Source organism: Nannobrachium achirus, assembly GCF_963921795.1.
Source record: "Nannobrachium achirus genome assembly, chromosome: 4".
Classification (NCBI taxonomy): domain Eukaryota; kingdom Metazoa; phylum Chordata; class Actinopteri; order Myctophiformes; family Myctophidae; genus Nannobrachium; species Nannobrachium achirus.
Genome location: NC_137813.1, coordinates 75,272,482 through 75,416,660, shown reverse-complemented (window position 1 = coordinate 75,416,660; position 144,179 = coordinate 75,272,482). Strand labels below are relative to the sequence as shown.

The 144,179-nt window shown below is 41.5% G+C and overlaps 5 protein-coding genes across 5 annotated transcripts; 2 read left to right on the top strand and 3 right to left on the bottom strand.

Moving 5' to 3' along the window:
- Positions 1 to 2,962: 2,962 nt before the first annotated feature.
- gspt1l (G1 to S phase transition 1, like) lies at positions 2,963 to 33,954 on the bottom strand. The gene is made up of 14 exons (XM_080723798.1): positions 33,306 to 33,954; positions 30,621 to 30,665; positions 20,585 to 20,848; positions 18,972 to 19,005; positions 18,184 to 18,261; positions 16,206 to 16,386; positions 15,031 to 15,185; positions 14,001 to 14,141; positions 12,999 to 13,092; positions 12,424 to 12,504; positions 10,826 to 10,999; positions 9,274 to 9,363; positions 5,047 to 5,215; positions 2,963 to 3,992 (listed from the first exon to the last, which is right to left on the bottom strand). The coding sequence occupies exons 1-14, from the start codon at positions 33,580 to 33,582 to the stop codon at positions 3,940 to 3,942; spliced, it is 1,836 nt and encodes a 611-aa protein (XP_080579924.1). The 5' UTR covers positions 33,583 to 33,954; the 3' UTR covers positions 2,963 to 3,939.
- Positions 33,955 to 45,951: 11,997 nt separating this feature from the next.
- On the bottom strand, positions 45,952 to 124,283 carry pdxdc1 (pyridoxal-dependent decarboxylase domain containing 1). Its single transcript, XM_080723950.1, has 24 exons — positions 124,157 to 124,283; positions 110,091 to 110,167; positions 107,593 to 107,655; positions 106,330 to 106,416; positions 103,842 to 103,988; positions 100,423 to 100,612; positions 98,726 to 98,794; positions 94,605 to 94,683; positions 83,709 to 83,793; positions 83,072 to 83,120; positions 82,029 to 82,130; positions 80,451 to 80,576; positions 78,508 to 78,558; positions 74,610 to 74,670; positions 73,550 to 73,620; positions 72,433 to 72,538; positions 66,306 to 66,480; positions 64,235 to 64,353; positions 52,505 to 52,626; positions 52,131 to 52,223; positions 50,361 to 50,457; positions 48,431 to 48,529; positions 47,309 to 47,433; positions 45,952 to 46,454 (listed from the first exon to the last, which is right to left on the bottom strand). The coding sequence occupies exons 2-24, from the start codon at positions 110,165 to 110,167 to the stop codon at positions 46,323 to 46,325; spliced, it is 2,325 nt and encodes a 774-aa protein (XP_080580076.1). The 5' UTR covers positions 124,157 to 124,283; the 3' UTR covers positions 45,952 to 46,322.
- LOC308283511 (signal recognition particle subunit SRP72-like) lies at positions 59,226 to 61,214 on the bottom strand (the record flags this gene model as incomplete). The annotated part of the gene is made up of 1 exon (XM_080723951.1): positions 59,226 to 61,214. The coding sequence occupies one exon, from the start codon at positions 61,212 to 61,214 to the stop codon at positions 59,226 to 59,228; it is 1,989 nt and encodes a 662-aa protein (XP_080580077.1).
- LOC308284248 (uncharacterized protein) lies at positions 88,873 to 91,129 on the top strand (the record flags this gene model as incomplete). Its single annotated transcript, XM_080724817.1, has 5 exons — positions 88,873 to 88,971; positions 89,068 to 89,135; positions 89,502 to 89,641; positions 90,017 to 90,119; positions 90,430 to 91,129. 5 exons carry the CDS (start codon positions 88,873 to 88,875, stop codon positions 90,485 to 90,487), a joined length of 468 nt encoding a protein of 155 aa, XP_080580943.1. The 3' UTR covers positions 90,488 to 91,129.
- Positions 124,284 to 128,967: 4,684 nt separating the features above from the next.
- On the top strand, positions 128,968 to 129,600 carry LOC308283353 (ATP synthase subunit O, mitochondrial-like; the record flags this gene model as incomplete). The annotated part of the gene is made up of 1 exon (XM_080723774.1): positions 128,968 to 129,600. One exon carries the CDS (start codon positions 128,968 to 128,970, stop codon positions 129,598 to 129,600), a length of 633 nt encoding a protein of 210 aa, XP_080579900.1.
- Positions 129,601 to 144,179: the final 14,579 nt, after the last annotated feature.

Sequence of the window (144,179 nt, the reverse complement as noted above, 5' to 3'; positions counted from 1 at the left end):
TGTTTAGTTTACCAACACCTTTAAACAGTTTGGGGTACTGCCTCTCTATTTCAGATTTAACATCTGTCACTGCTGCTATGTTTGTACCCACCCTCAGTACACCTAGCTCAATAGCAGTTTTCCTCCCAAGCAGTGGCTCCCCACGTCCCTGTATTACAGTGAATTCTGCTTCAGTGTTGTGTTTTCCTACTTTAACTTCACACTTGAACACACCCATTACTGGAAGGGGCACCTTGGAGGAGTATGGATACAGGGGTTTGCTAACTGCCTTAGTGGACACACATTTTATCTTTTTACTTTTAAGCATTTCCCATGTATTTTCATCCACAATGTTGCTTGAAGCACCAGAATCGATTAACATTAGCAAATCTACTCCCCCAACATCAAATGTGACCCTCTCTGTGTTAGAATCATCATCAATTGTAAATGCATAGTCTCTGTCCCCAGTGTCCTGGTCCTCAGTTTCCACACATTTCACATTCTGTCTGTCTTTACCTTGTTTTGATTTGCACATTTTCGCAAAATGATCCTTTCCATTGCACTTTCTGCATGTCTGCCCCTTTGCTGGGCATGCAGAGTCCTTGGCCAAGTGATCTCCGTGACCACATCTGTAGCAGGCTTTGTTAGATTTATCCTTTCCTTCTCCACGATCTCGAGGCGTTGATTTCCACTTACTGGGTTCTCGCCTCCCTCTTGGAAAAGACGCGGTTCACCGCCGCTCCTCCTTCCGCGCCGCCGCTGTCTCCGTCGCTCACCCTCATCGCTGCCATCTGGGTCTCCACTCTCTCACACTGCGCTGCTATCTCCAAGGCGCGCGGCAGCGTCAGCTGTGATTCCTCCAGCAGCTTCCTCCGTACATACTCCGACGTGCATCTGTTCAACACTGCATCTCTCATCTGATTGCTAATGTCCGCATCAAATGCACAGTCTTTAGCAGCCTGACGAAGCCTCGTCACAAACTGCTGCACAGTTTCCCCAGGTTTCTGTGCTACTTGGTAGAAAGCTTGGCGCGCGAACGCGGTGTTTACCTGCGGCACAAAGTAGTCATTCAGCGCCTTGACTGCTTTGGCGTAGTCCGCCGGTCCTCCCGTGTCGGTCAGTGTAGCGAAGACATCCTGCACGTCCGTGTCGGCGTGGTGCAGGAGCAGAGCCCTCCTTCTCTGTTTTCCCGGAGCCTCCGCGTCGTCGGCCAAAATCAAACCCTTGCCGTCCGTGTAGAGCTCAAACGCCGTCAGCCACCTGGTCCACCTCGGTCCCATTTCTTCTCAACAACGTGGTCAAACTCTTCAGATTTAACTTTAAACTATCCTCGTCGCCATTGTTGGATAGTGATTACTTGTCTCAAGAATCAACTCCGTATTTAAACAATAGTCATCATTTATTTGATTCACTGGTCTGCACACATGTTGGCTGTGTGGCAATGTACACAAGAATGAACTGGCGCGCACTGGCACCTGGATATGACGTCAGTCCCAAGTAAGGCAAGCACATCAGTACATAACAATTATTACAACAGTGGGCCTTAGAGGGTTAAACCGCTGTATGGTCTTGGCCACCGTGCTGCAGTTCAATTTCAGCGTGTTGGCAATGTTCTTGTATCCTAGGCCATCTTTATGTAGAGAAACAATTCTTTTCAGATCCTCAGACATTTCTTTTCCATGAGGTGCAGGGACGTGCTGGCCATTGGGAAAAGCGGGACAATTCCCGAACGGCCGGTTCATTCCCGGCCGGTCCAGGCCGGCCATTAGGAAAAAATGTAAAATAAAATGTCAGCCTTCGTTCCATATTGGGGGCTGTGCGGACAACAAAGTAAATCGTCACTGTCGGGCAGAAACCTCATATCTCCAAGTTTCAAATGTGTACATTTTTTCGCAAAGCAAAGCCCTGCTTCATCATACAAGGCCGTCGCACAAAAGTAGTGACAACAGCAGATCTACAAGCACACAACGCCTCGCACCGCGAGGCATTGTGTGCTTGTAGAGCGGCTGTTTTCACTAGTTTAATACATTTTTTGAATGATAAATACAAAACAAACGGTTTTGGACACCCGACAATGACGAAATATAACTAATGTACATTGGCTTGTCACTTGACATGATCTGAAATGGCAAATCTTTGAGTAGCAGCAGCACTATGGAGAGAGATCTCTCTATAGCGCGCAATGAGGGCCTCTCCAACTCTGTTTCCCGGGCTGAATCAGGGGCCCAGCACGTCCCTGATGAGGTGCCATGTTGAACTTCCAGACCAATGTGAGAGCGATAATACCACATTTAACACACCTGCACACCATTCACACCTGAGACCTTGTAACACCAACAAGTCACATGACACTGGGGAGGGAAAATGGCTAACAGGGCCCAACTTGGACATTTTCAGTTTGGGGTGTACCCCAGTTATTTTGAGGTGACAATACAATTAGTTATCCAAGCTGTACACTGACTACTTTACATTGTATCAAAGTGTCATTTCTTCAATGTTGTCCCATGAAGAGATATAATTAAATATTAGCAGAAATGGAAGGGGTCACTTATGTGAGATACTGTAGTTTTATCTTGTCACATTGTAACCGATTAGACAACTTCCAAAAGCTGCTCTGTTGATTTCATTGGGTTTTGTAAAGTTATACATTAACTTATTTGTGGGTACTAAAATAGTTTTTTTCCCCCTGTGCAATCTAAGTCAATGAGGAGACTTATTGGTCTATCAACTTTGAATAAAGGAGCAGGTTTTGAAAATATCACACCAATATTTAACTACACAACTCAAACCTCTACAAAGTCAGTAGGTTGGTAACAAAGTAGAATTATGGTTTAAGCCCGGACTTAAAATTCAGCTTCCGATGGCTTCTTGTGGAAAGCATACGAATACCAATCTGCCAAAATGACATGACCAAAATAGAGATTCAAGTAGTTTTAAAATCCTCCTGGAGTTCAACAAATGAACACGCTTCACCGTTCCCCAATTCCATATTTTATTGTCATAGTAGTTTGCTTTAATAACATGTGAACACGCCCAGGCACACAGCCAGAACGCCATTAATGAGAAACCAAAAAAAATAAAAACAAAAATAAAATAAAAAAATAAAAGGGTGGTCAAAGCAATGGAAGTAAAACCAGGTTAACATTTTGGTTTCATCTGGTCAAACTGCTTCAAACGTACTTATTTTTGCAGTTTACTTATATTTAGCAAACTCTGCTGGTCCACATCTGTAGAGATATGAGAGATAACGAAAGTTACCAACATAAGTGCGGTTCTACACATTCCCAATGACCACTAGAGGCGGAGTCTTAGGCACTGAATAGAAAACAGACATTCAGTGACTTAAACCCTATATACTTGAGTCCCCCAGGGGTCAATAATAGGTCCCCTGATCATTTTTGTCTATACTAAATATCTTCGCCGAAAATAGCCGATCTACAAGCTGAGAACGCTTCCGAGCTTGTAGATCGGCTATTTTCGCCAAATGCTGCTGGCCCCAGAAAAGTGGATACATCATCGCCTCTAGCGGTCAGCAGGGATTATATAGAACATCTGCCATCTGTCATATTCATCGATGAAAGCATGAAAAGAAAAAAGGGAAAGGAAATCTTTTTTATAATCATGAGTAGACTGGAATAGGTACATGGGGGGAGAGGAAGGAGGGGGCTAACCCAAAAATGGCATAGCTGAGCTCTCAATATGAGAAAGCCGACTCGTGTGGACTTGATCTTGGTTTTTAATAATTTGCTTAAAAACAGGTTTTTCTTTTTCACAGAAGTGTTTTTTTAAGCCAGGCGGAGAGAGAGAGAGAGAGAGAGGGGTGGTGGGGGGCGGGGGGGGCGCGGCAAGGCGCTAGTTGCCGTGGTTTCCAACGAAGCAAGCCTCCGCCACCCTTCCTCATGTTGGTCATGTGACCGGGGCTCCCATCCATCAATCCATCATGTGACGCATTGGTCCTCTTCAGTCCCTCTCCGGAACCAACTTCAATACCTTACCGATGGCAATGGTTTTACCTGGAGACAACACAACCATTATATATTGGCACGGAACTAGAGACGATCCCATTTTTTAAAAAGTGCCCAAGCTATTCTAACCAATTTGAAATCTTAAAAATAGCCAATCTGCATGCGCTAATTTTGAAAATCATTTTGCCTACATGATATGCCCGACATGGTTGAAATCCTGACAAGTTGGATGCATACATTGTGATAACAATGCCTTCAGAAAAGTAAAATAAAGGCTGAAATATCAATATAACATAATTTAAGTCTTTGGTACTCGATAACTAAAATAAAGAACAGCTGGAAATACCACAGATTTTTACTGGATTTGGCTCCATTTGTATACTGGGGACACTGGGGATTTTACAATGTCTATTACAGAGATAAAATAATTATCAGGGAGGGCTCCGTGGTCTAATGAGATGGTTCTCAACCTGTAGGTTGGGACCCCCCACTCAACAGTAAAATAGGGGCTGTTAAGTATGACATCATTTTGTAGGCAGAGGAGAATTTCTGCCCCCAGTTTCTGTGAATCTTTTTACTATTTTTACTATTTACACATTTTTCTTCTCTTTGTTATTGAAAGGAAAGTGTTAGAGTTATACTTTAGTCGTTATTTTTGTCTCGGATCTGTTGAAATAGCGAGGGACAGAAAATTCTCTGGGGGCAGAGTTCTCCTCTGCCTACAAAATGATGTCACGGCTTAAAAGCCCCTATTTCTTAAGTGACAATTTAAGGACTTTTTAATACCTCTAAAATGACAAATTAAACACTGGCCAAATTGTCAAATATTAGGGGCCGAAATTGTGAAAATAGACATTCTACATGCTCACAACGCGAGTTTGTGAGCATGTAGATCTGCTATTTTCACAATACAACTGCAAAATGTAATGCCTCAACTCTTAGTGCTCGTCAGGGTGGATGGTCCCCAGTTAAAATATTATTTTTCAGTTACTTTGGGGGTTGCGGCCTGAAAAGGTTGAGAACCACAGGTCTAATGGAAAACAAACTGGGGGTCCTGGGGGTTCCCAAAATGTGGAGAAGCAGTGTGGTGCGGTGGCCGTACCTTCGTCCCGTAGGGTGAAGCGTCCCATCTGGGGGAATTCTTTGAAGGTTTCAAGGCAGATGGTTCCTGCGGTGCGAAGCCGAGCGATGCACACCTGGTCCTGTTTGACAAACCGCGGCCGCGTCTTGCTCTTCTCCCCCGACTTCTTGTCCACCATACAGATTAAGGCCTTTGGAAGAGTACAACAGAGCAGGGTTGTTTAATCAAATACCTGGAACGCGCCCGAGTCGCGTTAGATTTTAACCACTTTAACCATTATTTTATGCTTTAACTATTGAAAAATAGCAGATATACAATCTGCTATTTTTGAAAAATCGTGAAAATGTGTGCAAGTCTTTGAATATCTTTGACCCGACTTCTAAATCCTTCTTCTAAATCAGAATTCTCAAACTTTATCATGTCAAGGACCCCCAAAATTAGATTTATTTGGCCGCAGACACCCCCCCCCCCCCCCCCCCCCATCTCAAAATATGTTGTTCCAGGGACCCCCCAGAAGCAGAGATTTGAGTTACAAAAGTCTGCTTTGAAAAATATATATTGAAAAATGTGCACACAAAAATAGCAGATCTACAACTCGCAGCGTGAGCTTGTATATCTGCTATTTTTCAATAGTTAAAGCATTGATTAATTCTAGGCCTAAATGGGTTAACTAGAATACAAACAAAAACAAGGCTTTACCATCTCCAGTCAACTAAGTGGTTAATCACATCTGGATGAGAAAAGATCCTGTGATTTGATTTAACAGTGTTTTGATGCCACATTGTGAAAGCATACAGTTTGATGTCCCTCTTATCACTTTAGGGCATAAACCTTGTACCTTCATATTTACTAAAAATGCTTGTTTTTGATAAATAAATGCCATGTTATTCTTCGTAAGACGGTATTGTGTTTAAGTAGAGAAAAGCATTACTAAATAATTACATTAGACCACAGGTCTTCAACAGGGGGTCCGGGACCTAGTCTAGGGGGTCCTCAGAGTTACTACAGGGGGTCCTCCAAATCTTTGATTATATTAACCACCTGAGCACTAGTTTCCATATTCTATTTTCGGCAAAGAGCTTTGGTGTAGAGGGGAAATAGAGCAGACTGAGTACAGAGTGAAATGTGAAATTTGGGAAACACTGAAATAAATACACTGATGATTGTGCTGTCAAACAATGAAACTATAATCTCTGAAAAGGTTGTGAGGGTCCCTGCTTCATCTCTCTTTCAACTAAGGGGTCCTTGGCCTGATTGGCCTGGTTGAAAGACCCCTGCATTAGACCCATTGGACTTCCATGTTTCTTCCTCCAAACCATCAGCCCCAAACACACCATCTTGAGAGATGAACAGTACTGTATCTATATTGCACTTTGAATGCAGCAGCACTTTTTTACATTGGTGTCTGCTCTTTACTTTTGAGGCTTTGCTTCTTTTTTTTTGTTAATGTGTAGCACCATGAGTTGTGGAGAACGGTATTTTGTTCCCTTGTGTGTATTGTGGATAGGGATGGGATGATATGGAAATGTAATATCACGATTATTGTGACAAAAGAAATCGCGATTTACAATACTATCGCGATAATCCAAATCCATTATCCTGGGGCGGAACATTTGCCAAAAAATAGCAGATCTACAAGCTCACACAACGCGTTGTGAGCTTGTAGATCGGCTATTTTTTGGCAAAGACATTTGATAGTGAAAAAAAGACTGTATCAAGTACAGTACATCTATTATAAGTACCTTTTACCAATTATAGAGGGTTTAAGAGGTATCGGATAAGCAGCTCGGCAAATAAAAGGTGAATTGATCCCAGTGCATGACGGATGATGATATCATGTTTTTTATCACGATATACGATAATATCGCGGATCGTCCCTTCCCTAATTGTGGAAGTGTCAAATAAAGCACATTCTGAACACAGCTTTTTCAAGAAAAAGTTAGCTTTTGGACATACAAGGTTCCCACCCACAGCAACAGTATGCTTCAACTATGTTCTAGTTATTCAGGCAACCCCCTGAACTTTAGAGACAACTAAGCTGTTAAAATTGGCCAAAAATTACAATTGAATATCCCCATTAAAACCCCCTGGGGATTCGGAGCATTTGGAGAATTCCGAGCTGTATGGTTTTGATCCAATCGCTGTTGTTTCCTGCTGATAAACACGCTTGTCTCTCTGTCAGCATCTCGCGGACAGATGCATGCATGGATGTTACACAGATATTTGTGTCGGGTAGAGCTTCAGAAATGTGTGACCGCATTGCCTATAGTTGCATGGGTGTTACACAGACATTGGCATCCAGGGCTTTGGCTTTTTGTGTGACGCGCAGGCTGATTTTCTTTGTTTATATTTTTATCGTCACCATTAACCGTTACTACTTGGTTTAACGGTAACGGTAACTGTTGGCGATCCCTATGCTGTGATGGAAGTTGGAACAACCACGACATGAAACGGGCAATTATAATCGAACCCATGGATTATGTTTTGGTTTGAATCAAATTAGGTAGTCTATGAGAGTAGTGTGACGGAGGGAGTTTTACCCTGGCCGTGGGTGCGTGGGGGGAAACCGTGAGACTTGGTGAGGGGTTTTACATAGTGTCTTCGGTGGCGAAGTCTCGTTGTAAACAGTCTGCCTTCCCTTCACTACCAAATGAATCGCCCGTTTCAGCTTGACTTAGGGGTGGGCGATACTGGAAAAAATCATTATCACGATACTCTTCATGCAGTATCACGATACACGATATTATCATGATACTGTTTTATGCTAGTTTTTAGGTTTATTATGATTATTAACAATTATACAAACACACACAGATATTCTATTGATAATCTATTCATTTTTATGCTGCAGATAGAAAGATAGATATAGCCTAATCTAGGATTTTCATAGCATATTTTGATCAAACAATTACATTTTTTTACCTCAAAATATTTACTAGTTGGTGTGATGGGTCGGGTCATTCAAATGGGTCCCAGAAATGTTTTACGGGTTCCCATAAAATGTTTTTGAGTGTTGTGAGCTTGTAGATCGGCTATTTTCAAAACAATTTGGCTAATGTTTGATGATTATTTTGATGCAGTAATGGGCTTTTTCTTCTTTCTTGAGGTAGGCTATTAAAAAGGTCTTCAAGAAGTCCTTATACAAGGTTCAGGACACCTCACCTCTATTTTATTTATCAGATATGAAAAGAAATCTTGTGATGCCTTACCAACAGAAACTGGGGGAAAACAAATTACCTTAAGACCACAGCAGTCAGGGAGTTTGTTATGATACAAGTTTAAGCTTTCTTTTTACAGAAGTATACTCTGTATTCTACAATGCAGATATCATCCTATTCGATATTTTAGCTTAACAAAAATATCATGGTTTTATAACTAAGCCAATTATGAAATAGACGCGAAATAGACGCGACGATTTCACCGTGATTCGCGACGACACACGCATGCATCAACAAACAAAGGCCTTTACAAAGAGCAGCAAATAGCTACTTGTTTGTAGTTAATAAAAAACAGAAGCATGGATTTACAAGGCGATATAATCACCTCTGTGGAGTGGAGACAACCCCCAGCACAGTGAGCACATCACGCAGCTGAGCAGCTCAGCTTTGCAGTGATTGAAATGACTGATAACATGACGGATAAAGTAGTTTGTTTGCGTCCTGTTAGTTCAATGCATCCATTATTAAAAATATGCTTCACTGGAAGCAGCCTAAGCAGGGCAAGCTGCATCACTGCTTTTAGTGCTTTACAAAATCTCGGGCCAGCTTGTTTTGTGTGTGTGTGTAGTGCATGCGTGCTACCCATGGGAGGAGGGGCCGCAAGGGGACAGATCCTCAAGCTATTGACATGTTGAGCCGCGACACGTTGTTAGCTTGTAGATCTGTTCTTTTTGGCGAATTACACCACCATACTATAGAAGTATAAATTAAGCAATCGAGCTGCGTGGAACGGGCACGTGGACTTGTAGATCAGCTTACTTTTGCAGCGGCGAGTGGAGACTTCTGCCTCGTGAGACCAGCCACCTTTTAACATTACATGCGCCCAGAATCTCGCAAGAAGTTGAATGAATTGTTTCATTCATATTTTTCATATTCATATTTTATTAATCAAATCTTATTTTTTTACTGTCGAATATTCTTTTAGTGTTAACATTCGAAGGAATATTTGATTATAGAATATTCTTTCACAGCCCTAATCTGTACATTGTGAAGCCATACACTGCTAAATGCTTCTTCCAACAGAACTTACCGTGATCTGCACTTCTTCAATGCAGGTGTGGATATGAAGCACTGCGTTGTACCCAGGACAGATGATGGACTTGTGTTCAATGATGACAATCTAAGAAACAAGAAAAAAATAAAATAAAGAAAATAAAACACAAATAAAACACCATTCAATGGAACAAGGAGTTCTCTTCACTTTGTGATGTCACTGATTATCAGCCAAAGTTACAGTACAATTTCACAATGTTGAAACCGGTAATCCACTGGTTCCCAAGGTGAGGCCTGTGAATCAAATTCATTCTGGTATGTGGATTTCACGTCTGCAATAAAATTACAATACCGGTGCTTCTCAAACTTGTTATGACCCATAACTCTGATAGTGTACAGATGGAACCAAATCGGAATCATTATAATCCTAAAGGTTCCCAACCCTTCTTGTGACATCATCCATGTGCACCGTTGTCTACTTTCTTTCCATCAAGACTACATTATATTTAGTGCAATTGCTGACGTGGTGGTAACCTGGTCCCAACCCGGGCAATGATAACCCAGTAGAATTGTAACGATGAACGGTTGTGATAAAATTGAACAGCTGAAATAGAATTCACTGTGAATGGGTAGGTTGACGTCCGTGTATGCCATTTCTGTGTTGAACAAGTAGGCCAAATTCCTTTAAATGGCCTCGTTTGTTTGCTGGAATTAACATGTTAATGTTTTATCTTTATTTCATTCATTCACTCATGAATTCATTTATATATTTGCCTTATAGTTATTTACCAGCATTACTATGTATTTATTATCATAGCAGTAACTAATTATTCCTTCAGCACTGTGGAAATCAATACCCCAAAATGGCCTCAAGTGGGCATACTGAACGGCTGGTTGATCAGATGCACCGATCCGATCCGATCGGTGAATTTACCTTTCAATCTAAACCACCGATTATCGCCGATCATGCTTTGATCGGCCCGATCCGATCCATTGCCGATTGATCGATAACATCTCTAAAAAGTATGACATGTTTCTGAACATACTGCTAGTTTGCTTAAAACAAATGCTTACAATAATCTCTGAGAGCTTGTAGATAGGCTGTTTTCGCTGCACAACCTGCTTCCATAGGAGACATGCTGGCTTCTATGGAACCCAAATGACTGAAGCCAATCGTGGCCACAGAGAGCATTTAATCTATGTGTGGGCATATAAATAATGTATACTGTAGGTACATGTAGGCCTGTCACAATTATTACATAATCGTTTAATAGCAATTATTTGAGGTAATCACAATTATTTTGCATAATCGTCATAATCGTTTCCATGTTGAGAAATGTTCTTTCAAAAAGTAGTGGGGAAAAAAGTAGTGGGAAAAAAAGTATTAAGTATACAAGTAAATAGTTGTCAAATATGTCAGTCATTTCTTCGTATATTTAGGTTATGTGTCATATCTGCCATGTGCAACTTCAAAGCCTAAAAGCCAAACAAATTAAATTGTCAACGACAAAAACAATTAAAACCGTAATCGCACTTAATCTACAATTAATGGTCAGGTAAAATGTCATAACGGTGCCAGCCCCAGGTACCTGGGCATCAAAGGTGCGTCCTGAGTGGCAGAGATTCTCAGCGTTGCACAGGATGAAGCCTGGTAGGATCTCCTCTTCCTCGATGCCCTTCAGTCGCAGCTTGAGGTTCTCTCCAGGAGCAGCGTCCTCCGTCTCCACATCATCTGACAGCAGACTGAGCACCTCCACCACATGCTGCGCCAGGAGAAAACATCAGCACACTATTAGGAGTTTGACACCATCCAGTAGAAGTTGAACTTTAGTGCTCTGCGTGCAGAATCCTCCTGCTTTGTAACACGTGAACCCTAGTCCCTCCAATATGAGCGGGGAAATGGGAACATGCTCCAGGGCCCTCGAACTGATGGGGGCCCTTGGCCTTAAGATCAGGGGTCTTCAATGTTTTCAGGCGAAGGACCCCTTAGTTGGGAGAGAGATGAAGCAGGGACCCCCACAACCTGTTCATAGATTCCATATAGTTCCATCGTTTGACAGCACAATCAATCATTAGTGTATTTTGGATTCAGGTCAATTTGTTTTCAGATATTTAACCACTTGAATACTTGAATACTTAATAAACTTGACCTTTCACCCTGTACTTAGTCTGCTCTTTTTCCCCTCTACTTCAAACCTATTTGCTGAAAATAGCCGATCTACAAGCTCACAACGCCTCTCAGCGCGAGGCGTTGTGAGCTTGTAGATTTGCTATTTTTGGCTAAAGTTCTCAGAATATGGACACTATCAAGTGGTTAATATAGAAAAAGGGAAAACAAGGTTCTATCACTAATTTTTGGAGGACCCCCTGTAGTAACTATGAGGACCCCCTAGGGGTCCCAGACCTCCTGTTGAAGACCCCTGCTTTAGTATATATTAATATAAGAAAAGGTTAAGTAAAAGTAATGCATAAGTAGCAAGTAGGTCGGAGAAGTTATCAGCCAGAGCGAGAGCCTATCCCTGTTTAATGCTATAGACCCCTGGGAGCTGGAATGCTGAGGTGGAACACAATAACTACCACCAACTCCCAGTATTTACTGCACGACTTGCCACACCCAAGCCGTGCTAACTCATACACTGAGTTGGCAGTTCCCGGGATCGAATCCACGACCTTGTGGTCGAAAGACGAGTGCTCTACCGACCAAGTTACCCGGCCACAAAAATGTCAAAGTTATTCATGACTATTGGAATATTATGTAATTTTGAAAATCTCATAAGATTACAAAATTGAATGTTTTGTCAATAAACAGATTAAAATCAAGGAACGGCTTATGACCCATGTAGCCTAACACTGACACCATTGTCAACACTGAGAAACACATGCTTCGCTGGTAGGCAAAACGTAAACGGATGAATCGATTCACTTGGACCAAAAGGACTGAACACTCCTCCATTTACACTACCCCAAAACAATGCTCGATTGTGGATAGTGTCAACATTTCCCAATGTAGGCCTAAATTCCATGACGAGTTTGTGTCCAGGGCCATGTGGTCCTTGACATTAATTTGTCCACGGTGTCCCCATTCTGGAGCCAGCATTTTTGTGCAGCCATCGACACAAGCGTATGATGGAATTCAAATACACGCAAAAGTCAAAAAGTCCATAATGTCCAATGAGAAAAGGCTTACCCTGTTCGGCATCATGATGAGCTGCTGTGCTTTGCATATGGAGCCCGACTCCAGTTTACCCAGTATTACAGTCCCCATATCCTACAGAGAAATGAACAGACAAACATAACCGTCAAACAAACATATTAAACATGTTGAGAAATAGCAGATCTACAAGCTTAATGCGTGTTGTGAGCTTTATAAGGTCTGCTATTCTTTTAATGGGGCTTACAAGTCATGCTGCGTAATATTAATTTTACAACTTCAAGTCCAAGATTCAGTTCAAAACAAAACCACAGAAGTATCAGACCAAAACAAATGCCACAGGGACTTCTGTTAAAGTTGACAGAAATAGTAATGCATGAAAATTTGAAAAATAATGTAATTTTGGCACGTGAGACTGGAGCGAACACTCAACATTTGAAAGATATACCAGAGGTTACAGTATATCAAAGATGCAGGTCACATTGTTCAACTGAGTCAATGGCTTCCATTACTCTAACACAGAAGCAGCTCCCAACAGACTCATTGATATAAAAACGTATTCCTCAGAACAGAGAGTGTTCATTTCAATCCATGCAGGGGGTGATTTTTACCTTGTATTTGTCTACGATGGGTAATCTAACAGGGCCGTCACTCGATCTGTTGAAATTTGGCAAGCTGTCCAGGTGTGAAATGAACGGTAACCCTCTGCAATTACAACACATGGGAGTCATGAGGAAAAAGAACACAACTTTGCCCAATATTTAAAGAGGGATTTCTTAGTTAAAACATTTAAAACTGAACATTTGTAACTCATATTTTGCTGCCAAATACATATCATTCCTTGACATGAAAACGTCTGAGCACCACTGACACAAACAGGTTTTTCAGAAACCTGGAGAGGAGACATTTATAGAATCGGGTAGATATATTCAAAGTCTTGCACAAATGTTCACGATTTTTCAAAAATATCAGATCTGCTAAATTATAGTTAAGGTAATGATGCGTTCCAGGTCTTTTAGGCCTGGGATTATTGAATGCATTAACTATTGAAAAATAGCAGATATACAAGCTCACAGCGCGGCACCGAGTGCCGCGCTGCGAGCTTGTAGATCTGCTATTTTTGAAAAAGTCGTGAAAATGTGTGTAAATCTTTGAATATATGTATTTTTAAAGCTAACGTTTGTAACTAAATTTTGCTTCTGGGGGGGGTCCCTGGAACGAAATATTTTGAGATGGGGGTCCGTGGCCAAATACATATCATTTTGGGGGTCCTTCACATGAAAACGATTGAGAACCACTGACATAGTAGTCTCTCAAGAACAGACTAACTGAGCTCCAGTTAAGTGAAAAGGACCTTTTCTTTGACGATGGCTGGCCAGATTGCCGACATAGAAACATAGAAGGATTCAAAAGACACTTATATTGGGTCAAAATTAAGGTTTTCACTATTTTTCAAAAATAGCAGGTATACAAGCTCGCAGCATGCACTGTGAGCTTGTATATCTATATCTATATTTTTCAATAGTTAAAGCATGAAATAATTATAGGCAATAATGTGTAGTACGTGGTCTAAATGGGTCAATGGGATAATGATGAAATGTCTTCAGACTTACGTGTACCACGTGCACATGTCTGCTGGTTCCTTGAGGTTGGATCCGGTCAGACCAGAGCAGGGCATGAAGTAAATGTCTTTCTTGGGGTTGAAGCCCACCTTTTTTAAAAATGGCACTAACTTCTCCTTGCACTCCTCGTATCTGTAAGGTTGGACAGAGTGACACCGGTCACTGGCCTGAGACACACTTGAACAAATGCAGGTTGATAGGAATGAACACACGACACCCTATTTGTAGGACTGTCAACATGTTACTTGATGATTAACGCAAATAATTGTCATTTAACAATTTCATTGTGGCGCTTTTAGGCCTAGTAAAAAATAGCACGGGCTGCATATAACAGGCATTGACACTAAGGCTTGCCCACCTGCCCCCGGCAGGTAAATAAAGGGCAGGTGAAGTTTGCTTTCAGGTTGCGCGACCGGACCAGGCAAGTGCTTATTTAGAGGGGACACAACCATCTATAAACACAACACAAGATATCTATCTAAACACCAGAGTACCAGAGTACTCTGTCTTCTGGTCTGTGGAATGTAAAATACAAGCACAGTTTACCTTTAATGTGCTGTTTTTACTGTTGCTACACTTAAAAATATAAAATAGTTGTGAAACCAAAGTCATATTTAATCATAGCTATAGGTATTTGGATAAACAATTAGGGATGACATTTTTTTAATCGCACAGCCAGAAAATGAGTAAATTGAAGTGTAATTAAGATTTTACCTATCATTTTATAAATGACAATTAACTTTTTTGTGGGCATGACCTTTAGGCAAGTAGAACATGACCTGTACTTGCCCGACGGGCAAGTGCCTCTAATACATTAGGGTCAACCCCTGAATATATGACAAAAATGTACATACACAAAGAAATTACGAACAATGACAGACACCAATAATCAAAATAATCATGGCCAAAATACGCCACATTTACTCTTACACAAAAATGTGTTACAACATAGTGTAAATAGCCGGACCCCATGTTGAGAACCAGTCATCTACGGTATGTCTTCCGTCATGAAATACGTCACCTCTCAAGGCTCCAGTTGACTGTGGGGTCGTCCATTTTGTTGACCAAGACTATGAGGTGCTTGACACCGGCCGTTTTGGCCAGCATGGCGTGCTCCCGCGTCTGACCGCCCTTCTCAAAGCCCGTCTCAAACTCCCCTTTCCTGGCTGAGATGACCTGGGGGGGAGGGTTAAGAAAATAGTTCATTCTTCACAATGTTTCTGCTGGAATGGTGGAATAAAGGACTGCTGTAAATGATGGCAGGGGGAAATATACGTTTATAATCAATGTTTGGTTATTCAAGAGTGCAATTAAAGGTTCTGCTAAACAATGTTTTGTTATACGTAAGTAAATAGCTCTATATTGCCCTAGTGCTGGGGTCTTCAACGTTTTCAGGCCAAGGACCCCTTATTTGAGAGAGAGATGAAGCAGGGACCCCCACAACCTTGTCATAGATTCCATATAATTTCATGTTTGACAACAACGATCATCAGTGTATTTTGGGTTCATGTTAATTTGTGTTTTCAGATATTTAACCACTTGAACTGTGTCTGTCAATACTTATCTACAAGTTCACAACGCCTCATGCTGCGAGGCGTTGTGAGCTTGTAGATCTGCTATTTTTGTCTCAAGTTCTCAGAATATAGACGCTAGGGTTCAAGTGGTTCATATATAAAACATATATATAGAAAAAGTTTCTATCACACAACGATTTGGAGGACCCCCTGTAGTAACTCTGAGGAGTTACTACAGATTATTGGTGTCGGTCAAGACCCCTGCCCTAGTGAATAGTAATCATTGAGCGTTAGAAATTGGAACTGGAACATTAGTTCCTCCTCCCTCACCCTTAATACAGTGTCACACAAAAGTAGTAAACTAAAGTAGCAAACTAGCAGACCTACAAGCTCACCATGTGTTGCATGATCGCAACTACATTATCTTTTTTTTTTTTTAAGTGATGGTGATTCAGTCTGTCTGTGGTTTATAAATATTGAACTAATGTAAAGTAACGAGAGCTTGTGCCTATTATAACTACATGGGTTCCATTAGAACACATGTTCTCTCTCTCTTAACTGTTTTCTTTATCTTTTTACATTTCCTGAAAAGTAGTTTTGGACATAAAGGTGTCCAACCAACAGCAACGATATAAATCTATGCAGAGGACTTCCTATATGAAGTTACACACGTAGAACTCACCAACACAGCCAGGTCAGCTTGCGATGCGCCTCCGATCATGTTGGGTACAAAACTTTTGTGGCCTGGAGCATCGAGGATGGTAAAGTGCTTTTTCTCTGTCTCAAAGTATGCCCGGCCAACCTCCACAGTCTTTCCTTTGTCTCGCTCCTCTTGGTTTGTGTCCAGAGCCCAGGATAGATACCTACACAACAGGGAGACAGTTAAGAGATGGCCGACAATGACTGATATTTGGCCAAGTTATACTTTCAAAAAATGTTTAAAACAAATGGAAATAAATAGCAGATCTTGTTTTGAATTCCTAAGTAATAATTAGTACAGGCCTAGACACAGTCGCTACATGTTCAAGTAGTGCTACAGTATTTGCTACAAAGTGCTGTACAAAGAAACAAGCTGAATTATCATTATCCTGTGGCTCCCTCTTGTGGGGAGTTTACGTATAGCACTTTAGCTCAAGTTCGAAGCTTCACCTATTTCCAAACATACTTATTTATAAAACAGAGTGTGCTGCTTCACATCTTTTTGGCAGGTGAGCCAAATCCAAACAAGGTGGCTTTATTGTTAAAAATATCCAAAACATATACAAAATTGTGGTTTGCGAGGTTAGTTTACCAAGGTGTGTGTTGAATGTAAAATAATGAACACGCCCAAACAGAGTTTGCAGACAGTTATTGTGCCGTTTTGTACACAATCAACGGTTAGGGCTGTCCCGATTATGACATATTTTACATGACGATTAATTGTCACTAAAATAATTGCGATTAACGATTTAATTGTGTTTTTGTCGTTCACAATTACATTTCCGTTTGGCTTTTAGGCTTTGAAGTTGCACATGGCAATCATGACATATACACTTAAATATACAAAGAGATTACGGACATATTTGACAATTTTATACTTAAAAAAGAACATAGTTCACATCGCAACGCGTCGCATCGCAACGCGTTGAGCTTGTAGATCTGCTATTTCCACTACTTTTTGAAAGTGTTTGAAACTATTAATATTTCTCAACATGGAAACGATTATGACGATTGTGCAAAATGTACCCATTCTTGCTTCTCTTCATTGGCTCCCTGTCCGTTTTAGAATTGATTTAAAAATGTTATCGTTTGTTTTTAAAGCCCAAAATGGGTTGGCCCCCTCGTATTTATGCGAGCTCATTCTTCCTTACGTCCCAGCCAGACCTTTGAGGTCGGCTGACCAGCGGCTCTTGATTGAGCCTGGTGCCTCTTGTAGGACCAGAGGTGACAGAGCTTTTGCTGTGGCTGGTCCCAAGTTACGGAATTCCCTGCCTTTTAATATTCGCTGTGCTCAGTAGAGATCGGTCAGTGTTTCATCATAGTCACTCGGAGCAGGGTTGGAATGTACTAATGCTTTTTTATGCAAACAGTAAAGCAATCAATCAATGTGTGCGCTGGCGTGCGCTATAAGGAACAAACTACTGGAGTTCTGTTTAACGTGTGTGCTGTGTTTAGGCTGACCTAGGATCAGGTCTGTTAGCCGTGAGGCAGCGAGATGAATGGCCTAGGATCAGTGGTCTAGGCCATTCTGGTCTAGGATCAGTTTAACAGCGGGGGGAAAAGATCTTGGTGCGTGCGTAATGCATCCGTGATGCGTAGCCTGCTGCCAGGATGATGAGAAAGCAGCCACGGCCGCGTACAAGTTAAACCATGTAAAAACAAACTGAAAATGACTTATTTCTCTTTATTTTTTATTGCCGTTTTCTTTTCTTGTTTTAAATGTATACTTGTTCAGCACTTTGGTTCAATCTGGGTTGATGTTAATGTGCTATATAAATAAAGTTTGATTTGAAAATAATTGCGATTACCTCAAATAATTGCGATTAGACGATTATGTAATAATTGTGACAGCCCTATATGTGTTCAATGTAAAATAATTAACACGCCCAAACAGAGTTTGCAGACAGTTATTGTGCCGTTTTGTACACAATCAACGGCAGTAGATTTGTCTGTGGACTCACCAGGTTTCCCTGTTCTTCTCCTTGGCCTCCCTCTCATACTTCTCCAGAGTCCTCTTCTCCACCATGCCTGTTAGATACCTGCAGGGATGAAAGAAGAAAACACAGCTCACGACTGAACCTGAACCTTGGTTATGCCAATACAAAATCTGTAATTTATGAAATGGCATGAAAGAACCCCTAACACTGTTGTTTTGTTTCCTAAACAGGAATAGGAGTGTCTAGGATAAACCATCAGAAAGTGAAAATCCTGATGTCTGGAGTAGCTTTGTTTTCTTTGACTAGAAAATGGTGTTTCCCTGATGTTTTGTTCAATGCACGTGTGTGTCAACTAGGGCATTCACCAAATATTCGAATATCAAAATCACTATTCGACGTTCACCGAATATATATATATTTTTTGTTTTCTCTTTAAAAAATATATAGTTTATAAAGCTTGGCTAGATAGGAAGTCATAAGAATGAGTTGTCAATGCCCCTGGTGGATGAATTTGTTAATGCTCTATACCAGGGGTTCTCAAACCTTTTTAGGCTGTGACAGTGTTCAGTGACAATATTCAGCCACAAGAAAAGAAAAAAGGCGTTCTAATTAAGACGAGCATAGTGGCGTTCACTATAAAGGCAAGAATGGGAGAAGTGCTTCTTTAACCACTTGCCATTTTATACTTTGTTGTACAAGTGTCCCGTGTCAAGTGATGCATTGTGAGCTTGTAGATCTGCTATTGTTGTTATAAAATGTGCTCTAGAAATGGAACTCCAATTAACAGGACATATGGACTTGAGTGTACTCACATGATCTGTCCTCCAATGGTGGACTTGCCAGCGTCTGGAGGTGAAGGCAAACACAAGAGGAATTCACTATTAGTGGCCAAAAAGGCAGTGTTTCTCAAGAGTCGGGTCCGGAGACCACCAGGGTGCCAAATATTCTCTTAACACAGTGGTCCTCAACCCTTTCAGGTAGCGAGTCTAGCGATCACCCAAAATAATCATATTTGAACTAGGGACCCCACACCCTGACACTTGGAATTGTAGGTGTTGCGGGATTACATTAGTTTGTCTTGGTTTCACAGATACATTTGAAAATAGCCGATCTGCAAGCTCACGCCTCTCAACGAGTGGCATTGAGCTTGCAGATCAGTTATTTTCAAAAATTATTCAAAATTATGACAATTTGGCTAAAGTTTGAGCAGTTTTTATAGTATAGTTTGATGATTACTATACCAAAATCATGCGGAGACCCCAACCCACGTTTGAGTTGCAGACCCGTTAAGGCGTTAAGGTTTATGGTTCTCAGACCATAAACATAGAACCAAATGGACCCTACTGGGTCCATTTTACAGAGGTTTCCCAAATCCTTACATTTGATGTAACATTACTTTTAATGTATACTTCCTCATGCAACAGTATTGCTAGCTTGACAAACCAACACATCTTCAAGGTATCCACACTTTGAACTGCGGCAATAGATAGCAGATAGCTTTAGCTGTAGATCTGTTCTTTTTGGGAGGCGATGCAGCAGTCAATCTATCGAGTTAAGTCGCAAGACGCTCATTTCCTTCACCAATCACCTAATCCTGATCTGCACTGGTTTGCTTTATTGACGAGGCATTTAAAATGCTGAGGTGAGTTACTGTGCGCGCAAACTGAATTGACCTGAATATGAAGCGATAAGCAATAGCCCCAGAGAGAGAAAGGACGCCCACTGACTAATGTACCGGTAGTAAGGTAGAATATGCACAGGAACATTTATTACCAATTCTTAACGGCAGTTAAGAGATAAAACATCTATAAACAATTTTCAAGCTCCGAAAACATCGTCTTCATCAAGCAAATATGATCTGATAAGATATTTGCCTGAAGAAGAGCTAAGAGGTCGAAACGTTGCGACATAAAATAAAGGGAGATTGAAATTAGTGTGCAGATATTTTATCTCTTCCTTGATTCTCGTTTTGATGCCCAGCACCTGGCCGAAATAAAGGCATAAGATGCGCACACAATCTTCTGACATAACAGCAGTAACATGAACGAGCGTGTCAGAACTCTTTCAATGGATGTACAGGGAATATGAAACGTAAGAAATATATACAGAAAATGGAGCATCTTAAAATAATGGGAGCGTGTTGATATTGCAACATAACATTTGTTCGACGTTCTATTTGTTTGACGCTGGTGAATGTTAACCACTGTCTAAACCTAACCCAAACCTCAGTAAAACTATGCCTAAAACTAACCCTAACTAAACGCAACCCTTAGTCGAACTAATGAAACGTAGAAATAGAGAATTCCCCAAAAATAATAATGATCAGCAGTACTCATATGTGGTGTTGCACCGCTGTTCCATGCAAACAGGTGAAACAAATCAAACCGGGTGGTCCTTGAAAATCAAGCCAAGGCAAGCCACTCACCTACGTGTCCTATGAACACCACGTTGACGTGCTCCTTCTTGGGAGCGTCTGGCGGGATGGCCGCCACCTTGGGGATGATTGGCACTTCCTCCTCGTCCTCCATAACCTCCAGGGACGTCACCGTGTCGTCCGTGGTCGCCGGCGCCACCGTGCCTGGCACCCCGTCGCCCGTCCCGCCTCCCGGCTCCGCCTCGTTTGGCTCTGGTCCTTTCTGGTCCCACGTCTCCTCTGTGCTCATTTCGGCGTCGCCGTTCTCCACCGGCGCTGGGAAAACAACATTTTAAAGGTATAGACCAGTGGTTCTTAACCTGTGGTTCGGGACCCCCAGGGGGGGCCCCAAATTATTTTGGGGGGTCCCCAAAGTGTTTTCTCACTCAACAGTAAACAAACCAACCATAATGTTTAGATGTGCAGATACCCTCCATACAAGTGACAATTTAAGGACTTTTTAATACCTCTAAAATGACAAATTAAACACTGTCCAAATTGGCAAATATTACAGGCAGAAATTGTGAAAATAGCCGATCTCGCATTGCGAGCATGTAGATCTGCTATTTTCACAATAGAACCGTGTTCTCTAACCAGCTCAGTGGCCTTGTGGTTAGAGTGTCCGCCCTGAGACTGGGAGGTTCAATTCCCCGGCCAGGTCATACCAAAGACTATAAAAATGGGACCCAAATGCCTCCCTGCTTGGCACTCAGCATCAAGGGTTGGATTGGGGGGTTGATCACCACTAAGGTCCAGGGACTACAGATGAAAATTAGCCTGTGGCTAACTCTGGCTCATTTACATTGAAGTGAAAACTGACATGTCCATTAATGAGTACTGTCCCTGTCAAATAAACAAACTTTCAACTTTATACAAAATGTAATTCCTCAACTCTTAGTGCTCGTCAGGGTGCGGGGTCCCCAGTTAAAATGTGATTCTTTTGGGGGTCAGGCCCTGAAAAGGTTGAAAACCACTGGTATAGACCATGGGTCCTCAAGAGTTACTACAGCCAAATCTGTGTGTGATTGGAACTACTTTTACGTCACACTACCACAAGTTGTGAGCTTGTAGATCGGCTATTTTCGGCAGACGTTTGGTGTAGCGGGAGAACAATAGACCAAGCACAGAGGCAAATGTGAGGTTTACCAAGCAGGTTCAAGTATTTGAATGTCTGGAAATACACAAACATTAATCCAACTTATTAACATAAATTATGTGTAAACAAACAAAAACAGGCCTCGACCCTAGGTCTATGACATGACGCAAAGGGCTGTCACTATCATGAAATGGTACTATTTTAGAACAGATACAACTTAGTTAAAATGTTTAAGTTTGTGTGGGGGGTTTATAACTATTGAACCAGTGTAATACGTTAACAAGATCAAAAATGATAAAACAAAATAATAACTATGTTGGATCACAAGTTCTTTCATCGATTTTCTGAAAAGTAACCATTTATTTTGGACAAAGATTTCCACTCAAACAAAAGCTGAGCTGCTGTAAAAGGCAGCAGCAATGCCAGTGGATGTGATGTGACCAACACTATTGATGAACTGAGCCATGCACACACAGACCAGACAAGGGGAGAGGGGGCCAACTGCCCGGTGACGCAGCGAAGGGAGAGGCGCGTCATCCAGAGAAAGGCAGCGCTATGACGCTACTCTTTGGGGAGCAGTACTATAACCCACATTTGATGTGTGACGTGTCTAGTACGGGTACAGACGTCAAAAAAGGTGACAAAGTAGGTGCAGTAGTATTTATGCATCCTAGGACATTAGTTTCACTCTGGGCCATTTATATTTTTGAGTAAAAAACAGCCAAGACTTGAGGTACATTGGTGAGCCTGTGTTTTACTTGGCTAAAAAAGGCCCCAGCAGTTGGATGGCCTTTTTTCCCCTTTTCTTCATTTAGTAGAATGTGTAACAAAGAAAACGACTTAACTGGTAAACATGATTACAGGATGACATCATGTTTCAGACTATAAATAGTAGAATCACAACTAGCGAGAGCAGTTGTGTGCAATATACCAGTCATGTATTAGGATCGAGTTAAGTGTTAAAGAAACCTTCCCGAATCACCAACCCAATACAGCGCAATAACTTGGGGCTTGAATAACCCTAGAATTAGAGCTTCAAAGAACTCCAATTCCCCCATCGACTCCACAAGTCTACACCTCGAAGGAGCGATAACAGACTTAAGTCCACTCAAGAAGAAAAACGAATACCAGAAGTGCTATTGTATTAGCACCAGAACGGGTCTACTCTTTATTATAGATACAAGAGCTCAAGTGGTTATAACTTGTAGCTGAGTAAGGTAGATAGCGTGTCTCGTCACAAGATATTTACCGCCCTGTAGGTGCTGTAGCCACTTTCTTTGCTACATTATGTTACACATTTAAGTTGCTGCCCTTCATGTTTTGTCTCCAATTGCCTTGTTGTACATGCTGTGTCAGGGACAACCATTTGCCAAGTTGCAGTATTATTTATTATTTGTGTTAATTATTTAATAACTATTGGATGTCATCAGTCTGCGTTGTTCATTCTGTGACGAGGGTGAAAGACGAGAACAAAAACATGCTCAGCAAATTATTGCCTTGCCTAAGGTATGACCCCCCACTGAGTTCTGTTGGTCTGAAGCGCGATGAGGCATGGATGGCTGAGACAAGTGTAGGGCTGTTCACATGACGATTAATTGTCATTCAAATAATTGTGATTAACAATTTAATTGTGTATTTGTCGTTGACAATTACATTTCTGTTTGGCCTTTAGGCTTTGAAGTTGCACATGGTAGATATGACACATAACCTAAGTATACAAAGAAATTATGACATATTTGACAACTTTATACTTAAAAAAGAACATTGATAGTGGAAATAGCCTATCTATAAGCTCACAATGGGACACGCTGTGAGCCTGAAGATCTGCTATTTACACTATTTTTCAACATGGAAACGATTACGATGACTATGAAAAATCGCGATTATGTCAAATAATTGCGATTAGACGATTATGTAATAATTGTGACAGCCCTAGACAAGTATAACTGAGGTTGTAAATGATTGTCATGTTCTTACCAACAGATCATCTGTTCGGCACCAGGGTCTTTTTGAGAGGTGCCAACCACTCAAACAACTGGCCGCGTGTGTATGTCTGTCCATATGTCTGTCTGTCTGTATCAGTGCGGCCTCGGCAGTTGCAAGGGAGCGTGTCGATATTACGACATAACATTTGTTCGACGCTGGTGAATGTTAAGCTGGTGAAATGCTAACCTGCCGACGCTGGTGAATGCTAACCTGGTGAATGTTAACCACTATGCCTAAACCTAACCCAAACCCTAACATCAGTAAAACTATGCCTCAACCTAACCCTAAAACCTAACCCTTGGGTGACCAACCTTCCCCAAAGAGACTACCGGGCAATCACAGGCAGCGCGTCTTTTCCGGGACCAGAGGCCACACCAGTGCCGTCATTTCCTATATCCGAACGCACCCTGGGTTAGGAAAAGACTCGCCTGCCTGATTGGCCTACCTAGATCAGGGGTTTACAAACTTTTTTTCTTTTGAAAACTCAGGGAACCCCCGTTAATAACTTTTCCTCCACGGCACCCCTGAATTACACTGTTATTTATTTTAGAATCTTTAGAATATCATATTATGCTACGTAAATATACAACGTTTTCTCCCTAAGATGTCATGGTGAAATATCCGTTTCCATCAGAACTGACTACGTTTAACCACTTGAACCCCAGGCATCCCCAGCATCTCTATTCTGGGGAGAAGGTTCACCAAAAATAGCCGATCTACAAGCTTACAAAAGCGTCATGAAGAGAGTTGGGGTAGATGGGAAAATAACTCATCACGGGAAACCCTGACCTAGATCATGCTGGGCCTACCAAACTTCAGTTTCTGTGACACACATGTTTATGTATGTCTATGTCACTTCTGCACTTATGATGCTCGCTCTATCCACAACCACTGCAGTAACATCAACAGGTAGCTGCTGACTTAACTTTCCAGCTGCCTAAAATGCCTCTCCCTCTCCCGCCTGGCTAGTGTGCTTTTTGTTACCTCTCCCTCTTTGGTCCAAGACTCCGCATTGAAGTGACAGTCAATAGATTAGATTGAGTATAGTCTCGCGTAGCCAGACAACTATTCCACAATCCCTGAATGCTATATAGAGTCTGGAACAGCAGCTCCCGAACGGCGAGTATCGAAAACGGGCATTAACGTTAACGTTCAAAAAAATATATTTTAAAATGTCATTTCTGCTGAGCAGCAAGCTAAACATGCTTATATGATTTTTATTTATATAATGATAAATATGTGTGATGTGAGACTGAAACGGAAGTGACGTGGGGGCTTCACTTCCGCTTCATCTCGCACTCGCAGTTTCTTCCCCGGTGCGCCAGACTGTATGCCGGGAGCATTTGACCAAATCGCGGAGGCAACAGTCTGGCCACGCGAGACTAGATTGAGTATAACATTAAATATGCTCTTTTTATTCTTAGTTGCCACAAGCTTGACACGTCGAGTCGTGAGCATGTAGATCGGCTATTTTCGGGGTGTGCACCACCCACACGTAACGTTTAAAACAACTCTTAGGGGGAAATCATGCCAAGACACGTCACTACAGACACCCTGGCAGAACAGCACATGGGGCAAAACAGCATGGTGCGGCTGTTGAGCAGACCCGTCTACGTAACCACTAACCAGATTATCAAATAATGAATCACCAGAAAAAAGATTATTCAAGAAGACATGGTTTTCAAGTCGGGAAGTGGGGTTCCAGAGGATCCTCAGCTAAATCAGGTGCTATAGCATTCATAAATCATCTAAACCTCTTCAGCCCTATATATGCATCGGCTATCTGAAAAGGCGCGATATACAAGCTCAAAATGTGTCACAATGCGACACATTTTCAGATGGGGGTCCGTGGCCAAATACATGTAAATTTTTCCTTGACATGGAAACATTTGAGCACTACTAGTCAACCACTTAATTCTCAATCTCAACACGTCAACATTTAGTTTTAAAATACAACAATGTATATCCTTTTTTGTCAGAGCTGGTTTGTCAGAGCAGTTGATCGAAGAACAAGAAAAACTAGGTGCTCATGAGGTAACAGCATGCAAAGTTAAAAACGTGTGGTGGGTGCTTCTAGGATCAGTGGGAGAAAACTTGAAAAAGAGAGGAGCAATCAGAGCACACAAAAAGTTAAAAGGAGGGGAACAGACATAAAAACTGTGTACTTTATTTCATTACCAAATAATAAAAGCTAACTTTTTATGTGCTCGGATTGCTTTTCTCTTTTTCAAAAAAGGAGATTGTTGATGTCGAGTGGCACACATTTTAAATCCAAAACAGATTCTACGATGGATCCAATGTAGTTACAGTATATGATTGTATAAAGTCCAAAGATCTTGTTAATACGTTTCATTGGTTCAACACAAAAACAAAACAAGATAAACACGAGAACTCAATAGGTAAAATAGCTTATCGACAAGCTCACAAAGCATTTGCAATACAATGCGTTGTGACCTTGTAGTTCTGCCATCTTCGCTACATGTTTGCGATGCTCCTGACGAAGGGCATCAATTTACTACAGTAAAACAAAAAACAAAAAAAAGCTGAAATATGGAGGTATGATGTTTCTGGCCCACAGTAATTATGCATTTATATGGACCTATATAGAGGAAGGAAGGGAGTCGGAGTAGATACAAGCAGCATTTCTCTAACAGTTGCTGTGACAGACATGGATCATGAGACTAGGGCTTTCACAATTATTACATAATCGTCTAATCGCAATTATTTGACATAATCCTTTCCATGTTGTTAAGTAAAATATAGTGGAAATAGCAGATCTACAAGCTCACAAAGCGTTGCATCGCGATATATTTAGGTTATGTGTCATATCTACCATGTGCAACTTCAAAGCTTCAAAGAAATGTGATTGTCAACGACAAAAACACAACTAAATCGTTAATTGCAATTATTCGAGGTTTTTTTGATTGATTACTTTATTAGACAAAAAATGGAGAACAGTACCATTTATAGTCAATACAATTGAAATGTAGTACAGTTAAACACGCTTCCTAAAAGGATCCCAAATAAGACTTTGTAAGGTATTTTTTGTGTGACAATTAATCGTTGTGTAAAATGTCATAATCGTGACAGCCCTAGCAATAAACAAATAAACAACGGAGACAGAGGAACACTGCCTTATCTAGTATCGTCACAGTGGTCACTTTTACTGGTGGAATATACCAGCATTGCAAACACACAGGTTTTACTTGGGCAAGCTGCCCATAGCCTATACAGTACATGTACATTAACAGCCGCCAAAGCATATTTTATCAGTCTGAGAAAACGCCATCCGCGATCGACTAAATGGTGTGCAATCTCTCCTTGCTGCTCTAGCCCTGCTGTCCCCTGTTTGTTCTGCTTTAGTGATAAGGGTCTACTTCATCACTGGTTCTGCTTTAGTAATAAGGGTCTACTTCACTGGTTCTCAAACCTTTTCATGTCAAGGACGCCCACATTTAGTTATTTGGCCCATACAAGAGTCATACCATTCAAAACCTTTCGCATTTCTTTTTTTTTTTTCAAGATTCTTTGAAAATAGATCTACAATCTCACGTGCCTCGATCTTGTAGATGTGGCCGCTTTCAAACAGTCTGTTGTATATGAGGTTAGGGTCTCTTTAGAGACACATTACACTACAGAAACTGGATTATTTACAAGCATGGACCTTTATGTTCAATTCTCATGTAGTAACAGTAACACCACCCAAAAGTGTATAAATCCCCCCCCCCCCCCCGGTGAAGCATAGGTGGGAATCCCCCAATTTATCATAAGTGTAAGATACACATGGGAGCCACGGTGTTCTAGTGTGGATCCTGAGATCCTCAATTCCTTTTTGGTCAGTTGTCATTGTCACATGTAGTAGTTTCTGTGACAGCAGCAGGTCATGGATGACCGTGTGTGTGTGCACGTGCACACAGCATGTACAACAAGGCCAGAATGTTGCACCAGTCACAGATAGGGATGGAGCTCAAAACCAGAGCTCATTACAAACACGATAACACGTTTATTGAGACCCTGTATCAATAAGCTTTGAGATGGTCAAACCCGTTATCGAGCATAAGGGGCCCATGATGTCAAGTTTAAACAATCAAGACAAGAGGCGATCGAGAAATAAAATCTAATCACCCACGCTGGCACAAACATGTCTGTCTAAAACTGTATCGATACCGCCAAACGGCGCTGCCCGGGGAGACAGAATAACACTTTTAAAGTGACGATAGTGCACACATTAACCATTTATAACATATTGCACATTAATGAATTGTTGTTTTAATGATAGGCAAATTACTTTTTGTCATTTTTATTTCATTTTAGATAGTGGTCAGCCACTAATTCAGGCCAAAAAATAAAACAGAATATTGGAAAATGCTCAATAGTGGACCGATAAAAGCCCGGATCAATAAGCGGGCTCGATGAGGTGCTCATTATCAATAAAAAATGAACGAGCTCCATCCCTAGTCACAGACTCGCTTCAACATTTGTATGAAAGGAGGATCAGCAGACATGGCGGAACAGAGGTGTGGGGTCTCCACAAGTTCCGAGCACCTTTCTGCCTCCAGCCGCTCCTCTTCCAACATACTGCATTTCCAATCACTCAAACCCATCGCTCACATGAATCCACCATTGTAATGTTACGCATCAAGATGCTCTCTTTCTCTCACATGCACACAGTCTGACGTTTCTGTGTCGTTTTGTGGAAAATATGTAGGCTATCGTAATGTATAAAATCTACCGACAGCTAGGGGTGTGAATCTTCTGGTAGCCCACAACTTAATTTAGATTCTTGTCGTCACGATTTGATTACAAATGCAATTGATTCCAAACGATTTTATCCATTTTACGTCACGATACTTGCCAATAAACATTTCTCTGAAAAGGTAATTCAACTTAATGTAATTCACAACCTTACTTTCTATAAACCCCCAGTGAGTTTACCTTTGCAAATGTGTTTCAAGACTTTCCTCACTTGAGGAACCAGTCAGACGGGGTTGAGGAGGAGGGGCAACAAGAGGGGTTCCAAGTGTTGCGGGTGGTTTGTGGGTCCTTGTGAGTGTGAATTACTGATCACATCACAGACCATCCCACACCAACAGCCCTCCCACACAGAGTAAACAAGTTCACGAGGAAGTAGCCTGTCGGGTCTAAGCTATCATTCCGGTGTTATGGGATGTGCTATATTGTCTCCTGAACGTCTGGGGAAAGCACTCGACTAACCTGGCTGCATTCAAGCTGAAAATCTAACCATAAAAAAAAAAAAAAAAAAAAGAGATTCCCTAGCTAACATCTTAGTTAAACCAACATTGTCTTGCATGTTAACATTGTTTTGTCATTGGGGAGAGCTCTAAAGATCACATGGTTATCTTCCACACAGTGCCATGCTGACATACAGAGGGAGGGAGGCCAGGGGAAGAAAAAATGAGTGACGGAGAGGGACAGATATACATAAGTGCGTCCAAACGATTCAATGAGGAAGGACATAGCTTGGCTGTATTTCTCCCTGCTCCATTTTAGCAACAACCGTGTGTGAAACAGCCCACTATGGCAGCTCAGAAAGCAAGTCAACATTAGCCGCAGCAAGAAATATCGTTATTAACGATTTTTTGTGGAAAATTTTGAACTTGTGAATCGTTTCAGAATCATAGAAAATTGTCTTTTTTGTTTTATGAATCAATGCCGGGGAGTATTGTTTGGTTCTGTGTTAAAAAATAAAAAAATAAACAAAATAAAAAAATGGGCAAAGCTGGCACACACTTATCAGCACTATTGCAGGATCTTTGTGTACAAATGGCAGCTGATTAATATGCAAGAATAATGAAAGACTGCAATGGCCATGATGGTGAAACACTGCATTACTGGTGCTTGTTACGGGCATGAATTAGGGAAGGAAATCGGAATCGGCCAATATAAAAAATCAGCAGGTATGATATCAAACCGGCCGAGTCGGTGGCCGGCAGGTCACTGACATAAATACCGGTTTTATACTAATTGTGTCTATGGCACTGCACAACATGATGCTCTGGTCCTGTGACTAAAGTAAACATTAGCAAGTAGCAGCCAGTCTACTTGGTGGCAGCCTACAGAATACAGATGGTGCTGATTACCTTTGCAATGTAAGGATATATTCCATAATCCTGTGTCAATGTCGTCTCCAAAAAGGAGGAAAAAAAAGCATGCGTCACCTGCTTTCCTCCTGCCTAGTCCAGACGGTCATATTAGACTGGATATTGTCTGTGAATTTGGATAACTGTGATTGATTTGGAATTAGTGTTCTTCTAGATTATTGGTACTCATATTGAAGTATGTATTGTAGGCCTACTTGGCCTGAAAAAAAAGGGAATTGGAGCAACCCTATTTTCTGGTACTTAGCTTAAGAAATCGGTATCGGAAAAATCTGTTTTGGCAGGTCAGACATTCATAAAACCGGTGGATCGGTATCGGCCAAGAATTTTGCAATCGGTCCATCTCTAGCATGAATGTTATGGCCATGAATGTTTCATCAATAATGACTAAAAAACTCAAACGCAAAACCTAGCATCATTGTTCTGGAGATCTATAAATGTCATAATAAGTGAACATTCATCCAAATGTGATGTTTGGCGAATAAGCAGATTTACCATCTCTGTTTGTAGATCTAATATTTTTACTATTTGACTCGCAATAAATTATATATGGTGTAAGTGGTGGTTTGAGAAGCACTTGTTTATATACTGTATGATTATTTTACCTTTGTGGCATTAGGCACAAAGGGCCTTGTCCATGACAGACAGTATTGTGCGTTGGGCTAAAGACAGGAAAACAATGCACAGTGGTGGTAGCCAATCACAACTGAGGGCATAGTAAAAGCCTGATACATTGTATATATATAATGGTATTGCACGCCAGAAAAGGTGGGTGTGCGACACCGTTGTACGACAGAATAAATGAAGCATAACAGCACAACAGAGCCTCACTGATGTCTATACATACCAGGTGTTTCTGAGAGTTCCATGGTGGCTACAGATTCAACAGCAACTGAAAAGGAGGAGAAATACTGGTTATTTTGTTTGTTTAACTCAAACAGGCCTTCGTTTTAGGAGAGCTTTTGGGAGCCTCCACTACTACTACTACTATAGATCTGACATGCGTCTGAGTGATGGATTCCAATAGTTTTCTGTACATAGGTAAAGGTTATTGGGATCTGTTCTTGTGCTTTGACCTCTAGAGTCAATCATTTGTCTGCTGCTGACTGTAGCATTACCTCGTAACTGTATTGTGGAGTCTAAGATAATCAGGACAGTAACAGATCTAGTATTAGTGAGTATTTGCAGAATGCGTTCTAATGCCTCCAACAACCTATGTAAAAGTGGCCATGGAAAAGAAAAAAAAGAAAAAAAAAAAAAAAAATATATATATATATATATATATATATATATATATATATATATATATATATATTTATTATACATTTTTGGTGGATTAGGTGTTGAGTAGGACATATTTTACCAGCAGAGTTCAAGTAGCCTAATAGAGTTTATTCTCCATTTCAACAGAGACTTTACTAGTCTCACAAACATACACGTACTTGGTACCCAGAAAGTAGCTCAACGTTCATTGACCACTTACAACCTCCATTCTTAGTGCAACAGACCTGTCTTGCTATTGTACTAGTTCAGTCTTTTTTCACTCCAGATCAGAAATTGCTGATATTCTGGCAAATGTTCCACACAGAAAGTGGATGCTGGGGTTCAAGTGGTCAACAACTGGGGATGGTATAAGCATTATTATAATTTATTGTAATATAAAAAATACACAAGAATCACAGAGATTTTAACTTATCGTGGAATTGTCTGTGATACAATGGACCAGAGTTGGGCCTGTCCTTTTTTCCGTTCCCCCATAATATGGATGCTGGGGTGCAATACAAGTGGTTAGTTAACAAAGGGGCATTTTAAGAGAACTAAGCATGCAATATTTGTATGGCAATATCATTAATCGCAATTATTTCGGCCACAATAATAGTGAAGTTCTCTGGATTTTCACCAGCACACAAGGGACAACAGGCTAAAAACTCTGAAAGTGCATGATTCAGCCAGCAAACAATCTGCTTTCAACAGCGTTATGAACATATAACGTGTTTATACAGCTCAATACAGTGGTTCTTAAAATGAGGTCTGTCAATCCACTGGGGTCCTAGTGGGGGGGCTCAGGAGGTCGCCAGCCAACTGAGTATGTTAACGAGGATCATTCAAATCACTTTAAATTGCCATTCAAACAATTCACTGACTGTCCCCAATATAAATCCATTTCCCCAGGTCTAATTATGACAAAATATATTAGACAGGTTCTCAATGTAAGAATGGGGACAACCAGGGGTCCAAAAATGGACCCTTACACAAGTCTGTAATGCTGTCAAATGGTCCATTTATTTGTACAATCAATAAACACCGAGGATTGTTCAGTGCAGATTGTCTCAAATTGTGGTTTGTAACCTAATGCATATCAAACTGAGGATCTTTAAAATGACAAACGTTGACTAGTCCCATATCACGGTCAGCGTTACACTGAAACGGGGATGCATCATGGCATAGACAGATACACGTGAGTAGTCGAGTATGACGCTCGCCGGGTGCATGAGCAAGTTCCAGGCCGGACGCGTCAGCCTAAAGTTGTTGGTAGACAAAACAAGCACGCTAAAAAGCTAGCAGACGCTTTCCTTACTATCATCATCATCAAGCGCTTTCCTGCAGGGTTTGGCGGTGGCGTTGATCGCCCACAACGAGCGCCTGTTTGTCGGCGAGCGACGCCATCGCGACAGCGAGGGACGCGTGTCTTTTTCTTCCCCCCCCCCCCCCCCCCCCCACACACATCTACTGGGAGGCACATAGCTAGCTTAGTATTAGCATGCTAACCACTAAGCTAAGGTGCTAGCAGTGGTGTGTAAAGTAACCAAGTACATTTACTCAGTCAATTACTGTACAATAAGTACACATTTTGAGTTACTTAGTTTTACCTTAGTGGAGTATTTCCAATTTACTTCTACTCCACTACATCTCAGAGGCAAACATTGTACTTTTACTCCAGTCTACAATTATTTGAAAGGTTTAGTTACAAGTTACTTTGTGGGTTTTTATTATTATTATCACAACACATAGGCCTATATTAACCACTTCAGCCTTGAGCCCTATGCATTTCGGCCATTTGAAAATAGCAGATCTATTGTTATAACTCGAGATGGGACATTCATTCTGCATAATGAGTATTTACAACTTGACTTTTGGTGATTCAAGTAAACTTTGACACCAATACTTTTGTACTTTTACAATATCACTTTTAGTATATTTTGGGTTATTTCTACATTGCAGCATTGATACTTTTACTCAAGTAAAAAGATAGTAAGAGTCCCCCACCACCACCCACCCAGGTTCAGAGGCGACAATTGGGTATGGCAATGGCAGCTGCCATACCTTGGCTACAGGGGGGGAAATAAAACGGAATTCTTAAAAACTGAATTCATCATGCCTGTTGCTAAGGTACGGCAACATGGCTGGTGTCCTGCACGCGCGGCCACCGGTAATGTTGCCATACCTTGGCTTTCGCTGAACTCACGCCACTGCCCAGGCTGTCAACGTGACCGCGACTCCTCGCCCCGAGAGAGAACCGGCTCAAACTCACCGCCGGGGGACTCGTCGTCTCCTCCCCGGTCGCCCGTTTCCGACGACACCGGCGCCGCCACTTTGTCGTTGCTGTGCGGCGGCGACGCCGGCAGCGTGCAGAAGGAGGCCGGCACGAACTCCACGGCGTTGACGTTGGGGACGAACGGCTTGGCGTTGACGTTGAGCGCCATGAAGGCGTTCTCCAGCAGCCGCTGTTCCCCGGCGGCAGCGGCGGCGGCCTCGGCCGCGTCGTCCTCCTGCTCCCACGAGTCAGGGGCAGTGTCTCTCGGGTCCATTATTTCGTCGTGAGCTTCTTTACTCGTTCAGAACTACAAAATAAAAAAAGCTACGCAGTTTCTTTAAACCCCCCAAGAAAAATAAGCAGTTGAAACGCCGCCCGGAACCCGCACGCGACGTTACAGGGTTTTTTTTTCTCTTCGCGTGAGGAGGAGGAGGAGGTCGTCGAACCTCTTTAAAAAAAAGCGGAATGGAACTTTCTCCTCCAACTCTTCGAACGTCTTTGAAGTGGAAATGTGTGTATAAAAAAAAGCAGCCGGTTCGGTTGGTTGTTCTGTGTTGACGGGTAAACGTTTGGACGTCGCTCCCAGAGACAGTCCTGCTCCGTCCGTCCTCCTGCCTACCTACCTACCGCGTGAGAGAGCTGACTCTCCGCTCCGCCGTGCGTCCTCGGTTCGGCGACGGCTGCCGAGGTGCACCCCGGGGAATGTAGTTCTATGGTAGCCCCGGTCGCGTTGCGAAACAGGTGGCAGAGACGTGCCATGGAACTACGTTTCCCGACGGCCGGTCGAAAAACGCCTGGAAGAAGTGCACCGTGGGACGTGTAGTCGTTATGAGGAAGGCCGCGCCGTTCAGGAGAACACACCCGAGAGGGGGGATAAAACTACAGTTCCCTACAAGATAGAGAGGCTACGTCAGCGGTTCCTGACCTTTTCAGGAACTGCTACTGTACATCCATGCCGCACATTCAACACATTTTGTTGTCATCATCATGTGTACATTCTCAAAAAAGTGAACATGTCCTTCCATGGAGTATAAGTTATGTTTTAAATCCATTGCTAATGCATGTGGCACGTAGCAAATATATTTGCATTATAATTTTTGTATGTGTTGTCAGTGTGTGTGTGTGTGTGTGTGTGTGTGTGTGTGTGTGTGTGTGTGTGAGTGAGTGAGTGAGAGAGAGAGAGAGAGAGAATTGACTGTTTATTTGGTCTAATATGACTTTTACATTAAAAAAATGATTTGCTATCATTGTTATCTCCCACAATTGCATTTTCATTGAATTTCTTCAAATTATGAATAACTGAGTCATGTTATTATCTGAAAATTCTCTATGGTAAAACTGGGGAATCACTTTATTAAACTGGGGAAGTTTAAAGGGATATTTCACTTTCAAAAAAACTTTTGGTAATTTTATCATCTAATCAGGCTTTTATGAATACCCTGAACAGTTTTTAATTAGCTTGATTGAATATTTAGATATTTGATGTAAATGTTACCAGGCCCAGGGCCTCTCCCCACACACACCCATTGTAACTTCAAACTTCATTTTAACCATGATAGATTCATTAAAAACACCCATTATTTTTTCTGGTGACTCATACTACCCTCCTAATATGTGAGCAGGCCGTGTTTTTTCGATAACTTTTTTCATTTATTTTCAATAATTATTTCGTTGTATTTCATTTTTTCCATTTTCCCAAATAATTATTACAAAATAATGAAAAAAAGCTATCGAAAAAACACGGCCTGCTCACGTATTAGGAGGGTAGTATGAGTCACCAGAAAAATAATGGGTGTTTTTAATGAATCTATCATGGTTAAAATGGAGTTTGAAGTTACCCTACCCCACTGCTCCCTGTTGAAAGTGGAATATCCCTTTAAGTGCATAACTGTATATTTAACAACATATATACTTAGCATATCAAATGAAACAATAATATAGTTTCCAATATATTATCAATCATATTATGTATTATATACATAATATTATTGATGTATAGGCTATAATAAATAATGATTATACTTGATTGTATTACTAATATATTATATTATATTATGTGTACACATTATATACAGCTGAAGGACTATATCTTGACTGCAGTTTGCGTACCAGGCAAACATTGACGTACACTAGTGGTTCTCAAAGTGAGGTCCAGGGACCCCCAGGATGTCCTCGAAAAGTTTCCAGGAGGTCCCCATCCTAAATAATTGATAATAAGGAACCAAATGGACCCTTATGGGTCTGTAACTTTATAAGAGTGACCAAATGGTCTTTGAAATAATAATTTAGAACAACCACCAGTATTGTAATTGTACAGCAAACGTTAAGTCCACATGCCAGCTCTGACAGCAGGGGGTGTCACAAGGGGTAGGAAAGTGGGACTGAGTTACCAGGGCCCAAGGTGGAGGGGCCCTAGTGACTTTAGCTATTGAAAAATAGCAGATATACAAGCTCACAGCGCGGCACCGAGTGCCGCGCTGCCAGGGCCGTTTTTAGCTATAGGCAGACTAGGCGGTCGCCTAGAGCGCCAGCCTAGAGGGGGCGCCAAGGGGGCGCCGAAATGGAGGGAGTGGACCCAAACCAGCCCAAAACCGACCCAAAACCGACTAAATTCACGGCAAAACCCGCAAAATGGCGCATTCGAGAGAGCTCGCCTAGAGCGCCGATTAGGCGCGCTACGGCCCTGCGCGCTGCGAGCTTGTAGATCTGCTATTTTTGAAAAGTCGTGAAAATGTGCGCAAATCTTTGAATATATGTATTTTTTAAGTGAACATTTGTAACTCAAATTTTGCTTCTGGGGGGGGGGTCCCTGGATCTAAATATTTTGAGATGGGGGGGGGGGGGAGGTCCTTCACATGAAAAAGTTTGAGCATCACTGAGCACACATTTTCACGATTTTTCAAAAATAGCAGATCTACAAGCTCGCAGCGCGGCACTCGGTGCCGCGCTGTGAGCTTGTATGTCTGCTGTTTTTCAATAGTTAACATTCATGGGGGGCCCACAGTGAGTCCTTGTACCCAGGGCCCAGAATTTGGTGTGACGCCCCTTTCTGACAGTGTGATAAAACCGGAAACTAAGCCCAATTTGGTTCCATTTATAGACACTCAGAGATATGGGGGTATGTGGCCAAATGCATACCAAAATGGGGTTCCTTGAAATTAAAAGCTTTGAGAACCTCGGGAAGAGGATGGATTCCATCAGCTACCTGCATGCTAAACAGAGCCTACACTCATCTACTTATCAGTGGCAACACCGTAAAGGTAGCTCTCCACCAAAGACCAGTACAGATTACTACAGACTGGCAGTCTTTACGGCAACAGACACTTTCCAAGACTTACCACCGCCGATGTCGGTGTGGTGGAGAGCTACATTAAAGGCCTGTCCATACTTCGACCGAAACCGAATATTTCGGTCAAAAGGTCCTTTAAGACCATAAAATGATGTCTCTGGGGACTTCTGAAAAGCATTAGACCGAACGAGAGTTTGGAAATTTGCACGTCGGAAAACACAACTCACCGAACATTTCGGTCGAAGTATGGAGAGGCTCATACTTCGACAGAACCGAACTTTTCGGTTGAAAAATAAACTTTTTTATTTTTTATCTTCTGAAAAAAAAGCGTCGGATGTTCATACTTCGCTCCTGTTCGGAGGGTTGGCACGTTGGAAGTTGGAAGCGGTGTCACGCATTGTGGAGGTTATGGAGGAGGAGGAAGACGAGGAGGAAATGTTAGCGGAGGCAGAGAGGAGGAGGAGGATTTTGCCCTGCTTTGTGCGGCTGAGGAGGAGGCGAGCACATCTAGCCGTCGGTGGTATGTCCGCCCGCTAATACGGGCATGGCCTGATCCAACCGACCAATCACGTTTGCCGTTTCACCAAACCTGATTTCGGCGAGTGACAACATCTCGTTGTGCAAATTTCAGAACTATTGTTCGGAGAAAAAGCATTCCAGAACTTTCGAGGAATTACATTTTATAGTTGAAAAGGACCTTTTGACCGAAAACGGCGGTTTCGGTCAAAGTATGGACAGGCCTTTAAAGCCCTTTGCACACAGGCGCGTTTATCCGCACGGATAAAACGGACAATTTCATTTTTTTTAAAGAAAACAATGATTCTCTACGACCTCATGCACACCGGATCCGAATTAGCCGTGCGACGAGTGGCTGCGGCCGTGCGTTTTTTTCTCGATCGAACCCAGTTCGATTTGTGTGTCTTGTCGCATGCGGTAAAAAATTCACTCCTTTTATGACTCCTTTTGGGATCCGCAGCGCCGATTCCGCACAGCATTGCACACCAAATCCAATGCGTTTTATTCATGCAGCAAACGAAAAAAACGCAACTGCCCTGTGTGCAAAGGGCTTTAGAGTCATGATCTTTGACTTCTCCAGCGCCTTCATTGCCTTCGAACCGCACTGGGCTGAGAAGCTCAGGGATGCAGGTGTATTACGGCCTGGTTACCTGGATCACGGACAACCTCACCTGCATTATCACCAATGATGTTGTGATTATCCACTATGCAAAATTAAGCCCTTTTCCACTACGAGGTGGAACCAGAACTTTCCAGAAACTGAACCTATTGTTTGTTTTTTGGTTCGGCCCTGTAGTGGAAAAGGAGCTCCGCAGAACTAGAACCAGAACTTTCCAGAACCAAGAACTTTCCAAGAACCAGTGAAGTTCCGGGACCAAGTTATGCTTACGTTTCCATAAACCAGACCCAACCAGGAAGGTCCCAAAAAAGAGCAGCAGCGCTGCTGACCCCGCCCATATGTTCCCAGAGCTCAAGTTTAATACTACATCAAGAAAGAGCAGGACCACACAAAGATTCCCAGAACCTCTTCTGAAACCGGGCCGTGTGCTATGGAAACAAAACCAGAACCAAAAAAAAAAATAATAGGTTCAGGTTCTGGAAAGGTTCCACCTTGCAGTGGAAAAGGGGCTCTGAAACAGGGCTTAAGAGACCCGAAGTCTTTGTGATAATACGTTCAGGATGTCACAACTACCACCAGCTGAATCAGATGAAGTCTCGGTCTACTGTGATGTCTGCACTGACACCAAACTCAAAGCTCTGAAGTCCGGCCTGGTGTGTTAGTCTGAGCGTTTCGGGCAAAAATCGTGCACTTTACGATAAAAGCGTGAAATTTGGCACACGGTTAGAACGTGCCATATGGAAGGAAACTTTTTGGCAGATTTGTCTTGGTTAACTTGTGGGAGCCAATCAAAGTTTGGGTCTTAAAGGAGCTATAGTCAACTTTTTTCTTGGAAAACGGATGCTAAAATAAAAATAATGATTCTAAAATATTTTATAAAAGAAGCTTCATGTGTTTCTATTCAAAAATGACCACAAAAAGTGTAAAATAATGATAAAATAATAATTTTGGCCATTGTCAGGCTGACACTTTGTTTACATTCTAGTCTATGTTAGACTAGGGGTCAAACTAGGGTTTTTTGGGGATTCTGAATCCAATGCAAGCATTTGTTTTGCACGAAAAACATTCCTTTCCAAAAAATGGCCCCCACAAAACTGTGAAAGACAAAACTGTGAAAAGTAATGACTCATCAACCACAGTGTTATGGGGGCCATTTTTAGCCAAAGGAATGTTTTTTGTGGATTCAAAATCCAGAAAAAACCCTAGTTTGACCCCTGACATGCTACTTAAAGCATATTTATTTATTTGTATTATTAAAGACAATGAGACCCCAACTTTGATTGTTGACACGTTTCCCAAGACAAATCTGCAATATCTCTAATAGCCAAATATTTTCCATATGGCATGTTCTAACGGTGTTCCAAATGTCATTATTTTATCGTAAAGTGCACGATTCCATCAAAATACTGCCCCGAAACGCACAGACTATGTCACATCTCCAACTGTGAGACTCACCTGGAGTCACAACATTAAAACAACACAAACTAAATGAGTGTTATTGTGTAAGAAACATGACAGACCTATGGAGCTGTTTCTGTTACACCACATTGCATCTCTGAAAGAGGAATATCGTCACTGTCGGGCAGAAGCCTCGTATCTCCAAGTTCCAAAGTAAAGCCCTGCTTCATCATCATACAAGGCCGTCGCACAAAAGTAGTGAAAACAGCAGATCTACAAGCACACAACGCCTCGCGGTGCGAGGCGTTGTGTGCTTGTAGATCGGCTGTTTTCACTAGTTTAAAATGATATTGCAAAACGAACAGTTTTGGACATACAAGGTTTCCACCCGACAACGACGATATGGAGAAAAGAAGGCTGAGCTGAGAAGGACAGAGGCTGAAGTTCAGCAGATGATCCAAGAGAGAAAACCCATGACTCAGGAGGTCAAAAACTCAGTAAAGCTCAGCAAGATAGACACATAGAGCCCCCTCCTGAACCTTAAACCCACTATTTGGGGATTTAGAATTGCGTGAGGGTTCCGCTTCATATGGGGAGAATGGCAGGACAACTGCATGATGCTGAGCTGAGGACCCAGCAATATGCAGCGGATGCTATCTCATCTTTTTCAAGGATGAAAAAAAAAAAACATCTCCCAGACAACACAAAAGAGATTATTAATACATGTCTTATAGGAAAACAAAACAAAGGAAGATTTTACTATGAGGTTCAGGTTAAAGATAAAAGACTGACTGGCATTTACGAGTAGCCAGAAAGTCCACTAACAGGAAGGGAGGCATACATAGTTATCAGAGCTTTGGGTTGAGGAATGGAAATTAATACGAGGCTGAAGCTGGCCCCTCCCAGAAAGTGGGAGTGTTTGTGAATTATGAGGACTTGAGGAGGTAAGGGTCTGGTCTCCTTTTATGATGTAGAGATCAGAGTTCATCTCTACTCTTTCTCTGGCTGCACCTTCTCTGAGAAGCTCTATCCATATAATAATCTTGCACATTTCCATGAATTGGTTTGGAGCAAAGAAAATAACTTAGTTTCACCAGAAGGTGGCAGTATAGGGTACATTATGCAAATAATTTCTGCAAACCTGAAACCAAACAGTACATTTTCTATTGTGCAGTGGTATTTCTAGAAGTCATCAATCTACACTCTATATTACGCCACACTGCGTTTTTATTTTGTTTCTGAACATTTCTAGGTCCAACCATTCTTTCAGGAAATATGGCTGCGCTGCACTACTAATGAAAATGCTCAACGCTTCTCTCGTTATTTCATCCACTGATAATTTATCTGGGTCAAGTAACAGTTTATTCAGTTTGTCAAGCTGAATAATGATGTTCTATGTACTCATCTAAAGTACCTTGATTCTCACTATTTCCAACATGTCCCACGGGACCCTCGTCCAGGTGATAAACCCTTCCCATAGTTTGACAAAGTAGGCTACACTGTTTCTCAATATGGGGTCTAAATTAACCCTTAATTTAGACCTCAGTGGGGAGCGGGACTGAGTTACTAGGGCCCAAGGTGGAGGGGCCTTAATTATTTTATACTTTAGCTATTGAAAATAGCAGATCTACAAGCTCACAGCGCGGCTGCGAGCTTGTAGATCTGCTATTTTAGAAAAATCTTGGACATTTGTGCAAACCTTTGAATATACTGTACTGTATGTATTTTTTAAGCGCACATTTGTAACTCAAATTTTGCTTCCCTGGAACAAAATATTTTGAGATGGGAGTCCGTGGTCAAATACATATCATTTTGGGGGTCCTTCACATGAAAAAGTTTGAGCAACACTGACATAGAAACATGTTTTATCAAAAAAACCTATAGGATTTGAAATATTACAAATACAAAGACTTTTTCATGATTTTTCAAAAATAGCAGATCTACAAGCTCGCATTATCTGCTATTTTTCAATAGTACCCAGGGCCCAGAATTTGGTCCGACACCCCTGACCCTTACTGTAACTCTGAAAACTATTAAAGGTAAGATTCCACTCTTTAACCACACAATCCTCAAAATTAAATGAGCAATGCCCGATCTACAAGATCACACACGTGACCTTGTAGAATGTGACATTGTAGATCGGGCACTTTGCAAATACATTTTCCAAAGGTTTTTGAAAATTAAATGCGATCATGAAACATCATTACAAATTTGAATCAACATGTAAATAATTGAAAACGATCAAGAGGGGATTCCACTCTTTATGCACAATGAATCGTCAAGACAAAGATTAGCAGGACAGTACAGAACCTTGCATCAAAACAAGCCAGATAGACACAGTCCTTCAATACAGTAGTAGTTCCCAATAGGGCTGTCACGATTATGACATTTTACACAACGATTAATTGTAACTAAAACCAGTAATCCCTAATCGGGAGATAAGCGACCGTCAGGTCGCAGCGTGATTTTAGGGCAAAATCTGTAGGAGCAGTGCCCAAAAATGTGTTTGAAAAAAAAAAAAAAACGGCCTGACGGTGGCGCTATATGTGACAGATTCATGTTGAAGACATGAGTGTAGACCAAGTGTGTACCGATGTGTGTGATTTTAGGGCAGAATTTGTAGGAGCAGTGTCCTAAAATGTATTTTACAAGAATCGGCCTCATGGTGGTGCTAGAAGAGGGCCATGTGAGAATTGAGAGGTGGAGGTAGTGGTTTGGCAGGCAAGGAGTGTGTGTGCAAATCTTGGCATGGATGGGGGCAACGGTGGCGGAGATATGAGAAGGGCAAAAGTGTGACGTGTGACTGACAGACAGACTGACAGCCGGTGGAGGTTTTGATAGTAACTGCTACCTGACGGTCGCAATAAATGCGATTAACAATTTAATTGTTTTCGTCGTTGACAATTACATTTCTGTTTTGCTTTTAGGCTTTGAAGTTGTACATGGCAGATATGACACATAACCTAAAAATGCAAAGGGGATGACTGGTATATTTGACAAGGTTACACTTTAAAATTAACATTCTTAGTGAAAATAGCCGATCTACAAGCTCACAACGCGTCACAGCGCGGCATGCTGTGAGCTTGTAGATCTGTTATTTCCACTATCTTTGAAAATGTTTTAAAATGATATGAACACTTTTCAACATGGACACGATTATGCCGATTATGACAAAATAATTGCGATTAGGTGATTATTATGTAATAATTGTGACAGGCCTAGTTCCCCTAAGGAAGCTCACAGGTTCTGTTGTGTGTCGACATTAGAATAGAATCATTTAAAAAAGATCTCAAACTTAAAACTTAAAGACAAGACAATATATGAAAAATTAAATAGAAGCAGTCAAGACAAATACAGTATATGTTTAGAGAACTAGTGCAATAAAGAAAGAGTAAAGATTTTCTTTATGGTTGGACGGCGATTACTTATTCATTGTACGGTGGGCAGCAGATGTCTATGTCATTACATAGATCAAATTACTTCCATAAACTTCAAATCTTCAACTTCCAGTGAAAACCTGAACCTTACAGGTTCAACTGAATATCTTTTGCGTCTGGTAGTGCAATGCCTATAGATATTTATCCCTCAATGAAAGTGTTTCATTTGGATTTTGATGCATTGTATTTCGGTTTTGGCAAACTAAATACATCTCGTTTTAATGCCTGTTATGCTTTTTATTTTTAACATGACAGAAAGCCACTTCAGTCTCCATAGTCTGTGCTGACAAAAAAAGTAGGGCTGGGATGCGATAAAAAAAAGATCACATTAATTACAGGCTTTGTAATTAATTAATCGCAATTAATCACATTTTAATCGCGTATTAATATTTGACTTGAGAAGCATTTTTTTTCCAAGTAAAACACATTTTGTTGTGTGAGTGAATCAATCTAAATTTCGCATCCACTGGGCCAAGCAAAGCGCTCTGATCGGCTAGTTCTCCCTTTGCGTTTGTTGTCTCTTCTTGGTTGGTGCATCGCTAGGATCGGTATGCCCGAAACTGAAGGTTCTGTGGTGCAAAAACGAAGTGCGATTAAAATAGGTTATTTTCTTTAATTGCGTTAATTTTCTGTAATTATTTAATCGCAATTAATCAGTTAAAGTCCCAGCCCTAAAAAAAGATACAATATATAATATCAAACTCAATACATTTATATTAATATGGCATCTGGCCTCAAAAGCTTGTGCAAATACAGAGGGATCAATTTTAGTAAAACATGGATATAGCCTGGATTCATCAACTACTGTTAAAATAATGTGACAAAAATCATAGCGATTTTCTTTTTCTTCAATAGATCTCTTCTATAGAAACAAACTCGATCAAGTATAACAGCAAGAGATTGATGACATAAAAAATGTTCCTTGTGTGCACAGTATTAACAGTGAAAACACAACATCGCTTTTCCAGTGTCTTTTATGTTAACTTGCATATTAGGCTGCTTCATTCCCGGGCTCCAGGGTGTCTGAAACCCTTGGAATCATGTTATGAATACAGGCTTTTTAACTTAACGTCAGATGAAGAAATAATGAGATATAGTGACTTGAAGCTAAACAATCTGAGCCATGAAACGTGGCAATCCATCTGTAAATGCCTGTGATGTTGGTGGTGCATATAGTACATTGTGAGTGATTTCAATGATTCCACACCTTTCAGACACCCCTAAAATTAAAGTGACTAGACTAAGTTAAATAGCCCGATCCAAAACTATTTACATTTTCCCTTTAACCTCCAAAAGTGCAGTGTGGCCAAATCTCTGCTCCCAAAGCCAGGTCCAGTAGGACGCACGCATATATCATTATATATTAGAATGACACCCTCCTTCAATTAGTTCACAGCGCTAGTTTGTTGCCATTCTGAAATCTATATTGCTTTCTTCCTCCCATGTACTGAATTCACACCAGCAGGGCTATTTCACTTCCACGTCCTACATGAGCAGCGAGGTTCAATGTCTCGTGGACCGTTAACACTTGGGGAGCCAAACTCGTTCAGGGACGAGTTAAGGCCACTAGGTGTCCCCCTGCCACAGGAAGTTATCTCGTTCACAGACGAGGCAACAAACAGTTAACTTTTTGAGCCTGCAGCTGCCCTTTGAATGACCTGAGTCTATTACGTCACCCAGTCAGTGCAAGCAGCCCCTCGGTGGAAGACATCACGGAAGGACTTAACATTGCTTTAGATTCTACTTTGAAACATAAGAACGGCTTTATCTAAGAATGAGTTGAAAACAGCCCCATGGAAGCAGAGAGCTGATTGTTTTCACGGCGACACTTTACCGCGATTTTACCGCGATTTTTGGATTTTAGTTTCGCGAGCGTTTGTAAACAAATGGATTATCCTCCTCAGTCTTCTCTGGACACGCACGTTTACACGCACGAAGCTTGCGAGGCACGTCAAAACAAAGCGTAAGTCAATGGTGGCAGCAGCAACAGCTATAAATGTTATAAACCTTAGCAGCCCATGTGTTAAGAGGCAATCGTTAAGACATCGTAATCGTTAAACATGGGGTGCCGTGATTATACTTGGAGGAAGATTCTTTTCAAAAGGCTGCACAGAAAGTGTTAAAATTAAGTTGTTATGTGGCCACACCCACCTGCTCATTAAAGGGCCAGTTCACCTCTGGGACAACCAGATCTTATTTTATTGTTGTTTGGGACAAGATCAACACAATCCTGAGTTATTTTGTGTGTTCAATCTGTGTTCTGAGATATTTTAGTATTTCAGGATGAATGATGATGCATTTGGCATCATATGAGTCATCATGCTGCATCATATGATGCAAAATGCATAATCATTCATGCTGAAATACTAAAATATCTCAAAACACAGATTGAACACAATCGTGTCCCAAACAACAATAAAATAAGATCTGGTTGTCCCAGAGGTGAACTGGCCCTTTAAGTATGCCTGGTTGTCAGGTGGGTGGTGAGCCAGCTGAAGTTGAATGGTAAAAAGGGGAGGGGATGATTTTATGATGTCATTAAATCAGTGTTTTTCCAACTTGGCCTTTCCACTCAGAGGCTTTCAGCATTCAGGAAGTAAGCAAAAATATAGAGAAGACATATTTGCATATTATAACCACACCTGGGGGTCTGTTAGAGTAACGTTAACTCCATAGACACACGCAAAGCAGAAAAAAGTGCAAAACTATGGCACCGCCTCTTTATCTCTCTATGTAGCTGTATTATTATTATTATTATTATTAAAACTATGGCACCGCCTTTTTAAAATCCTAAAGGATCCCAAGCCTATGCTGAAGTAGATAACGTTTTAGAGCTTTTTTTATGAGGAAAAAAACCTCGGAAAGATCCAAAGTATTGGATTGTGTAAATCTGAAATGGCTGCTGCTGGTGTGAATTCAATGTTAAAGTGCCAGTTTGCAACTTGCGACAAGTTTCCAACATTGTGTCGTAATGTTTGGGATTTCCATTTCGTTTTTACTAGCACTACAAGCTCTGATCAGAGCTCTCTACACGTTCTACACGTTCTACAAGCTCACAGCATGTCACGATGCGATGTGGATGCCGGCTACGTTCACATTGTGATACCGTCAAGTATAAAAATAGGCCTCAACATCTTAAGCCCAATATACAATATCAAACGATATGTAGCTGAGCTTAGCACATATCGCCGTTGTCGGGTAGAAACCTTGTATGTCCAAAACTGTCCGTTTTTATCATTTAATAAAAATGAACTAAACTAGTGAAAACAGCCGATCTGCAAGCACACAACGCCTCGCACCGCGAGGCGTTGTGTGCTTGTAGATCTGCTGTTTTCACTACTTTTGTGCGACAGCCTTGTCTGATAAAGCAGGGCTTTACATCACGAAAAAACATACACATTTGAAACTTTGATACAAGGTTTCTGCCCGACAGTGACAATATGCTATCTTTGAACATTTTGATAAAAGAAAATGTCTACAATAAAAATAGGGTAACAGGTTGAAAACCGTTGAGCATGTATCTACCCCGATATCCTTCTAACAAAAAAAAAAAAAAAAAAAAAAATGAAACATTATGAACTGGCACTTTAACCGTGACATCAATGTAGCATTGTAAGTTATTGGACAGAAAAAAATTAAATAAAAAATAAAAATGTTAGGTTTGTTGTTCAAACGGGTGGAAGCAGCAAAACGGAGCTGGTTTTCAGAACGGCAACGGCGTGTGCTTTGTTTTGGCAGGTGTTCGGGGCAGGCCGTTAGGATTCTAGCTGCTGGTTGGAGGAGCCTCCGTCCTCGGGGGCCGTCTCTCCGGGGGCCGCCTCCACGTCCTGGTTCTCAGGGGCCCCGTGTTCAGGGGCCTCCTCAAGGCCTCTGCAAGGCACCTCCTCCTTGAGGAGAGACAGGAGCAGGGGTGTCACAAGGGGGGGGGGGGGACAGTGGGACTGTGTTACTAGGGCCCAAGGTGGAGGGGCCTTCATTTTTGCAAACTTAAGCTATTTAAAAATAGCAGATCTACAAGCTCGCAGCGCGGCTGCGAGCTTGTAGATCTGCTATTTTTGAAAAGTCGTGAAAATGTGTGCAAATCTTTGAATATAATGATGTATTTTTAGAGCGGGCATTTGTAACTCACAGGGGTTGACTCTAAGGTCTCTGAGGCACTTGCCCGAAAAGTAAATTGTCCATTATAAAATGTTTGGTAAGATTTTAATTACCGCTCAATTTAACACTTATTTCTTTACTTTCTGGGGCTGTGCTATGACAAATGTCATACCTCAATGCCTCCAAATCCAAATACCTACATACGGTAGCTATGGTTGAATATGTCTATGGTTTCACACTTTTTACATTCCACAGACCAGAAGACACAGCACGCTGGCCACGTTCAGGTGTTTAGACAGACATCTCCTCTCAAAGACTGTTATAATCTATTACAGTGTATTATAGTTATCATAGTAATATATTAATACTTTATAGTGTATTATAATCACAGTTATAATCCATTATGGTGTATTATAATTAGGATATTTGTAATACAAATTTATATTGTATTATAATCACAGTTAAAAGGGTCAATATGTTTCTTACCGATAGGGGTACTTTTGTGTAATGGAAAATATAGATATTTTTATGTGGTGCGATGCGGTGCGGTGTAGTGTGGTGCTAAAGCTGCAGTCGAAAAGGGGCTTCGGTTACTTTACACCACCGCTAAAAAGTGAATAGAAGTACTGGTCAGTGTGCTGACCTGGTGGGCAGCGGGGGAGGGGGTGGGGGTGGGGGGTCCCCTGGTCAGCTCCTCAGTGTGTTCAACAGAGCTGGTCTCACTGGTGGAGTCCAGCGCTGCTCCCGGCCGCCGGAACAACCTCTGACCTTTGGGAAGAGAAAGACAAGGCGCTAGGGAGGGAAATGTCATCGTGACCACAGAAATCGTGTTTTTCGATATTATCGCGATAATCAAAATCCATTACCCTGTGGCGGAACATTTGCCAAAAAATAGCAGATCTACAAGCTCACAACGCGTCGCGACGCGTTGTGAGCTTGTAGATCTGCTATTTTTTTGGCAAAGACATTTCATAGAGAGTGGGAAAAAAATACATCAAGTACGTATATTATTAAGTACCTTTTACCAATTATGGAGGGTTTAAATGGTACCGGATATGCAGCTCGGCAAATAAAAGGTGAATTGATCCCAGTGCATGACGGAGCACGATATCACGATAAATTAAATCTCCACGGTACGATTATCGTGAGTTGTTTTTATCCCGATAAACGATTCTCACATGTCTCCCCCCTTCACCGCTCCCTCCACTGGCTCCCGGTTGCGGCTCGCACTGAATACAAAACACTGATGCTTACCTTCAAAGCAGCCGAAGGTATGGCTCCTCCATACCTCCAAAACCTGATCAACCCCTACAACCCCACCCATTCACTTAGATCAGCCAACACAGGGATGCTGACAGAACCCTCGCTAAAAACCCCAGGACAAAAATCCACTTGTCCTAGACAATTTGCCCTCCTGGCCCCCAAACTGTGGAATAAACTCCCTGTCACACTTAGAACTACAGACTCACCTCTTCAGACTCCACCTAAACCCATAGCACTACTGTAACACTCCCCTTCCCTCATTGACCATACATGAAGCTAGATAGCATTTTTAGGTTTTAGAAACATTTTTTACTGATTAGGTGCGTGGTCTACCTATGTTATTGTTTTTCTAGATTGATATGATTGATATTATCTTGCTTATTATAGTGATGTACCTAGCCGATTATCTGCTTATCGGCTTTGGATTAAAATCGTCTGCTAAATGCCTAAACTGTAAACTAACTGTAAACCCCCCCCCCCCCCCCTTGTGACGCCCCTGTACCTGGCAGCCTCTTATTGGAGGAGGTGGGTGTAGACAGAGGTGCCAGTCTGCCCATCTGAGCCTTGGTGTTGTAGGTGGACTCTGTGGAGTCTAGACTACCTGTGGACAAACAACACCACGGCAATGTCATTAACCCATTTAGGCCTAGACTTATTGACTGCTTTAACCAGTGAAAAATAGCAGATATACAAGCTCACAGCGCGGCACCGAGTGCCGCGTTGCGAGCTTGTAGATCTACTATTTTTGAAGAAGTCGTGAAAATATGTGCAAATCTTTGAATATATGTATTTTCAAAGCGAACGTTTGTAACTCAAATTTTGCTTCTGGGGGGTCCCTGGAACTAGATATTTTGAAATGGGGGTCCGTGGCCAAATAAATATCCTGTTGGGGGTCCTTCACATGAAAATGTTTGAGCACCACTGACATAGTAGTCTCTCAAGAACACACTAACTGAGTTCCAGTTAAGTGAAAAGGACCTTTTCTTTGACGATGGCTGGCCAGATTGCTGACATAGAAACATAGGTTTTTTTCAAAAAACCTTAGAAGGATTCAAAAGACACTTATAGAATCGGGTCAAAATTCTAATTTTCACGATTTTTCGAAAATAGCAGATCTACAAGCTCGCTGTGAGCTTGTATATCTGCTATTTTTCAATAGTTAAAGCATAAAATAATGAAACACAAATTGTGTACCCGTTCTGAATGGGTTAAAGGACAAACCTTGTCCAAGGGTTAATATTTGAGTTTGTAACTAGAGAAAAGAAAAGATGAGTGTTAACATGTTTTCTTTTACTGCTCTCTATTGTTGAAGCACATGAAAACGTCAACCCTTGTTGTAAAAAAAAGGGAAAAAAATCCTTTTGGCAAAAACGCCCAGGAACGTGATAAGAATTCCGCCGGTGCAGCGCCATGGCCCCGTTATCACGTCCAGGGATGTGTTAGCTGGTTATCGTGATAACCAGGTAAACAGGTGCTGTGGCGGCCGCTGGTGAGCGAAAAAAACGTCATATCCCATGATACTTTGCCAAAGCAGCTCCTGCTCGACTTCATTCCCTCATTCACATCCATTCATCTGGGCTCGGTAAAATGGCTTTTTCTCCCTTTGTTTATCCTCCGTTGCTTGTTATCATTTGAAGCCTCGATCAGAGTCTGCGGTGAAGAGCTATCCACCGCAAATTTGAGGTGGAAAGCTTTCCACCTCAAGTCAGAAAATAAGTGAAGGCCATCATAGTCCGTCACGGTGGAGTCCTATTCACCGTGACTGACTGGTCCAGTTCGACCAATCAGTGAACGGGGTGAAGAGCCTGTCTGTCTGATAGTAAAAACTAGTCTGGGATCACTTCACTTCTTGGGTTTGTAACCGGTCTGGAGCGGAAACCACCATACGTCATGTTGTAGTACTCAAAGGACTACAATTTGCCGGAAAGATCAAACCGGATTCAGTTTTAACCCAAAATATTCCCCTGCGCTCAAGGACACGCTTTTAGGGCCTACCTAATAAACTCCTTGATGCAGAGTAGTTTTGCTTTTGAAAAGTTTGTTTGGTATATGCATCTTTTAGTCCAACTGTTAGCGACTGGCAAGACTACACTAGGCTACTCGAGCATTTTAATAAGGATTGGGGAAACAAACGGGGGGAACCAAATCAAAGCGACGCCGCTTCTTCTAGTGGTTTCCGCGCTTTAGGCGGAAACCAAACGGCCTGTTGTGAACGAACACCAGGCTCAGAAAGCCTGGTAGGCGAGGTTAGTAAAAACAGAGAGATGTGTCGGGACTCGCGGTGGAAAGCTCTTCACCGCGAGGAATGACGTAACGTTGTAGTTTCATGACTCAAAAAGACTACACCGCGGAGCCGACTCTGATCGAGGCTTAAGATAACGTCTCGGGGTACTGATGATCGACACGCACGCGCACACACACACAGTCAGTACCTGCACTAAGGTTGAAGGTCCTGCCCATTATTGAGCTCTCTACTGGAGAAAACCAGTTCATCACCGAACCCACCAGCGGGAGCTGTCTCAACATGCCCTAAGAACGAACACACACACACACACACACACACACACACACACACACACACACACACACACACACACACACACACACACACACACACACACACACACACACACACACACACACACACACACACTTTGACATTACAATTATGCAAGTTCTGTATGCATGCATTTATTTATTTCATTTCCGAAGTAAATAATGCCGGTAGAGACAAGACACTCTAATGCCAATACAGCGTCTCTGCATCTGTGTCCATTTTATGTCCAGATCCCAACCATATGTGGGGATAATAAGGGACTTATCGATATTCTTTTTCGGCAGTATCGCTGAACTGAACGCACACTGCACTTCATTGGCCACACACCCAGTTTGAAGTTGATCGGTCGGACGGTTCTCAAGATATATGGACACAATATGCAGATATAAAGGGATTTTGTGCATTTATAGAGATTGACTCACAATACTGATATACCCGACACAAGCAAACAATTAACTAATGTAATGGCGTCAAATGAGATGCACAAGTTATTCCCAATGGGCCACGCAGCCACCAACGAGTTGCTTATTTTTTTTAGACTGGGTGGTGCCCGCTGTTCACTAGCTTATGGGTCACTGATTATTTCCGGGGTAACCGGAAGGTCACCTGACACGATCTCCATGCATGGAACTCCAGTCGCACCTGTGCTCACTTCGCCACAGGTTTTTAAAAGGATCCCTGGCTAATACCACAAATACGCCTTAATACATTATAATTGTCCTTTATAACTACAATGTAAAATTAAAAACACATTAAATATCTTCTCCACTACCTCTCAGATCCAAATACTGTGTTTTACTCCACTACATTTATTTGAAAACCTTAATTACTTTGTAGATTGTGATTCTTACACATTCTTACACACACTTTAACCACTGTAGCCCTATATACATTTTGGACATTTGAAAATAGCCGATCTACAAGCTGGGCTGTGAAAATTGATCCTGTGCTGTGGGGGAGACTGGTCAGAAACCCATTTAGGCCTAGAATTATTGAATGCTTTAACCAGTTAAAAATAGCAGATCTACAAGCTCACAGCACGGCACCGAGTGCCGTGCTGCGAGCTTGTAGATCTGCAATTTTTGAAAAAGTCGTGAAAATGTGTGCAAATCTTTGAATATATGTATTTTCAAAGCGAAGGTTTGTAACTCAAATTGTGCTTCTGGGTGGTCCCTGGAACTAAATATTTTGAGATGCGGGTCCGTGGCCAAATACATATCATTTTGGGGGTCCTTCACATGAAAAGGTTTGAGAACCACTGACATAGTAGTCTCTCAAGAACAGACTAACTGAGCTCCAGTTGAAGTGAAAAGGACCTTTTCTTTGACAATGGCTGGCCAGATTGCTGACATAGAAATAAAGATTTTTTTCAAAAAATCTTAGAAGGATTCAAAGGACACTTATAGAATCCGGTCAAAATTCAAATTTTCACGATTTAAAAAAAATAGCAGATCTACAAGCTCACTGTGCGGCACTCGGTGCCGCGCTGTGAGCTTGTATATCTGCTATTTTTCAATAGTTAAAGCATAACATAATGATACACAATAGTGTGTACCCGTTCTGAATGGGTTAAAATGTGCGGGGCCCGCAGTCCATAAAAAACCTGACCCGCACATCACTAGCGTGCACCTGTACACACACACACCTCTTCCATTAGCTTGTCCTGGTTGGCTTTTTGCAGCTGGAGTTCTGCTTCCAGGATGCCTTTCCTCACCACGTCTGTCATGTTCTCCAATAACTGTAACACACACACACACACACACACACACACACACACACACACACACACAGACACAGACACACACACACACACACACACACACACCTTACTGTACACGCCACTATAATGATAATATCACAATAATATACAATATACAATGTACAGAGATTGATATAGGCAATTATGATCCTACCCTTCCACTCTGCCTGTCTTCCCCCAGATAATAATATAATAATATAATATAATAATATAATAATATAATAATATAATAATAATAATAGGGGTAATAATAATCCTACCCTTCCACTCTCCTCTAAGTCTGTCCCCAGACTCATTATGGTCTCCACCAAGTCACAGACATCAAGGTCTTCGGTTGCCATGCCAACGAATACACAGTTCTGTTCTGATCCACACTGTGGTCCTAAAAGGACAAATACAACAACATTCACATGAATATATTTGTATAATGTATAACAATATATAATACACAAACACAACAACATTCACATTAATATAACATTTTCAATATAGGCATTTAGCAGACACTCTTAAAGTTATACCATGTAACTTTTTTTATAAAACAAATCTTAAAATTGTCCTAACTGTTAAATCTCTAAAGTTTTAGAACACCCACTCCGTTATTTTCAGCTTCAGTATTCTCTTTATATGTTTTCTATGAGCCGTGAGGGGGGTAGAATTTTGCGGGAAAATGACGTAATCTGCATCATCTGTATACGTTGTGTATACATTGGCCAATCACATCGCAGATCATACACACATGATACACTACCGGCCAATTACAGTGCATCTTGCGTCTTTTCAGGAAATAGCTTGCTTCAACAGCTTTGTTTACACTGGTCTAGAAGTCTAGCATGTAGCTCCCCAACCGCTGCTCGTAGAGGGACACGAGACCCCTCTATAGATGCGTCTTGGCGAGGCGAAGCGGACGCGGTGGTCTGAAGGCCCGGTCCGCGACGAAAAACGGCCGAAAAAAAGCAGCAACTTACACAGTATAGCTTTAATCCAGAGCGAAGGACAGTACAATACACAATACACCAGTAAGACTCCCTAATCGGGAGACAAGCGACCGTTACGTCGCATTTAACATACTGTATACCGCTTTGCGTGATTTTAGGGCAAAATCTGTGGGAGCAGCATTCAAAAATGTGTTTGAAAACATCGGTCTGATGGTTTGATTGATTAATTGAAGACTTTATTAGAAGTTTGCATAGAAAAAGGTACAGTTTCATGACGGTACAGTTCACTGGTACAAGGTCTACTAAAAGGAGATCCTAGAAAAGACTAAGCTTATTTCCACAGGAAACCATTAAAGTATCTCATATAACATTGAATGACAGACTACACAGTACTATGCAGAAGATATAGTCAGGGGGAAAAAAGAAAGAATAAACTAAAAAACAGTATATACAAAGAGGGGTCAGGGAAGGGTAGGGCTGGGCTAGGTTTGTTTTTACCAGTTGCGAACGGCTGCCGCCTTCAAGTGGTTTTTCAGGGTGATTTTAAAGGATGCTAGTGATCCACACTCCTTTATGGCCTTCGGTAAGGCGTTCCACATATTGGTGGTATAGCAGAAGAACGGGTTTGACCCTTTGTTTGATTTGACTCTGGGTTGAAAGTGATCTGTGGCGCTGCCTCTGGTGTTGTAATTGTGGACATCCTTAACGTTTATAAAGTATTTGGCCAGGTACATGGGTATCTTAGTGGTGCAGGGTATCTTGTACACCAGGCCCATTGCAAGTTGATGTACTCTGTCATCTACTCTGAGCCACCCAACTCTTAACTGGTGAGTGGTGGTGAGGTGAGTCTGATAGGGAAGGTTAAGCAGGACCCTAATTAGTTTGTTTTGGGCTGTTTGGAGTTTAGTTTTTAGGGCTTGTGGGGCATCACGATACCATACATGGACTCCGTAGTCAAAGAGGGGCTGGATTATTGCACCAGCTATGGTCTTCAGTGTTGAAATTGACCATCAGGGCGATCCTCTGTAGGAAACAAGTTTGTTGGTTGATTTTATTTATTACCTTAGAAGTCATCTTTACGCTGGAAAGATTAGCTTCAATGATACATCAAGTAGGAGATTTTTTTTTTGTGTTATGACCTTGTTATGGTGGTTATGGTGGCGCTAAATTGGATAGATCCATGTTGATGACCTGACTCTAGACATAGTGTGTACCGCTTTGCGTGATTTTAGGGCAACATCTGTTGGAGCAGTGTCCAAAAATGTGTTTGAAAAAATTGGTCTGATGGTGGCGCTAAATGGGACAGATCCATGTTCAATCAATCAATCAATCAATCAATCAATCTTTATTTGTCACATCACATTACAGGTAATATGGGTGAAATTCTTATTTGTGGAGACCCATCATTGCAGTGAAGAAAAGATAAAAAGTAAGAGCATAGGGGGAAAGGAGACACATAAAGTGCATGATACAACTAATCTGCATAATAATAAATAGGAATGTATCTAGTGCTTGTTAAAAGAGCATACAGTATATATGTGCAAAAGACTGTTAAACACAGTACACTCCAATCAGTCTCTGAGGTGGCAAGGATTAGCTCTTATTCAGCCTTCTGATAGCTGCTACGTAAAAACTGTTCAGGAGTCTTGTCGTGCTGCTCCCGATGCTCCTGTATCGTTTGCCTGGTCGGGGATGTGGGAGTGGTTTAAACAGACCGTGGCTGAGGTGGTGGATATCCTTGATTATGCTGCCAGCCTTAGCCACACAGCGTTTCTCGTGTATGGCCAGGAGGGGAGGCAGCTCACTTCCACAATTCGCCGTGCAGTGCGCACCACTCTCTGCAATGCCTCCTGTTCAGGCAGGCAGTAGAGCTCATCAGACCGCTCTCGATGGTGCTGGTGTAAAAGGCCTTGAGGATGCGGGGGCTCACCCGGAATTTCTTCAGGCGTCGTAGGCACTAGGGACGTTGTTGTGCCTTTATCACCACCCTTTTGGTATGTGTGGCCCATACATGTTGATGACATGAGTCTAGACATAGTGTGTAGCTATTTGCGTCATTTTAGGGCATACCACCCTGTGGTAAGCATAAACAAGTCAATACTGGGATTTCTACCCAGATATTGCAATTCTTTCAACATAAGATGCGGCATTCAAGTTCAGGAGAGTTTGGCAATTCTCTTGTATGCTGCCTTCATGTATGGCATGGAAAGAGGGCAGTTGCATTTCTTTCACCATAGTAAAAACTGCATCCATGGTCTGGAGAGGGCACTTTTTACAGAAGGATACAAGGGCAAGGTCTCAAGCCCCCTTTGATGTCTATGTGTGCACGTGCCTGTACAAGAGTGTCACACAAACGTGTGTGAAAATATCAGACCTTCACACGCACTTGTTGTGGTGGGACACATTGAAGCTTGTACATCTGCTATCTTTACTATTTTATTTAAAACCCATTAAGACCAGGAAAGCATCTGTGACATTTTAGATTACAGCATTGGCTATTCAAAAATCACACCTAGTGTGAAGTGAGCGGTGCTATTTAATGTCATTATGCATCACGCAAAGCTAATGTGACCCTGGGCCTACATCTGGCTGTATATATAGCCAGATGGAGGCCGCACTTCAGAGTCCAGACATTATTTGGGGACAAGACCTTTTTTTTTCTTTTTTTTACGGAAAAACTTGTTTTCTGTATTTTTCATGTAACAAAAGGGTCTTTTCCAAAAATAACATTGATTAAAACATTTAAACATTAAAATCTGTTCTGGATTGCAGCTTTTAAAAACAACAACTCAAATCAAGAGGTTGCAGGGCAGGTAAAGCCCCTGAAACTTACACAATACTGTAACTAAGACGCAGTATGCATTTCAATGGGCCAGGGGTGTCAATTGGGTATGGCAGGGGTATGCTGGGTCCAGGGAAAAATAAAAGTTACTTTTAAATATAAATAAATTGATGAATGTCTCTTTGTCTATCTGTGCTCGTTATTATGTTGTTAAATTACAGTAAAATAACTACAAATGCAAATGGTCACTTTAACAAGGTATTATAATTGTATTCTCCACACTTGTATTCTCCCCATCTTGACAGAATGGTATATTCCCGGGTTCCGCAGGTCAGCTGCACAGGTGCAATGCATTATTGTTAATTGTGGCACATTTACTAACATGCCAAGTTTAGTTGCACTTGAACAACCATTCCAGGCTGCCATGCAGCCCAAGAAAAAACTTCTTAAAATAAGTGTATCATGCCTGTTGCTAAGGTATGGCAACATGACTGGTGTCTTGTGCGCGCTCCTTCGCACTTGTGCAAGACACCAGTCATGTTGCCATACCTTAGCCTTTTCTGAACGGACGCCACTGCAATGGGCTCAGCAGCCATTATGGGGCTTTTAAGCCGTGACATCATTTTGTAGGCAGAGGAGAACTCTGCCCCCAGAGCATTTTCTGTCCCTCGCTATTTCAACAGATCCGAGACAAAAATAACGACTAAAGTATAATTCTAACACTTTCCTTTCAACAACAAAGAGAAGAAAAATGTGTAAATAGTAAAAATAGTAAAAAGATTCACGGAAACTGGGGGCAGAAATTCTCCTCTGCCTACAAAATGATGTCATACTTAACAGCCCCATTGGAAAGAAATTGGGCTCCTCCCTTACTTCCTTCACAGGTGTTACCAATGATTCTAATGAAGACTCTGTTACATTTAGTGTAGCATAAGTCAGCGGTTGTCATACATTTTTTTCATTTTTTTTTCAGGTGAGCATAATTGCATGTAAACTTACAAGCAAAGGCTCTTCAAAGCACAGTGAGGAGGAAAAGGGCAGAGGAGATCTGGACACTTTGAGACACTCAGCCAAACTGATCAGAGTTTCAGGTGTGCTGGACATCAATTGAGCTGATCTCTCTGTGTGTGTGTGTGTGTGTGTGTGTGTGTGTGTGTGTGTGTGTGTGTGTGTGTGTGTGTGTGTGTGTGTGTGTGTGTGCGGGTGTGCGTGCGTGCGTGTGTGTGTGTGTGTCTCTGTCTGTCTGTCTGTGTGTGTGTGTGCCGTTACAGGCAAGAGTTACAGTGTGACACAATTGCTGCAGGTTTTCACACTTAACTGCTCCCTGCGGTCGCAACCACCCTGACACCTGTTTGACCTGAATGGAACAGAATTAGTATCATTGGTGAAATCTGTGAAGGAAGTAAGGAAGCAGCCCATTTCCCCCCAATATGGCTGGTTTGCTTACAGCCTATATTGACCATTTATGCCCTGTTTTATACTTTGCACTTTATCTGTAATTTTTTGTTATTTTCTTTTAGCTATACTTCTGGAAGGAGCTAAGCTTCAACAACTTGATTGTTTTATTGTACACCCAGGATCACATTGGCCAGAGCTTGGTCTACATCTTTGCACAAAGCACACCCAGGGTCACATTGGCCCACGTTGTGAGCATGTAGATCGGCTATTTTCACAATGTTCGCCTCTTGCTTAATTAATATTTGACAGTTTGGCCAGTCCTGTCGAATATTCGACTATTCGAATACTTAATTGAGGTCGAAAAATTTGAATACTAAAAAAATCACTATTCGTGAATGCCCTACTTCACACTCCCTGGGCGATAGATAAGCATAATGAGTTTGAAGTTGATCAGATTCTGGACATGGGTGGCATATACACATGCAGAGATGGCAAGCATTAACCTCCACATGATTCAAAAGTAGCAGATCTACAAGGTCAGTAGATCTTCTATTTTTGCAACTTTTCTGTGTGACACTCTTGTAATGTGAAGTAGGGCATTCATTTATGAAAATAAATCACACCCAGTGTGAAAGGAGCAGTTAAATGCATTAGCCAAGTGAGGGATGCATACAGACAAAGCCAGATGTAGGAGCAATTGGCACCGCTCAAAAACATTACAAAGCTTAAAGGAGTAGTTCACCCCCAAAATGACTTTTCTTCTATTGATTACTCATACCATGGAGACTTGAGTTCAATAATATTTTTTGGTATTTGTCGCATTCCTAAGACAAAACTATGATTATAGTAAATTTAGCCCCATTGATTCCAGATGGGGACCCAAATGCATTCGGTTCCCCATCCGGAAATCAATGGGGGTAAATTCATTGTAATCAAATTATTGTCTTAGGAATGCGACAACACACAAAAAATATTATTGAACTCAAGTCTCCATGGCATGAGTAATCAATAGGAAAAAAGTTATTTTGGGGGTGAACTACTCCTTTAAATGCGGAGCTACAAGGATTTCTGCCCGACACCAACGCTATGCTTGTTCTTTGAGCACATCAAAACACATTCTAAATCCAAACCAAGTATTGTAAGATAATACATTATTTGTTAACTCGTTTTGATTTAACTCGTAAAAAGCACTGCTCCTTTCACACTGGGTGTGATTTATTTCTTCTGTGTGAATGTGGGAAGTGAGGACGCTGGCGTTGACTGTTCGCCGCTTCACCTCCCAATGTATGAATGAATGAACCACTGTAAGCGCTTTGAGTTCGCAACTTGCTTAGAAAAGCGCTATAAAAATGCAATTCATCATTATTATTATTATTAACAACACAAGTCTATTGGACTGTCACTCTATCAATGCATGACTCTGGCTCAGATTGATCCTACCCCAGGGGTCTTCAACGTTTTCAGGCCAAGGACCACTTAGTTGAGAGAGAGAGATGAAGCAGGGACCCCCACAACCTGTTCATAGATTCCATATGGTTTCATCGTTTGACAGCACAATCACCAGTGTATTTTGGATTCATGTCAATTTGTGTTTTCAGATATTTAACCACTTGAGCCGTCAATACCTAATAAACTTGACCTTTCACTCTGTACTTAGCCTGCTCTTTTTCCCCTCTAAACCAATCCTATAGCCAATCTACAAGCTCACAACGCCTTGCAGCGCGAGGCGTTGTGAGCTTGTAGATCTGCTATTTTTTGGCTACAGTAAAAGGATTGGAAGATTTGGAGGACCCCTGTAGTAACTCTGAGGACCCCCTAGGGGTCCCGGACCCCTCTCTTCTAGTATGGCCTTGTGCCTGCAGCTCACCAGCCTCCTTTCCCGCCTCCTTTCTTCTTCTTTTGGGGTCCCCTCTTGTTTCGGGAAGCCCCTGAGGCGGCTGGATGTTTTTTCTCTCCTGGTTTAGGAGACGTCGGGGGGCTGCTAGCCGTCTTGCTGGCATCCAGCTTGTCACACTCCGCTGCCGATGCCCCCTGCGTTCCTCGGCCCACCCCCCCCTCCTGCTGCTTCTTGCCCTTCTTGCCCCGGTAGGAGGAGCGCTCCCTCAGGGGCAGCCATCTCTCAGGGTCAGGGATCACGGTGGGGTCATAGTTCTTGGGCAACTTGCCTTTCTTTTTCTTCTTCCTCGCCTTTTTGACGGTGCCGTGGCCTTGCCGCCGCTCCTTGACCGGGGTTTCTCCTGCGACCTTGGCGGTCTTCTTCCTGATGTAGTTGGCGCCGCCGTGCGACTTCTCCAGCTCGTCCACGTCCACGTTGAAGGCCATGGCGTCCGGGGACGGCAGGTGCTCGCTCAGGGACTTGGCTTTGTCCGTGTCCACCAAGGCATAGGCCAGGATGAGCTGGGCCAACGTGCGCACGTCGCTGGGGCTTTGCTTCCAAAGCAGCTCCAGATCACCGATGGCTTCTTTTTTCCGTCCGTACTTCAACTTGAAATCGGCGGCCGCCCGCACGATCGCCAGGTGCGACGGGGATCCGGGCTGCTCGGCTTGGTAGTGCCGAAGAGCTTGGCTGAAGACGTCGACGGCGCCGTCGACGTCCTCCTCGCGGGCGTACAGCGCCACCAGGGCCGAAACCATTCCAGGTTTGTGCTTGAAGTCGTCGATTGACCGCAGGACGTCACACGCTTTTGAAACGTGCCCTTGGATCAGGTAGAGCTGTGCTATCGTCAGTTCAATGCTGGCTCCCGTCTTCGGATGTTGACGGGAGAACTGATGCAGCAGCTCGGTGGCCTCGCTGTGCTGTTTCTGCCTGCACAGCTGGGCCGCCTGGATCAGCACGGGCCGGGGGTGACCCGGGTTCTGCGTCTGGAGGCTGGACGTCAGTGTCCTGCACTGTTCGTCCTGGTTGCTGTACATGGCCAGGAGTGCTTTGTTGAAATCTATCGCCTGCAGCTGCTTCTTGGTCAGCTTGTGCTCCACGCCGTCAGCGTTCGTCAGCTTCACCTTCTTCTTCGAGTCGAACACGCTTTGGTCCTTGTTTATCGAGACGATGTTGTTGGCCGTCACGGCGAGCAGCCCCACATCCAACGGCTTGAGCTTGATGACCTGGTTGTAGAGCTGCAGAGCCTCCTCTGGCCGGCCTTGTAACTGCATGATGTAGGCCATCTGTGAGTGGATGACGGCCAGCTTGGACTCCATGTCCTCCTCGGTCACATCCGAATCTTCACTCAAGGAAGCTCTACGTAGCTCTTCCGCTTGCCGGAGTTTATCGAGGGCCTCCGTAAGCTGACCTTGGCCAATAAGGGTGCAGGCAGCGTTGTAGCAAAGCTCGTATGTGGTTTCAGGCAGGCCAAGATCGTCCAGCGAGTCTTTGTTCTCCTCCCACTGACTCAGAGCGGCGACTACGGCAGCCAGGTTGGTCTTCCTCTTCTCCTCGTATTTATCCAGGGAGTTCCTGATCAGGTCCGTGTACACAGCCTTGCATTCCTCATAGCGCTCCAGTCTGTACAGAACCTGGCCATAGAGCTCCTTCAACTTGTCAGTCTGCTCAGAGGCACCTTCGATGGTCTCCAGGGCACTTTCCACTCTGTTCAGCCGGTACTCGCAGTAACTCTTCTCGAAAACAACGGCGTCGCCGGAAAAGACCTCCGAGTGGGCGTTTATGACATCCAATGCCTCCGTGAATTGGCCATTTTGGATGAGACACACGATCTTACAGTGAAGGGCTGTCAAGTCATCCTGAAACTCCTCCAGAATGGTGTTGATAGAGTTGATGGCCCGGGTGTAGTCTCCTGTCTGCCCACAGCGGTTCACCTCGGTCCAAAGCGAGGCCACAGAGCTTCCCGCATTCACCATGTTTCACTGTATCGTTGCAACACTGAGTCCCAACTGCTGATTTTGAAACGAGACTGTGATTCTTATACATACTGTCTGGCAGGTATGGAAATGACATCACAATGATGTCAGATGATGTCAGACCGTGTCAGCCATCCACATATATGGCGGTCAGACTCGGATGTGACAGTGACCTAAGTTCTATATACAGAGTTTAAGATCAGCAATATGGAGTGACTCACTCAAGCATGTTGAGTAGCCATGGTGATCAACAAGAACATTTACATATGTGTCACCACCGTCATGGCCATTCATCAGACACTGTTTATTTTCCTTTGTTTCCATGTCAACAAAAATAGGCTGTGCACAAAGGGGTTTTACTGCTACTATCTGAGGTATTTTAACATAAATCTCTCTCCGTCTCTCTCTGACACCCTTTGCTCTTCTCTCTCTCGGTCACTATTTTAAATACTAGTCCAGTACCGCTTATTAGAAATACTTGGAGGCCAGTCTATGATGTCAGTCACAGACATGCAAACAGCCCCAAGGTGAAAAAGGTGACACATTTTCAGGAGTTAAAATGTGCGCCGCGCACATCGCGGCGCGAAATTTTTGACCTTTTCGGAACGGGTCGAGTGAATTTGCACAAAGAAAAATTGGACTTGTTGCCTACCACCGATTGTTCTAGATATAATAAAGAAAATTAAGTCTACAATAAGAATATAATATAGCCTACATATATAGTTATAGGAGTATCCTAATATTTAGGGACTTGTCTATAGGCATAGACAGACACAATGCACACTGTGAGCTTGTAGATCGGCTATTTTCACTACTTCTTAAAAAGGCCTATTTGTTTTCTAAGTTAATTTCTTTGATCATTTGTATTTTATTTATTCATGAAATTTGAATTATTATTATTTATTTATTGTAATCATGAAATGTTTAGCTTTTTGGGGAGGGAATGTTTTGTAATTGTTTTTTTGTAATTAAAAACGAAATGTAGAAAACCAAAAATGAAGGGACCCATAAAAATGTGTCAACGACCCACAAATGGGTCCCGACCCAGGGTTTGGGAAACAGTGTTGTAAATGACAGATGATTTATTTAGTGGATTCTCCTGGCTGACTTTTTGCAATCTAGCCATCGTCAAAGTCAAAGAAAAGGTTGATCCTTTTCACTTGTAACTCGAGCTCAGTCTGTTCTTGAGAGACTTTTTGTGACTAGTCTCAGCGTCATTCTGTAGGCAGAAAGAACGGAGGCATAACAGCGAAACGCTCCCAAGTCACTGCACTAGCGTTAGCATGTAGCTAGCGCATCATCGTCGAGTGAAATCAACAAAGCTACAATCGATTATATAACGTCACACATCGATGCAGAATAGCGCACAACCGCGATGGAAGCGAATCAAAAACCATAAGTCCACAGTCACTCCACAACTACAGTACTACACGACCACACTACAGCAACTTTGCAAGCTTTGAGTTTGAGCGCTCTGCTCTGTGGCTCGCAGTACAGTGGCTGGCTGGGCTCATTCTGACTGAGCGCTGCCTGCAGTTGACGTCGCGTGCAAGAGAAGGGAGCGCTTGATTTGTTAAAAAATAAAACGACCCACTTCCCCATCCACCTTCAACACAATTGTACTGACAAAACGGACGGAGTAGAGAATAAGAAATAAACGCTCCTCTTCTCACTGCTGCTCTGACGATACGACACCCCCCCACCCCCCTAAACAGTTTTTTTAACGAATCTGCACGATTCACACAAATGACCAATTTGGATTCAAAACGGCGATTTTCGCCGAAAAGCTACAAGTTTGCATGCCTGCGGTCATCTATGTCAGCGGTTCTCAAACTATGGGTCGGGACCCAAAGTGGGGTCACGCATTGGCAACAAAAAAATAAATATTTGGGTCAGCAAAAATCTCCCTCATCCTAATAACACATTCCCTCATTGTGGTTTGAGAACCCCTGATCTATGTCATCAGCACTTTGACATCAGTCATGTCCATATTTAGGCATGAACCGTGTGCAAACATACAGACACACACGTGGTAAAAACCTTTTTCTTTTTCAGTTACATTGTGATGTCGTTGATGAGATGTCTTGCAATATATCGAGTATCGCAGATATCGTGATATTATGGTTATCGAGGGCCACATATCGCCACAGATATCGCATGGTGAGCTACCCATATGGTATGGTGAGACAGGGACGTGCTGGCCATTGGGAAAAGCGGGACAACTCCCGAAAGGCCGGTTCATTCCCGGGCCGGTCCAGGCCGGCCATTAGGAAAAAAATTCAAATAAAATGTCGTCCTTTGTTCCATTTTGGGGGCTGGGCGGCCAACAAAGTAAATTGTCACTGTCGGGCAGAAACCTCGTATCTCCAAGTTTCAAAGGTATAATTTTTCTCGCAAAGTAAAGCCCTACTTCATCATACAAGGCCGTCGCACAAAAGTAGTGAAAACAGCAGATCTACAAGCACACATGTCCTTGTAGATCGGCTGTTTTCACTAGTTTAAATCGTTTTTAAAATGATAAATACAAAACAGCGAGGCGTTGTGTGCTTGTAGATCGGCTGTTTTCACTAGTTTAAATCATTTTTAAAATGATGAATACAAAACAAACGGTTTTGGACATATAAGGTTTCCAACTTTCCACCGACAACAACAAAATATAACACATGTAACTGGCCCACTGGCTTGTCACTTTGTCACAATTCAGCAGCGCTATAGATAGAGATCTCTCTCTATCCACGAGTTTCCAACGCCCCATAGTGCATTGCGCAAACGTCTGCATCGAGGTTCCGCCGCCGATTTACAAGCTCACAACGGGTTGCATCTGCGACGCGACTTGAGCTTGTATGTCTGCTGTTAAACCCGGAAGTTTGGTCCTGATAGTCTCCAGTAAACCCCCGGGGAAACTTGTGGATAGCACGCAATGAGGGCCTCTCCAACTCTTTTTCCCGGACTGAATCAGGGGCCCAGCACGTCCCTGTGGTGAGATCTCCCAGTGTGTGGAGCAGGGTCTCCAGACTCACCAGAGGAGAAGGTGAGGTCAGCGTCCAGCTCTTGGAGTTTCCTCAGCAGCTCACTGTTGATGTGTTCCACCTGCTGCTGGGTCTTACTCTCATCCATGCTGTCTGCCTGGGGCTCGTACCTACACATCAACACATCACAGTAATGTTACACTCTTTTAACCTCTTTAAAGGACAACTTTGTTTTAGTTTTCTTTACAACAAATGAGTGTTAAAAGGTTTTAATTCACTGCTTTTTATCATTTTAGCGATTTTGATTTCAGTGGTTGGGGGCATGCGACATGCGTACAAGTGGCTAAATATGTATTTTTAGACACAATAAGCCCGCAATTTATTTATCCTGCTTTTAAGCCGTGACATCATTTTGTAGGCAGAGGAGAATCTGCCCCCAGAGCATTTTCTGTCCCTCGCTATTTCAAAAAACAACGACTAAAGAATAACGACTAAAGTATAATTCTAACACTTTCCTTTCAACAACAAAGAGAAGAAAATGTGTAAATAGTAAAAATAGTAAAAAGATTCACGGAAACTGGGGGCAGAAATTCTCCTCTGCCTACAAAATGATGTCATACTTAACAGCCCCATTGCGATTTACAGTAACACGACTAGCCCCCATAAGTCACATCCAACCATGAAGGATTATGGTGCATCTTGGGAAAGGGCTTATTGTGTCTAAAAAGAAGATATTTAGCCACTTGTACGCATGCCCCAACCACTGAAATCCAAATCATTAAAATGGTTAAAACGATAGAAAGCAGTAAATGAAAACATTTTAACTCTCATCTTTTCTTTTCTCTAGTTACAATCTAAAATATGAACCCTTGTTGCTTTAACTATTGAAAAAAAAAGCAGATCTACAAGCTCACCTCGAGCTTGTAGATCTGCTATTTTTGAAAAATCGTGAACATTTATGCCAGCCTTTGAATATTTTTGACAGGATTCTATAAATGTCTTGTCTTGCAAAGGTTAAAAAAAATGTTTCTATGTCAGTGGTTCTCAAACTTTGTTATGTCAAGGACCCCCCCAAAATTACATGTATTTGGCCGGGGACCCCCATCTGAAAACATGTTGTTCCAGGGACCCCCAGTAGCAAAGATTTGAGTAACAAAGGTTTGCTTTGAAAATGATATATTCAAAGATTTGCACACTTTTTCACGATTTTTCAAAAATAGCAGATCTACAAGCTTGAATATCTATATCTGAGCTTGTATATCTTCTATTATACAACAGGTACTCGGGCTCTCAATGAAAAACAAGCTCTCCAACCGTGCATGTAATCAGCACTACTGCACGGTCTCATCAAATAAAGAAATCAGCTGCGTTGGTCACGAAAGAGAGCATGCGCTCTTCACTCCCCACACTATGCTAGGCGGCTAGGCTAGTGGTTTTCATGTGACGTTCAGGGACATAGTAGCTAAATGTGGCATTAAAAAATTACAAATTCCTATCGCATATCTTAAATACAATGAAATGAAGTTGACGTGACTTTTTTAGGGCAACAGTTGTATAACAGCAATATTACACGAGAGGGTGTGCATGTATCGTAATTATTTAATAATTACGATACATGCACACCCTCTTGTGTAATTTTTCAATAGATGAAGTATAAAATAATTCCAGGGAATGCAGGTCTAGGGCTGTCACAATTATTACATAATCGTCTAATTGTGATTATTTGACATTATCACAATTATTTTGTCATAATCGTCAAAATGTCCAAAATAGTGGAAATAGCCGATCTACAAGCTCACATCGCGACGCGTTGTGAGCTTGTAGATCGGCTATTTCCACAATCAAAGTTATTTTTTAAGTAGTAAGTTGTCAAATATGTCAGTAATTTCTTTGTATGTTTAGGTTATGTGTCATATCTACCATGTACAACTTCAAAGCCTAAAAGCCAAACAGAAATGTAATTATCAACGACAAAAACACAATTAAATCGTTAATCGCCAATTATTTGAGTGACAATTAATGGTCATGTAAAATTTCATATCGTGACAGCCCTATGCAGGTCTTACCCGGAGGTGCCCCACTTATCTCACTGAACCCAGCGTGGGTTCCATTATTTGCTTACCGTAGGGCTCCCAGGCCGGGCCAGCCCAGGTCCTCCACGTAGCGCAGCGAGGGGCCGTGGCGATGCACCTCCTCCCTGAAGTCCTGCCTGAGACGCAGGGTGGCGCTCAGCACGGGCACCAGCTCACACACCGCCTGCACCAGAGTCCCCACGTCCCTGGACTCTGTCCCCAGCGCTGTGGGACAGACACAGTTAACTAGGGGTGTAACGATACATTTTAATAGCGATTCGATACATATCACGATACATGGTTGACGATACGATACATGGACGATATTGGTTCATTCATGGCAATACGATATCATTCGATTCAATGATTTAAAATCGATATAGTAACTATTTTGCAAAGAAATTACATCTGTGTGAAAGGTGTGGATAGTGCAGGTTTTTAAGGGAAACATGTATTATTATGGATATAAATAAGTAAACACAGTGATTATCTGCCAAATACATGGACATTGTATATTGACAAACCTGCACCTTGACATGAACCCAGAGATTACACACATTTATCGATAGACCAGTGTAGCTATATGGAAAGGAAAAGTAATTAAACTCCTCCTTTTAGTTTTTTCTTCTTAAAAATGCTAAATACAATGCCCAAGTAGGTAGTATCGATACAATCGATTATTTGCACTGCCGATTCGATACGATACAAAATAAAACGATACGATTCGATTTTAGCTGTTTTCATTTCGATATACTTCGATTTTTTAAGTTAAAAACGATATTTCGATACAGTTACTATCGTTACACCCCTACAGTTAACCCATTTAGGCCTAGGATTATTGACTGCTTTAACTATTGAAAAACAGCAGATATACAAGCTCACAGCGCGGCACCGAGTGCCGCGCTGTGAGCTTGTAGATCTGCTATTTTTGCAAATATTCGAATATCTCATTTTTAAAGTGAACATTTGTAACTCAAATATTTTTGTTCTGGGGGGTCCCCGATACAATATTTTGAGATGGGGGTCCTTGGCCAAATACATATCATTTTGGGGGTCCTTCACATGAAAAGGTTTGAGAACCATTGACATAGTAGTCTCTCAAGAACAGACCAACTGAGCTCCATTTAAGTGAAAAGGACCTTTTCTTTGACGATGGCTGGCCAGATTGCTGACATAGAAACATGGGTTTTTAGAAAAAAAAACCCTTAGAAGGATTCAAAAGACACTTATAGAATCGGGTCAAAATTCAAATTTTCACGAATTTTCAAAAATAGCAGATCTACAAGCTCGCAGCGCGGCACTCGGTGCCGCGCTGTGAGCTTGTATATCTGCTATTTTTCAATAGTTAAAGCATAAAATAATGATACACAAAATGTGTACCCGTTCTAAATGGGTTAAGCTAGTTGCACACTGCTGCGTTTTACTTAGCGTTTTGGAAATCGGCATAACAAACATTGTCTCGCACAACATCCTTGCACAGTGAGTCCGATGTGTATTATTTTATATTCGGTGCAATGTTTTCGGAGAACGAAAACATGTAGCCTTGTCATCAAGCAGGAGGGCTCATTTCAGACATTGTATCCAACAATATGCAGTGCTGCGGCATATCCCGACCATTTTTTAGGATGTCCCATGATCCTTTGCAATACTGGAGAGTGGAGACACATATATTAGCCTAAACGTTTTTTTTTTTTTTTGTTTGTTTTTCCTGCGAGCCAAAGATGCTGTACAGTGGCTCGCAGTCTGATTTCTCTCGCACACATGCACACACACAAAAAAAGGAAAAAAAATCTACTCTGGTCCAAAAAAATGAATACGCAAGAAATAACGTGTGGCAGTGTGCAAACATTTGACATAATGTGAGGGTTTTTTTTTTTTGTTACGTTTTCCAAAATACGCTGCGATATTCGGACAAAATCACGATCATTGTGACCAAAGAAATTACAATTTACGATATTATTGCGATAATCAAAACATCCCCAACATCCATTATCCTGGGGCGGAAAACATTTGCCAAAAATAGACAATCTACAAGCACACAACGTGTTGTGAGCTTGTAGATCGGCTATGATTTTAGGCAAAGAGATGGTATATAGTGAAAAAAAAAGACTGTATCAAGCACGTCATTTACAGGTCCAATTTACCATTTATAGGTAAGGGGGTTTAAATGATACCGGATTTGCAGCTCGGCAAATAAAAGGTGAATTGATCCCAGTGCATGACGGAGGATAATTCCACGATGAATTTAAATCTCCATGATACAATTATTGTGAGTGTTTTTTGTTTTTTTATAATGATATAAACGATAAGAACGATTATTTTAAACGATAAGAACGATCCCTAAATTATTTCGGGGGGGTCCCCAGATGATTGGCTTAATGTGTAACATTGTTTTCTAACTCAACAGTAAACAAACCAACATCACGTTTAAGTGTATAGACTATAGAGGGTATCTACACATTTCTAAGGTGACAATTCAAGGACTTTTTAAGACCTCTAAAATGACAAATTAAACATTGGCCAAATTATTAAATATTAGAGGTAGAAATTGTGAAAATAGCAGATCTACATGCTCACAACGCCTCGTTGTTGTAGATCGGCTATGCATGTAGATCGGCTATCGGCTATCACAATAGAACCGTGTTATACAAAATGTAATGCCTCAACTCTTAGTGCTCATCAGTGTGGGGGGTCCCCAGTTAACCCATTTAGGCCTAGAATTAAATAGCAGATATACAAGCTCACAGCGCGGCACCGAGTGCCGCGCTGCAAGCTTGTAGATCTGCTATTTTTGAAAAAGTCGTGAAAATGTGTGCAAATCTTATATGTATTTTCAAAGCGAACATTTGTAACTAAAATTTTGCTTCTGGGTGGTCCCTGGAACTAGATATTTTGAAATGGGGGTCCGTGGCCAAATAAATATCATTTTGGGGGTCCTTCACATGAAAAGGTTTGAGCACCACTGACATAGTAGTCTCTCAAGAACAGACCAACTGAGCTCCATTTAAGTGAAAAGGACCTTTTCTTTGACGATGGCTGGCCAGATTGCTGACATAGAAACATGGGTTTAAAAAAAAAAAAAAAACCCTTAGAAGGATTCAAAAGACACTTATAGAATCGGGTCAAAATTCAAATTTTCACGAATTTTCAAAAATAGCAGATCTACAAGCTCGCAGCGCGGCACTCGGTGCCGCGCTGTGAGCTTGTATATCTGCTATTTTTCAATAGTTAAAGCATAAAATAATGATACACAAAATGTGTACCCGTTCTAAATGGGTTAAGCTAGTTGCACACTGCTGCGTTTTACTTAGCGTTTTGGAAATCGGCATAAAAAACATTGTCTCGCACAACATCCTTGCACAGTGAGTCCGAATTCCGTATTATTTATATTCGGTGCAATGTTTTCGGAGAACGAAAACATGTAGCCTCGTCATCAAGCAGGAGGGCTCATTTCAGACATTGCATCCAACAATATGCAGTGCTGCGGCATATCCCGACCATTTAGCATATCCCGACCATTTTTTAGGATGTCCCATGATCCTTTGCAATACTGGAGAGTGGAGACACATAATATTAGCCTAAACGTTTTTATTTTCTTTTTTTCTGCGAGCCAAAGATGCTCGCAGTCTGATTTCTCTCGCACACATGCACACACACAAAAAAAGGGAAAAAAAATCTACTCTGGTCCAAAAAAATGAATACACACAAAATAACGTGTGGCAGTGTGCAAACAATTGACATAATGTGAGTTTTTTTTTTTTTTGTTACGTTTTCCAAAATACGCTGCGATATTCGGACGAAATCACGATCATTGTGACCAAAGAAATTACAATTTACGATATTATTGCGATAATCAAAATATCCCCAACATCCGAAAACATTTGCCAAAAAATAGACAATCTACAAGCACACAACGTGTTGTGAGCTTGTAGATCGGCTATGATTTTAGGCAAAGAGATGGTATATAGTGAAAAAAAAAGACTGTATCAAGCACGTCATTTCCAGGTCCAATTTACCATTTATAGGTAAGGGGGTTTAAATGATACCGGATTTGCAGCTCGGCAAATAAAAGGTGAATTGATCCCAGTGCATGACGGAGGATAATTCCACGATGAATTTAAATCTCCATGATACAATTATTGTGAGTGTTTTTTGTTTTTTTATAATGATATAAACGATAAGAACGATTATTATAAACGATAAGAACGATCCCCAAATTATTTTGGGGGGGGTCCCCAGATGATTAGCTTAATGTGTAACATTGTTTTCTAACTCAACAGTAAACAAACCAACATAACGTTTAAGTGTATAGACTATAGAGGGTATCTACACATTTCTAAAGTGACAATTAAAGGACTTTTTAAGACCTCTAAAATGACAAATTAAACATTGGCCAAATTATTAAATATTAGAGGTAGAAATTGTGAAAATAACAGATCTACATGCTCACAATGCCTCGTTGTTGTAGATCGGCTATGCAAGTAGATCGGCTATCGTCTATCACAATAGAACCGTGTTATACAAAATGTAATGCCTCAACTCTTAGTGCTCATCAGTGTGGGGGGTCCCCAGTTAAACCATTTAGGCCTAGAATTATTGAATGCTTTAACCAGTGAAAAATAGCAGATATACAAGCTCACAGCGCGGCACCGAGTGCCGCGCTGCGAGCTTGTAGATCTGCTATTTTTGAAAAAGTCGTGAAAATGTGTGCAAATCTTATATGTATTTTCAAAGCGAACATTTGTAACTAAAATTTTGCTTCTGGGTGGTCCCTGGAACTAGATATTTTGAAATGGGGGTCCGTGGCCAAATAAATATCATTTTGGGGGTCCTTCACATGAAAAGGTTTGAGCACCACTGACATAGTAGTCTCTCAAGAACAGACTAACTGAGCTCCAGTTAAGTGAAAAGGACCTTTGCTTTGACGATGGCTGGCCAGATTGCTGACATAGAAACATAGTTTTTTTTTTCCCCAAAAATCTTAGAAGGATTCAAAAGACACTTATAGAATCGGGTCAAAATTCTAATTTTCACGATTTTTCAAAAATAGCAGATCTACAAGCTCGCAGCGCGGCACTCGGTGTAGAGGTCTGCGCGGGACTGATTTTTTGATCCCGCCCGCTCCCGCATCATTTCTGACCACTCCCGCCCGCCGCCGCAATGATTTTATTTTTGACCGCCCGCAGACAATTCCTCTCCGCCGCTCCCACCCGCGACAAACAAATTATGTGAATTTTGACCCGCGGACTCCCGCGGCGCACATTACCGCAGAACGTCCAACAGCCTCCCTCCCAAGAAGGCACATTGAAATGAGATCCAAAAGCAAGAGGCGAGAGAGAGAGAGAGAGAGAACTTGGCGGAGAGAAAGAGAGACGCAGTCCACGTACTGTATCAATGTGGGTGCGTTGTCCTCACTCAGCAGGGAGAATTGCGTTCTCTATTCACATCTTGACTTGCTAAAGAAGGCACGTTGACGTTTGTATAATCCATTGAGATCCAAAACCAACAGGACTAGTGAAGGCTACGTGCGCGAGAGAGGAGCATTTGTGAGGTTGTTAACAGAGGTAAAGTGTTTATATTGCGATTGGACATAGGCGATGGGACTATATTATAATAAATAGTTGTTATTTAGGCTAAATAGTGAGCGACAATGCCGCCGCAAATATCTGCCCACCGGTTAGCCGTTAACAGACGAGAGAGGGAGGGAGGGAGGGAGGGAGGGGGGGTTAGAGCGAGAGAGAGAGAAAGAGAAATTCCACGTGCTGTAGGTCCATGCGTTCTCCTCAGGCGCTCAGCAGGGGAAGTTACATTGATTCTCTACATATTCACATCTTGCTAAAAGTATAGATAAAAGCTTATTGCGGGAGAGTGCGGGATTTTGCGGCGCCGCCGAGTTTATTTTGACCGCCCGTCCCCTCCCGCAGGGATTAAACTACCGCCCGCGCCGCAATACATGGTGACGGGTCCTGCAGGTCCCGCGGGAGTGCGCTCCCGCTGCAGGGCTCTAACTCGGTGCCGCGCTGTGAGCTTGTATATCTGCTCTTTTTTTATATTTAAAGCATAAAATATTGCGTCATAATGTGTTCAGGCCTAAATGGGTTAAAATATGATTATTTTGGGGGTCGCGGCCTGAAACGTTTGGGAACCCCTGCTAGTGTTGGAGACTAGTGCTCATACCTGCAGCGGTCATCAGTGGTCTGAAGCGAATGCAGGCGCCCTCATCCTCCAGTTGAACCACGTCCACCCCACTGCTGGGCACCTGACCAATCAGCTGCTCTCCCAGCTATATACGCACCACACACACACACACACACACACACACACACACACACACACACACACACACATTGTGTGAGTGGAAGTACTCAAATACTGTATAAATACCTCAAAATTATACTTAAGGGGAAGACCACCCATTTTCAATTTTGAACTATGTAATTAATATACCTTAGAGGAGTTGTGTGGAAATAAATAAAAAAGTTCCCCCTCTTCTGTGTTGCCTAGAACTGGAGGATTGATTTGGGGGTTTGTATTGTAAAGTACAACGTTGTAATGTCATCACGTTGTGATTTGCAATACAAACACCAATATCAATCCTCCAGTTCTAGGCAACACAGAAGAGGGGGAACTTTTTTGTATTTATTTACACACAACTCCTCTAAGGTATATTAACTCATTTCTAGCCGATCCCGAGTATACTCCTGAAAAATACTCAAGTATTTAGAGTGCCGATCCCGAGTATACTCGCGAAAAATACTGTATATAGAGTAACGCTGGCGTTCTTACCCTATAAACCGGCGGAAGGTCTGGGCACGATCGGCCTCGCCGATTCATCATCATCACGGATCCACGTGCACAAAATAGTAATCCCATAACATGGAGGCCAACGGCCGATCTCATCTTTAATGTCCATTATCTCCAAACAACACTTTTAAAGCCAAGGATGGCATTAGATTCTTGCTACAAAAACATAATAACAAAGGCATCGATCGGCCATTTTAGGATCGGCATGGGATGACGACCGCTCCCGTTGAATGACGTCATGACGTCAACCCGGAAGTGTTTACGCAATGGACTTCTGGCCTTCAAAATAAGACAATGGATGCGTATAGGAGCCTGTGAGCGGCACGCTAGACATTTAACCCGTTCATGTCTGGAGCACTAAATGGGTTAATGACATAGTTCAATATTGAAAATGGGTGGTCTTCTCCTTTAAGTACTGTACTTACTTTACCAGTATCCCTATCCCTATACTTTCCACCAATGGACCAGACCAACACTGCACAGGACTCACCCATGTGTTCAAGGTGTCCAGCACCTCTCTGTCCCCAGTGCAGTAGCTCTCCATAGAACCCTGACTCCACTCTGGAGAGGACAAGCATCAATGACACATTGTAAAAAACTGTTACGAGTAAAAGGTAGCAATAGAAAAAAAAGAAAAAAAAAAGAAAAGTATTAATTATTCAAAATGATTATTCAGTTGGAATGAACTGGTTGGAATAACGTGTTCTTTCCACGTGCTATGTCCAACCGGGGAAGCTCCCCCGTCAGGTGATAAGAAGTGGCCTGCTCACTCATGCACTGAAAGAAGCATGAGCTCAGTTCGGGGCTCTCCCCATGTGGCAGAGGGAGAGCAGAGCCCAGGATTACAGATCTGTCTTTTCAAAAGTAGGCACTTTTGTGCCATAGATGAAGATCTCCGTCTTTTGGTCTTTATTAATTGAGCGCATTAATATCACCGTTCTGTACTGTTAGAGCATACATGGGCAACTGGCGGCCCGGGGGCCACATGCGGTCCCCACCTTCACTTAATGCGGCCCGCAGGTTAATATCAGAATACTGAATATATTACTGATTTCAGCTGTTATAATTCCAAACATGACCTGCTTTAATTCCGTCAGTCTATATTAGTAGCTTAATGACTAGTATAGTAGTATTAAAATATATTTGTTTGAGTATATAACTAAATGCATTTGAAATTGAATCAAAATGTTACATTTCATGATTCCAATTAAGAAATAACAATAAATAATTCAGGATTCCAATTCAAAAGAAGCAAAAATAGCCGATCTACAAGCTCAAAACTTAGATCTGCTGAGCTTGTAGATCTGCTATATGAGATACTAGAATGACAAAGTAGGTCGTAGCAATGTGCATTGTGGCCCTCTGGAGTGAAGGTGGAAATATAGTGGCCCTCGCCATCATCAAAGTTGCCCATCCCTGTGTTAGAGCGATGCTCGTCGGAAAAGACGGTAAAAACACTAAAACACTGGCAGAAGTTAAAAGATGAATTCATTAATAGCTAGCACAGAATGTGTTTGACTCCCGGTCTATTGTCAAGGAGAACGTCTCACCAGCACTGGTGTCTTGGGAGAACCTGAACACCACCACCGGAGAGGTGAGCTCATCTTCTACCTGGAGGGGAAAAGATAAAAAGTAAAAACATTGTCGCCAGTTAGGGCATTCACCAAATATTCAAATATTCGAATATAAAGTCACTATTCAATGTTGTTCACCTTAGTCGAATATTCGCTTATTTTTATTTGTTTTTATTGTTTTCTCTTTAATAAATATATAGTTTATAAAGCTTGGCTAGATAGGAAGTCATAAGAATGAGTTGTCAATGCCCCTGGTGGATGAATTTGTATATGCTCTATACCCCAAAATAAACATATTTGAACTGGGGAAAACACTTGGTATTGTAGCTATTACATTTATTGTGACTCGGTTCCGCAGATAAATATTGTGAAAATATGCGAGGCGTTGTGAGCATGTAGATCGGCTATTGTCACAATGTTCGCTTCTTGCTTAATTAATATTTGACAGTTTGGCCTGTCCTGTCGAATATTCGACTACTTTGAGGTAGAATAATTCGAATACTAAAAATCACTATTCGTGAATGCCCTATCATCAGTTCAGCAAAAGCTAGGGTATGGCAACATGACTGGTGTCTTGCACGCGCGCGATTCGCGCGAAGACACCAGTCATGTTACCATACCTTAGCAACAGGCATGATGAATTTATTTTAAGAAGTACATTTTATTTTGTTTTACCCTGTATATGGCAACTGCCATACCTTGCCATACCCAATAAAAATACAAATAAAGTTCAGTTCTCAACCTCACCAACCGGCAGGCAGAAAAGACTACTTTCTACCAACACTATCTTACACATTTGTCAATTAATTGGCAAATTCCTATTGCTATTTGCTAAAAGAAAAACTATGGCGCAGAATGTCCGTCCATTACCTTTTTTCCACTGACGTGAAAATAGGTCTAGTCTAATAATACAAATAATGTTCAGTTCTCAACCTCAACAACCTGCAGAAAAGACTGCTTTCTGCCAACACTATCTTACACCAGGGGTCTTCAACGTTTTCAGGCCAAGGTCCCCTTAGTTGAGAGGTGGCAGGGACCCCCACAACCTGTTCATAGATTCCATATAGTTTCAACGTTTGACATCACAATCATCAGTGTATTTTGGATTCATGTCAATTTGTGTTTTCAGATATTTAACCACTTGAACCGTCAATACATAATAAACATGATCTTTCACTCTGTACTTAGTCTGCTCTTTTTCCCCTCTACGTCAAAGCTCTTTGCCGAAAATAGCCGATCTACAAGCGAGGTTAATATAGAAAAAAAAAAAAGTTTATATCACTCAAAGATTTGGAGGACCCCCTGTAGTAACTCTGAGGACCCCCTAGGTGTCCCGGACCCCCTGTTGAAGGCCCCTGTCTTACACATTTGTCAATTAGGATACTAAAACAGAAACTAAATAAAAACTAAGTTATGATGACTAAAACTGTGACTAAATATACAGACAATTCCGTCAACAAAATTAAAGACTAGACTATAATGTTAGGGAGAGACTAGTGGAGGAGAGATCCAGACCAACTCACAAGTCGTTTAATGCCTGGTGACACGCGGGTGTCACACTCAAAAAATAGCCGATCTACAAGCTCAATGGATGGGCTATTTTTGGGCACACAGTCAAGTATAAATCAAAATACATTTTAGGGAGATTAAATCAACTGTAGATTTAGTCAACTAAAATTTGGATGGCTAAAATTTGACCAAAACTAAATTGAGATTTATTCAAAAAACTACGACTAAAACTTAATTTGCTGTCAAAATGAATACTGCAGCTAAAATGGTAAATGGTGCATTCATATGGCGCCTTTATCCAAGGTACTTTTTTTTTCACAGTTTTGTTTATTTGAATTTCAGGGCATACAAAAAACCAAGACTTGTTCACATATTATGAGAACCAATCACAAATAGAAAAAACAAAACAAAAACAAAAATAGACAGTCATATAAATGCCAAAGATGATAGTATAGCAATCAAAAAACTAAAAATTAGGCAAATAAAAAGGCAATAGTATAGGCAACAAGCAATGAAGGCACTTGAGGTACCATTCAGTGAAATGACATTTAATGATCATATGCCCTGATTCAAGTTTAAACAACAAACAGGCAAATAGGACAGATGAAAAAATGTAAATATAAAAAGTATTAACAACAACTCACGAGACAGACAAACTTGACAAAACAAGACAAGACAAGACAGGACAAGACAAGACAAGACATGGCTTGGTCGCCCCACACTGCAATATATGTGATAAACAAGCAGTGCACCCACACATATTTCCCCATAGTAAGTAAACTAGGAGGACCCAGCTGCATCTGAGATTACATCCCACTTAGATAAGAGATGTAGAAATGCATTAGTCTGGAACAGTCTGGAACTGTAAGTTGTTAACCAGTCTAAGGAAGGGATCCCAGGTTTTCTCAAATTTAGACACCGACCCCCTCAGAGTACTTCTAATTTTTTCTAATTTAATGAAGTGGAGTGTATCCCTAATCCAATGAGGATGGGATGGGGGGGCAGAGGACTTCCATCTAATCAGAATTAAGCGCCTGGCTAAAAGAGTGGTAAAAGCCACCAAGTGGGCTTTGTATTTCGGGAGTGGCAATATAGGGATTCCGAATATAGCCGTCTTTGCATTAGGTTCAAATGGTACTTCGATACACACTGAGATGGTTTCGAAGATCTCAGTCCAGTACCTGCGTAAGGAAGGACAGGACCAAAACATATGAACATGTGTGGCAGGGGCCGAACGACACCTATCACACAGGGGATCAACATCAGCATATATTTTGGATAACCTTACTTTAGTAAAATGAACACGATGGACAATTTTGCACTGAATTAATCCGTGTCTTGCACAAATAGAGGAAGTATGAACAAGTTGCAAAATATCGTCCCAAATATCTTCAGAGATTTCCTCGCCCAAATCCTCCTCCCATTTATTTTTAATGTTTTGTATTGAGGTGGGACGCAGAGATAGAATACAACTGTACATAGTAGATATTATGCCCTTGGTGCTCAATAATGGAGTTAAAAAAGAATCAGCTGGAGTGGGCTCTGGGAGATCTGGAAATGAAGGGCTAATATCACGCACAAAACTACGAATCTGCAAGTACCGGAAAAAGTGTTGGCTAGTGAGGGAATACTTTTCAGATAACTGCTGAAAAGAGGCAAATACCTTATCAATGTACAGATCCCTGAGAGTATTAATACCAAGGGTTGACCACCTAGAAAATGCATTATCAATTAAGGAGGGATGGAATAAGGGATTAGCTGAAATTGGGGCCGAGAAGGACTGAGCTTGTAGACCAAAGTGGCGTCTGAGTAGGGGGAAAGAGGAAACCGAATGGGGGTATGGACAAGAGCAGCCAAAGAGGCAGGCCTAACTGAGGAAGACTCTATTGTAATCCACATGGGACAGGAAGGAGAATTCTCTGATATCAGCCAGTGTTGTAAGATTCTAAGGTTAGCTGCCCAGTAGTAAAACCTAAAGTTAGGTAAGGCTAATCCTCCCTCAGATCTGAGTCGTTGCAAAAGGGCTTTACTAATCCTGGGAACCTTCTTATTCCAAATAAATTCTAAGACTAAGCGATCGATTTTGTATCCAAGGTACTTTACAGATTGTGCACATTCACACACCGATGGCAGAGGAAACCATGAAGGCACCAACCTGCTCAGCAGCTAGGGGTTCATCTGACACTAACTCTCAACACTAACTCTGGGGGAGCCCGGGATCGAAATGGGAACCCTTCGGGAACCTTCTGGGTTCTAAGTCGGCCACTCTAGGGCTGAGCCACTGCCGCCCCTAAAGACACTGGTTCTCAAAGTAGCGTGTTTTTTATTTTATTTTTTCGTTGTTGGTCACGTCGTGATCACCTACCGATATTCTGATGGAAGCAACAGTCCTCAGCTCCTCCAGCAGCTGTTGGCTCTAGAGGGGGAAAGGAGAGATCATGGTTGTTTCTGCTTCAAACATAACCAATTCATACATGAAAAATAAAGTTCATAAACCACTTGAATCACCTGTTTTGGGCATGCATGTAAAAAAACATTTATTTAGCACTGTGTTTTACCACTGTTCTTTATGATATCTTCTACATAGTACTGTGTTCTATCTGTCTGTCGTTCAACGTTATATGAGTTTTTTTTAAAAAGCTTGAAAGTTTGGGTGTATACTTTTAGTTGACCTTGTACCAGTTGAACTGTACAGTCATGAAACTGTAAATTTTCCTTTATAAAGTTTTCAATGCATCTATCAATCAATCAATCAATCAATCAATCAATGCATCGTCATCTGTTTTTAAGTCCAGGACGGGCTTCAGACGTGTCTCCTGCAGGAGATTAGGGATGGGACGATTATTGTGACCCATAAAATTTGGATTCACGATATTATCGCGATAATCTAAATATCCCTAACAGCCATTAAACTGGGGCAAAAAGATTTGGTAGAGAGTAGAAAAAATACATTTTATTGTATACAATTATAGAGGGTCTAAATTGAAATGGTACCGGCTTTTCCAGAAGATCTACAGCTATTTTCACAATATGTATCTGTGGGACTGAATGTAACCTCAGCTTCAACTCCTACAAGTTGAATTGGATACTAAAAGACCTCAGCCTGCAATCTCCTAATTGTTATACTTAATATACAATGTCAATGTTGTGTAAGAAGAATCATTAAATATATAAATGCTGCTACAGTAACACAATAAATAGAATGTATGGATTTGACGCTGTGATCGGGAATATCGCTATCGGCCCAACATTACGCTCAGGGGCGATTATTTGTCCCTGTGCCAAACACAAGTTTTCCCTTGGCCCTACTCTCCCTACTTCCTATTTTGAAATGAATGTTTGACTCCCAGAACAGCTCTATCTTTCAAACATGGCAGCCATGTTTGTTTACATTTGAAGAAAACACTATAGCCTCTATCTTTTGAATGCCTGAACGGATTTCCAAGAGGATGTTTTTTGTTTGAAAGCTGTGAATGGTGTGCACAGGTCATCCGTGCATGACCTGTGCACATCGTGCACATTAAAAGGTACAATTTTGGCAATTAGGGACATTAGTCGATTTTAATTCTTGGCAACAACAGCACAACAAAAGTGGTGTACAATGTTGTATAAAAAAAAAAAACGTTCACCACTAGGTAGCAGCCTGGTGACATCAGGGGGTTGGAATGAGTCTCAAGTTATGAACACACTTGGGGTGATGTAGAACTGTCATCAAGTAGTTGGTGTAACTGTAGATTTATTTCAGATATAAAGTGTAGGGGAAGTTTCATAACTTGCAGTGTGACACCATGTGCTGATCTACAAGCTCTCCATGCGCTGTGACAAATTGGCATTTCTGGGTAAGAGTATAATATGGACATTTTCACAATAGAAATTAAAGTGCCCAGAACATTAGCTATGTCGTTTGTAAACCTGTGGATATTTACAATAAAATAATATGTATTATGTATAATTAGTAGGCCTGTCACAATTATTACATAATCGTCTATTCGATGTAATATTTTGTCATAATTGTCAATTGTATCCATGTTGCAAAATGTTCATATATTTGCAAACATTTTCAAAGATAGTGGAAATAGCAGATCTACAATCACGACGCGTTGTGAGCTTGTAGATCTGCTATTTTTTGGCAAATGTTTCGCCCCAGGATAATGGATTTTGATTATCACGATTTACTATATTATTTCTTTTGTCACAATAATCGTGATATGAAATGTTTATAATATGGTCCCATCCCTAGAAAATAATACCTACTCTAAATTTTAAGGGGTAAAAAAGAGAGACAGAGAGAAGTGTGTGTGTTCTTACCAGGGAGGTGGCGTGTGAGATCTTGTGGATGATGGAGGTGTGACCCAGGTACTGGAGGGAGAGCCAGAGAGGCAGCGCACGCAGCTTCTCCATGGGCTGACTGGATGTCAGGCCCGCTGCTAGAGACTGCACGCACGCACACACACACACACACACACACACACACACACACACACACACACACACACACACACACACACACACACACACACACACACACACAAGCATGCACGCACGCAAGCACACATGCGCACAGACGCAGAAAAGCAGGACATCACATCATCAGCCATCATTATCCTCTGCTAATAACTTGCTAATTGTTTTAAATGAACCACTTTAACCCCAGCATCCGTATTCGGGGGAAATCACCTACACGGAAAATAGCAGATCTACAAGCTCTCGGCGCTCTCTTAGTGGGCCCCGCTGTTTGTGTTTCCTAGTTCTTTCGCGGATCCTTTTTTTTTTCATCAGCGTCACCAGTTCCCACCTGATGTTGTGTGGGAGTCCAGACCATGGACATAGAAAGGTAGACGCCTCCTTCGACTAGGGGGCGTAGGCGTATGCATTGAGCAACTAAGGGAATCTTCGTCGATTGCGTGTTCATTGCTTCCGCGTGTGTCACACATACGGAAGTAGGTAAGCCAATCAGAGGCAGGTGGGGGCTGGTCTTTACGTATGCAGCCTATAAGAACAGCTGAGCAGCGCAACATCGGAACTGGCTCTGTTGAATTGAATTGTGGTCCTTGGATAAGTCACGGAAAAGACACACTGTGATTGGCCAGTAGTCACTTTGACTGACAGCGTTCCCTTAGTTTTTTCAGGAAGTCCGGACTAGAACTTTTGCACATCGCTCCAATGAACTGCAGAGGCGAACGAGGCATCTAGCTCTTTATATCTGTGGTCCAGACTGCTCCGGCCTATTTAATTTCCACAAGGCATCCTTTTAACACATTTCCTGCTATCCCCGTCAAAACCGGAGATTTCCCGCTGTACCGCGCTGCCATGCCCGTAGATCCCGGAAATTTAATTACCTTTAATCATTATGAAACAATTAAAAGTATGATCGCAGATTATAGCCGATTCTGACTCTTTAGGCCCGCCTCCTAACTGTATCCAGCCGTATTTCCTGTTTTGACCGGATCTAGGTTTCCATATCCGGTCTGAGGCCGCGTCATAGCTCCGATCCCATAGGTTTCCATTGTAAACAAAGGAAGGAGCTGCACGGCTATAACATGGTATTTTTTCACACGTTTTTTTTTTATTTGGAAGCTGTTTGATTATTTTACCCGCCTGGCATATGATCTGCGCACATATCGTCTGCTATGTGCCCTCGCAGGATATAGCGCACAGCTCAGCGTTTTGCATGAGTTTTTCTGTAAACAGCGGCAGATACAGCCTGACAACGGATATTTCCTTTTCCAATGGAATTGTTTTTACATGTTACATGCACAGATCGTGCACGATGCGTGCACGTGCCCACGTTAAAAGGTAAGGACAATTTGGCAGTTGCTGAGTTCAGGCTATGTTTAAAATGGCAGAGAAAAAGTTAAGATAAAGAAACAACTATAATGATGTTACCAGAGCAGGGTCTTCATGTCTGTAGAGGGTGACGGCGGGCACTGCAGGAAGACCCAACCACGGTCCTAATGTCAACGTCATGCTGTCACTGCTGGTGGCTGCCTGGAGTAGGGACCACACACACACACACACACACACACACACACACACACACACACACACACACACACACACACACACACACACACACACACACACACACACACACACACACACACACACACAATGAATATGTCTTACTGTACATGCTGTGTTCATTTCAAAAATGTTCGTCGACAACCTTTTCCCACCAGCTATGATGACTAAAACGAGGACTAAGTACACTTTCGTCAACAAATAAAAACTAGACTGAAATGTTAGGGAGGGACTAGCGCAGAAGTAGAAGTAAAACGCAAGTCATTCTATGTTTGGTTTATGTTTGGTTGCTCTACAAGCATCGGTTATGTTCAGCATGCAACCTAGACATTAACGCTGTCAAATACATTTTTGTCGTCAAAATCTGTAGAAAAAAATTTAAATAAAAACTTAGATTTAGTCGACTAAAACTAGACTAAAACTAAAACCTTTCAGGTGACTAAAATAAGACCACAACTAAATATTAGGGCTGGGATGCGATTAAAATTTTTAATCTAATTAATTACAGGCTCTGTGATTAATTAATCGCAATTAATCGCATTTTAATCGCACATTGATATTTGACCTGAGAAGCATTTTCTTTCAAGTAAAACACATTGTGTTGTACGAGTGAATCAACAACTGAGTTTTTTAAATCTAAATTTCACATCCACTGGGCCAAGCAAAGCGCTCTGATCGGCTACTTCTCCCTTTGCGTTTGTTTTCTCTTCTTGGTTGGTGCATCGCTATGATCGGTATGCCCGAAACTGAAGGTTCTGTGGTGCAAAAACTAAGTGCGATTAAAATGCGTTAATTTTTTTAATCGCGTTAATTTTCTGTAATTAATTAATCGCAATTAATCAGTTAAAGTCCCAGCCTTACTAAATATTGATTAGCGGTCAAAATGAACACTGCTTCCATGTACTTACATTGACAGTAGAGGACATTTTTGTCAGCACCAGTGTTGCCAAGTTGACCCTGAAAGAGACAAAAAGCCATTTCAAGCGGAGCTGGAAGGTCACTGTTTGAGTCATGATTAGGGATGGGGCGATACGCAATATTATTGTTTATCATGATAAAAAAACACTCGCGATAATCGTATCGTGGTGATTTAATTTATCGTGATATCGTCCTCCGTCATGCACTGTGATCAATTCACCTTTTATTTGCCGAGCTGCATATCCGGTACCACTTACACCCTCTATAATTGGTAAAAGGTACTTATAAAATACGTACGTACTTGATACAGTCTTTTTTTTCACTCTATCAGATGTCTTTGCCAAAAAATAGCCGATCTACAACCAATATAAAGTTTATGTGTATAAAGGGTATCTGCACATTTCTAAAGTGACAATTTAAGGACTTTTAATACCTCTAAAATGACAAATTAAACATTGTCTAAATTGTCAAATATATAGAGGCAGAAATTGTGAAAATAGCAGATCTACATGCTACATGACTGGCGTTGACTCAGGCGTTGACTGAGTCGACTTGTCGACTTTTTGGTTAATGTCTTAATATAAATATGAGGAGGTTTCATGTATAAACATAGGTTTCATACTGTACCCCTCCACATGCAGCCACATGTTGTACTGTTCACATAACTCCTTCAGACGAGCCAGTTTATCAGTGTGACCTGCAGCCGGCGTACCTGAGGAACAAGCGTGCATAGTTAGGGACACAGTACACTACATAAGAAGGACGCTACTTGTATCCAATGGACTGTGGTGCAAATCGATGAAGAGGTATAAGTCAGTGGTGCTCAACCCTCAAGATATTATCGTATGCTTTAACTATTGAAAAATAGCAGATCTACAAGCTCACAGCGCGGCACCGAGTGCCGTGCTGCGAGCTTGTAGATCTGCCAAGTATTTGAATATGTTTTACTTGATTCTATGAATTTCTTCTAAATCCTTGTGAGGTTTTTGAATAAAAAAACAAAAGAAAACGCATGTTTCTATGACAGTGGTTCTCAAACATTTTTCATGTAAAGGACCCCCAAAATGATTTGGCCACGGACCCCCCATCTCAAAATATTTAGTTCCAGGGACCACGCAGAAGCAACATTTCAGTTACAAATGTTCCCTTTAAAAATACATGCCAAGATTTGCACACATTTTCACGACTTAAAAAAAAATAGCAGATCTAGTGCCGTGCTGCGAGCTTGTAGATCTACCATTTTTGAAAAATCTTGAAAATTTGTGCAAGTATTTGAATATTTTTTACCCTAACCCTGATTCTATAAATGTCTACAAAATCCTTCGTATCAGTGGTTCCATGTCAATGGACCCCCAAATTACATGTGTTTGGCCGTGGACCCCCATCTCAAAATATGTTGTTCCAGGGACCCCCCAGAAGTAAATATTTTAGTTATCAATGTTCTATTTGAAGATATATTCAAAGATTTGCCAAAAAATAATGATCTTGCTTTAAAAAAGAAATAGCAGATCTACAAGCTTGCAACGCTGCACTCGGTGCCGCACTGTGAGCTTGTACATCAGCTATGTCTTAATAACTAAAGTATAAAATAATTCCAGGTAAAAGTGCCGCGCTGTGAGCTTGTAGATCTGCTTTTTTTTTTTTTTTTTTTTTAGCAGATCTAGATCTAGTTGTGAAAATTTGTGCAAATCTTTGAATACATGTATTTTTAAAGTGAACATTTGTAACTTAAATTTTGCTTCTGGGGGTCCCTGTTCCCTGGAACCAAATATTTTGAGATGGGGTCCGTGGCCATTTTGGAAGTCCTTGACATGAAGAAGTTTGAGCACCACTGACATAGAAACATGCGTTTTTCAAAAACCTCAGAAGGATTTATAGAATCGGGTTAAAAATATTCAAAGACTTTCACAAAATGATTTTTCAAGAATGGGAGATCTACAAGCTCGCAGCGCGGCACTTGTATAGGGCGGCTTGTATAGGGCAGCTCTTTAGCGCCGCCCTAGTGGCTCCCTGGAGCTTTTTCAAAAGTGTATGAAAATGGAAAAAGATGGGGGGAAAATATATTTTTTGTTTTAACACATATGGTGCCAACCCCGAGTTTCCCGAGTTTGTATTGGTACTACCGCTGTGCCAACCCCGAGTTTCCCGAGTTTGGGCCGTTTTTGAAAAAAAAAAAAAAAAAAAAAAATGTAATTTTTTTTTTTTTAAAATTTTTTTTTGGACCTCCAGAAATGTATTAGGCATGATCGCGATCGCGAAATTGCATGTTTAACCCCTATACCAACTCATTCTTTCAAACATGGCAGCCATGTTTGTTTACATCTGAAGAAAACATAATGGCTGATAAATCATGAATGCCTGAACGGATTTCCAAGCGGATTTTTTTGTTTGAAAGCTGTGAACAGCATCTACACACACTGCAAAAATGAATGAACTAAGCAAGATTTGCAATCGTATATCTAGCCATAAATTCTTATTGGTCTAGTTTTAAAAATTATATTCTAAAGAAGATAAAATTGTACAAGATGATGATTTTTGTTTTAAGAAAATATTTCTTTTTTTTCTTACCATGATATTAGATCTTAAATTATAATATTTCACATTTACATCAAGTAAAAATTACCCTCTGAGACAAAGGTTGAATCCACAGTGTCACTTTTAAGAAAATGAGTAGCTCTGAGTACTTATTTTAAGTACCAAACTAGTAAAATACCCTATTGTCTTTATGTATGGATCTCAGTGTTTGATTAGGTCATATGGAAATACAATGACTACAATATGGGCATTCCCAGATATGGGGTTAATATTGATGACACCATATATGGCATATATGGATATGTCCATGGGCTTTGCCAGATATGGGCTTAATATTGATGACATCAGGGATCTCCATATATGGATATGTCCATGGGCTTTGCCAGATATGGGCTTAATATTGATGACATCAGGGATTTCCATATATGGATACATGGGCGTTGCCAGATATGGGCTTAATATTGATGACATCAGGGATCTCCATGCTGCATAAGGGCAAAAAGGGGAGTCCTACATCTTGGTCAGTGAGTCAGAGTGATGTCACAAGATCTGCACGGTTTCAGAGAAACAGCGACCGAAGTTCACAATAACTATTTTCACACTACATATTGGAATGAAAAATGTTGTTCAACATCACGTTTATTCACATTTAATTAAGTACAGTGGCTTTCAAATGGCAAGATCAGAGTACATGGAATAAAGTAAATAATAAAGCAAATATATAGAAATCCCACCTCAGCCAAACCTTTAAATATAACATGTCTCTCGAAGTGGTGTTCAAATACATCATTTTGGGGGACCTTGGCATGACAATGTTTGAAAACTAAGGCATTTGTAGAATCAGGCCCAGGTCGTATGGCTCAAGTCATAACGGGTTAATTACACCACACTCATTCCTTTTGGGTTCTTAAAGGAGTAGTTCACCCCCAAAATGACTTTTTTTCTATTGATTACTCACCCCATGGAGACGTGAATTCATGGAAATGTATTTTTTGTTTTTTTGTCACATTCCTAAGCCAATAAAGCCTAAAGCCCCCATTGATTCCGGTAGGGGACCCAAAGTGTCTTTGGGTCCCCTACCCCTACATTTATTATAATCAAATTATTGACTTAGGAATGCGATAAGGGTAATAATAATAATTATTATAATTATTATTACCCATATATATATATATATATATATATATATATATATATATATATATATATATATATATATATATATATATATATATATGGGTAATAATAATAATAATTATTATATATATATATATATATATATATATATATATATATATATATATACATGAATTAGAGTCTCCATGGTGTGAGTAATCAATCATTTTGGGGGTGAACTACTCCTTTAATGGTAATTTTTCAGTGCAATTACGTCATCAATGTCATATGGAGCAAATAACGCAATTCAGAAATGACATAAATAAACAATACATTTTCTTTTTGTAATAGCCTGGGCATTATTTTAATGTATTATGTTAGGCTTATTTCCACAGGGCTTATGACGTAAGCACGTAAGCGCACGTTAAGCGCACGTAGATAGGCTATTTGAAAACGTCACATCCGCTTGACTTCATCATCATCATCATCTTCTTCTTCAAACTCCCAACCGCTAACCTATGCCGCTAACGCTAACAGCTGTGGACTTGGAGTGGAACCGAACGCACGCACGGTAAGCTATTATTCTATTATATTCTACTTTGCACACGAATGTTGAGTGCCATAAAACAACAAGACGAGGCCACAAGCCACAAAGCCTAATTTATATTTTGCACGGCGACGGTGTCGCACGCTGAAAATAACAGATCTTGCAGTGTTATACAAGCTCACAAAGCCGACCACGCTATGCACGGAGAGCTTTTAGATCTGCTATGTTCAGCACCGTCGTGCTGCTAAGTACTTAAACATGCAATTGCACCGTGTTTTGAACTTGTGTATGGTTCATTTTTATAAATTAGGGCTTTTGCCACGTTATCATGCAAAGTGGAGGGCCTGTTTATTATGATTTCAGGTTAACCTACAACAATAAAAGAACAATGATGATAAAAAAACGTTTTATTTTTACGATGAATAACAGAACAGTAAAGTTGTCAGAGTTGCAATTGGTCCCTCCTGATGTGATCATTTTAAATGATGCCATAGCATTTCAGTGAATTCACCCCCCCCCTCCCTGTCTGCCAGGTACAATATGTGACAACATGTACTGCATCATGGTTAAGCTGGAAACTACCACACTATCCATTTTACAAGGTATGTTGATATTCAGCTGATTAAATTAATGCATGACAGACCTAAATGTGACCCTTGCGGGTACATTTGAGGACCCCCACCCCAAAAAGCACTTATAATTGTAGGATTTGAGGCATTACATTTAGTTGAAGCTTGTGGATTGGCTACTTTCATCTTGGCCAATGTTGGACCATTTAGCTGGCGACCACCTTAAAAGGATATTTTACTTTCATAAACAAATGTGGGTAATTGTTGTCGACCCATGCTTTTGTGAACACCCCAGACTGTTTTCAAGTTGTTCAACATAGTATGCAGAGCATGACATCGAAGGCTCTGTTCAATATAGTGAAGTGTTTCTCAACTTTTTTTAATTTCTAGGACCCCCATAACAGTATGGTCAAAAAGAAGCCAATGAGGGTCTACTCACTTAGGTTCTCCTCACTCTGAGTTACACCTATTTACATATTGATATTCATTTGATCAGACACGCCCCTTCCTATTCAATCCCATTGTAACTTAAACCATGGTGGATATTTTTTTACTATTTTGAAAAGCATTTTAAATGGTTCAAATAGCTGATCTACAAGCTCACAATGTGTCAATGTAGCTATCCATTTGAAGTATTTAAAAACATATTGTTCAAAGTGGTAAAAATATTGTTCAAAATGGTAGAAAAGCCTAAGAAGTTAAGCAAAAAAAATAAAAATAGAAATTGATAAATACTGTATTGAAACAACACAAAACTAGGTATAAACTAGTCCCCTGGGGATTTGCACAGTATATGGGGGATTGATTAAATGTAGGGGTGTAGGAGTCTCAGAATTAATGGTGGAGAACCCAGACATATCAGTGTCATGTCAATGCCCATATTTGGACATTGTTTCATCATGCAGCTGTTACCATGGTGACGACACTGTTTAGTTTCAGTGCAGACAGAGATGGACATACATTCCGTAAATTAATAGTTATTATATTATTGATGTGTTCATTTTGCTTTACATTAGAAGCAGACATGCTACGCACCCTCACCCAAGAGGATTTGATGGAGGTTTTTCCAGGCCAGGCTGACTTTGGCCACAGAAAGCGCTTGTGGGCTCCAATTCACCCAGAGGTATTATAACTGCATTGTTTGGCAAATATCAGTGACAGAGTTTTAAATTGGGTCAGTTATTTACCACTTTGTAAATGTTTTATCTGCTTTACTTAGAATGAGAATCCACAAGACAAATCTGGCCCTGTTGGATCCAGAACGTCTTCCTTCTCTCCACTCCCACGGTAGGAGTACATCCCACCACTCCGACATGTCTCCTTTCCGACATGTCTCCATTCCGACACTAACCCTATCTCTAACCCTAACCTGAACCCCCATGGGAGTGTTGCCACTCCGACAATAAGAAGCCAATTTCGGAGTGGCGACATGTCGGATTGGAGAGAGCCTCCCCCACGGTAGATAATTATGTAACTTTGAAAAAAAAAAAAAAGATCTACAAGCTACAATTAAAATCACACGACACGACAAATCATATTGGGACATGGGTCCAAAAATACATTTCAGTCTTGGGATTTCTTTTTGCTTTTACCTCTACATACAGCAGTTGTTTCAATGTTTTTTTTGTTGTTTTTTTTTTACTTTTTTTCTAGGTTAAAGATGAGCTACGTCGGATCTTGGCAAAGGATAACCCTAACTTCACTGAGGCCAAGAAGAGGTGGGATAGCTTCTGCTGCCAGGTCCAGTTCTACGCTGCCTGGAACAAGGCAAGCACAGCTTCCTTTGGATGGAGGTAAGTGATTTTGCTCTCATCCACTCGTCCTAGACAAGTCGCCCTTCTGGCACCCAAAATGTGTAATATCTTCCTGTTGCTCTTAGAACTACAGACCCACTCTCTAGGTTCTGCCGTGGTCTGAAGACTCACCTCTTCAGACTCCATCATAGCCCATAGCACCTGCTCTTTAACCTTAACTATAAGTTAGATTGCATTTTTGTTTACTTTAGTTTTTTCTTAGATTACAATGAGTTTGATGTATTGACCTTGCTTAATGTATGTCGCTCTGGATTAAGAGCGTCAGCTAAACGCCTTAATTGTTTACAGTAGTACATTTTTGAGTAAACAACACTGAGTGAATAGATTTACTAAGCACTTTTATTTTTGTCTCAGTTGAATTTGCTGTAGGGAGAATCAAGGCACCCTGTTTCCCTCCAGCTCCCCACCACCAAAGAAGCTGGGAGGACCCAGTGAAGCGTTGCTCCACATCCTTGAGGTAGGAGTGTCACACCAAATAGACAAAATAGCTGATCTACAAGCTCAAAACATGTCCGTGTGGTATGTTTTATGCTTGTATATCTGCTATTCTTTTTTATTTTTATTGGAATTCTGAAGTGTATTTTCTAATGCATTTATGCAAGGTTTATTAACTTAAATGAACTTAACTACAAATACATTGGACTTAAAAAAATACTGAAATCAATACTATATCGGTTTTCTGTTATTAAGTGACAAGTCGGTTTGCCAGTTGCCCATTTATGTTTACTGAAATCATTTCTATATTGTTTTTCTTTGTTTTGCTGTAGCCATCTGAAGACCCAAATCTCTACCACCAGAAGAGACCCCTCCAGAGCCCCGTCCTGATCCTGGATAGGCCCCGCTGTTTGGTTGCTGTGGGGAACACTCCCATCACCATCTTTCCAGAGGAGCAGCTGATTGACGGTCTGATCTATTTACTTGGCTATTACTACACCTTCCATCTCACGTACCCCAAGTGCGTGGCTACACTCCTGTCTGTCGTGCAGACAGAAATATTATGTGATGACATACATGACCGTGACACCACTCCATCCTACAAAAAGCCTTGGCAGAGTGGAAGACTTTTGTTGATGGGAAGTAGTGAGGTGCTAGTGAAGTGCAATAACGGATGCTGTATTTTTTATTTGTTTTTATTTATTTTATTTGTTGATGTAAAGTAGAGGTGCTTGTAAAGTACAATACCAGGTGCTGTAATGTCAAGTTAACACACAAATCCATTCATTCAAGGAGTTATTGTTTTTAGATATATTTCTAAGCCAATAATTTGACCCGCTCAAATTATAAGCCTGTGAACTGATGAAATCTTCAATGTTGTCATGCCAATTTAAGCACAGAGCCCCTATTGCAGCCTATTGCATGATCAAAATAACAACCTGTAGTATAATGTAAACCTATCACTTCACTTGCATGTTTAAGATCCTTGAAGCAAGGATATGCTTTAAGGATCTTTGCAGGCCTGTCTTCCTTGTTCAGTGTTTCATCGCTGTCTATGAAGGCCCTCCTGGCATCGAGCTCCAGCAGTTGTGCCACGTCACTCTGGTTTGGTTTAGGCCTTTTTAGCAATTCCTGAAGCGTCTTGTAATGCCTGGCCTGTGCTTCACGGCTGTCTTCGACAGTCAACCTCCACTAGTTGACTCTCCTCCGCTAAAATCGAGAACACAATACACAAATCATGGTTATAGGTTTGGAGTCTCCCAAAAAAGAAATCATAGAAGCAGAGTGAAATATTTACATTATACTACAGGTTGTTATTCTGATCAAGCAATAGGCTGAAATAGGCTCTGTGCTTAAATTAGCATGACAACATTGAAGATATCATCAGTTCACAGGCCTAGTGGATGCATCTGTCCAATGACCTGGTGAAATTATTAGCTTGGAAATATATTTAAAAAAAGAGAACTCCTTAAATGAATGAATTTGTGTTTTAACTGTGCTACACACCTATATTAACATCAGTTATTATGATGGTACTTGGAAAAACATTTTCTGAGGTGGTACCTGGTGTAAAAAGGCTTAGCCTATAGCCAAATCTACTTGCATGCAACAGGGCCATCAGGTCCATCATCTGGTGCTGGGCTCCCCAAAATCCCCAGAGGTCTCAGTGGTTTGGGACAAAATGATGGTTGAGCCACTGGATTCGTCATCACTGGGAGAAAGGTTGAGGCGACGTCTCTTCTTGGGGACGCCTCGCTTAGGTGTTGGCCCTTGTTTCTTCGGGTAGCAGTGCTTCTGTCCATGTTCACTGGCTTGCAGTATCGCAATCATGCTAGTGACTGTATTTCTCACTGTGGGGGTGTCAAAGATCTCCTGTATTTTTTGTAAAGTTAAAGTGCTGCTATTATGTTAAAGCTCTGGTACCTTTTGTTGTTAAAAGCTCTGGCAGTTTTATTTTTGCTAGTTAAAGTGCCGCTATTATGTTAAAGCTCTGGTACCTTATGTTGTTAAAGCTTTGGTGGTTTTATGTGAAAGCTCTGTAAGTAGTAATCTCTATAGTGTACGTATCTACAGTGTTAAGTCAGCAATCTCCAAATTTAGGCCTATCCAGGATCAGAACATACTCTTAAGATGTTCTGTCCGTCCGTCTGTCATGTCGGTCATCTCTAAATTTGTTAACTGTTTCCGCATGTGGGAGTATCTGATGTGGGCACTGTTTAGTGTCGGTCGTCAGCCATCTCCAAATGCGGGCTGACTTCAGTGACTTGGCAGCCATTCAAAGTTTAAAAATTGAATTGCTCTGTAAGCACTGTAATACTGTAATGACAATGTAAAGAGCACTTTATTGTCAAGTGCTTGGAGTGCCCTGACTCTGGCAAATTCAGTTGTCAGCCAATTTAAATCCAGCCTGAATCAGATCTGGGCCACATCCAGATTGGAATCTCATCTGTATTAACAACACGTGACCATTAAAACCGATCGGATTCCAGTCTGGATGTGGCCCAGATCTGATTCAGGCTGGATGTGGCTGCACTGTACATGGTGTCTTAATGACGTCAGTCATCTCCAACTTCTGGCATGTTTCAGCATCTGGCTCTTGTGGTGGTGTAGTGTCAGCATGGCGGATGGACAGAAAGACATTGTGACACTGATCTCTGGTTTGGTTTGGGTCTCTTTATTGTCAAGTGCTGGGAGTGCCCTGACTATGGCAAATTCAACAAAAATAAGTGCTTAGTATGTGTTTACTGAAAAGTAAACACATACCCAGCTTCTTTGGTCGTGGTGAGCTGGAAGGAAACAGGGTGCCTTGATTATCCCTATAGTAAATTCAACTGAGACAGAAATAAAAGTGCTTAGTAAATCTATTCACTCAGTGTTTACTCAAAAATGTACTACTGTAAACAATTTACTGTAACACACTCACACTTAATTGTTTTATAATAAATTTTGAGAACATTCATTATGCCTTCATTTATTTACTACATTTCAGGATTTGCTTTTTACCGCTTATTTGAGTAGCTTTGGGGTATTTTGGAAAGGGATTAACACTTAAATTTCAAGACCTTTAAAGGAGTAGTTCACCCCCAAAATGACTTTTCTTCTTTTGTTTACTCACGCCATGGAGACTTGAGTTCAAGAATATATTTGTTTGTATTTGTTGCATTCCTAAGACAAAATCCGATTATTGTAAATTTACCCCATTGATTCCGGATGGGGACCCGAATAGAAAATTCATTTTGAGGTGAACTACTCCTTTAATGGCTAGTTATTAGTCTCTTTGACTTGGTATTGTGCTTGAAAGGGGATTTTACCACCGATTTCAAGACCTTTAATGGCTAGTTATCAGTCTTTTTGACTTAAATATAGTGCTTGGAATGAGTCTGAACAACTTATTTGAAGAGGTTTGCCAACTAATTTTGAGTTTCTATGACTTAAATGACTAGTTACGAGTTTATTTAACTTACATTTAGTGCTTGGAATGAGTCTGAAAATCTTATTTGAAGAAGTTTGCCAACTAATTTTGAGTTTCTATGACTTAAACGGGTAGTTATGAGTCTATTTGACTTGAATATATTGCTTGGAATGAGTCTGAAAAACCTATTTGAAGAGGTTTGCCAACTAATTCTGAGTTTATATGACTTAATTAATTACTTGGAATGGGGTTTAATGAACTTATTTTAAGAATCCCTGACTTCCCTAAAGCCTTGATATATTTTCTTATTTCAAGAAATCTTACCGGGAAAAATTTTCTTACCCCACTGGCAGATAATCTTACTTGTTTTTAGTTGATTTATACTCAAAAACATATTTTTTTTCTTATATTTAGAGTAGGTTTTTTTGCAGTGCACGTGGTGCATCATCTAGGCATGGGCGTGCACTTTTTACACAATTGCACAATTACATGGAAGTCTATGGTAACCATGGCAACGCGAGACATTGAAGAGAAAAAAATCATTGCAACATAAGTGTTAATATGGTTTCTGTAGGAGGACAGACATGACACAAACACTCAACGTTTTCCAATGCTGTAAAAATGTGTAGAATAAATATTACATTTCAAGATTCTCTCCAGGATGCGCTAATCATGAATGCTCATTATGTATTTGTAGCCTACTTAGTCATTTTGATTGTAGGCTAATATAGCTAATATAGACACTTACAGCATGTGTTGCCTTCATTATAAGGCTTATATAAGGATTACATTTTTTTGCGGCTCCAGACAGATTTGTTTTTAGTTTTTTTGATCCAATATGGCTCTTTCAACATTTTGGGTTGCCGATCCCTGGGTTAAAGTAATAATGCGTTCCCAGTCTTAAAACAGAAAAATAAATGTCCAAGGCGGGTCACCAATTTCATCCAATCAGGGGAGAGAACCCCACAAAGACCATTTGTATCAACTTGCGTGGCAGTTCCAATGTTGTCTGCTCATTTAGTTGTTTTTGTCACTTTCTGATCTTGCATAAAGGGTAACGATGCAGACATTGGTTTTAATGGAGTTTCCACTGACCTGCGTTGGCCAACAACAGCAGAGGACATTTCCCCGATTCAACGTCCTCTTTGATCAGTTTGTCCAACAACGCCACGTCCTGCCATTTGGAAAACAGAGAGAGAGCTCAATGTCAACATTGACAAGTGTTTATAGGCGGGTGCAGATATGGTTTGACCCAAAAAAAATTGCAACAAAAGGTTTCTCAATGGTTTATTCTAGTATCAGGTGTACTTAATAACATATCAAAAGTCTACCAAAATCTGACCACTAGAAATGCATATTTTCAAGATGGCCGCCGCCAGTTCCTTAAAAGACCATTATTCCTTTATTATTCATCATAGACAAATATTTGTGGTGTCAGGCCTCATATTTTGATGATCTAGGAATCCAATTAGCACATATAAATTATAGTCAAGTGATTACAAGTACAATTATGTTAAAACAGTTAGTTATAATAAGGTTATAAGCATATTTATGTTAAATTTGAAGATTTCCGAATGTAATTGGACATTTCTCCTTTTTCAATGTGCCATAATGTCCAGTATTGATGATTTCAGTTATAATTAACATTTTGTTAAAGTTTTCAGGAGATTTCTTTTGATACCAATGAGTAATAAATTCGTTATTAGTGTGAGGTATGTGAAATTAATAAAAACAGAGCAGCCATGTTATAGTCATTAAATACACATTTTGGGAAACACAATGGTGAAGAAATGGCTTCACCATTGTGTTTGATAAGGTGTCTAGTATCACATAAAAAATAATAATTAAATATAACTCCCCTAGGGGAACCTGTGACAGATGCTGAATGTTGGGGTGCTGCAACCTTATACAGGATAAATCTAAAGAATTGTAATTCTCACCTCAGTACGTAGCTTGTGATCAGTCAAACTAGAGTTTCTTCATAATTATGAATTCATTAAAAGCATTAGGTTTGCACTGAAACCACTGAGACTCACAAAACTGTTACCTCTGAAGAGTCCCCCCGGGGGGGAATGGATGTTTGTAGCAGGGATAGAATGCACATTGGGCGGAAAAGGGAGCATGAGGGGTGAATGATGTGACGATCAGTGAGGGGGGCAGTGTGGGAGTGTAGAGGGGATGTGGTGGCTCTCAGGTGGGTACAGGTAGGTTCTGATGAGTGTAGGTTAAGAGGGGGTCTGGAAGCCTGGGATATCCTGTGATGTCCCCTTAACCGCTTTACATATCTGAAAAGCTCCATACTTGAGGACTAAGCTGGGCCATCATGGGCTTGGAGAGGGAGTTGAGGTCAGTGCTGTCACAACCTAGGTGTTTACTGGGTCTTGGCAGGAGTAGTTGAGGAGTGTGGCACGGATAGGGTTCAGATTGACTTGTCAGTTTTTTCTGGAGCATTTTAGCAGTAAGAGGGCGGATGGGACAGCTCATGACACGCTGTGCTCCAAGTCTTCCCATCTAACCAACTTCAAGGCCAACGCAAGGCTGTGTCCTTGCTGCTATCTGACAGACAAGCATTGCTTTCTGCATACACCTCAGCTTTTTAACTGGAGAGCGTAACAGCCAAGCACCCTCTGAGTCACACTGATAGGTCACTATGGGCTCCTGTTAATATTAATGGTCTTAGAAAATACCAAACAACCAGACACTGACTCTCCTGTGAGCCAGTAATAGGGAAACACCCGTCAGCCTGACACAGTCATGCTCCACATTGTGGTTTTACAACCACCAACACTGGGAACTGGCCTTCCTCATTATCTATACCCACCCACAAGGGCCTATCATGACCCGAAGGGCCACTTGGAACCAGTGGGACTATCGGTAAGCCAGGTGACACCCCTGTCGGCCAAATGCATGATCTTAATTCTAATACCATACTTGCCTCCTCCACACTCCATCCTCCAGCGTGATCCAGTTTGTGTCAAATGCAAATTTGTTTTTGGAGGAGCTGTGAGCCTCCTCCACATAACAACCCAGCTGTCTGACACATCATAACTAATTGTAGTCTCACCAAATTTACACTAAGCATGGAGCGTTTCTTAAAGCGAACCCAATTGTGAGGATGGAAGTTTGCGTATTGGCATTTGGCTATTGCACCACTAAGGCCTAAGAACCACCACCACCACCAGGAAAAGACACAACCCATTCTCTCTTACCACCTATGGACACTCGTCCTGGGCTTCCAAGTGCCCCACTACAGCCAGTTGTTGTTGTTTTTTCCCCCTCTGACATGGGGGAGGAGAGAACTCATGTAACTTTGCACTTCAGACAGTGCTCCAAGAGCCCATGGAGCTATCAAGATACCCCTACACCCTCATCCACCTGAAGGGCTCTTTATAGGTCCACTAAACTCTTAGACGAGAGCCCGCTTACCCTTTCACCCACCCCGGCCCCATCCCCATACTCTGCACCCTAGGCCTTATTCACCACCTCTGCCTATAGGCACCCAGTAGACCATTACAGTAGGCTCAGACAGCTCTGCACTAACCTCCATACTCACCAAAACCCCTCTTTGCACACTCATACTGTTCCTAGAATATACACCTTTCTAATATTGCACACTCATACTGTTCCTAGAATATACACCTTCCTAATATATCAGAAAGTTGTTGAAAATGTATGTACACTGTGCTTGTCTGCAAGAAAAAGAAAAAATCTAGTATGTACAGTAGGGGTGGAAGTATGACATTTCAGTCTTGTTCAAGTGAAAAACAAAGGTAAAGAAATAACTATGTGGTATTTAATACATATTAAGTTAGCTAACTTGAAACGGTTGGCCCTTTCAGTGGGTTTTAATAGAGTCACAGACACAATATTGGATTTCAGAATTATGTAATTGTATTTCTGCAATTTGGACAAGTCCAATGGATTCCTAGGCCACATAAACATAGGGTTTGACACAAAAAATACTTGTCTAGGGTAAATAATGAAGGAGTTAGAGTATTTTAATGAATGTTTGTCCATCCTGGACGCCATCTTGAAAATGACACCTTTCCAGTGGTCAGACTTTGGTAGACTTTTAGTATGTTATTAAGGACACCTAATACTACACAAAACAGTTGAAAAATCTTTTGTTGCAATTTTTTTTGGGTTAGGTGCTTTTTTTTCATAACTGCACCCGCCTATTAGGTGCAGTAGGTGTCAAGCAGTGTTCATTTTGACAGCAAATTTGAATTTAGTGTTTTGAGTAAAATCTAATTTAGTTTTAGTCGACTAAATATCATAAGATCTTAGTCAACTACTGTAAATCTACAGTTAATTTTGTCATCAAATATGTATTTTTACTGGCGTTGATGGCATCGTAAGTTCCCAATGCTATTACCAGAGCGCAACCAAACATAAAATGACTTGTCTTTTTGTTCTACTGGATCTCATCTCCACTTGTCCCTCGCTAACATTTCAGTCTAGTTTTGTTTTAATTTGTCGTTAATGTTGTCAACATATTTCATAGTTTTAGTCATCGTAGCTTAGTTTTTATTTCGTTTTCGCCAGTGAAAAACGTTAAGTCGACGTACATTTACAATTTACAATGTAGGCCTTTAGCAGACACTTTTAATCCAAAGTGACTTACAATAAGCAGGTAATACATCAATATAATAAGCAAGCTAATATGTCAGTATATCAATGACCATATAACAATGCATAGGAATATCAATCTAGAAAAAACAATAACATAGGTAGACCAATCAGTAAAAAACGTTTCTAAAACCTAAAAATGCTATCTAGCTTCATATATGGTCATTGAAGGAAGGGGAGTGTTACAGTAGTGCTATGGGTTTAGGTGGAGTCTGAAGAGGTGAGTCTTCAGTCCACGGTGGAAGCTAGGGAGTGAGTCTGTAGTTCTAAGTGCGACAGGGAGTTTATTCCACACTTTGGGGTATAGTGTTTAGATCATGGGTGTTCAACAGGGGGTCTGGGACCCCTAGGGGGTCCTCAGAGTCCTCCAAATATTTGAGTAATTGAATGTTTTTTTTTTTTCTTTTTTTACATGAATCCAAAATACACTGATGATCGTGCAGTCAAACGATGAAACTATATGGAATCTATGAAAAGGTTGTGGGAGTCCCTGCTTCATCTCTCTCTCAACTAAGGGGTCCCTGGCCTGTAAACGTTGAAGACCCCTGGTTTAGATAATAGGGTGAAGTAGGATTGGTTGTGGGTACCATTTGGTGATGGGATCCAAACATGGTGTTGCATGGCACCGTACACAGACTGGAGAGAGGCAGGCCGAGCTGAGGAGACAAAACGTCATATCATCAACATAACAAACACACGTTTGGGTGGAAGAACAAAGACAGTGTGTGCAGTAGGGATGGGACGATAATCGTTATCATCGTTTATTGTGATAAAAAACACTCACATTAATCGTATCGTGAAGATTTTAATTATCCTCCGTCATGCACTGGAATCAATTCACCTTTTATTTGCTGAGCTGCATATCCAGTACCATTTAAACCCTTAATTGGTCAAATGGATCAGGAAATAACATACCGGTACTTGATACAGTCTTTCTTTCCACTCTCTACCAAATCCAATCTACAAGCTCACAACTTGCGGCGGCAGGTTGTGAGCTTGTTGATCTGCTATTTATTTTGGCAAATGTTATGCCCCTGGATAATGGATGTTGGAGATGTTTTGAATATCACGACTATATCGTAAATCGCTATTTTATTTTTTGGGTCACAATAATCGTGAAAAGACATTTTCACATCTAGTCCCATCCTTAGTGTGTGTGTGTGTGTGTGTGTGTGTGCGCGTGCGTGCGTGCGTGCGTGTGCGCGCGCGTGCGTGTGTGTTAGGGATGGGTGTGTCTGTAGTGGTTAGCCTTCCTCCAATCAGGATAGAGAAGGCCGTCCCCTACAGGGAAAACTGAAACTGCTTTTTTCTCCTCACAGGGGATAGGTGGAAGTCCTTATATGGACCTAACTATGGATCTAACTAGTACTATCAGAACATAGACCCATTTTGTTATTATTTGAATTAAACAAAATCACGTACTCTACCTTTAAATAAATCAGTAACTCCCTAATCGGGAGATACGCGATCGTCAGGTCGCATACACAAACTTTAGAAGGCAATTGTAGCCAATCAGGAGGGAATATGGGAAATGGGACATATCCATGTTGATGACATGACTTTAGAGATACTGTGTACCGCTTTGCGTGATTTTAGGCCAAAATCTGTAGGAGCAGTGTCCAAAAATGTGTTTTGCAAAAATCGGCCTGATTGTGGCACTAGAAGAGGGCCATGTGAGAAATCAGGGGCTGTGGTTTGACAGCCAAGGAGTGTGTGTGCAAAGTTTGGCATGGATAGGGCCAACGGTGGCGGAGATTAGAGAAGGGACAAAATGTGACGCGACGTGACGTACAGTATATTGTCGTTGTCGGGTGGAAACCTTGTATCTCCCAGGTTCAAATTTGTACGTTCTTTCGCAAAGTAAAGCCCTGCTTCATCATACAAGGCCGTCACACGACGCCTCGCGGTGCGAGGCGTCGTGTGCTTGTAGATCGGCTGTTTTCACTAGTTTAAATCATTTTGAGCGGTGGTAAACCGCTCCTAAGAGTGGCTGTGCGTGTGTCTGTAGCCACTTTTCCTCAGCGTTTTGCCATAGCAATGTGTTTTCCTCAGCGTTTTGCCATAGCAATGTGCGTTTGTGTAGCCTGTATTACATCACCAATTACCAATTGAAGACATTATGCAAGCACGACGACCGCTCACTTCACAATGGGTGTGATTTTTCAAAATGATAAATGCGAAACGAAAGGTTTTGGACATACAAGGTTTTCACCCGACAACGACGATATGTGTGTGTGTTTGTGTGAGTGTGCTAGTCCATGAGTATACATGCAGTATTGTGCACCTGGCTACAGAGGTGCTGTCCCAGGCCCGGCCTGCAGGAGGCGCTCTGGTAGATGACAGGCTGTGAGGCGTTGAGGGCGGCGTAGCCGTCTGTGGCGTAGTCCTGGTAGCGAGCGTTGATGACCAGACGACACACCTTCACCAGGCCCTCCCGGTCATCCTCGTGGACGTACGCAGAGCCGTTCTCATACCTGGGGGGAAGACACAGCATCTGATCTATAAGGAAGGGGGTCTTCAGCAGGGGTTCGGGGACCCCCAGGGGTCCTTGAGGGAGTCCCAGGGCGGTCCCCAGGTAAGTGATAGATAGTTAAAGGGCCATTTCACCTCTGGGACAACGTGATCTTATTGTATTGTTGTTGGGGACACGATCAACACAATCCTGAGTTATTTTTTTGTGTTCAATCTGGGTTTTTAGATATTTTAGTATTTGTTTTGCATCATATGATGCAAAACGCATCACTAGTACATGCTGAAATACTAAAATATCCCAAAACACAGACACAAAAAATAATAGGATTGTGTTGATCGTGTCCCAAACAACAATAAAATAAGATAGGGTTGTCCCAGAGGTGAAGTGGCCCTTTAAGAACCAAATGGACCCTTATGTTTCTGTAACTCAGAAAGTGTACAAATGGAACCAAATGGACCCTGATGGGTCCATTTGTTTCCATTTGTACACTCTCAGAGTTAAATTAACTATTAATTAATTTACAATATATGTTGGGGTCCCAGAGAAAGAAATGCCATTAAATGGCGGTCCGTAGCCTAATGCATGTCAAACTGGGGGTCCCTGAAATTAAAATGAAAAACTGCTAGAGCAGAAGTCTTCAACAGGGGGTCCGTGACCCCTAGGGGGTCCGCGGGGATAATGCAGGGGGTCCCCAAAATTGTTGGAGAAAAAAGGTTGTAGGGAAAATAGACTGATAGTATTGACATTGGTTCTCAGTTAATAAGGTATGTTTATAAATGGCAGTGGTACGGCCACTTGTGCATGCATGTTTTACAATAATAGCATGAATATATTAATCTATTATTTTAATAGCTTAGTACTGAATGCACAATAACATGGTATGTTGATACACATGAAACACAATTCTATACATGAATATCCAATATAATGTTGTAGCCCCACTCCCACCCTACGAGGTAGGGGGTCCCTGCTCCATCTCCCCATCAGTTTGGGGGTCCCTGGCGTGAAAACGTTTAATAACCCTGTGCTAGAGAGGTAAAGATCTTCTCTAAGTGTGAATGTGGGGGTCCTTGACATGAAAACGTTTGAGAAGCACTGCTCTAAGTCAGGGGGTCTTCGAAGAAAGGGGGTCCGGCACCCTAAGGGTCCTCAAGAGTAAACCATTGATGACTATACTCATCTTCAGCAGTAAAAGAGTCTACCGCTTGAACCTTACCATCCCTATTCTGAGGGGGACGTTAGCCCAAAACAGCTCTACAAGCTCACAACGCCTTGTAGCGTTGTGATGCTCGCAATTGTATTAAGCCCTTCAAATAGACCAGGGGTTTTCAAAGTGGGTGACGGGGCACCCTGGGGTGCCGTGACGGAAGTACAAAGTACTGAAAATAATTCAGTCAGTTCTTACCAAAATGGCTGTTATCTCAACGTTTTCCTCGCAACATAATCACTAAAATATCGTCACTGTCGGGCAGAAACCTTGTATCTTCAAGTTTCAAATGTGTACGTCTTTTGGTAAAGCAAAGCCCTGCTTCATCATACAAGACTGTCGCACAAAACTAGTGAAAACAGCCGATCTACAAGCACACAACGCCTCGCTTGTAGATTTGCTGTTTTCAATAGTTTAGTAAATTTTATAGATGATAAATACGAATGGTTTTGGACATGCAAGGTTTCCACCCGACAACGACGATAATATAAGGTGCTGGGAGTTAAAATTATAATGTAGGGGTGCCTCGGATTAAAAAATATATATATATTTATGGGGTGCCCTGAGACAAAAAGGTTTGGGAACCCCTGAAATAGACCCTTGGACAACTGCTAAGCCTTTTATCCAAAGCACTTTACAAGTGTGTGTGAACTACCCGTTCACATGTACAGTACATTTACACACCGACAACAGGAGCAGTTAAGGGTTCAGTGTCTTCCAAAATAGTTTAAAAAAGTAAAGAAATTTAGGGATAAGGCATGGGCAAAAATATAGCTGGTAGAGTTGTATACGCATAGTGTCGGGGTATCAACTCTTGCTCCGTCTTGCTTTGTTTCTTGGGCAACCAGGGTTGTGGTGACATTCACGCACCATGTTTAGAACAACAAAAAAATCACACCCGTGTGAACTGAGCGGTGGTTTACCCACCTAGTCTCAACAGCACCCTCTTACCCACCAACCCCTCCCCCCTTCCCCCCTGTGTGTGTGTGTGTGTGTGTGTGCGTGTGTGTGTGTGCCTGGCCTGGCCTGAAAACAGCGCCCCTCCCTTAACATGTGTGGTCAAAAAAGGTACTACACCACAGGCTTCAGGCTACATACAGACCCACCCACATACAAACATACCTACACACACGGCCACGCTATGGAGACGGTGTGACCACCGCTCAAAAACTGTGTGGCAGACAGCTCAACGGGACAAAATATTTGACAGTCTAACACAGATGGTGATACGGGAGTTCTACAGCACACAGCTCAGACTCATGGCTGCTACAAGGACAAGCTAAACCATAACAAATAGTGAATACAAAAAAGAATATGGCTCCTACAGGCACAGACATTTTCTGACAAAAAGTTTGGTGGTCAGAGACAGTATGGACAGCCCTTAGGTATAACCTTAAATGACAACTCTGCCCTATAGAACATCTAGGCTCGTTTTCCTACTTACAGTATGTTGATCCAAAATTAATGTCCATGGCAGAAATGTCTATTAGGCAGAAATGCCTAATAGATGGTTTACTTTTCACAGTTTTGTGGGCGTTTTCTGGGGCCATTTCTAGCCAAAGGAATGTTTTTTTGTGCAAAACAAATGCTTGCAATGGATTCAGCATCATGACAACTAGTTAGACCCCTCACATCCTATTTAAATACCCAGAAAAAAGAAACGTTTTTCTGGCTATTTTCCTCCAGTATAGAAAGTCGATGGGAGCCCAACTTGATTTAGCCGCTGTGGCGACCCCGAAGGTCGCCGACTCGGGCGCCCTAGCTAAATCATTAGAGCATGCCATGGGCTACATATCCGAAATATATTTTAGTCGACTAAATCAACTGTAGATTTAGTCGCCTAAAAACGTATGATATTTAGTCAACTAAAATTGGACTAAAACTAAAACTTTTCAGGTGACTAAATTATAAGTAAAGGTGACTAAATTAAGAGTAAAATTGAATGACATTTTATTCAAAAGACTATGACTAAAACTAAATCAAAATTTGCTGTCAAAAACAACACTGACACAGACACACCCACCTGAACAGTCTGCAGAGCCATAGCGTGGTGTCTGACATGACACGTGTGGTGAGCTTCCTGAGCCTCTCTCTGTCCATGACACACATGTACGCTGCCAGGCTGTGGCCCAGCAACGCCACATGACCCTGTTCACCCACATGCTGTGTCCTGCAAACACACACACACACACACACGCACGCACGCGCACGCACACACACACAGACATATGTGATCAATATCGTCGTCGTCGGGTGGAAACCGTGTATGTCCAAAACTGTTTGTTTTGTATTTATCATTTTTAAAATGATTTAAACTAGTGAAAACAGCCGATCTACAAGCACACAACGCCTCGCACCGCGAGGCGTTGTGTGCTTGTAGATCGGCTGTTTTCACTACTTTTGTGCGACGGCCTTGTGTGATGAAGCAGGGCTTTACTTTGCGAAGAAAAATTACAACATTTAAACTTGGAGATACAAGGTTTCTGCCCGACAGTGACGATATAAAAAACTCAAACTTTTTTTTGAGTCACCCAAGAGAGCAGTGCATCTTGGGTGACTCGCACTGATCAGGAAGTTGTGGAACCATAGGCTCGCCCTCAACATAAAATGTATTTTAATTGTAATTCTGCACCCAATTGAATATCTTAGTTACATCGATATCGTTCATGTGAACTAGTTTGTTGAAGCTTATTCATTATACTTATCGAAATCGCTATGACCGCGCAGCGCCACGGCCGTACCGCACATCACCGCACTGCGGTGAAAGAACGAAAGGACTTTGTCTCACTGCATAACTCCACCCTCAGTAGCAAAAGTGAATTATTTTTCTGTTTGGCTAGTCAGGGACCAATCAGAAGGCTGACAAAGGGTGAATTACGCTTCATTTGAGATAGAAATGAAGTACTTTTGACTCCACTACATTTCTAGGAAGGGTCTCTTGGGACTGAAACGTACAAAACATCTATCAAAAATGAACCACTTAAAGGAGTAGTTCACCCAAAAGCCCCTTTTCGACTGCAGCTTTAGCACCACACCACACCGCAACCACATAAAAATATCTACATTTTTCATTACACAAAAGTACCCCTATAGGTAAGAAACAAATTTACCCTTTTAACTGTGATTATAATACAATATAAATTTGTATTACAACTATCCTAATTATAATAAACTATAATGGATTATAACTGTGATTATAATACACTATAAAGTATTAATGTATTACTATGATAATTATAATACACTATAATAAGATTATAATAGTGGTTATATAACACAATAGAATCTATTATCATGTATTACAACTATATCCTGGTGGTCTAAATGAAAAGTCAGTGAGTGATCAGTCATTATGAAGTGTTTGACCCTGTTTGGCCTAGCTCAGACCTACTCTAGATTGGATACTTTTTAGTACCACGTGGGCCAGTGGAAAAAGGGCTAAAGACTACTTTGTTATTTTCTGTCAATTACTCACCCAATGACGCCTTGAATTCATGGAGATTACTTTGTTTTTCTCACATTCCTGAGCCAATCATTTGAAAAAGTCTCCAGTGGAGACTTCAGAAATCTAGCATTACTACCACCCGACCCCCAACAAAATAATCATATTTTATCTTGGAACACCCAAGACTTTATTTACATTGACTGTAGACTCGTTTCCACAGAGAAACATTGTGAAAATAGCCGAACTAGAAGTTTGTAGATCGGCTATTTTCACGATGCTTTTGTCTTCAACTTAGCCAATTTGGGATTAAAAATGTCTAAACGGGCCCGGCGGTGTGGTGGTCCGGTCACCCTAGGCTGCAATGCCAGCCTGACTGCATGTAGGGATGGGACGATATGACAATTTCATATCACGGTTATTGTGACAAAAGAAATCGCGATTTACGATATTATCACGATAATCAAAATCCATTAACCTGGGCAGAACATTTGCCAAATAAAATAGCAGATCTACAAGCTCACAACGTGTCACGTTGTGACCTTGTAGATCGGCTATTTTTTTGGCAAAGACATTTGATAAAGAGTGAAAAAAGACTGTATCAAGTACGTATATTATAAGTACCTTTTACCGATGATAGAGGGTTTAAATGGTACCGGATATGCAGCTCGGCAAATAAAAGGTGAATTGATCCCAGTGCATGACAGAGGACGATATCACGATAATTTAAATCTCCACGATATGATTATCGTGAGTGTTTTTTATCTCGATAAACGATAATATCGCTTATCATCCCATCCCTAACTGCATGTCACGAGTACATATCCCGTTCTCGACGACCTTTGCTGCGTGTCACTCCCTGTCTCTCTCTCCCCATTTCCTGTCAGTCTACTGTCCTGTTAATTTTTGAGGCATAATAGCCCCAAAAATAAATCATAAAAAAAGGTCTAAACAATATTGCACATTAAGCTAATCATCTGGGAACTCGCCGTGAAATAATTGTTTGACTTGTGACTTGTCTTGGACACAAAAGCTTTGACAAACAAAGTGCGGACAGACGACTAGTTACATGTGGACGTGCGTGTCCTCGTCTTCATCGTCTTGGTCGTGTACGAGGTTGTGTACCAGCTGCAGGATGCTGGCTACGTCCTGCCCACTGAAACAAAAAACATAAAACACCAACATTCAGATACCATGTCTAACACATGCTAGGGCATTCACGAATAGTGATTTCTAGTATTCGAATTATTCAACCTCAAAGTATTCGAATAGTCGAATATTCAACAGGACTGGCCAAACTGTCAAATATTAAGTAAGCAAGAGGTGAACATTGTGAAAATAGCAGATCTACATGCTCACAGTTGCGAGGCGTTGTGAGCATGTAGATCTGCTATTTTCACAATGTTTATCTGTGGAACCGAGTCACATTAAATGTAATACCTACAATTCCAAGTGCTTGTCAGGATGGGGGTCCCCATTTCAAATATGTTTATTTTGGGGGTCATGGCCTAAAACGGTTTGAGAACCCCTGGTATAAAGCATTAACAAATTCATCCACCAGGGGCATTTACTTCTTGATTGATTCTTATGACTTCCTATAGCCAAGCTTTATAAACTATATTTTTTTTTAAAGAGAGAGAGGAAAAAAAGTGAATATTCAACTTCGGTGAACAACGTCGAATAGTGACTTTGATATTCGAATATTCTAATATTTGGTGAATGCCCTACCATGTCTACCACATGCACCCTGGCCTCCCGCTTAGGGGGCATGTCATTATAGGCTAAACATTGCCTAAACCAGAGGTCTTCAGAAAACTTGTGCCTGGACTGCTCTTTTTTCCCCCTCTACACCAAACCTCTCTGCTGAAAATAGCAGATCTACAAGGTCACAATGCCTCGCAGTGTGAGGCGTTGTGAGCTTGCAGATCTGCTATTTTTGGCTAATGTTCCCCTCGGAGAAGGGATGCTATAGCCTGGTTCCAGACCCTCAATCGCTTGTCAAGTTACAAATAAGATGCTCTCATTTTTACATTTTGAATTTTAAACATTCCTATCACTAATCAATGTATTTTACTCCATGAATACGTAGGATAGGCATCCATAAGCTTTCAGCTTCTTTCCTTCTGATCACCTGTAACAATGACTAAGTGGATGTATGACTTGTAAAAATGTATGTGAGTGATCAAATAAACTAAAAAAGCCAAGCTTGTAATATAGGCTCCTTTCCATTATGTTGTAATCGTTCGTGTTGGGGGTCCTTGACATGAAAGTGTTTTGAGAGCCACTGCTCTGGGTATTCATTAGGGTTGACTGGTTAATGAGAGTTACTTACTTCCCCTGCAGAGGTCCAGGGATGCTGGTCCGTTTGTGTCTCCCTGTCCCCAACTCTGGCTCACTGAGAGAGAGAGAGAGAGAGAGAGAGAGAGAGAGAGAGAGAGAGAGAGAGAGAGTTTCTATCAATCTGACAAGTAGGCCTCTCAAAATGGTTACATCATTGCCTAATCGCAATTAATTGAGATAATCCAAATCATTTTACATAATCGCCAAAATCGCTTCCATGTAAAAAAAAGGGCTGGGACTTAATTAATTACAGAAAATTAACGTGATTAAATAAATATACGTATTTTAATCATGCTTAGTTTTTGCACCATAGAATCTTTTTCACTGGATGAATTGCACCGACCAACAGTCAACAAACCCCAGTACACGCAATGGGAGAAGCCGCCGATCAGACCACTTAACTCGATGCGTGCCAAGGGCCACAAAAGGGCACCAAAGTGCCAGAAATAGTCCCATTGACCACCGGTCTAACATACAGGGAGCCACGTAGCAGTGACGCGCCTGTCCACGTTGGTGCATGTGATCAATGTGACCCGGATGAAGAGAGCAACAATGTTGCCATAGGCTATCATTCATTTTAGAAGATCGATTTTCGGCGATTTAGCCGTAAATAAAACTTTGTCGCTGCCCTGGGAACACAGTTCAGAGAAAAAGGTCTCTAAAGATGTGAGTTTGAATTGGAGTCGGCGGCCTGGATGGAAAATTAGACCGGGGCTTCGTTGAGGCCTCCGATTAATTAATTCATTTTATTAAAAAACCCAGACTAGATCGGGATCGGCACCCCGGAATATGTCGCGCCGCCGACAGTATAGATTGAGTTTTTTTGGGGGGGCTCTAACCTTTATTCTAAACCATTTTCAATGGAATAAATCGTCGGACCATCTAGACTCGGTCGTTGGGAAGCGTAGGACGAGCCAGGACCACCCACATCTCTACAAGCAGCTCAGGGTAAGTAAAATAGCAAAAAAAACATTGTATTGTATTGAAAAAATACATGTTTTCTTTTTTTTTTTAAGTTAAGGGACCGGAATGGCTAACACCCTAAAATGATGCCGACGTTAGTCTGTTTATTATCAGTGTGTGTAGTGTAACACCCGAGTGGATTGGAGAAGAACCTGTACTCATTCGATCAGTATAGGGGAAAGTGAAGTGCTGTGTGATGATTAGACTGACCTGGGATCAGATTAGCTTAACTACAGCACAGTAGAGAGCAGGGGTTCCCTAACCTTTTTGTCTCAGGGCACCCCATGAATATTTATTTAATCCGAGACCCCTACATTATAATTTTCACTCCCAGGACCTTATATTTATAGCATATCGTCAGGTGGAAACCTTGTATGTCCAAAACCGTTCGTTTTGTATTTATCATCTATAAAATGGACACGCCTCGCATCGCGAGGCGTTGTGTGCTTGTAGATCGGCTGTTTTCAGTAGTTTTGTGCGACAGTCTTGTATGATGAAGCAGGGCTTTGCTTTACCAAAATACCGTACACATTTGAAATTTGGGAGATACGAGGATTCTGCCCGACAGTGACGATATTTTAGTGATTATGTTGCGAGGAAACTGACTGAAAATAACTGCACTTCAAGTTTAAAATGATACTAAATATTTTTTCAAGTGTCCAAATAAATTCCAAATATAATCAAATTACCTCGTGGCACCCCTGGACTGCCGTCACGGCACCCCAGGGTGCCCCGTCACCCACTTTGAAAACCCCTGGTATGGAGCACCGAAGTCTGAAGTAATTTACACATCCTACATGTTTTTTTTCCCCCATTCTGAATTCCCGTAGACTTTTCTTTTCTCAACACAAGGCGTTGTGAGCATGTACAGGCTATTTTCACAATTTCAGCCTCTAATGTTTGACAATTTGGCCAATGTTTAATTTGTCATTTTAGATCATACATGGGCAACTGGCGGCCCGGAGGCCACATGCAGCCCTCGCCTTCAGCCCGCAGGTTGATATTGGAGTACTGATATATTATTGATTTCAGCTGTTACAATTCCAAACATGGACCAATTACCCGCTTTAGTTACTTCAATCTATATTAGTAGCTAAATAGTATTAAAATGTTATTGTATTTTTTATGTCTAATGTATTTGTATTTAAGTTCATAATGTTAACATAAGAACATATAAATGCATTTGAAAGTTTTAGAAAAAAGAAGAAATAAAAGTTACTGTTCAGAATTCCCAAAAATAGCAGATCTACAATCTCCCTGGCCCTCGGGAGTGAGTGTGGCCCTCTCCATCATCAAAGTTGCCCACCCCTGTTTTAGATGTATTAAAAAGCCCCTAAATTGTCACTTAAGAGATGTGCAGATACCCTCTATACACTTACATGTTATGTTGGCTTGTTTACTGTTGAGTGAGAAAACAATGTTCCACATGAAGTTAATCGTCTGGGGACCCCCCCCCCCCCCACACTACAGTAGTAAGGAATACTAGTGACAAATGGTGTGTGTAAGTTGTGTACAGTATGTTCTCACCTCTGTCCATCTCCCAGGATCCTTATAGCCTGGTCCAGGTGTCTGCCCATCTCAGCCAGTGTGGGGTCCACCATCATCTGACACACACACACAACACAAATACAATTCATTAACTATTGCATTGACTAACAGTCAAAAAGTGCTCATCAGGATGGGGGGTCCCAGGTTCAAATAATTATGATTATTTTGAGGGGTCGCAGGCTGCAAAGGTTGAGAACCAGAGGCATAAAGCAGGGGTTTTCAAAGTGGGTGACGGGCCACCCTGGGGTGCCATGACGGCAGTCCAGGGGTGCCGCGAGATAATTTGATAATATTTGGAATTTATTTGGACACGCCTACAGGCCAAAATTTGGGAAAATATTTTAAACATTTGGGGATTATGAGAAGAAGAGACACATCTGAAGGTGATAAAGTTGATGTTGGGCAAGGTACGGTACATGCGTTATTGATTTTTGTATTATGTTTTTTTGACAATTGAACAACAGATGGAAACACACACACACAAACACACTATTTTTTGGGGCGATTCTAATTAAGGTTGTGGGATGTGATGTACAAAGTTATTTTCAGTCAGTTCTAACCAAAAAGGCTATGATTTCAACGTTTTCCTCGCAACATAATCACTAATATCGTCACTGTCAGGCAGAAACCTCGTATCTCCAAGTTTCAAATGTGTACGTCTTTTGGTAAAGCAAAGCCCTGCTTCATCATACAAGACTGTCACACAACACTAATGAAAACAGCCGATCTACAAGCACACAACGTGCTTGTAGATCTGCTGTTTTCACTAGTTTAGTACATGTTATAGATGATAAATACAAAACGAACGGTTTTGGACATACAAGGTTTCCACCCGACAACGACGATATGCTATAAATATAAGGTGCTGGGAGTGAAAATTATAATGTAGTGGTGCCTCGGATTAGAAAATATATATATATGGGGTGCCCTGAGACAAACACGTTTGGGAACCCCTGGCATAAAGGATACTATTTAAGCACAGTGACTGCAATGGCATGGAGAGAGATTCGTAGGAGCAAAGCGATAGAAGATCTTTGTGACAAATAGCGGTCACGTGACTTGCTTGTTATCTACTTCATGTTGACCAAGATGCAAAGCCCGAAATATGCTCAAGCCTGCAACAGTTGGTTCATACTCTGTGGTATCACAGTGTTAGGTTAGGCTACCACAACGAGCAGATCTACTGTACTACAAGGCTTACTAGTAGTATACCACACAATACAGAGTAAGCTTGTAAATATAGAGTACTGTTCTGACTAATTCTTCTAGATCTTGTTGGCACACCCCTGCATGATGGAGTAGATTAGTGATTCTCAACCTGTGGGTCGGGATTATTTTGAATGACGGTAACGTGGCAATTTAAGGGCTTTTTTTTAATATTTGTAATACCTATAAAATAAATGAAAAGAAAATAAATTACCATTACTGCATCAAATGTAATCAACAAACTATCCTAAGAAAACTGGTCAGACATTGGCCATATTAATATAAGAAAGAGGCAAATCTTGAAAATAAAAAATAAAAAATGATCTACAAGCTCACAACGCCACACAGTATTTATCTGTGGAACCAAGGCAAACTAAAAGTAATGCCTCAACACGTACACACTTGTCAGAGTTAAAATATGATCAAGGTTGTGGTCCATTCTGGTCAAACAGAGTCATGGTGCTGATATTGTGCATGTTGGCTCACTGGAAACTTTAATTACAAATTGCACAGGCAAAGATGTAACTTTATTTAACCTAGAGCCCTTTTCAAACATAGAAAAAGGCAGATCTACAAGCTCAAAATGTGTCACTCATATCAGACTCTAGGACAGGGGTCGGCAACCTTTTTAACACAAAGTGCCTTGTTTTCATTGTCTTGATAGTCAGTGTGCCATATCAACATTTAGTTTGATTATGACACCACATCAAACTGTCATATGTCCAATTGATTTGACAGGCTATAAATAACAACCTTTAAGGTCAAACTGCTGCGTTTTTCTTTGCGAAATGCGTTTTTCAGGGCAAGGAGAGACAGAGAGAGATAGATAGAGCAAGGGACAGAGTGGTGTGCGAAACGGGCGGCAGTGTGCAAAGTAAACGAGACTGACATAACGTGAGGTTGATTTTTTTATTTGCGCGCTCCGAAATTCACTCCGATATTCGGCCCGAAAAACGCAGCAGTGTGCAAAGACCTTTATTTTGTTCTTCTAGGATGTAGGCCTAATGATCATGAGATTTATCTGGCAGACTCTCTCCCCAGTCAACGTTATCAGTTTGAATGCATGTAGATTTATATGCAGGATGTAAATTGCATATACTATAGATAAAGAGTCTCACACTTCTGCCAGCATGCCAGTAATCACCCACCCCTGTGCCAAGGTTGCCTACCCCTGCTCTAGTGACACAATCAGTACAGAACTATAAAGGCCTGAACACATTATGACGCAATATGTTATGCTTTAAATAAAAAAAAATAGCAGATCTACAAGCTCACAGCGCGGCACAGAGTGCCGCGCTGCGAGCTTGTAGATCTGCTATTTTTGAAAAATCGTGAAAATGAGAATTTTGACCCGATTCTATAAGTGTCTTTTGAATCCTTCTAAGATTTTTTGGGAAAAAAAATATGTTTCTATGTCAGCAATCTGGCCAGCCATCGTCAAAGAAAAGGTCCTTTTCACTTAACTGGAGCTCAGTTAGTCTGTTCTTGAGAGACTACTATGTCAGTGGTTCTCAAACCTTTTCATGTGAAGGACCCCCAAACTGATATTTATTTGGCCACGGACCCCCATCTCAAAATATTTAGTTCCAGGGACCACCCAGAAGCAAAATTTGAGTTACAAACTTTCGCTTTGAAAACACATATATTAACTCATTGAGTGCCTATCCCGAATATGTTCGGGATATATTATCGCATACCAGAGTGCCTATCCCGAACATGTTCGGGATATTTAAAAAAAAAATAATAATAATAATATTTTTTTTTTATTTTTTATTTTTTTTTGGACCCCATCAAATCTAGTGAACATGATTTCAATCGCGATTTTGCATGTTCCACCCCCATACAACCCCATCTAACATACAGGGCAGCCATGTTTGTTTACATAACATGTAAAACATAATGGCGATTATCTCAAGAATGCCTGAACGGATTTCCAATCGGATTTTTTTGTTTGAAAGCTGTGAACAAACTGCTTTTAGAGCTCATTCTTCTCTGTTTTTTTCCCATGCATGAGGTGTGCAAGGTTTAATCATGGCTAAGTTGACGAAAATAAGGCTTCTAAAATGCTTGGTAACCAATAGCTAACTTCAAGCTAACTTCATCCTCTTCCTGTACATGCACAAAGGAAAGTGTTCAGGCAAGTCATGGCTGCAGGGCTTCTGCATATACCAGCATATCTCTATGGGATTTTCTATGGCCACTGGGCGCCCTCTAGTGGTGAACGGGGTGGCACTCAAAGAGTTAAAAGATTTCCACCCATTTTCACGACTCTTTTCAAAAATAGCAGATCTCGCAGCACGGCACTCGGTGCCGCGCTGTGAGCTTGTATATCTGCTATTTTTCACTGGTTAAAGCATTCAATATGCCCAGGCCTAAATGGGTAAGTCTTTGCATAGGCGGCTCCACATGGGGGCATTGGGGGGCAATGCCCACCCAGATTAGACTTTGTGCCCCCCTAGTCCAGATTGGCCAGTAGTACCCTACTCCACCATTATTTTAATGTTAGGTGTTAATTATATGTTATTTTTTTGTTCTTTGTGATTATTATGAGGATACATTTCCAAATTAATTAATAGTTATTTGAAAATGCTATTTGTTTTGATGCCTATTCCTGTGTTGTTGTTGTTTTTGTGCATGCAGCACATGCAGGAAATTTAAATCTTTTCAGGGAGAAAACTTGTAATGGAGATTACTAGTTTGGCTCAAAACGCCACAAAAATCGGCTTGCTATATGCACAGGTGTGTTGAAAAATAAAGTGCCCCCTTTGGAAAATTGAAGGCCCGTCTTTGGTTAGTGTGTTGTAACTTTATCTACATGCTGCAGTATCTCTGGCTGCTATGTAGCCGCAAGCAACTCATATGCTATAATGAAATGCTGATCTGGCACCTACAGCAGTGGTTCTCTCAAACCTTTTTGGCTCAGACCAGGGCAAATAGAAATAATGTTTTCATCCACGGCACACCTGAATTACATTGCTACTTTACAGTACCTTACATTTATGTCAAATAAGTAAATCTTTCCACCTAAGATACAGATATATAGATACAGTACGTCACGAGTAGAACCTTCCCATTAGGACAGATCAAACATTCTGTTAAACTTAAACCCCAGCATCCCTATTCTGGTGGAAACATGAATGAATGAACACCAAAAATAGCCGATCTACAAGCTCACAACGTGTCACGACGTAACACGTTTGAGCTTGTAGATCGTCTATTTTTGGTGAAGGGACTTGGTGTACTGTATGCTGACCTCACCTCGGGTCCGGTATAAGTGGTTAAACTGAAGTGATAAATTCCAAATATTATCAAAATATTCTGGGGCACCCCTGGACTTGCGTCACAGCACCCACTTTAGAGATGACTGATAGTAAGGGAAAGTTAGCCTATTGCTACATCAATCTGGGAACTAAATCTAAATCACTAGCTTTCTTCATAAATGTGTTTACAAAGGTGTCTACTATCACCTCTGAACTTTGTCAAACCCAACTCCCTTGACATACTTTGTGGGAGCCAATCAAAGTTGGGGGTATCGGGATACCCAGGGCCTGGGATTAAAGGGGGAAAAATAAAACATGGCCAATATGAACGTATGAAGTGTATAATTAGGGTATTGTTGGGCTGCTGAATCCATTCCAACCATTAGTTATAAGTAAAAATGACTCCTTGGCCATAAAAAAGGCCTAATTGGCTAAGGCTTAGCCAATCATGTCATTCGAGTTCACCTGTGTCCTTTTAGTCCCTATGTTTTAAACCCTGTGTTTGAATGTTCCTTGTCAGATTGTTATCATGTTATCCTGTGTGTCATGTGTGATTATCCACCTGATCTTGAATAGTTTTCATGAATTCAAACACTACTCCAACCTTTTTTTTATTGCCAATATTATATGTCTCATGGACACACACAATTAGGTGTGGCCTATTTTATGGCCAAGGAGTCATTTTAACTGAAAACGAATGGTTGGAATTGATTCAGCAGCCCAAAAATACCCAAATTACACACCTCATACGCTCATATTGGCCATTTCTTATTTTTCCCCCTTTAATCCCAGGCCCTCGGAGTCGGGATACCCAATAACTTTGATTGGCTCCCACAAAGTATGTCAAGGGAGTTGGGTTTGACAAAGTTCAGAGGTGATAGTAGACACCTTTATGAACACATTTGTGAAGAAAGCTAGTGATTTAGATTTAGTTCCCAGATTGATGTAGCAATAGGCTAACTTTCTCTTACTATGACATCACTGACTGAAATCACTGACTGACATTGATACTAAACAGTGCCCAAATCTGATATACCCGCTTATTGAAAAAGTGACAAAATTTGGAGATGACTGACATCACTGATACGTCTTAAATCCTGCTATCCTACGAGGCGGTGCTTTCACCTCAGTACACAACACCAGTAAAACTCCCTAAATCAGGAGATAAGTGACCGTCAGGTCGCATACACAATCTTTAGAAGGCAATGGTAGCCAATCAGGAGGGAATATGGGAAATGGGACAGATCCATGTTGATGACATGACTTTAGAGATACTGTGAGAAATCAGGGGTGGAGGTTGTGATTTGCCATCCAATTTGTGTGATTTTAGGCCCAAATCTGTGGGAGCAGTGTTCAAAAATGTGTTTGGCAAGTATCGGCCTCACGGTGACGCTAGAAGAGGGCCATGTGATAAATGAGGGGTGGGGGTTGTGGTTTGGCATGGCAGCCAAGGAGTGTGTGCAAAGTTTGGCATGGATAGGGGCAACGGTGGCGGAGATATGAGTAGTGCAAAAGTGTGACGTGACGTGTGACGGACAGACTGACTGAACGGGACGGACAGACAGCCGGTGGAGGTTTTGATTGTAACTGCGACCACAACCACGGCCAAGGACTAAACAATGTTAAACTCACCAAGATTGCAGCTGTACGCAAAGCTTGGATTATCCTCTTTGTACAGTATCTGCAAATTGTTTGTTTCATCCACCGTTGTCATGTTATGAATTACTTTCTTAACAAAAATTTCAGAAACCAGTAAGACTCTCTAAATCGGGAGATAGGTGATCGTCAGGTCGCATACACAAACTTTAGAAGGCAATGGTAGCCAATCAGGAGGGAATAATATGGGAAATGGGACAGATTCATGTTGATGACATGACTTTAGAGATACTGTGTACCACTTTGTGTGATTTTAGAGCAAAATCTGTAGGAGCAGTGTCCAAAAATGTGTTTTGCAAGAATCAGGGCAACGGTGGCAAAGATATGAGAAGGGCAATCGGCCTTATGGTGGCGCTAGATGGGACAGACACATGTTGCTGACATGACTGTAGAGATACTGTGTACCGCTTTGCGTGATTTTAGGGCAAAATTTGTAGGAGCAGTGTCCAAAAATGTGTTTTGCAAGAATCGGCCTCATGGTGGCGCTAGAAGAGGGCCATGTAAGAAATGGGGGTGGAGGTAGTGGTTTGGCAGCCAAGGTTTCATGGCTGTATCTCAAACAGAGCATGAGCTATACCTGTTCAAAGTTTGCATTTTCAAAGGCTTCCTACAGCGCCACTCTTGTCAATTGTTGTGTTTTGTAAAAAGCGACTGCACGGTCAGCCACTAGAGAAAAGTGGCGGAATAAAGGCCCTTCCATACTTTGACCGAAACCGCCGTTTTCGGTCAAAAGGTCCTTTTCTACCATAAAATTATATCCCTCGGGACTTCTGAAAAGCATTGGACCGAACGAGAGTTCGGAAATTTGCACGTCGGAAAACACAACTCACCGAACATTTCGGTCGAAGTATGGAGAGGCCTTAATACTGAAGTACAAAATCAATGAGTGGCCTTTGCCACTTTGTGGCTTGGCCACTAATAATAATGATGATAATAATAATAAGGGTAATAATAATGTTACAATGGATCCACAATGGAGTTATTATTAACTAGTCACAAGATTATCTAATCTACAAGTTCAAAACATGCCATGATTACATAGACTACCTAGTTTCACAACTTTACACAACACTGTCACACAGCAAAGCATAAAATAGGACATACATTTATTTAAACATAATAATTATAAAAAGAGAAAACATAAAAAGATGAAATGTGGAGAGGTTTCCACCTTACAGCCATGATAATACAAGCTTCCAGGTCAACCATTGTTTTTTCCTCCCAACAGATTTCACAGGTGGAATTTCACTGCACCTTGTCGTGTTACCACTGGCCCCTCGGGCGGGGGGACATGACACCATTACAGATGTCAACAAAACGATAAGACTTCAAGATTGTGGAAAGCAGAGACAACGCAGAGTAATAGGCTCTCTGCACAGCAGCCATATGGGAAAGACATTGGTAACACCTGTTACGATCACCTTGGTTACTAAGTAACTAACACCTGATACTAATGAAGGCTCTGTACCATTTGTGTCCCAGCACGGCTGACGGCTAGTCATTGATTTTTTATTTATTTTAATGATATATTGGTTGTTGAGATTGACCCAACAGTTTTGAAGATATGGCTTATAGAATGATGCCATGCTGAACTACTACTTTTGAGTTATTCAAGTTCTAAATACATTTCTAACCTGCAATGACCTGCATGATCTCTCACATTAATTTAAAAAAAGTCTTATTTACATGCAGAGTTAAGCTCTGGCGCTTAAGTGAAATGTAGCCTGATATTTATGAAATGCTTTTGTGGCTTTATCACATTTTAGTGAAAAAAAAAAAAAGAAAAAAAAAAGTAATTTCAGCTGTGGTCTAAAGTAGTGGCTTCCGAAATGACTGCCCCTGTGTCACACTCAGTCACATTTAGTGTAGCACAGTGGTTCTCAAAGTGGTATTATTATTTCAATGACAGCCCATAACTCTGAGCGAGTACAAATGGTTCCATGTGTACACCGACAGAGTTACACACCATTAAGTAAGCCATTTACCATAAGAGGGAGTGGGTTGTTGGCTGATTTACCACTGTTTCAGGGTTGTGGCACAGGGTTTCTTTCATATAAATGAAAGAAAACACAGTTGTAACTTGCAAGGTTATTTAGTTAAAATCATTAATTGTTTCAGTGGGCGAGGTCCATGAGCCAACTCAAGGTTGTTGACTGATTTACCACTGTTTTAAGCCAATCAGAATCCAGTATCTGACCACAAAAAGTGGTAGAAGGGGGAATTTGTAACCCCCTCAAGGAACTATGAGGGTACCTGGCTGGACCACACTGTTGGCTCGTTTCCAGTCAGCCAACAAGCACAATATATGTATACGAATATATGAATATATGAATGCCTCCCCCTGGCCAGCCAGGGCGCTTGATGGAGGGGAAACTGGTTGGAATAACGTGTTCCTTCCACGCACTACGTCCATCCTGGGGAAAATCCCCCCTGTCAGGTGAAAAGAAACAACTTGGACTACTCATGCATTGAAGGAAGCATGAGGTCAGTCCGTTGTCTCCCCAGGCGCAGCAGAGGGAGAGCAGAGCCCAGGATTGCATAGGCAATTGGCACTGGGTGAAAATGGGTTGCAAAATCGTGGGATAAAAATTATATAAAAAAATCACACCTAATGTGAAGTGAGCGGCGGTCGTGCTTGCATAACGTCTTCAGACTAGGATTTGAGTCTAGGATGTACAGGCTATGCTAATGCTACACACACACAGACATACAACATATGACATCACTAGACAAACATGGTGCTACGTACACACATTTTGCTATGGCAAAACGTTCAGGAAAAAGGCTACAGACACACGCACAGCCACGTATAGGAGCGGTCTACCTCCGCTGAAAAAAAAAACAACAACATATATTTGAGCAGAATGGAACAGAGCCTTCATTAGCAGATGCTAACAGATAAAGTGCCTGCCCACCACTGTGGAGTCTCCCTTCTATTATTAGTGTGGTTGCCCAACAGGGCAACACATTATAGTCCTGGGGAAACTTTATCTACTAGGGTAACTTTTCCGCTGCCATTGGAAATGGCAGGGTAACTCCTCAAAAATGACTTTATTGATTGATAGACAGGATTGGTCAAGCTTGACAATTTGTCTATCCAGACAATGAAAAGGCCAACACACTCGCAATTTCCCAGACATGCATCTTTCTAGTTGTGGGCTCGCTGAAACGTGAGACCAGTATGTTATTACCAACAGTACAAAGGCAGGGCCCTTGGCCAATGAGGAGCAGCGTTCTAGATGACATAATTACGTTTATTCTCCGCAAAAAAAAATACGAAAGTGTTCTAGGTGACATCATCACCAACAAGTGCAACCTGATATAAATAACAACAACACATTGGCTCAAGACCAGTATGTTATATCAGAATGTTATGCTATACGTTACGCACCCTCTGTTATACCAAATCTTTAGAAGTCAAGTTTACTCTCCTCAAAAAAATCAAACCTCGGTTCGAAGTGAAGCGGTGATTTTTATTCTATGTGTTCTAGAGCTATGAACTCTGTGTTCTAGATCTATAAATTCTGTGTTCTAGATCTATACTTTCTATGTGCTTCAGTTCTATATTTTTATGAATTCTGAATGAATGAATGGTTTTATCTGGAGGGCCAAATTGTCATGTGAAGCTTGACCAATCCTTAATCCTGGACGCACGGGAGACACAAAGCCACTCCTTGGAAGCGGCTTCCACCGCTTCAAAAATGACCAACAGTACAAAGATAGGGCAGGGTATGTTATACCAGTATGTTATGCCAAAACTTTATAGACCAAGGTGTTATTCTCCTCAAAAACATTACCGACAGTACAAAGGCCCCTTAGACCAGGGGTTTTCAAAGTGGGTGACGGGGCACCCTGGGGTGCCGCGATGGCAGTCCAGGGGTGCCGCGAGTTCATTTGAAATTTATTTGGTATCATTTTAAACCTGAAGTACAAAGTTATTTTCAGTCAGTTCTAACCACAATGGCTATTATCTCGCTTTCCTCCCAACATAATCGCTAAAATATGCTATAAATATAAGGTGCTGGGAGTGAAAATTAGGAATATAATAATGTGCATCAGATGAAAACAATATTTATAGGGGTGCCCCGAGCCAAAAAAACGTTTGGGAACCCTGCCTTAGACAACGAGGAGCAGCCAAAGGGTAGACATTTGTGCCCATACATGGTGTTACATTCGAGCCCACACTGTTTCGTAAGAACAGTATTTCTAGTTAGAATGTATTATTATGCTTCAATGTGTTATTTGCTTAAGAAAGCAGCCTTCTATACATCTTTACATAGTCATATTGGTGCAGAATCAGTTCACAATCCACACAGAACAAGGCTATTTTCATTCCAACTCAAGAATGTAAACTCTATATCTACTTAGTTGCCCCCCAAGGCTACTAGTTCTGCAAGTATTTCCTTCTACAACACTGCAATGTGTTGTGGGCAAAGAGATTTGTTGTAGAATCTACAACAAATCTCTTTGCGTTGTGAACTTGTAAAACAGCTATTTCTGCGAATGGCTGTCTCTATTTTCAACTAAATCTGGGGAAAACTATTTGAAAAATGTTTAATGTATTGGAAATAATACACAAACATATTGTAAATTGTACCATTCTGAAATCTCTACTTTTTAACTTGTGTAAGTAAATTAGTGTCTGTGTGTTGTAATTGTAGCATGTTGTTGTGAATTATGTGTATTTGGGTGTGACCAACAACATAGAATAGCCATGCTTAGGAAAGTGCTATTGGGGATCCATAATAAAGTAAAGAAAGACATTTAGACACTGGTGTCGGTTAGGACACTGTTTCTCAACCTTTTTTCTGCATGGGCACACTTTTCATGTCCTAAGAATCCATGGGCACACCAACATAATACGGGGGTGTAAATATCGTCACTGTCGGGAAGAAACCTTGTATCTCCAAGTTTCAAATTTGTACGTTTCTTCGCAAAGTAAAGCCCTGCTTCATCATACAAGGCTGTCACACAACAGTGAAAACAGCAGAACGGCTGTTTTCACTAGTTTAAATCATTTTTAAAATGATAAATACAATACTGGCTTTCAAGCCGTTTCAAGGGGCACACTTGACCCTTCTCAGGGGCACACTAAAGGTCCCCAGGCACAGTGGTTGAGAATAGGCCTGTGACGATGACGATTCACTTACCTCCCGATTCGATTCGATTTCGATTCATAGGGCGACCATTCGATTATATCACGATTATTGCGTTTTCCTGCGATTTGCGATTTGAATCACGATTATTGCGATTCTTCCCCAAAAATTACAGCTTTTTTTGTATTGAAACATTTTAAAACAATTCTAAACAATATAAAACATTAAAAGTTGATACGTCAAATCAATGCAGCCAAATAAAGTCAGTCAATCTTTCTGACATTTATTTCAGCCAAAGTGCCAGTGGTACAACATTACAACATGTTCCTGGTCAAGATGCCAGAAAACACAGAACACAACAGTCATAAAAATAAAAATCAAACCTCGGTTCGAAGTGGAGCGGTGTGTGTGTGTGTGTGTGTGTGTGTGTGTGTGTGTGTGTGTGTGTGTGTGTGTGTGTGTGTGTGTGTGTGTGTGTGTGTGTCGGTTCGAAGTGGAGCGGTGTGTGTGTGTGTGTGTGTGTGTGTGTGTGTGTGTGTGTGTGTGTGTGTGTGTGTGTGTGTGTGTGTGTGTGTGTGTTTGTGCCTGCACAACAGCGCCCCTCCTTTAACTAGTGTGGCCACTCAAGGTATTGCCAGGCTACAGACATACCCAGCCAGCCAGCCAGCCAGCCAGCCACATAGCCAGCCAGCCACAGACATACCTGTCTATTGGGAGCGCTTTCACCGCTCCAAAAACAAAATCACTGTGCTGCAGGCCTACAGCACTGTGCTAGCTTTAGCCATAACATGACATCCTCACGGCATGACCTAAAACTGTTCCTTTAGGACCTGTACTTACTCTGACTGAAAGTGGTTATTTCACCTTCAGGTTAAATCTTTTTTTTAATAAATAAATAAAATCAGGAAAATCGATTCTGAACTTTGAAAATCGATTAATTGAATCGCCGGCATTAACATCATGATAATATAGTAAATCGTTTTTTTTGCACAGGCCTAGTTGAGAAACACTGGGTTTAGGAGTTAGGACACCTACCGGCTGATAAGTAGCGCTACCTAAAGCTCATGAGGTCAATCTCTCCCCTTTGAACAAGTGGGTATTGCTCTTGAATGCTGAGTGCCGGAAATGTCGTCTCTTATGAGACCCTTGGCCACAGGTTCGAATGCCAGATAAGATGTAAATGAAAGTTTGCTACTTACACCCTTGCACGTCAAACACAACATATCAAGGCTGATTGTAGCCTACTGCATTGTTTCTCAACCTGTGGATCAGGTCCCCAAATTATTTTGAGGGGTCCCCAGATGATTAACATAATGTGCAACATTGTTTTCTCTCTCAGCAGTAAACAAACCAACATAAAGTTTAAGCGTATAGAGGGTATATGCTCTTGGGAGCGTTTCACTGTTAATACGTGTCATCTGTTCGACACCCAACTCTAACCCTTACCCTAAACCTAACCTCCGTGGGGTGAGTCGCTAACCCTCCCGATGCTCCTTTGTCGCGCGAGATTTCCCCCTATGTGACAATTTAAGGACTTTTTAATACCTCTAGTCTAAAATGACATATTAAACATTGGCCAAATTGTAAAATATTAGAGGCAGAAATTGAGGAAATAGACTCGCGTTGCAAGGCGTCGTGAGCATGTAGATCGGCTGTAGATCGTAGATCGTGTAGATCGGGTAGAACCACTGGCCTACTGGTTTTATTGGAATGTCAAAGCCTGTGCACAGCCTATAGCAGATCTAATGGATACAGGATAGGTGGGCACTAGAGACATCTGGGCACCTCGATGTAAAAATGCTATTTTGTCCAAAATGTTAAAATAATATATGAAGTAAACATGATGTGAACATGCGCGGTACACCATTATCAAGACTTTAATTTATCCTTCAGCTTCTTGTTAATGACCCCAAATGACTGGACATACAGGTTTTGTAGGTAGGCTATTTGTAGCAATTGGAGACATAATTTGACCTTAATTGCCGAATGTTTGAGCATGTTCTAATCATATATACTTTTTTTTACTTTAAAAAAAAATCCAACAATTGATATAGTGCCCACTGCCCACCTATCCTGTTCACTCAAAGACAAAGAATCAGCTGACTTATTATTAGTTGATTGATTGAAGAACTATGTTATATAACAATGTTATATGAGATACGTATCTCATATAACATTGAAAGACAGACGGATAGAACAGTGTTTCTCAAAGTGGATTCAGGGGCTTTTAAGCCGTGACATCATTTTGTAGGCAGAGGAGAACTCATGCCCCCAGAGCATTTTCTGTCCCTCGCTATTTCAACAGATCCGAGACAGAAATAACGACTAAAGTATAATTCTAACACTTTCTTTTCAACAACAAAGAGAAGAAAAATGTGTAAATATTAAAAATAGTAAAAAGGCAGAAATTCTCCTCTGCCTACAAAATGATGTCATACTTAACAGCCCCTGTGGGTTCCTTTATGGGGGTCTAAATTGACCCATACAAGTCTGTAACTCTAACAGCATACAAATGGAACCAAATGAAACCTAACGGGTTCATTTGGTTCCATTTGTATGCTGTCAGAGTTAAGGGGAGACCTTGAAATGTAAAAGTTTGAGAACCACTGGGATAGAACACAGTACTCTACTTTGCATAGGATAACATCAATAACAAAAAGGGAAAAAAGGATTCAAAAAGAGGAAAAGAAAAGAAAAGGAAAAGGAAGATATTTACAGTGGAAACGGAGAGGTAAGTAAGTAGTAGTAGTAGTAGTAGAAGTAGCATTGTTGTAGTTGTTATTACATGTAAATAAAACAGCTTAACATGAATGTAATGTTGTTTTACCTTCGGTGTTGAATGGACGCAGCCGTCAGGCGTCGCTCCTCGGTGTTGAAGCAGAGTTAAATAATAACGTGACACTTCAATAACGGCCGTAAATATAAGAATAGACAGTAAAATAAAAGAACAACACACAGCTATTATAGGTTATTACTGCTGTCTGTGCTGTGTGTGACAGTTGAGTTTACTTCCTGGTGTCTCGTGCGTGCGCGTGTTTGTGCGTGTGTGTATGTGTGTGTACGTCGACGTTCCACGTTGGCACCGCTGACGTTGCGATGACGTCACGTCGTGGGCGGAGTGGGTTCACACCGGGATATCCTCCTGACCTACTGTAAATGTAAATGCAGCAGTTATAGTCAGGTTCACTATGTATTTTCGTTCAAAATTTGTGGGGATTAGTAAAACTATACATTTTTGGAATCTTCAGAGCATGGGGAATCCAGAAATCTTTGTTTACATTTGCACAGAAACCTGTAAAGCTGCCATTTTGGACGTTCAAAATGGCCGACATAAAATACATAAGTTGTGCTTGATTGATTGAAGGCTTTATTAGAAGTTTGCATAGGAAAATGTACAGATTCATGACGGTACAGTTCACTGGTACAAGGTCTACTAAAAGGAGATCCATGAAAAGACTAAGCTTATTTCAACAGGAAACCATTTAAGTATCTCATATAACATTGAATGACAGACAAATAGATTGATTGATTGAAGGCTTTATTAGAAGTTTGCATAGGAAACTTCTAGACAACCTATAAACTTAATTAAACATGCCAATCCTATGTTTTCTGGGTCAAGGAATCAAATGAGTAAATGATGGGTGTAAAGTATTGCGGACCCCCACCCCCTTTTTGGGTGTTATCTATTTTGGGACCTCCCAGAACAGTACACCAGCCAGTTAATGTCCGATTTTCATAATATTAGAGTTGTTTTGTAGGTTTTAAAACATCCTGAGTTCATTTATTACACTTTTAAAGCAGCCAGAATGACCTTTCTGACTTTTGGTTGGGGTCTTTCCTCACCTGGGACCCCCCAGACAGACCCCTGAACCTATCTCAGTAATCGCTCTGCTCCTGCTCCAGAACAATGTTAAATCAGATCATAATTGAAGCATAGAAGTTGTTGTAGCTGGGCTTTGAAAACAAAAAGGAGTAGTAGCAAATACCAGGGGTCTTCCACAGGAGGTCCGGGACCCCTGGGAGGTCCTCAGAGTTACTACAGGGGGCCCGCCAAATCTATATTTTTTAACTTTTTTTTTAAACTTTTAACATTTTTATGTATAATGATGGTTTATTAGTATTCTCAGTATTATTTATAACATTTTTTGTGTTAGACAGTTATGGTTGACAGTTGTTACTGCAGGGATTGCAAGAATTAAGGTATTGCAACTTCTTACTTTGGGCGCACAGACTAACGTGTCCATTTATTGCACTGCACTCACACTGACACACACACACACGCACACACACACGCACGCACGCACGCACGCACGCACGCACACACACACACACACACACACACACACACACACACACACACACACCTCTTTGTTATCGTCAGCCCAAAACCCCACACCCTATCCTCTTAAAGAGCTCATGGTCAATTATGCCCAAGGAGATTCACTACAATATATGTCCTCCCTAATAGTGTTGACAGTCTCCAACATAGCATTTGCAGGGAGGAGTGCAAGGCAGGTTATTGTTTGAGCAACTGCACCGTCCCTTGCAACCTGAATTCCATCTATTTTCTTCGATTGATGGAAGCTCAGGGCAATTTGTCAGTTATGACAAAGTAGGCATCATAATACAATACATTCATCAAGGGACATGATTTTGAGGAAGTGCACACACATGAATAGGCCCTGATTACTAAAGTCCTTGCCTCTACTGCTTATGGTGCTTTGCGAGATATATGTGTTTGGTCACCCGACACTGATGTCCTCCTGCTGTTACTTCTCTGAAATTTGCAACAGATACAAAAAAAAAGAATATAGATATATTCGAGTGAGGTCAAGTTATTGGATGTCACAAATGTCAAGGGTTCCTTGGCCTACACAATCTACCTGTTGCTGACTGGGGAAGAACATTTGTTGGAATCTCCAAAGTACATGGGTCAATGCCTACTCGAAGCCTGATGGTGATGACCAAGCCATAAACCGCTTCAAGGACCTTGGCAAGGTTTCCTCCTGAGCTTATTAATGGTGAGCATCCATCAACATCATTGGAGCATTTTGCATGCCGTGTTTACAGTTCAAAAGGTCCAACAACCCTGCAATTACTCAGATGGGAACTATTTCTGTCAAAGAACTTAGAGCTTGAGATACTACCTCCAACTTGTGCTGCACTGTTACCACATAATCCTCTGTGCCAACTACGTCACAATGAGGGATAAATCATACCTGTCAAATTGCCCACCAATTGAAGAAAATAGATGGAATTCAGAGAGTGGAGGGTATGTTCCAGTCAGGTGTCTTGCCCTCCCTGCTCCAAAGGCAGTACTTGAGCTCATAATGTGACTGAAAAGCAGTTTGCAAGGGATGGTGCAGGTAGTCAAATAACCTGCCTTTTACTCTATGCTATGGTGGAGACACTGTCAACACTATTAGGTTGGACATCGAAGATGACGATGATAAAGACGAATAGATCCTGCATGTCTGAAATTACTGTATTGTAGTGAATCTCTTTGGACGTAATTGACCATGGGCTCTTGGATAGGGTGAGGGTTTTGGGGTGACAATACAAAGAGGTGTGCGTGTTGTGTTGTCAGTGTGAGTGCAGTGCAATAAATAGACACGTTGTTCTGCACGCCCAAAGTAAGAAGTTGCAATACTTTAATTATTGCAATCCCTGCAGTAACACCTGTCAACCATAACTGTCTAACACACAAAATATATAAATAATACTGAGAATACTAATAAACCATCAAAGTACAATACATAACCCAGGATACCTAAAAACATTCAACACAAAAAAAAAAAAAAAAAAGATCCCATAAAGATTTGGCGTACCCCCTGTAGTAACTATGAGGACCCCCCAGGGGTCCCAGACCCCCTGCGGAAGACCCCTGTTATTTGCTACTACTCATTTCTGTTTCCAGAGCCCAGCTACAACAACTTTTATGCTTCAATTATGATATAATTTAACATTGTTCTGGAGCAGGAGCAGAGCGATTACTGAGATAGGCTCAGGGGTCTATCTGGGGGGTCCAAGGTGAGGAAAGACCCCAACCAAAAGTCAGACAGGTCATTCTGGCTGCTTGTAAAAGTGTAATAAATGAACTCGGGATGTTTTAAAACCTACAAAACAACTCTGATATTATGAAAATCGGACATTAACTGGCTGGCGTAGTGTTCTGGGAGGTCCCAAAATAGATAACACCCAGAAAGGGGGTGGGGGTCCAGGACATTTTACACCCATCATTTACTCATTTGATTCCTTGACCCAGAAAACATAGGATTGTCATGTTTAATTACGTTTCTAGGTTGTCTAGAAGCCAAGATGGCACAAATTATGTATTTTATGTCAGCCATTTTGAACGTCCAAAATGGCGGCTTTGCAGGTTTCTGTGCAAATGTAAACAAAGATTTTTGGATTCCCCATGCTCTGAAGATTCCAAAAATGTATAGTTTTACAAATCCCCACAAATTTTGAACGAATAAACATTTCTTAACATAGTGAACCGGACTATTATAGAGGCTGAGTCAATATTGACGATCACTGAGGGCATGAGAAATAGACAGACAGACAGACAGACAGACAGACAGACAGACTGACAGACTGACTGACTGACTGACTGACTGACTGACTGACACTTTATAGCCTATAGCATCCAGGGGTCTTCAACGTTTTCAGGCCAAGGACCACTTAGTTGAGAGAGAGAGATGAAGCAGGGACCCCCACAACCGTAGATTCCATATAGTTTCATTGTTTGACAGCACAATCATCAGTGTATTTTGGATTCATGTCAATGTGTGTTTTCAGATATTTAACGACTTGAACCGTCAATACTTAATAAACTTGACCTTTCACTCTGTACTTCTTTGTCTGCTCTTTCTCCCCTCTACGTCAAAGCTCTTTGTCGAAAATAGCGGATAGCGCGAGGCGTTGTGAGCTTGTAGATTTTTGGCTAAGTTCTCAGAATGTGGACACTAGGGTTCAAGAGGTTAATATAGAAAAAAAGGTTTCTATCACTCAAAGATTTGGAGGACCCCCTGTAGTAACTCTGAGGACGCCTTATCTTAGGGGTCCCGGACCCCCTGTTGAAGACCCCTGGCCTAGCCTACTCTATTTACCGGTGTTCCCTATTTAACTCTGAGTGTACAAATGGAAACAGGATATATTTGCCTTATTTTATCACATGATTGTTTGATAGTATCGCTGAAATCATGCCCAAATATGGAGTCTATATCTATACGTAGTCTATGCGTCATAGATATGTCATATGACATTAGTTGTTATGTTGTTTTGGGCGAATCTTTGATGATGTGATCACTCTATGACATAGACTGATCACATCATCATAGATTCATCCAAAGTAATTGGCTCTCATAATAGCCCTGAGCTGTATGGAAGTCAATATTTGGGCATACTGACATAATGTTGATGATGTCAGTTTTATATTCTGGCATTATTTTAGGGGACATATCGTACATGCATTCAGATGACATCAAGACAACTGAGCCCTTCTGTGGTGAACCCTTCGGTGCCAATCCTTAAAATAAGGACACCATTTGATTTGTCTTGTATCGAGTTGTATCCTCAGTACTCGGTAACAGAAACTCTTCATCCATTTCAGACCCCAGACTGTGTAAATAGAAAATGGCAGCACACACGCTAGCACAGCGTGTCTGTCGGTTCAGCTCGTCGGTGATCAGCCGTGCCTCGCTGGTGAAACCTCCTATCCAGGTGTACGGAGTCGAGGGCCGCTACGCCACTGCTCTGTACTCTGCCGCCGGCAAGCACAACGAGCTGGATCAGGTGGAGCGAGAACTGGCCAAGGTCTCTGACCTCATCGTGGACCCCAAGCTTTCCCGCATCATCGCGGACCCCTTCGTGAAACGAAACATCAAAAAGCAGATGCTCCGCGGCGCTCTCGCCGAGGCTAAGCTCCTCCCCATCACCGCCAACTTCATCGATGTCTTGGCGGAGAACGGCCGGCTGACACTGTTTGGTAAAATCTTCGCCGCCTTTGCGAAGATGATGAGCGCTCACCGTGGAGAGGTCCTGTGTTCTGTCACCACCGCCCGTCCTCTGGATGAAGCCGGCCTCAAAGACCTCAAGGTTGCTCTCAAGGGTTTCCTTCAGAAGGGCGAGACTATCAAGCTGGAGACAAAGTCTGACCCCTCCATTCTTGGGGGCATGATCGTCAGTGTTGGAGATGGAGACAAGTACGTGGACATGTCAACCAGAACGAAGATTCAGAAACTGACCAAGCTCATCAGGGAAACCTAATTCCCGTCAAGCGAAAAGGCTTATGAATGTAATAATAAAAATAATAATAATAAACTTTATTTATAGAGCACTTTTCAAAACAAGGTTACAAAGTGCTTTCCAATGAATAAAATACAGTGCAATACAATTCAATGAGATAAGACAACAGTAAACAGTAGAATTTAAAAGGTAAACAACTAAACAAAATAAGTAAAACATAATAAGAAAATAGAACATAATACAAAAACTAAGGCTAATTAAAAGCCTTGGTGTACAGGTGAGTTTTCAGTTTTGTCTTAAAAGAATACAGTGACGTAACTAATCTTAGAGCCTCAGGCAGGGCATTCCAGAGCCTGGGTGCCCGGACCGAGAAAGCACAGTCACCCATGGTGACAAGATTCGTTTCTAGGACTTTCAGTAGAGCCTTGTTTGAGGACCTGAGGCTGCCCTGGGTTATAGTCCTCCAGCATATCAACAATATAGCTGGGGGCTAGGCCATGTAGTGCTTTAAAAGTAATCAATAAAATCTTAATTAGTGTGGTTGCCAGTAGGGCAAACAGACACTTGTTAGTCCAGCCATTATTTTATTATATTACAACATCATAGACAATCAGGAAGCAGCATTCTCTGTGACGTCACCATTATAGAGTAAGTCCGTTGAGTTCAATTCGGTCACAATATATGGGAGCGTTTCGCTATTTCTACAAGTCGTCTTTTCGACAACCAAACCCTAACCCTAACCTCTGTGGGGTGAGTAGCGATACCTGCCGACACTCCGTTGTCGAAATAGTGTGCGTTCGGAAAAGCGAGATTGCCCCACAATATATATAGGTAACCACACTCGCAACCACACTCACGATTCCCAGAATTGCATATTTTCTAGTTTGCTACCTGTTCTAGCACTACTATTTCTGCAAAGCCGGTGTTTAATGTCAAGTTCATCTCGATGAAATAAAAAAAATCAAACCTTGGTTCGAAGTGAAGCGGTGAATCTTTATTCTATGTGTTCTAGAGCTATGAAATCTGTGTTCTAGATCTATACATTTTGTGTTCTAGATCTATACTTTCTATGTGTTTTAGTTCTATATTTTTATGAATTTATGAATGAATGATTTTAGGGCCAAATTGTCATGTGAAGCTTGGCCAATCCTCAATACTGCATGCACAGGACATGACATGGACACGGGACTCCTTGGAATGGGACAGACTGTACGGGACAGACAAAGCCACTCCTTGGAAGCGGCTTTCACCGCTTCAAAAACAATTTAAAAAATCATGTCGCTCCGAAAATGGTATCAAACACAACACACGTGCATCTCTCCTTGTATGGGCTGTTCTGCTCGTGAAGTCAGTCATCTCCATACATGGAGTTCCGTGCTCATACAGACACTCATAGCCTACATACCTACGCACAAAGCCAGAGGAAGGACCGCTCAAAAATACCGCTCAAAAATAAAAGTGAAGAAAAAAGAGGGGATTTTTAGGCCCCCATTTGATACCAATTTCTGAGACCCCAATCTACATTGTGAAATCCTCAGTGTTTGAGTTACATACTCGTCAGGGTCCATTTGGACCCCTGGTGGTCCCCGGCCGGAAATTGAGAATCAGCTATTATACTACCCGAGTGACTGTGACGTCATCAATTAATGAGAGTTTGAGTATATAAACAAATGTCAGATTGCCTGCTTTAGATATGCTTCTGATGGGGAGGTGAACCCCGGAAAGCTATTCACGGTTCATGTTCAATAAGGTCAGAGTGTGCCCTGGTGTCGCGGCAGCAGCATTAGTAGGTGTGCTCGGCTACTTTTACGTGCAGAAAAGAACGTCACCCGAGGCCTCTGGGAGGATGAACCAGAGGAAGGGGTGGGAGGCCATGAAAGACAAGCTGATCCAAAGGCTCCTCGCTCAAGAGGAGCAGATCCAGGAATTGGAGGAAGAGCGGAGGACCAGGGCGTTCAAGATGACCACATTGCAGAAGTGGATGGAGGAGATGGAAGCCAAGGAGAAGAGGAGCTGCCAGGCGACCGCGGCGCTCAAGGAGGAGAGGTGGCGCGAGAGGAACAAGTGGGAGCACGAGAGGCTCCGACTGATCCGAGAAAAGGAGGCCTTGGCAGAACAGCTCCTCAGCACAGAGCGGAGGAACCAAGACGAGGCGGAGGCAGCGGAGGACTCTGTCCCGGAAATGGCGGAGACAGAGGAGGTTCAAGAAGAGAAAAAGTGGACAAATGAGGCGACAGCGTCCCACCAGGGCGAGGAGGACGCGAAGAGCACGACGAAGACGCCCGAGAAAATGGAAGATGACAGGGAGGATGTTCAAGAGGAGAACTCGTGGTCAAGCGAGGCGAACGTGTCGCCCCAGGAGAAGAGGACCAAACAAGAGGAGAGACTCCAACTGTTTTTCCTTTATTCAACTCTTCTATTCAGCGTGCTGCTGTATTTCTTTTTCTTTTAAATATAACTTTAATAGTCATAAAAGCGTAGAAGAGAGGGTTAGTCCAAGACTCCTATCTGTCGGTAGCTCTGATAGTGTTCAGATGGGAACTAAATGGACCCGTAAGGGTTACGGGTCAATTTGGCTCCCATTTCTACAGTTAAGCTACCACTTTAAAGTGTAGATAGAAGATAGGGGACACCACCGGTAACATTTAAAGTGGTCTACATTAATGGGCATGTTACGTTTGTGATGCCCGCTCACCGTCCCACCTTCTACCCTACACACACAAGCTAATTTTAAGAAAGAGGACATGGGGGAGACATCAGTGTAAAAACTCACCTGGGACTTACACACCACATGTGGTGAAGGCCCAGCAACCGAAGAAGTTTGGTATGGGTCCCAAAGTCCTACAGGCCTTCTACAGCCATGGTTCTCAAAGTGGGCTTTGGGGACACCCAGGGATCCCGAGGGGTTCCAGGGGATTCTAATTATATGATAGTTAGGAACCAAATGGACCCTAACCCTAACCAAATGGACCCTAGAGGTCGGTAACTCTGAGTGTTGATAAATTATGTAGCTGACTCTCGCTTCTGGCGCCTGCAGTCCCAGTGCACACTTGCTCCGGGGACAGTGACAAGTGGGGAGTTTGAATGGGCCGGTACACCTGTCAAACGGTAACGCAGGTGTCCTAAGGCGGGCTCAGGGAGTTCCCCACTAATAGGGAACGTGAGCTGGGTTTAGAGTAGACCATCGAGAGACAGGTTAGTTTTACCTTACTGATGTTGTGTTGTTGCAATAGTAATCCCGCTCAGTACGAGAGGAACCGCAGGTTCAGAGTTCAGACATTTGGTGCATGTGCTTGGCTGAGGAGCCACTGGGGCGACGCTACGCGACTCATGTCAGAATCCTGCCTAGCCGGAACTATATCTGTATTAACATTATTCATAAACATGTTTATGAATAACTTAAGCCACTAAATTACGTTTGGGAGTCTACCTTATCGCGGTAGGAACTGTATAATGACCTCAAATGCAAAGCAGTGAATGTCTCGCCCAGTCAAAACTCAAGAGAACTAGAAAGATGCAATTCTGGGAAATTGCAAGTGTAGTTAGAGTGACGCGACTTGGTATTTATTGTGGGCTCGCTGAAAGGCGAGACCAGTATGTTCTTTCAAATCTTTATAGATCGAGTTTATTCGCCTCAAAGAAATCACCGACAGTACAAAGGGAGGGCCTTTAGCCAATGAGGTGCAGTGTTCTTGGTGACAAAAAAAATAGCCGACCTCCAAGCTCACGACGCGTTGTGAGCTTGGAGGTCGGCTATTTTCGCTGCTTGATACCACACTAAACTAAACAAGTCAAGAACATAATCAAGTGCGACCTGACATAAATATCAACAACACCCAAATGAAATCTATTGGGCCGGCTTTACACTGCCACTGAAATCTAGCCTGAATCAGATCTGAGTCACTTCAAAAGTGGAATCCGATTTTTTCAAAATAATCTAAATCCAAACATGTCACATTCAGGTCACATGAAATCCGATTTTGAAAAACCACATCCAGAGGTAGTTTCAAATCCGATCCATATCGGATCTGAGGACATCTGACTCAGTCTGAAAGCAGCAACCACATTCACCCCATTGAGTTATATGCAGGTCACATACAAGCCACTTCAAACTGGCCAAGCGTCACCGAGCGCGGCTGTAAATTACATCATTACAGAGCGCGAGTATTTACTATTTGATTACAGCGCACTGAGCACATGAGAAAAACAAAAGAGACACGTGAAACACATGAGCTAAACAGTGAAAACGAGAGAGAAGAGCGAAACACAAGAGTAAAGAAAAGAAGAGAGAAAAACAATATTAACGTGTGTTTACTATGGTCTATTATGTCGCATTTCCTGAACGTAATCAGAACGTAATCAACCAGCGTCGCCGTAGTGACGTAACGCCATGACGCCTACGTCGTTACCACGGTAACCAAAGCATGCATGTCGCCGCAGAGCAGCTTTGGGCTAACGCTGTCTGAATGCACAGATCAGATCTGTGTCACTTGCAAATGCTGTGTGAAAACTCTGGCCAAAAGATCAGATTTGAAACCAAATCGGATTTGGGCTGGATTGGACTGCAGTGTAAAGCCGGCCTTATAGTATGTTCTCCCAAATCTTTATAGGGGATCTGCTGTAGGAGAAGTAATGTTGGAGTGCCCGTTGGGCAGATCATGGTGTTTCCATGCGAGCCCACACTGTTTCGTAGGAACAGTATTTCTAGTTTATTATGATAGCCTATTGCGGTACTGCCCGATTGTGTAACAACTTAAATGATTGCCATGATTTGCGCTCCAAACTATAGAAAAGCAAGGCAAGCCATTAAGCATACATAAAAACATCGACACCAGTAGCCTACAGGTTATTAACACGGGCCACTCACAGCCAAAATAGGCTATATTCTAAGGGGAGCCCATTCTTTTATGGACTAATATAAGAACCTTTGTTTTACATTGGATAGCCTTTCATATGGCATTATTGATAATATGTTTTCATACCACAGTGTATAGGCCTATACTTTACATTACTTAAGACCTTTTTTCAAATATTTCATTTAACATTCATTTGGACAAAAATAAACAATTTTACCCACCAGGGTTAGGTGAGTCCTGGGTGTGAGGCCTAGTAGTAACCTGATCTGTTGTTTTGATAGGTCTGGAATTCTGTTTTTAATGCAATTGTGGTAGTGTACCATGACACAATCTGGCTAACCATCGTCAAAAAGCGCCCTCTCTGTTTTGATCCTTTTCGGAGAGTCTGTTCTTGAGAGATTAACCATGACATGCATGCATACTCAAAATGACATTGTATGAGTTCTCCAGCTAGTGTTTTTACTGAACAATGAGGAGAAGCACAGACTTGTGTAGTCTGCTGTCCCCTAGTGGTTGGTGTTGGTACTGGTTGTAATCACATGGGATCACCTGCTGCTTCTATCTGGCTGTCAATGTCTCCTTGGAGCCTCCTTTCTGACTTAATGCTGAGACTTCAAGCGCAATGCGACACGTTTTGGCCTTGTAGAGCAGTTATTTTAACTATTAAACTGTTTGTTGACCTGGCATCATATAGTTTGTGTAGTTTCAATGTAGGCCTACATATTATAATTATTTTGATATTATAATGTTTAGACTGCTGCTAGGTCCATGGTTTACCTGTGATCCTAGATTACTGAGGAACTATGCATTTGATGTAATTACCCTGTGTTTACCTTACTTACTGTAAGCTCTGGATCAAGAGTGTTTGATAATGCCTACATTGTAATCCCTTTGAAAGTTCTCACAGAAATGGAACATTCTAGTCAAATATCTCCACTTGGCCACACAATTCACACAGGACACATTGCATGTGACAAGATGGCATCCATAGCACCACTAAACACACATGAACGTCTTTCAATAAAGACTCTGTACTGCATGGGACACACTATTAGGTGTGATTATAACTACCCAAATGTAGCACATATGTACCTTTAACTTTCCAGGAAAGTAGCTATGTGACAAAACATGATGTTTCATATTTATTTACAGTCAGGTGTGCCCACACTTTTTTGACTTGGGAGCTACTTTTAAAATGACCAGCTCCACATGATCTACCCATGCTTCCAAAATGTTTTACCTGAGGCTTTGGAATAGCGGCACTGGCATTCCATATAAGACAAAACAGTAGGGAAAATGTTGGAAACACTGGGGAAAGAAGTCTTCATCCCATTATGTATGGAGTGGTAGGTTTTTGGGTCCTTTGTAATGCTACTGACTCTTGAACAAAGCACTGCATTGGGCAGTTTGCCTACTTTAGAAGCCATGAAGGGAGCTGACAGGCCCTTCTTGATGTCAATCAATCAAGTCACCTTAATTCAAGTGACATATTCTTTTTATATTTGAATTATATATTGTCATGTGGTACCTGCACAGTCGTTGTGATCTACTGAAGCAAAAAGCCACAAGAGGCCTGGTATTTTATAACAGCTGAGAGGCGTGGTCCAACCCTCTCAGCCATTATAAAATACAGGTAACCAGAGGCCTTGCGTGGCTTATTGCTATTCTAAAACAGTTACAATGTGGCAACATGATAATTGCCAGACCCATGAAATGGGTAGGCCTACATTAGCAAATGTCGGTCTGTCCGGGTTTTCTATATAAAGGGTATATATGATGATGACATGATGATGACATGCCTATAAAAGGCATGATGTCATAAATGATGATGACAGACAGGGGGTCTGGCACAACCAGGTTGATCTGGTCTAGTTTATAGACATGTACCAATTAAAACTGTTCTATTTCACTACTACAAGAAAGTAGTTCCCAGCTACAACAAAGTAGCCAGCCCACACCTGTTACTTGCAATCAGAAAGGGTAATAGGGGCGCTTGCTGTTTTTAGAAGCCCCGTTCAGAGTCACTCAGTTACCGCGCGGGCGGTGCTTAGAAGCCCCGCGCGGCAGGATTTGAGAGAAAATCAAGCGCTCCTTTCTCTTGTTCAGCTTCACAACACTGTGGAAAGAAATAACGCACCTAGGTTAAACTGATTCAAGGTGTGGATTATCGTGTGATTTAGACACTGGTCTAATCAGAAACCAGCCAATCAGAATCAAGTATTGGAACTAACCATTTTTAGACAAGGCAGAATTTCGGAAAATGTGCTTGTATAAAGTCCCGAAGGCATTTTGCGAATATTTATTATATACAACTGTTCTAGGGGTATTAAGGGATGCTGAATCCAAATTTGCTGTATATAATGCTCAAAAATGTTCCTAAATGGCTCAAAACTGAGAAATCCAACATGGCCGCCACTGCAAGGCTGAAATCTATTTAAGTGCAAATCTTTTTGACTATTAAAACAAGGTAGAAACTTGAACTAAATGTGTTTTTCTAGGTTAGCCCACATGGGGAATTTGAAATTCTATCCTGATTTGTGACGTGAATAAATGGCTTGAAACTCATACATGTATAGCAGAAAAGGTTCGTTATTGATGCATAATTCGTCAAACAGAAACAAAAGCAGGATGAACCATGGTTTTATTCATCAAAACTATTTTGATTTAGATTTTGCTATCATCCATCCATCCATCCATCCATCCATCCATCCATCTTCAACCGCTTATCCGGAATCGGGTCGCGGGGGTAACAGTTCCAACTGAGACTTCCAGATTTCCTTATCCTGAGCAACTTCCTCCACTCCCTCAGGGAGTATACTGAGGCGTTCCCAGGCCAGTTTGGAGATATAATCCTTCCATCTGGTCACTCGGGGGGCATCTATGAACAATGCAAATTATATAGTCATCAATATTTCGAGCAGATGTCATAGGTATCTTGCAGCTGCATGCATCCAATTCCACTTTTCCTGAATAGAATAGAATGGATTATAATATAATATAATACCAGTAAGACTCCCTAATCGGGAGATAAGCGACCGTTGGTCGCTTATCTCCCGATTAGCCCATCTCCACAAATAGGCCAAAAGTTTGTTTTACCAATTATTACACTCTATGTGAACATTTACATCAACAAATCCCAAGTACAGGGCATCATCTGGGATACAATCCCTTTTATGCCCATATATGGAGATCCCTAACATAATCCCTTTCATGCCCATATATGGAGATCCCTAACAGAATCCCTTTTATGCCCATATATGGAGATCCCTAACAGCATCCCTTTTATGCCCATATATGGAGATCACTAACAGCTAACAGAATCCCTTTTATGCCCATATATGGAGATCCCTAACAGAATCCCTTTTATGCCCATATATGGAGATCCCTAACAGAATCCCTTTTATGCCCATATATGGAGATCCCTAACAGAATCCCTTTTATGCCCAGTTGGTTGCTAGGGTAAAAAAACATGGTTGCTATGGTAAACAGTTGGTTGCTAGGGTAAACAGTTGGTTGCTAGGGTAAAACCATGGTTGCTAAGGTGGTTGCTAACGTACACTAACAGACCAGCAACAACAGACTGTTGCCACAGCAACGTACACAAAGGTTTGTGTACACATGTGGTGTGATGTCATACTGAAGATATATGACATCACACCGTACACAAACAAAGGTGTGACGTGTGACGTGTGACGTGTGACGGACGGACGGACGGACGGACGGACGGACGGACGGACGGACGGACGGACGGACGGACGGCCGGTGGAGGTTTTCATAGTAAACTGCTCCCTGACGGTCGCAATAATATAATATAATATAATATAATATAATATAATATAATATAATATAATAGTATTTTACCATATCAATAAAAGTAAATGTACATGGGAATACTTCTTACTGTAATCCTTACTGTGGCAGCTTATTCACAGTCTTCCTCAGTGTTCCGGCAAGTTTTTTGCAGTTGCATGCTTCCATATATGCCATATGACTCTTTCTGGATAGAATAGAAGAGAAGGGGATACAACGTTTATACCCAGCACAAGTATCAGGGTAGGGTTCATCAATCTGTCAACATCTAAGAGTCTAGAGTATGCAGTCTAGTAGGCTGATATTCTCTAAAATTACCAAATCCCATTAGTACAATCTATTATACATACATACCTGCAGCTGCAGTGTTGGCTGAGGCACTCCTTTGCACACCCACATGAAGTGAACTGCCTGCAGGCTTTGGGCATAGGTGGCAGAGAGAGTAGCCGTGACTAACTGGCCTTCCTTGATTATCCATCCCATTTCCTCCACTGGAGGAAGATCGGGGTGTGGCAGGTGAGCTTGATTCCATATAGCTGCTTGATAGTGTGCACGCATGATATGGAACCTCACAGCATCTGTGGGTTGGTGACAGAGTCTCTTGGGGACGACCTTTGCAGAGTAACTTCACTCGTGCTTTGTTGCATGAATCAACATCAGGCACACCATAGATCTTACAAATGAATCTTTCTGATGATGTCACGATATCTTCTGTGAAAGGGCCCTTCCCAAGGCCAGCAAGATCAGTGTGATGTTGTTCGAACACCTGCCAGGCTGTCTTCTTTCCGTGGCCGCTGAACTGAGACACATTGTCACATCCAGTAAGGGCATGGAAGGCAAGGAGTGTGTCCAGTTGATCCTCAGACAGTATCCTGTGAATTTCATGCACTGGGAAAAACTTTGGGTCCTTTGATGTCCCAGCTTTCATGTAGACATAGGTACATCTGATTTTGTCAAAGTGAGCAAGCAGTAGTAGAAGCACGTCTGTTTTGATGAATAAAACCACGAATTATGCATCAATAACGAACCTTTTCTGCTATACATGTATGGGTTTCAAGCCAATTATTCATATCTGATCTAAAATCAGGATAGAATTTCAAATTCCCCATGTAGGCAAACCTAGAAAAACACATTTAGTTCAAGTTTCTACCTTGTTTAGTCAAAAAGATTTGCACTTAAATAGATTTCAGCCTTGCAGTGGCGGCCATGTTGGATTTCTCAATTTTGAGCCATTTAGGAACATTTTTGAGCATTATATACAGCAAATTTGGATTCAGCATCCCTTAATACCCCTAGAACAGTTGTATATAATAAATATTCGCAAAATGCCTTCGGGGTTCTGATTTTCTGAAAATTGATCCTGTCTATTTAGAATGGTAGATCACAATCTACCTTTTGGGCACCCCTGATTTACACAGTGACCCCTGATGTACACAATGACAGCTCAGACATCAATAAATGACCACACCACTATCAATATTGTACTGTATACCACTGCTCACTGTTTACCAAACAGTGGGTCTGGAACGATTTGGTACTGTAGATCTAGCCTCGTAAACCGTAGATCTGCTATTTTCACAAACCACTGGTGTATATCACATTATCACAGCTTCACACCTATAGGTTACAGGGATTGGATGTACTGTATAGGCTACAAGAAAGTGGTCACTGAAAGTAGTTATTGAAGCGGTGAAAGCCGCTTCCAAGGAGTGGCTTTGTGTGTCCCCCATGTCCATATATGGTCATTTCAGTCCAGAATGAACAGGTTTTATCTGTCCGTAAATGTGTGTCCCATGTGTGTCCCCCATGTCCATGTCCATATATGGTCATTTCAGTCCAGAATGAACAGGTTTTATCTGTCCTGTACGTCCAGAATATGTGTGTAGTGTCCGTCCTGGTCTGATGATTGGATGATTAAAAATGTTCCTAAAAATTAGGATTGGTTAAGCTTCACATGACAATCCGGCCCTCCAGATAAAATCATTCATTCATTCAGAATTCAGAATTCTGTAGCTCTAGACAATTTTATACTCAGATTCACCGCTTCACTTCGAACCGAGGTTTGATTTTTCTTTTCCTTTTGGTGTGAGTCAGTGTGCTGTGGCACATACGAGAAAATACAAAAGCACTGTTCTGTACAGGTAATAGATTGTGTGTTATTCTTCACTTTGGTAATAAAAAAAGAAAACAAAAAAGGAGCTAACTCAGGATTCGGGAAAGGTAGCTTTTTGTTTAAAAGCTGTGAACGGCATCCACACGCCGTGGTGCATGCTGATTGAAATTGATCAAGCTTCGCGTGACATCACAATATAGAATATAAATAGGCAACCAATCACACTTTCTAGTTAGTGTGGTTGCTAAAGGCAACACACTGTTGTTTCGAGAATCTTTTGCCAGCAAAGTGAGCCTATTTTTGCACCTGTTTCACTTCAAAAAAATTCAACTCATTCAAGCTGAATATCACCTTTGATCTGAGATAGTAACCACACCTGCACAGATTGTGGTTATTGTCACAGGTCTCAGGTAACACATAGCTATAGGCTTAAAACGCGTTTAACAAAAAAGATGAAGACCGTAGGCCTGAAACGGCTGGGATTCTGGGAATTTATGTATGTATGTCAGCGTCTCATCATTAACAGCCATTGAGGGACCAGCATTCCTGGTGATGCGACTGGTGATGTCAGCAATTTTTTGTACATACTTTATATGAGATTGTTCTTGGTAATGTCTTCATTAACATCCAATGAGGCCAGCAGCGCACACCTCGTGGTGTGCTCTGCTTGCGCACAAGTAGGCCATGTGTGACCTGCTTGTGCACCTCGACAGAGAGTTCTAGTTATCTGTAGCTGTTGTAGGCTAGTGAACACATCTCATTTGTGGGCGGCTGAATGCCTGTACACTGGCATATATTTCCATATATATCCACTGAAAAAAGAATTATTCATGCATATATAATAATAACTTTATTTATATAGCACCCTTCTAGACATGAGCCACAAAGTGCTGTACGTACATGAGACATGATATTGAATTTCTTCCGTTATAGATTGTACATTATTAACCACAATGTTCACCAGGTTGCAATGTATTGCAAGACAGACTGACAGACATATGTTAAGTGTTTTGTCTTCTGTACAGTCTCAAGGTAATTTGAAAAGATTAATTATTACATAAATTAACAGAGCAACAAAACACAATGAATGACAACAGTGAATGGGGGAAAACTGTTTATTACTGGAGGTACTGCAGTTTAAGTGTTCCACCAGAAGGCGTCAGTATATAACAACCCAAAGGTTTTATCCACTGTTGTAAGCCTTTTCCATGTCACCATTCTGATTCTAACCATAACTAGGCCTATAAAAACTGTGCGACAAAACAACAACAACAACAACAACAACAACAACAACAACAACAATTGGGTCCACACTCCTTTGTGGTATGTGTCAGTATATCTTTGCATAGACAGTGAAATGAGGTTATCCATCCTAAGTATCAGGAGCAGTGGGCGCTAAAGGGGTAGAACCACGGTCAGCAGTTATGGGTTAAAGGGATATTACACTTTCAAAATAACTCTTTGTCATTTTATCGTCTAATCAGGCTTTTGGGAACACCCAGGACAGTTTTTGAATTTCTTCATTCAGTATTTAGATCAGCGGTGGGCAACTTTGATGATGGTGAGGGCCACTATATTTCCACCTTCACTCCAGAGGGCCACAATGCATATTGCTACATTCTACTTTGTCATTATATGTGTTTTTTGAGCTTGTAGATCTGCAATTTTTTGCTTCTTTTGAATTGGAATCCTGAATTATTATTAATATTATTTTAATTGGAATCCTGAAATCTAACATTTTGATTTAATTTCAAAGGCATTTAGTTATAATAATACTCATTATTTATTAAACTAAATACAAATACATTGGACATTGGAAAAAAAAATATTTTTAATACTACTATACTAGTCATTAAGCTACTAAGATAGACTTAATTAAAGCAGGTCATATTTGGAATTGTAACAGCTGAAATCAATAATCTGATATTAACCTGCGGGCCGCATTAAGTGAAGGTGGGGGCCCTGGGCCGCCTGTTGCCCATGTATGATTTAGACATTTGATATATTTCCCCCCATTTTCCCACTTCCAGGACCTTCCTATACAAACCCATTATAACTTCAAACTCCATTTTAACCATGATAGATTCAATTAAAACACATGTCCTTTATTCTGGTGACTCCTGACAACCTCCGAATACGTGAGCAGGCCATGTTTTTTTGATAACTTTTCTCATTTATTTTTTATAATCTTTTATTGTATTTAATAATTTTCATTTCCCCAAACAATTTATAGAAATCAATGAAGAATGTTATCGAAAAAACACGGCCTGCTCACGTATTCGGAGGGTGACAGGAGTCACCAGAAAGAAGGAAAGTTGTTTTCATTGAATCTATCATGGTTACAATAGAGTTTGAAGTTATAATGGGTTTGTATAGGAAGGTCCTGGAAGGGGGGAAATTAATATCAAATATCTAAATACTGAATGAAGAAATTCAAAAACTGTCCTGGGTGTTCCTAAAAGCCTGATTAGACGATAACATGACCAGAAATTATTTTGAAAGTGTGATATCCCTTTAAGGTTCTTGCTCAGGGACACTTCCACACACAGACCGGGATGTGAACCGGAGACCTTCTGTTTCCCAGATATATGCGCGCTCGCGTGTGTGTGTATGTATGTGTGCGTGCGTGCGTGCGTGCATGCATGCGTGCGTGTGTGTAAAGGCAACTATAAATATCACAGTGTCAGATATTGTAATTAACTCTAAGGGCGCGTCCACATATCTGTCTCGTAAGGCTGTGAAACGCCCCTGGCTATAGCAGCATTACTACCTTACCTTTGAACCTTCACACTTGAGCAGCTAATGTGAGTGTCAACGAAGCATCGGTTCTTCCAGCGTTTAGGTCTGTCCCATTGGTTAGTGAGTGTCTCTACCGGGTCACATGAGCCTGTATTGAACCCTTGAGCTTGTGACCCCACAAAGGCATAATGTGTCTTCAGTCAGAGACCTAACGCCTCTTCTGGGTTATGGGAGTGGGTCAATGCATCTGTCTGTACCAGGGGTGTAGTTGGCTGGATTATTCACAAAGCTATCCCGGAAGAGAAGATCCCATGATTGGCCGCTAGTTGCATTGTTTTCCCCCCGCGAGGTACCAACAAGATTTTCCTCTTTGATTTTCGAACCTTAATAAACATCGTCATAAATACTTTATGGTTCCTGTCGCTAGTGAAAAACTACCTTTAAAATACCATGATATGCGTTTTGTGCAAATATGGTCCCATTTATGTTAAAATTGATGATAAAGTTGCGGGGGGCGTGGCCAACTAAACTGATAGCAGCCGGCTGTGTTCTTCTTTGTGTGATGTATTTTGGGAGGCTCCGACCACATTCTCCCATGTATCCCTGCGGTTGCACGTGACCGTTGGCAGCCAATAGCATTCCTTATGATTCCTGGGGTACCATTCAAACAATGATGGTGACACCCATACAAGGGACAAAAAAGCGTCATTTTCGCAGCATAGAAACCAATGGCTTCGCATCATCCATATATTTTTTACAGTCTATGGTCTGTACGCGCCCTAAGTGTTTTCAAGAACTTGAAGTGCAGATTGTGACCCTGGGAGCTGGCGATCAACTGACAGGGAAGATCTGATTTTACATGATGCTAAACCTACTGTCTTATGCAGATACATTTATGCATTATTCATTCTCACACTGTATATTACCCACTCTCTAAGATTGTATATGCAAATACATTTTCACTTTGTCCAAATGAGAATGTTGGCATCTCTTCAAAAAGGATAGTTCCTAAGCAGCAGTATTTACCAATGTGTATTCACAGGAATATTTGTATGTTGTCAAATTCACAACAGTACAATGTT

Bases quoted from the DNA above. Each gene is read 5' to 3' on its own strand.
- gspt1l (XM_080723798.1), bottom strand. From the start codon at position 33,582: ATGGACCCGAGAGACACTGCCCCTGACTCGTGGGAGCAGGAGGACGAC. The intron at 15,186-16,205 runs GTGAGTTCTACG...CCTCCCCCCCAG, and splicing joins AAGCTGACCTGGCTGTGTTG to GTCATCTCAGCCAGGAAAGG. The intron at 14,142-15,030 runs GTGACGTATTTC...CCAACCTTACAG, and splicing joins GTCAACTGGAGCCTTGAGAG to ATACGAGGAGTGCAAGGAGA.
- pdxdc1 (XM_080723950.1), bottom strand. From the start codon at position 110,167: ATGATGGTGGACCCCACACTGGCTGAGATGGGCAGACACCTGGACCAG. The intron at 50,458-52,130 runs GTGTGTGTGTGT...GTTCGTTCTTAG, and splicing joins AGGACAAGCTAATGGAAGAG to GGCATGTTGAGACAGCTCCC. The intron at 48,530-50,360 runs GTACTGACTGTG...GTTTGTCCACAG, and splicing joins GACCTTCAACCTTAGTGCAG to GTAGTCTAGACTCCACAGAG.